The following is a 134,861-nucleotide window of genomic DNA, read 5'->3' on the forward strand; positions in this document are numbered from 1 at the left end:
ACCACTGTGAATGGACGACCAAAGAGGTAAAGATGAAAATGAAGGCATCCCCATACAACTGCGAGAGCTTCCCTCTCAGTTTGAGAATAGCGCTGTTCCGTTTCTGTTAAAGCCTTGCTCGCATAGGAGACTGTGGAGATACTGCCAGTTTTGGACACCTGAGTTAAAATTGCACCAAGGCCTACAGGACTGGCATCCACAATGAGCTCAGTAGACTTTAGTGGGTCAAAATAGGCCATGACTGTGTCACTAGAAAGACTGGACTTAAGTGTATCAAATGCTGATTGATGTTCAACTGTCCATGACCAAGGAGTATCCTTTTTAGTGAGTTGTCGTAGGGGTTCAGAAACAGTAGCCAGATCAGGTATGAATCGTCCACAGTATGTGACCAGACCAAGAAAACTTCGAACATCTGAGACATTTTGTGGCTGGCTAGCAGAGGTTATGGCTGCTACTTTCTCAGGGTCTGCAGAAACACCATTTTCAGAAAAAATGTAGCCAAAAAAGTTCAATGACGTCTTGTTGAACTCGCATTTTGATGGATTAACAGTTAAATTGCAGGTTTGCAGTCTCTGAAAGACTTGTTCTAGGTGATTGTCATGTTCCTCTTGGGTTGTGCCAAAGATAAGGATGTCATCACTAACATTGAGGACTCCAGGTATTCCTGAAAGAACCTGCCTGATAACATTCTGAAAGATTTCTGCAGCCGATGAAATGCCAAAATTCAGCCTCTTGAACCTTCTTAGACCGACATGAGTGCTAAAAGTTGTGATATATCTGGAGTCTGGATGCAATTCAAGCTGATGATAACCAGATTTTAGATCAATTTTTGAGAATACTTTTGCACCATTTAGATCTGTGAGAATATCATCAATGGTAGGCGTAATGTGCCTTTCTCTTTGAATGGCTCGATTGGCATGTCGCATATCCACACATAATCTGATTTTACCAGGCTGCTTAAGTTTAGGCGCAACAACAATTGGTGAGTCCCAGGGAGTCGGGCCCTCGACACGTTCAATAACATCATCTGTCTCCAGGTCTTGTAGCTCTTTCTCCACTAGCTTGCGGACATGGAATGGGATGCGCCTGTGAGGTTGAACTGACGGCTGGACTGACTGGTCAACGTGTAATTTCAGTTGAAAGTCTTTCAGCTTTCCTATGCCTTGAAAGAGTTGAGGATATTTCTGCATAATAGTTTGGACAGAAGAGTGTGTTACGCTGTTTGCCAGTTTCACTAGGCCCAGAGATACCGCACTATTGCAGCTCAGAAGAGTGTCTGCAGAACACTCCACTACATAGAAAGTGTCCGTGATGGATTTCCCTTCAGCCTTTAGTAATGCCTGAAATTTGCCACATAGAGGTAATGCAGTAGCTGAACCATAAGGATATATATTCAGGTTAGTACATTGCAAAGCAGGTTTGTTCTTTAGCTGGCTATAAGTGGCATGACTAATAACATTGACAGACGCCCCTGTATCTACCAGTGTCTCCACCGGATTGCCATGTATTAAGATGACTTGTTTGGGATTAGACATTGCATGCACATTGCGAGACTCCTCAGTCACTGAGAATAAGCAGGTGCTGCTGGGCTCATCCGCAGGGGACACTACCTGCACTGCCTGAACTTTCTGTGGCAAGGCTTGTTTAGCAGAGAGAGAAGATTGTGATCTGCAGACTTTTGCAAAGTGATTTTGTTTCCCACAGTTATGACAAGTTACTCCCTTTGCTGGGCATGGTTTCTGATGAGGATAAGGACCTCCACAGTTGTAGCAGGCTGCAGCCTGTGTGTGAGGCACATGTGGCTTCTGAGTGAGCTTTGCTACAGAAGATGGCTGCTCTGGTATATAGTCTGTGTTCTCTATAAGTTTAGCTTGATTCTCTGCTGCATCATGAATACGTGCAATGTCCAGTAGCTTTGCTAAAGTCATGGTGGGATCTCTGAGTGCTTGTCTCCTTAACTTAGAGGACACACATCCTTGTATGATTTGCATCAGAATTTCCTTGTCTATATCAGAAAATTCACAGTAAGCTGCAAGTTGTCTTAAGCGGACATGATATTCATCAATGGTTTCTGTTGCTGACTGTTTTGACTGTCTAAACTTGAAAATTTCAAAAGCTGCATTTATGTATGGAGAGAAATGCTTAGTTAGTGCTGCTTTGCTTAGCTCATAGTCACTGTCCTCCCCTGTATTGGGCAGAGTTGTGAAGATATCATAGACTTGCTCCCCTGCATAGTGCAATAACATGGCTTTCTTTCTTGCATTGTCAGTAATGTTCATTGCTTGCAGGAATATCTCAAAGCGTTTCATCCATTTATTCCAGCATGCTGCTAAGTTTGCTTGGGGCTGGTGCACATCAAATACAGCAAAGGAGGGTAAGCAGGCCATGGCTGGTGCTAGGATTGCAGTCTTGTAAACAGTTTTCTGTAGCAGTGAAATACCTTTAGCTGATTATTCTTAATCCTCGTCGCCAATTGTAGTGTTGTAGTGAGGATGCAGGTCTTCTGGAATAACTCCACTATGAGATGGTTACTCTTGTAGATCAGAACACTTTATTCCATGCTCCATCATGGCTCCCTGTCTAACAACTCCTCCCCCTAAGCTCAGCCCCTCCTCCATTACTACCTCACTGTTGCTAGGCAGACAAAGCAGAATAAGTAAGCAGAACAGAACATACAGAACATACTTATAACAACATCACAGCTTGCAATTGCGATTGCATTCCGTCCGGGGGGGGGTCTCCATGCGGCCTCCTTACGGACGGAATACAAGCACTAGTGTGAACCAAACCTTAGCCTAAAGAGGTTTTCCCATCTCAGTAACCTAGGTCCCATGAAAACAACCATAAAAAGCAGACATATAACGTCCATTTTTAGAACGATGATAGTCAAGTGATGCATATACATGAGGCTGTTTTTTAACTGACAGTGAGTAACGACAGTTAAGAAATTGACGTGACTTATTTTCGCCCATTTGTAGCCGACAGGCCTGTTGTTAATGTCAATTTTGTAGCTAATGTATTTTTTTCACTGACATTAAAAAAGCAGATAAGTGGGTTGGGAAAAAAAAAAGATCATCTGTTTTTTTTTAACTGATAGTTTAAAATTGTTGCAAAACAGAATTTAAAGGGAGGGTTGTCTGGACATAAGCTTTTTATGGCCATAAATACCTGATCAATGGTGGCTAACATCCAGCAGCCGTTCTATACACTATATAAAATATAAGAAGACAGCTCTGTCCTCTCTATAGTGACCGGATGCTATCACCTGCCATTGAAGTCTGTGGGAGGTGAGATGCAACAACTGCACCTAAACACTACACAGGGGATGGAGCTGTCTACTTTAGGCTCTGTATAGTGTAGAAGACGGGTGCGAGAAGTGGCTCCTCACTCCTTACATCTGATCAGTGTTGCTGTCTGTGGGCATGGGTTTCTCTAGCATCCCATCCACTTTGCCATGACTGTTAAAAGCCGCGATTTTTCCCGTGGCGTTTATGCTGCGGGCAAATCGCGGCCTTTCATTCCCGTGGAGCCTCAACTTCATTGCACCTGAGTTCCCTTCATCCTCCTTCTCTTCTCTTTACTTTGCTTCCCTCTCTTTGTGTTTCTGAGCCTTTCAGCTAGTAACTGAGGCATCTTCTGTCCCCTCTCCTTTTACTGATTATGCAACTCCTCATTGACATCTTTGATCTGGTTTTGTATTCACTTTGCATTGTTTATTGGCACCTTGCATAGTGTTACATTCAACTCTATTTGTAATGTCTTGATTATCCATGAAAATTAAAGAAAATTCGTTTGTTGTTTAAAAAGAAAAAAAGGACAGTGTCATCCATTTTTTAATGTCTTTTTTTTTCTGTTCCACTTCCATATGCACATAGGCTTGTCCCCTATCCCATTGACAAGAAAGGGGGTGCTCTGCTCTGTTTTCTGAACAGAGTGGTGGTTGGACAGATGAATGCTTGCTCCATTCATTTTAATGTCTCAGCTCAAGAACCAGAATTTCATATTCTGCTCTTTTCAGAAGTCCCAGTGAATGAACGTTGTGTCTGTCCAAGCACTGCTCCATTCATAACAGGGAGCCAAACACTCTTATTCTGGTGATGGAGGGGTATCCAGTGATTGGACTCTGCCAGTCCTTAGTGACTGCTTTGAATGGCTCTTCTGCAATATGGACACTGTATACTGTATATTAAACACATGTAATAACGTAAAAGATCTACTTAGTTAAAAGCGTAATGCAACCACAACCTTTAGATTCATAGACTTGCCCATCTTGAATCCAGTAGCCATAGCACAGGTGTCATTTATGGCCCTTCTTTTATCTGCTGAGGATAAGATTTTTGTTCAGAAATAGCCCCTGGTGTGTGACCCTGTTGTGGGTGAGCACCTTCCTGATATCTAATCCACACCAAAACCACAATAAAAATAGACATGTGCTGTGTGGCTTATGTACGTTACTAGAGATAGGCAGCCTCCTCCAGGCTAAAAATACATAAAACAACTGAAAGCTAACTTGGGATGTGCCAGCCCAGACTCATCTTTCTTCACTTCTAAATATGCTCGCTCTCTCATTCCCTCTTCTCTTTATTTTCTAAGTCCATTGGATTTCTAAAAAGTTTGTGATATCTACATAGTAAAGTGACCAAAAAGCCAAATATGTGAGACCATTCTGTCTGTGGAAAATGTCATGTTTATTCCTTCTATACAAAATGCATATTTGGGATTTACAAAGCTCTTCAAAGGGCTGCAGGCAAAATGAGAACTTACATTTTACCAGTTAAAGTGTAAAGGGGCAGTAGATTGTTACTATACACAAGCTCTCTTGGCACCTAAGTAAAAGAGTTCATGAATCCTCCACCCCAACCTTAAACCCTGAAGTCCAGCATATCTGTCATGTTGACTAGCGAACATTGCAAACCCAGTGTATCTGGACCCAGTGCAGGTCATATACAGATTTGACAATAGAATAACAAATAAACAATTATACTGTACATTCCGGCATTGTGCTGAAGCTGCTGAGGCCAATAAGTGGCCTCGGGTAGGCCTCAGGAAGGGGGCCCATGATGTCACCGGTAGTGACATTTAGGCCCTATGCTGATTGCCCTGAGTCAGCTGTATTGTTGGTGTATGTGGCCTTAGCCTAATAGGAACACTATGGTTTGCTGGAATTGAAACAAATTGTGTGTAATAAATTTGCAGCAGAATGCTCCGCACCGTGGATATACCGCATTTAGGCTGCTTAGAGGGTACCTATTTTTGATTTCAGAATGCTGGTCTGTACGATCATGTAGATGCCCTTATTTAAGGTGCAGCTGCCATGACAGGTGCACTTCAAAGTTTCTCCAGACAGGAACTTTACTTTGTATATTTTTTGTTGTCTTCGCCTTTATTTTTTATTTCTATGCAAATCGATAGAAGCAAATCCTTTATTACTGCATCATGAGAAGTAGTGGTTGCGTGAAATATAGCATTCCAGCTCTCCATTATACTAATGCACAGCATAGCAGTATAAGTCAAATCACATTTCTGCCCACTTTGCATTTAATGTGAAAAATTGCCATAAACACTGATGTAATAAAATGTGGGAGAATTATAGGTGGTTCAATGTAAATAAGGTTAGTGCATTGCCTTCAGAAATACATATGTCTTCATATATGTCTCCATACAATACTTCTTTGTTTTACATTATTCTATTAACCATTTTAATTCCTATGGGGTATAGTGAATTGTTAAAACAGAAAAAAAACATGCTGGATGCTGGACGTTTTACCATCATTTTGTTGTAAAAACACATTTCTAATAAGATATATAGTGGAGTTTTATTAAAAATAGTTGTGATTTCCATATATATTTCCTGAACATCTTGGGGGATTCAATTTTTGTGCTATTTTAATTCCTCTATAATATCATTAATAAATCAGCAGAAGTATTTACTAGAAATACAGTTATTTTGGTTGTGATGTGTGTCATTTTTAAACACTGCCACCTATTGGTAGCTGCTGTTGGTGAACTGGTAGATTTGATTGGTACTATTGGACTGATGGTGAATAATAGGCCCAGTTTAGAGCTACTTTAATGAAATGTATCATCATTAGATATTAGCTTAGTAGATGCAACTAAGTCCTGATCAGGTACTAGGAGGAGATTAATAATGTCCCTTTCAGTTCATTGGTTGATGGGGCTTTTGATTCTCCCCCATGCAGGGCTGTTCCCATCGCAACCTCCTGGCTATAATTTGATTTAGGGGACATTTTCTTTTTATTATAAGGCAGGCCAGACTACTCTAATCCTGGCAATGGTCCCACACAGTGTAATGCTGCCCCTGATTGTGGCCCCTACAGAATAATGCCCCCTGAATATGGCTTCTTCTATATAATTATCATTATTATTATTGGCAGGACAGTTTTAACACATTAGTGGGCCCAGAACAAATGTGTCATAAGTGCCTTCCCCCCATCACCACCACTTAAACATACATGACCCACCCAAATTAAAATGGCCCTCACATGGTATAATTTCTTCTTGCTGGCCCCATAAAATATAAGGCGGTCATTATTTATAAGCAGGGATTATTATTTAAAAGGAGACCTAAGATTCCTTGCTTATAAATAATAATGCCCCCCTTTTAATTAAGAGTCCCGCTTATAAATAGTGCCCCTTATCAGTAATGGTCCCTCCTTATAAATAATAGTCCCCCTTATTATTAACAGTTCTCCCTTCTAAATAGTTCCCTCTTATAAATAATAGTTTAATGTCCCTTTCCAAACTGCTCCGAGTTCAATGTCCCCATCCAGTGAACCCTACTGTTTAATGTCTCCCTCCAGCTGCCCCAGTTTAATGTCACCCTCCCAGTTCAATCTACTCCCCATTTTAATGCTCCTCGTCATCTCTCCCAGTTTAATGCCCCCTTCATCTCCCCCAGTTTAATGCCCCCTTCATCTGCCCCCATTTAATACCCCCCTCATCTGCTCCCTAGTTTAATGTTCCTCTTCATCTCCCTCAGTTTAATGTCCCCCTTCTTCTGCCCCCAGTTTAAGGTCCCCCCTCATCTGCCCTCAGTTTAATGCCCTCCTTCATCTGCCTCCAGTTTAATGTCCCACCTCTATCCTCCTCTAGTTTAGCATAATAAAACACAGATACTCACCTCTCCTCACTTCCCTGCTGCTCTGTGCAGTCTCTTGTCACAAACTGTTCAGAGAGCTGCAGGGGCCTACAGCTCCGGGGACCGGTGCACACAGCTCTCTGCCCTGTCATAGGCTTCAACTGTATTGGCATGTCATGAGTGAGTGGAGCTGTCCTGGGCAGAAAGTCTGGTGCCCAGATCCGGGGCCCCCACAACCATAGGACTGATGAAAGTGCACTGTTTGCCCTATGGTTAAAGCAGCCCTGATTATTGGTGTGTGCAGCATTTTGGTCCTGACAGACTTCCTTAATGGCAATCTTATCTTAGAGCAGCAGACAATGACAACAGAGACCCTGATTACATCAGCGTCCAAACTTTTTTCTTGTGTACACTTCCTAAAATCACTATTTATATGCTACATCAGGAGTAAAAGTATCTCTCTGGCCTCAGTGTTTACATGCTGAGGTATCTTGCTAGAATGGTAACAGGAAGCATTGCTCCCATTCTAAGAAAATAATAGGATTTCCCTTCACATTAGTGTATTCTCCATATTCCCTTCTTCCTACTTCTCATCCCACATCACATTCTATCATGTAGTATTGCCTGACCTGTATATAGAAAAGGATAGTAGGATCCGCTCGACCAGGTAAGTTAAAAAATAACTTTTAATCCGACATGGTTAAAAAAACACACAAAAGAAAATAGATGTGAAATGACAAAAAAGAAGAAAAATGGTGATTAAAACCACATTCTGATAGCTCTAGCTGACGCGTTTCAAGACACAAGGTCTCTTACTCATAGCTTTGGTTCTAGATACTGAGGTTGACACTTCCGTTTAAATGCTGAATAACTGGTATACCACACCTATTAACCACATGTTCTTAATTATATCTGTCAACAAAGGGAAAAACAGCACATTTCTATAATATGTAACAATTCACACTCCTATGATTACATTACAATGACGATAACAATCACAAACCCATTAGACTTAGGATACAAAAAGCTATCTTGCTTATAATCAAAAAACAAATAGTTGTGACTTTGCATCCCCACAACTGGTCAGTATGGTGTTTATTTAGTCGGCTGAACCAGCCTAATTGCGTCTGTGGGTATTAGCATAACAGTGTATGTCTCAAGGGTTAATGTATTTATGTGTCCTGTAAAGCTATTCATACATACGATCTAGTCTGCAAATACATGATAAAGGGAATTGTATTCACTCCTTTAGAACACACTCGATTTGCCTGCTATTAGCCCTAGGTGTCACTTTATGCAAGATAAAACAAAGCACCGCAAACAACCCTCAGGCTCAATTCACAAGGTGGGTGTAACTGAGAACCGGATTAAAAATACCATCTTAATCTTAGGATACTGATGTTGGTTGGTTTGACCTACATAGTATGCAGTTTAATTGTTAAATGTAGGTATGGTCAAATCGCTAATCTGTGTACAAAAAGACATTGTATGTATAGGTTTTACAAATAATTTTTTTTTTTTTTTTTTTTTTAAAGGACTGTATAATATATATATACTAATCTGTACAGAGTTTTTTTCTCCTATAACTACAAGTTGTCAATAGAAGTTAAATTATGAGAGTTAATGTCAATTCATACAATGTCTATGTAGTATATATAATAGACTTTTTTAATATTGACCATATTAATAAATTAGTGCTAGATCCGACTTTGAGTTCATCCCTGCCGGATACCTACTACCAAAACGGAGGAGCCAAAGGGCTTCTTTCTTATGTAAGATCTTCTTAAAGTCCCCTCCTCTATGGTTTAATTCTACTTTCTCAATGCCCCAGAATCGCAGTGTGTCCACCTGACCAGTGTGAAAACTGGCAAAGTGCCTAGAGGCACCTGAGATGTTGTCAGTGACTGCTTTGGAGCTGTCTCTAATGTGCTCCTGAACTCTTGTTTTCAGTAGGCGAGTTGTGCTTCCAACATAGTCAATGTTGCACGATAAACATCTGATGCAATATACAACATAGGATGTATTACAATCCATCCTTGAGTTGCAGGTATGTTTATAATTGGTTGCACAGCTAGTTAATTCTTTTAAGTCATAGGTATATTTGCAGGTTTTGCACTTAGGTTTCATACACTTATAAAAACCTTTATTAAGGGGATTGGTGGAATTAGTGATTTGTAAAAAGCTTGGTGCCAGTTGATTCCCTAGCGTCGCACCCCTTCTCGCTACGTACTGAACTCCGGATTGCAGTATGTTACTTGTGGTGTTATCTATCTCTAATATTGGGAGATGCCTTTGTATAATATTACGGATTTCTGTGTATTCCAAACTATATGGAGTTGAAAAAACTATCGGAGAAACCATTTCTCCGGTTCCCTCCGCTGTTTTGTCTAATAGCAAAGTTTTCCTTTCTTTTTTATTAACTTTTTTCAAAGCTCTTGCGGTCATCCAATTTGGGTAGCCTCTCTGTTTAAGGCGATTGATTACAATATTACTCTCTCTATCAAAGTCACTTGTATTACTGCAAGCCCGTTTGACTCGCACCAGTTCCCCCACGGGGATACCCCTGATGGTACTTTTTGGGTGGCTACTGGACGCCCTGAGGATACCATTTCCTGCAGTGGGCTTTCTGTAAAGTGTTGTGGTAACATATCCTGTTTGTAAAGAACCCCTTAAAGTTATGTCCAAAAAATCAATACTATGCAAATTATGTTGAAAAGTAAAGGTTAAACCTAGTTGATTGGAATTCAAAAATAAAATAAATTCTGGTATGGGCGCCACATCTCCACACCATACGATGAGTATATCATCGATGTAGCGCCCATACCAGAAAATAAAACTTCGAAAAGGGTTGATGGGTGACAAGATGAAATCTTCTTCCCATTTGGACAAAAACAGATTTGCTAAGGATGGGGAAAAGGGGGCACCCATAGGGGCCCCCCGAATCTGTAAATAAAAAGTGTTTAGAAACAAGAAAAAATTATGTTTTAACAAAAAACCGGCAACTGTCAAAATATATTCGTTGGTAGCAGCTGTGTACAGACTGTATTTATATAAATGGTATCCCAGGGCGTCCAGAGCTTCCCCGTGGGGGATACTGGGGTACAGAGAGCAGATGTCGCAAGTAAGCCATGATTTGTCACTGCTCCACTCAAATTTTTCAAAAGCTTTAAGTAACTCCTTACTATCCCTGACATACCCCATGGTCCGAAAAACCAGGGGTTGTAGAATGTAATCTAGCCATGCACCCATGCGTTCCAATAAGGAGTTACAACCTGAGATGATCGGACGGAAAGTTAAGGGTTTAGTCGATTTATGGATTTTGGGTAATCCGTATAATATTGGAACTGTTGGAGTGGTATTTAAAAGAAATTCTCCTTCTAACTGACTAAAAACCCCTAGAGCTATTCCCTCATCTATTAATTCTTTTAGCTCTATGGTATATTTATCCATAGGATTATGGGTTAATGGTAAGTATGTATCCCTATCTTGTAGGATGTTCAAACAACCTTGTACATAATCATCCTGGTTCATAACGACTGTCTTTCCCCCTTTGTCAGCTTTTTTTATTATCAAATTTTTGGATTGTTTTAATTCTGTCAAAGCTTTTTTCTCTTTTATAGTTACCTGACCTGCTACATTTAATAACAGGGAACTGAAATTAAGAAAATCAGCACTTAGAAAGGCAGACAATGGAAAACAATATGTAATACTCATCCTACTAACCCAAGACCCCCCTCCCCCCGATTCCTGTTTTGAAACTTCACAGTCTCCCCACTGGTCTCTATTAGCTGGCCTCAAACGATATCCTGACATGGACATGGTCAATGTCTGCACCATTGACTTGTCAACACCACTGAGGTCACTGATGCCACCAGTGATAGTCTTAACATTTGCATGTCCGTTATAAGAAGTCATTCCTTTTAACCCCTCAAAGGGTTGTCCAGGATAAGGTGAAAACAACAACAACAACAAAAAACATGGTCACGTGTCCTCAGTGCTCTGGTGACTCCCAGCACGGTCTGGTCCTAAAACTCCATTGTTTTCTTCCAGGGAAGTCCCCACTGCACATGACCACTGAGGCCTACCAGCGGCCTCAGCAAAGGATACGGGACGTCACTACTTGTGACGTTCCCAGGTCCTTTCCATAGGCCGCTGATTGACCTAAATCAGAAGTCTTAGTGAATGGGACACAGGATGTCGCAGCTAAGGACTTCCACCAAAAGAAGACAGCTAAGCAGCCAAACCAGACTACGTTGGGAGGACACTGAAGCACCAGGGACAGGTGAGGTTTGTTTTTTTTTGTTGTTATCTTTATCCCCTGGCCTAAGGAAAAAAAAAAATACATTTTTAGGTTGGACAATCTTTTTAAGGACACAAGGTAGTTTTATGCCTGATGAATTGTAGTTTCATTTTGCACAATTTTGGGGTAAATATAATGTTTTGATTAGCTTTTATTAACATTTTTGGGTGTCCGTGTTAAAAAAGCCACAACTCTATCATCATTTTTTTTGCATTGTGTTTTTACAGTGTTCACTCTGTATTAAAAATAATATGGTCATTTTGTCCGGCAGATCAATTCGATTACGGCAATGCCATATTTATATTGGCTTTATTATGTTTTACCACTTATACAAATGAAACATCACTTTTTTGAAAGAACAAAAAAAGAAAAAGCCCCCCACAGTTTGTTACACAATTTCTCCTGAACATGGCAATACCCCATATATGGCCATAATCTGCTGTATGGGTACATGATGGGGCTCAGAATGGAAAGAGCGCTATTTGGGTTTTAGAGGGCAGATGTGGCTGGAATAGTTTTCAGGTGCCATGTCACATTTGCAGAGCCCATAAAGTATCAATACAATGGAAACCCCTCAAATGTGACCCCATTTTAAAAACTACACCGATCAAGGAATGTATAAAGGAGTATTATCATTTTGAGCCTAAAAATGCTTCCCAAAAATTAATGTACAAAATAAAAATTGAAATTTTTAAATAAATATGCCATTTCGGTGCCCAATATGTTGCACCCACTTTGTGTTGTCAGAGACCTGCACTCCTAAAACTATTAAGTGGGACATCCCGAGGGGCAAGCAATTATATATGTGGGTGTAAACTGCTGCTTGGGCACACAGCAGGGCTCAGAAGGGAAGGAGCACTGCACTTTTTAGCTTTTGGGGTACAGATTTAGAGGGACTTTCTGGGCGCCATGTTGTTTTTTGAAGAGCCCTGGAGGTGCCAGTAAACTGGAATTCGCCAAGAAGTGACTCTATTTTGTACGTTATCCTGGGTCATACATGTGACATAAACTGTAGTTTGGGCACACAGCAGGGCGCAGAAGGGAAGGAGCGCTATGCGGCTTTTGGAGTACAGATTCAGATGTTTGGTATCTGGACACCATGTCATGTTTGTAGAGCCTGTAAGGTACCAGAAAAGTGGATTCCCCAAAGGAGTGATCCTATTTCGAAAATTGCACCCCTCAAAGAATTTATCAGGGTGTGTAGTGAGTATTAGAATCTCAGACATGACTACACAGCCGATGGTGAAGAGGGAATATGTAAGCTGTGCAGAGTACATTGCAAACACCAAATTCCCTACTATGTCCCAGTAGCTCCTGTGATTGGGGGAGTCACTCTGGGGGTCACTTTAGGGGTCGTTTCTGGTGTCTTTTGCCTCATAAGCTCAAAATCTGGGGTGTTTGCCGATATACGCTCACACAGCATATATATTCCCCTCCTGCTGCAGCCAGTTGTGTTCTAATAATTTGGTGATTTTTTGGGTTTTGGATTTTGTGGGTTTTTGTCTTCACATTACTTGATGCTACATTTTCTTTATTTTTCTGGTGACATGGCCATATAAGGGCTTGTTGTTTGCGGGATGTGATGCATTTTGTAATGACACCATTTTTTGGTGCCTACAACTTATTGAATACATTTTGTTATACCTTTTTTCCTGGATAAAAAAAAAAAAATCTATTCTGGCATTGTGTTTTACCTTTTAAATTTTTCGCCATGCAGTGTACAGTATAAGTAAGATGTGACCTTTATTCTGCGGGTCGGTACGGTTACATTGATACCTCATTTACATTATTTTTTTATGCGATACTAATACTGTAGAATAAAAACACATTTTCAATGTTTTTTGCATCACTGTCTTCTGAGAGGCGTATCATTTTTATTTTTCGGTTGAAAGTGTTGGTTGAGGGCTCATTTTTTGCGGGAAACCTGCGCTTTTTATTAGTACTGTTGTGGTGCACATATGACTTTTTGATCACTTTTTATAGCATATTTTGTAAGGTGAGATGTCGAAAAATCAGTACTTCTGGCGGGTTTTTTCCATTTTTTTTGTGACAGCTCCTACTTTAATCGCTTGTGTGTCCTCCGGGTGCCGATCAGTTGAAACCAGGACATACCTCCCACCAACCGGGACAGTTGGGAGGTATGCTTTAGGCGACCCCTGTGTTTTGGTCGTTCGACCCACGCCGGGGTCGCGACCCACAGGTTGAGAACTGCTGGTCTAGAGGAAGTCAGCCACAGAGACTGCCTGCGGCTGACTTCCTCATTACCTGGCAGGATCAACCAGGTATCGCGGGTCTTTAGAGACACTGGCACCCCCCGATCTCGCTGCGGGGGGTGCCAGCAACAACACGGAACCGCTTCAGTTCTGTGATCATGTTTGATCACAGAACTGAAGGGGTTAAACCCCCCCATCAGAGCCCCCTCCGATGAGGGGGTTAAGGAGCAGGGTCTACAATTACGTCGGCACTGACAGGGAATCCTTCCCTGACTGCCCAACGTAATTTTACAATAGGGCAGTCAGGAAGGACCTGTCAGTCCCGACATAATTTTACTATGGGCCGGTCGTTAAGGGGTTAAACTCCATTTATTGGTTCTCCCACACAGTTTCTGACTCCCTCTATATGATGTCTCATAAGATATTTTTTGCATGATTGGGACTGTGCCGCCATGTGAATGGACTCGAAACTCCCAATAAATATATTTGTATTACTTGGGGTAAATACAGTCCCCATTGTACAGTCCCTCATTTCTTCATATATTGACCCAGCAAAGGTGAATTTATGTTTTAATATAAATCGGAGGCTTTCCAGAATAAACTGGATTTGAACTGGTGATAACTCCTGGAATTCAAGGAATGTCACACTAACCGCTTCGAAACCCCAAGTGTGCTCAGTATTGGAGTATAATGCATTGACATCAAGTGTGAAGATCATCACGTATTCCTGAGACAGCAAAAGATCTAATAATAAGGTAATCAAATGTGAGGAATCTCTGAGATAGCAGGGAAGCTGGACTATAAATGGCTGTAAAATTAAATCAATGAAGTAGAAGAGAGTACTGGTAATGCAATGAATGCCAGAAATTATGAGACAACCTGGAAGTTGTGTTAAAAAGGACCTTTCACGTCCTCAGTGCATATGCGGTGTAATACACCGCTAGAAAGCAGACAGTGCAGACTATTGGCTTTCCCGTTCTGTGCCCCCGCTGAAGAGCTATCGGTGCTGGTACCTTAGCTCTTCAGTGTCAGAAGGGCATTTCTGACAGTCTGTCAGGAACGCCCTTCCTCACAGCAGCGTCTATTGCGCTGTACTGTGAGAGGGGTCATTCGTTACTCCCCAGCAATGACGCTGAGCAGTGAGGAACACCCCCCTCCCCTCCTGATACTACTCATCCATAGATGAGTACTGCGGAGACGTTCCTCACTGCTCAGCGTCATGGCTGGGCGGTAAGGAATGACCCCTCTCACAGTACAGCGCAATAGATGCTGCTGTGAGGAACAGCGTTTCTGACAGACTGTCAGAAATGCCCTTCTGACACTGAAGAGCTAATTTAATGGCACCGATAGCTCTTCAGCGGGAGCACAGAAAGGGAAAACCGATAGTGTGCTGAATTCAGCGCACTGTCGGCTTTCTAGCGGTGTATTATACCACATGTGCCCTGAGAACGTGAAAAGTCCTCTTTAATAGGATTTTGGGATAAAAATAAAACACTAGCAGTTGGTAAATAACCTAACTGGTGTAAGCCGATGGCTGGTCAGGTAATGGAGGGGGTGTACATCTTACCCAGACTACTAAGATGGGTGAGATGAGAAAACTCCAGAAAGAATGTTTCTCAGCAGATAACTATTGTCTGCTGAGGATTATTTCACAGTTCCGTTTACTGGGCTGGATTTTTAGGAATGGCAGGTAGGTTGGTAGTGGGACCTGTCATTCCACCCCCCTCCAGTCCACACTTTGGGGATTTTCCTGCAGCGACTCAGCTGTTGAGAGTCTCCTCGTGAAGGAGGCTTAAGAAGCCAGCTCCAGCAGCAGACTGGGGGCGGCAGAGCTTGGATGGAGAACCAACAGAGAGGTCATATTTTTGGAGCTGTGTCCTGAATGATTCTACTGGCTGTTGATTTCTGTTATTCTAGGTGAGGTAACCTATTCTATGTTTAGTTAGAGCCCAGCCGGGCAGGTATTTATTTTTGTATTGCTTCGTTTTTGTTGCTGCACTACCTTTTTGAGTGAAAATAAACTCTACTTTTGTTTTGGACTAAAGAAACTGGACTTGTGTGTCTGTGCCACCCCACCTAACAACCCCAGACCCTGACACTGGAAAAAAAAAACACCTTTCTTCTTATTTAGGAGGCCTGCTTTGGACTCTTTGGCGTTAACTTTGCTATATTCCGATGCAAGATCATCCAGGGTACTGTAGGGGAGTACCACATAATAGTTGGGACCTAATACGATGCTATTTAATTCAGTAATATAAGCGCTATGGTTCAAAACTATCACAATATAGCACTGTGACATCAGAATGGTTCCTTGTGACATCATGGCTGGGCATTATGACAATCGCAGTTCGATGGATGTATTTTAATAAAAAAATATATGTAAAAAAATTGAACATACACGTTGAAAGGATAAAATTGGATGTATAGATGTATTATAATTAAAAAGCATCTATCAAGCAGAAGTTCTTTTAAACCTGTTTGTTTGTATCCACATAGTTGGGCATTGTGACATTGAAATTGGGCATTGTGACATCTCATTGCTTTAGTAAAATACAAGAGTAGAAAGAATGCTGACCACCGGAGCTGCGGCTCCAACCTCCTTGGCACTCCAGGATATGGGTCTGAACTTAGCATAAAAAAGGATGTTAGAAATGCTCCTAAATAAAGAACTCTAATGGTTTCTTAATGAAAAAACTCAAGTAAAACTAGCATGTGTTTCAGAAAGGAAGCAATATACATTTTTGAAATGCACTGCCTAACTGCTATTATCCAGGGGCGGATCCAGGGCCGGGCGAGCCACGGCGCGGGCCGGACCTAACAGAATGGTCCCGGTCGGCATGTCCCGATTTCAACTCAACTGAAAACATAGGCGTTTAAAGCAGGAGCTGTCACAGCTCAGCTCCTGCTTTAACGCTGAGCTCCGGAATTTGTAGCCGCAATGTGATGACGTCACATCGCGCCTACAATATGTGTCTGAGAGAGAGATCTGCGAGGAAAGGTGAGTGTGTGTGTGTGTGTGAGAACAGTATGACGCTGGGGAAGATGAACGGAGGGAGAACGGCATGACACTGGGGCAGATAGAGGGGGGAGAGAACAGCATGACACTGGGGCAGATGAAGGGGGGAGAACGGCATGACACTGGGGCAGATGGAGGGGGGAGAACAGCAAGACACTGGGGCAGATGAAGAGGGGGGAGAACGGCATGACACTGGGGCAGATGAAGGGGGAGAGAACAGCATGGCACTGGGGCAAATGAAGGGGGGGAGAACGGCATGACACTGAGGCAGATGGAGGGGGGGAGAACAGCATGACACTGGGGCAGATGGAGGGGGGAGAACAGCATGACACTGGGGCAGATGGAGGGGGGAGAACAGCATGACACTGGGGCAGATGAAGGGGGGGAGAATGGAATGACACTGGGGCAGATGAAGGGGGGAGAACAGCATGACACTGGGGCAGAGACGGGGGGGACATGAAACTGTGGGCAGATAAAGGGGGAGAATGGCATGAAACTGGGGACAGAGATAGAGGGGGGGACATGAAACTAGGGGTAGATGAAGGGTGTATATGAAAATGGGGGAGAGATGGAGGGGGACATATAATTTACGGGTGACTGTAGGAGGATTATACTGTGTGGAATCACATGAAAAATGAATGAGAATGGGCGGAGTCAACATAAAAGTGGACGGGGCCTAATTTGCATTTTATTCCCTCTTTCTAGTCTTCAACAGTTGAGAAGTACAGGTTAGAAGTGCGAGACCCCCCAGTAAGTAGGGCCCCGCCAAAGTCAATTGCCCAGGGCCCCGCAAACCCTGGATCCGCCACTGCTATTATCTATCCAAAAACAGATGTATGTATAAGAAATTACATTAATACAAAAGACAGCGGAACTTCCATTCAATTATGAAAGCATCAGCGAGCAAGAATTCATACTGGGAAACCAAAAACCCCACCACTAGGAAAAACTGGCCCTTAGTATGACTAAAATGAATGTAAAAGTGCCGCAATTCAATGGAGGGGATTGGAGGATCGGAGCAGTAGTGACAGTGGTGATGTCACAGGGTAGGTCGAGTACACTCAGACTGAACACTGACGAGGGCGGCCTTCTTGGTACCTGATGGTGGTGGTATTTGTTCCCCTGGGGAGCTTCCAGATGGAGAGGGGTTCTATCTTAAGTAGTGTTCATCTGGGATACTGCACAAGGAATACTGATATTTACAATGATGCGTTAGAACTGAATAAACCTAAACAAAATATGAGGTGAATGATCTGTAGAGATCCCAATAATCATAAATAGTTAATAAGTGAATGTTCAACACTTAGGGGACTGGGTGGACACCATTAAGTCTTCCTACACTCACCGGCCACTTTATTAGGTACACCATGCTAGTAACGGGTTGGACCCCCTTTTGCCTTCAGAACTGCCTCAATTCTTCGTGGCATAGATTCAACAAGGTGCTGGAAGCATTCCTCAGAGATTTTGGTCCATATTGACATGATGGCATCACACAGTTGCCGCAGATTTGTCGGCTGCACATCCATGATGCGAATCTCCCGTTCCACCACATCCCAAAGATGCTCTATTGGATTGAGATCTGGTGACTGTGGAGGCCATTGGAGTACAGTGAACTCATTGTCATGTTCAAGAAACCAGTCTGAGATGATTCCAGCTTTATGACATGGCGCATTATCCTGCTGAAAGTAGCCATCAGATGTTGGGTACATTGTGGTCATAAAGGGATGGACATGGTCAGCAACAATACTCAGGTAGGCTTTGGCGTTGCAACGATGCTCAATTGGTACCAAGGGGCCCAAAGAGTGCCAAGAAAATATTCCCCACACCATGACACCACCACCACCAGCCTGAACCGTTGATACAAGGCAGGATGGATCCATGCTTTCATGTTGTTGACGCCAAATTCTGACCCTACCATCTGAATGTCGCAGCAGAAATCGAGACTCATCAGACCAGGCAACGTTTTTTCAATCTTCAATTGTCCAATTTCGATGAGCTTGTGCAAATTGTAGCCTCACTTTCCTGTTCTTAGCTGAAAGGAGTGGCACCCGGTGTGGTCTTCTGCTGCTGTAGCCCATCTGCCTCAAAGTTCGACGTACTGTGCGTTCAGAGATGCTCTTCTGGCTACCTTGGTTGTAACGGGTGGCTATTTGAGTCACTGTTGCCTTTCTATCAGCTCGAACCAGTCTGGCCATTCTCCTCTGACCTCTGGCATCAACAATGCATTTCCGCCCACAGAACTGCCGCTCACTGGATGTTTTTTCTTTTTTGGACCATTCTCTGTAAACCCTAGAGATGGTTGTGCGTGAAAATCCCAGTAGATCAGCAGTTTCGGAAATACTCAGACCAGCCCTTCTGGCACCAACAACCATGCCACGTTCAAAGGCACTCAAATCACCTTTCTTCCCCATACTGATGCTCGGTTTGAACTGCAGGAGATTGTCTTGACCATGTGTACCATGTGACAGGTGTACCTAATAAAGTGGCCGGTGAGTGTATAATACCTTCTCTGACAGACTCACACAAAAAGAAATTATTTTGCTAACTCACTCCTACCAGCACCAGTACCTGGCTGATATCTTTGACAACGTAGAGAACGTAAATAAGCGCAATAATATAGATGTCAGGGGAATCCCCGAGTCCATTGCATCTCAGAAGCTGGATCTTACTTTACGAACTGTCTTTTTTTTTTAAATAATTTTTTTATTTCTAACAAAATAAACACACAAATCCGGGGACCAGAAGTGAAACAAGGCAAAACAAATCAAAACAAGTAACAACGAAACAGGACAAATCAAATACATTCAAGTGCTGACAAGCCCAAGGGAGACCCAGGGCAAAACAGAACCAGAGGGAAGAGGGAGTGAAGAGGGAGGGAGGAGGGAGTGAGGAGGGTAGGGAAAAAGGATGAAAGAGAAAGAGGAGAGAGAAAAAGAATATGAACTGTCTTTAACTCCCTCTGTCCCCTTGAATTGGATTGAGCACACCATTACCTTGGCGCTTGTACACCTGATCCAAACAACCCAAGAGATCTCATAGGTTTGGTCCACCGCTATCAATTAAAAGAAGCGATTATGCCAAAGGGTCCTGAACTAGGTCAGATGCTCCTTCAGGACGATCCACAAAACTTGATCTCGTGTCTTAATCTTGCAGGAGACTCACTTCAGGAAAAATCATGTCCCAGATCTCTGTAATCGACATTACCCCACTTGGTTCCACAGTGTCAACCCGAATGTGAAATCCAAGGGAGAATCTATTGCTCTGTATATATCTCTCCAGTACAAGGTACTGGACATGATGCTTGACAACAAAGGCAGATAAGCTTTCCTGAAATTTGGCATTGCAGGCACTGTGGTCACTGTAGCAAGGTGTTACCTCCCCAATCAGCAGTAGATAACGTACTGTACGACCTTGCTTGGAAAGCTTGAGGACTTTAGCGAAGGAGTGGTAATCCGGGGAGTGACTTCAACTTTGTGCTTGACCCCACAATCGATTTTGCTTTTTCAAGCGCCTCCTTCCAATTACATAGACTGAAGAATGTTCTGCATCACCATTGTCTTGTAGATATCTGGCGAATCCTGCACCCCCAGAGTCGAGACTATATTTACCATTCCCCTGCCCACAGCTCCTATTGATGCACTGTCTACTTCTTGACGAGCCACTATGTGCTCTCTTGGTCCCCAGGCCTCAGTCTTCCTATCCCTGAAGATTCCTTTTATGTGGTGCCTAAATGATAACCTCTTCTCCATACTCAGTATCTTTAAGAAGACTATTTCCATGATTTGTGAGAGTTAAAGGGATTCTACCATTAAAAATCTTTTTTTCTGTGGCTAACACGTCGGAATAGCCTTTAGAAAGGTTATTCGTCTCTTACCTTTAGATAGGATCTCCGCTGCGCCGTTCCTTAGTAATACCATTTTTTACCAGTATGTAAATTAGTTCTCTGGCAGCGATGGGGGAGGGCCCCAGCGCTGAAAATGCGATGAGGGCGTCCCCACCACTGCCCGAGAACAGGATCCTGCACCGCCTCTATCTTCTGCGGGATCCTCCCCTTCTTTCTTCGTCTTTCTTCGTCGGCTTCACCTCTGTCGGCTCTGACACTAGTAGAGCCGACTGCACATGCGCGGCCATAGTTCAGAGGCCGCAATTGCGCGCATGCGCAGTCGGCTCTACTAGTGTCTCAGTGGCAGAGCCAACTGCGCAGGCGTCAGAAGAAAGACGAAGAAAGAAGGGGAGGATCCAGCAGAAGATAGAGACGGCGCAGGATCCTGTTCTCGGGCACCGGTATTACTAAGGAACGGCGCGGCGGAGATCCCATCTAAAGGTAAGAGACGCATAGCCTTTCTAAAGGCTATTCTGATGTGTTAGCCAAAGAAAAAAGATTTTTAATGGTAGAATCCCTTTAAATCATGCCCACGACCCGACGCCCCTTTCAGTGTGATAGGAAGCCCTTAAATGTGTGCTCAGAGGTGTATTCATTAAACACAGCTCAATATTGAAAAAAGAGAGGTCGGCCTGGAAATTTACTCTATAGAGACAGTCCATAAACAGACCCTAGGCCAGTCGACGTCCACAGATCTCCTTAACACTGGGGAGGAGCTTCAATCGTACCTAGATGATATGTATGTCCATACCAGAGATAGAGCCTGGAAACACTATTATGAATTTATTGACAAATGCAGTCGGTGAAACCTAAATCGTTATCATCAATGTGAGGGAAGAATGAATAAAGTGATATAGTGGACAAACAAAGCAGTTTTGCTGAAGCAGTGTATTTAGAAAAAGTCTTACATCCACATTAATAAGCATTATAGATAGGATCCTTGTGATGGGACAACCCCTTTAATAGCACCATTACATTTTCAACTTGCAGTGGCCAAAGTGACCAGTTCTTATTTTGCACCACTACTTAAAAGGATCCTATCATTCAAACTCATTTTTTTCTCACTAACACGTCGGAATAGCCTTAAAGAGGACCTTTCACTATTTTGCCCATAGGCAGTTCTATATACTGCCGGAAAGCTGACAGTGCGCTGAGTTCAGCGCACTGTCGGCTTTCCCGATCTGGGCCCGGTGTGAAGAGCTTACGGTCCCGGTACCGTAGCTCTTCTATGGTCAGAAGGGCGTTTCTGACACTCAGTCAGAGATGTCCTTCTTCACAGCACAGCCAATCGCGCTGTGCTGTGAGAGCCGTGAGGAACGCCCCCTCCATCTTCTCGCAGTACTCGTCCATAGACGAGCATTATCAGGGAGGGAGGGGCGTTCCTCCCGGCTCTCACAGCACAGCGCGATTGGCTGTGCTGTGAAGAAGGACGTCTCTGACTGAGTGTCAGAAACGCCCTTCTGACCATAGAAGACCTACGGTACCGGACTGTAAGCTCTTCACACTGGGCCCAGATCAGGAAAGCCGACAGTGCGCTGAACTCAGCGCACTGTCAGCTTCCCGGCAGTATATAGAACTGCCTATAGGCAAAATGGTGAAAGGTCCTCTTTAAGAAAGGCTATTCTCCTACATTTCGATGTCTTCTCCGTATCGCTGTTCGATTGAAATCTCGTTTTTTGTCGGTATGCAAATGAGTTCTCTTGCAGCACTGGGGGTGTCCCCAATGCTATGAGAGAACTCTCTCCAGTGCCCCCTCCATCTTCTTCAGCAACAGCCTCTTTATGCGTCTTCTTCCGGCGTGTGGTCATAGAGAAACTGAGCACGCTTGTCCTGGATAAAGATGGACTACAGGTCGTATTCATTGGCAATAGCGCTTAAACAGTTGTAGGAAAATGGGAATTTCATGGGGCTTTCTCTAGTGACATATACACTTTTGCTAACTGCTTTCAATTCTTGTAAATGACGCACTGCTCAAAAAAAATAAAGGGAGCACTCAAATAACACATCCTAGATCTGAATGAATGAAATATTCTCATTGAATACTTTGTTCTGTACAAAGTTGAATGTAATGACAACAAAATCACACACACTACTGAGCCTCATTTTGACATGTTTTAAGGGCATTACATAAAAGTTGGATCAGCCTGTAGTGTGTTTTTCCACTTTAATTTTGGAGGTGACACCAAATCCAGGCCTCCATTGGTTAATAAGTTTGATTTCCATTGATGATTTTTGTGTGATTTTGTTGTCATCACATTCAACTTTGTACAGAACAAAATATTCAATGAGAATATTTCATTCATTCAGATCTAGGATGTGTTATTTGAGTGTTAGCTTTATTTTTTTGAGCAGTGCATTTTACAAAGTACTTTTATGTGAAATATAATTATTGTTTGATTCATAGCATGCAATGCAGTTATGCTATGTGATGTAAACTGTGAAAAAATCACAGTACTTATATGAGCGCTATGGCCCCTTTACACAGTGGATAAGCCGATGTCCAGGGGACCCCAATGATCTCTTCTTGATGACCTATCTAAAACTATCTAGAACTAGACAACCCCTTGGTGGAGACTTCACATGGTTCAGAATTTCTGCAGGTCTACATTGTTTTTTCCCCCCCACTTGCCTCTACTTCATTTCTCATGAGCTACTCACAGTCTGCACGGATATAAAAAGAAGTGAGACACATAGTTCACTGATAGCTCTACACATCTGCTAACCACATGCTTGTATTCGTAGAAGCCATCCGGTCTGAGCAATCCTTTACTTACCTCTAAAATATGAAGAAAATATTTCTGCCTTCTTAAAGGTTTACGAGAATTTAACTTTGAAAGATTTCTTTGTATCAGGTCATAGCATCATCAAGATAAAGCTAGTAAGATATTGTGATGCCAAGGAGAGACATTTGTGTGGTCTAGCTTCTCGCAAGGGGTGAGGGGGTCACGTGTCAGTACTTACTCACCACTTGGACCTATTTCAGAGGAGTCTAGAAACATGACATGTGCTCCTGACTGGCCTGAAGACACAACGAGGGGAAGGGATGTTATTACATATGTTTATTATAACTAACCATTATCATTGTGATGGGGGCATTTCACAGTAGAGCTATGTGCGGTTACAGTGCTGTTTGTGGCCGTGTGGCATAGATTACATTTTTGGGCACCCTTAAGGCATCTGTACAAACATTCTTAGTACTAGAAAGTCTCTTATTGCAGTGTGTGTATTGCAGTGCCACTCTTCCAAGGGGTGGTGTGCAAACTGACAAGTGCTTTTCTTTCCCTTATTACTATGTAGCTGCTGCCATGTGGTGTGCAATGGCACCCAAATATGTATTTTTTATTTATTTTACTCACTTATATAGTGCCAATATATTTAGCATTTCTTTACAGATATTGTCATTACTCACTGTCCCTAAAATATCTAAATCAAATCTAAAAAGTGTGGAAGGAAACTGGAGTACCTGGTGGAAGCCCATACAAACACGGGGCAAACATACGGTGCAGGTCTACCTCAGGATGTGCTAGCAATAAGCTCTCATGTCACAGACAGTCTAAACTTTTTTTTAAACTGACTGCTGGGAAGCTGTCCCCTATGCAGTTTCTCTGGGGAATAGGACGGAGACCCGGTGGGCGGACATGGGCGCATGTGTGAACACCCCCTTCCTTATTGGTTTGTGGTAAAAAGTCTGTGTCTCGCTGTGTTGTCCAGGCTCCTGTACACTGACCATACACAGGCGCAGACCCACTACTGATCGACATGGGGGTTTTGACTTGCCCTGTTTCTGACCTGGTTCATCCCTCCTTAGTCAACCTGGTAGCTCCGAGTTTCCCCAGAGTCACCATATTGATACCGAACTTAGTGTGGACACCCATTTGACATAAGGTTGACCAGAACTCCTGGACTCAAGTAATCCGGCAGACTCAGCCTCCCAAGTAGCTGGGATTACAGACGCACGCCACTGCACCCAGCACTAAACTTTAAACTACAGTATAACATGCCTTGCTCATGCAATATTTTTGGCCACCTTTCTCAAATATACAAAGCTATTAGAAATACTGTAGAATCATACATTGTATGCATAGGATAACTTCCATTTAAAGAGAACCTAGAAGTGGTCACATGTTGCGTATCAGTTCCCTATTAATACATCCCCGCACCCTAACTTTTTACCACTGAGACACAGCCATAATAGTTACCGGACAGCACCGCGACCACTAGGCTGTACCATAACACTAGGCTGTAAGGTGTGCCCTTCTGACAGTGGGGGGATATCAGTGCAGGAACAATATCTGCAGCACAGGGATGCATACTGGGAAAGCTGGCAGTGCACGGAGTTCGTTTTTAACATTACATTGGATGGTGACGGGTGCTTTGTATGAATTATTCTGACTGCTTTTTGGTCCATTGCTCTGATCCTACGACGGACTTGAAAGACAGCACTGTAATAGTGACTCCGATGGTGTCTATTGGGCCATGGTGTATATTATTCATATGCTGCCCTTTTACCTGTCATTTATTACATAATCTGAGACGGCGGCTCCTAAAGGAACCGTCAACATACATGTGAACAGCGCCTAAAAGAAATGTTTGTGACATAAAACATGAAAGATGAATTATGTTAATTCAATACAAAAGTCATATTATGTTGTCTTCTATGTTGTCTAAATGTAAACATCTCTATAACCTATTACAAAAACGTGTGTGAAGAGTTGTCTAAAGGCTCAGCTTATGGCGCCATCATTCGTTAGACCGTCACGCTTTACTACCGTATTCATACGAGGTACAGATAAGAGACCCGTATGTGCGTGTCTGGGTATGGTCAGACTTGTAGTACTACAGATGAAGGGCTGAAGGAAAACACTACACGCACCAAGAGTCCCGCCCACCGCCGCGGGGCCGCGCACTGCTCGGTGGGGTGTGGCTCGTCGGGTTGTCGGTAACGCGCACGCAGGGGGCGGAGGCGCGTTCTTGCGTTGAAGTCAGAAAGTTGTGTCCGACTCCCGGGGACCGCTCAGGCTGAGCGGCAACATGGACGACCTAGGTGAGTGGTGGTCGAGGGACACGGGGACTTGTATGTACTGGCTGGCTGTGTTTGTGAGGGTCGCCATGTCGTGTGTGGCCAGCTTTCTCTCACTGGACCCATACGGGACATGGCATGGTGCTGCCATCCTGAGCTGGCCATAAGTGACTATTAGAGCTCGGAGCCTGTGTGAGTTTTCCAGTGTCACATGGAGGGGTATGTGTACTTCTGTCTGCTGTGTGCAGGCTGTAGAGCAGCTGGTCCCTGTACTGTGTGAGCTACATGCCCGGCTGTCTGGCACCGCTTCTCCATATAGGTTCTCATACTACTGGAGGTGCCCCTGTGCTAGGACTGCTCCTGCTGTGCTGTGAGTGCCATATACAAGTGCATTGGGTTGGTGAACGTGTTGCACATCTCATAGACAGTATCACAGGTCATTGCAACTTTTCAGACTGGAAGAGATAACAATCTTTAGATATCTGCTGAAACTGAGGATGTCTTGTGGCATTGCCATTGAGTTCTATGGGGTGGGAAGGAAAGATGTGATCCAAATCTTACAGTAGTCCCTGAGTAACATATTCTGTCATGTGCGGGCAGTGCTGTGCAGTGTAGATCTTGTGGCACAGCTGATATATATAGGATCTGTCCGAAGATCAAAGTAAAAAAGGACAGAACGGGCCATGTGGTTGTTTCTTTGTAACTGAGACATTCAGTGGAAATCGTAAAGACCACAGTGGACAGTAAAAGAAAGTTACGGTAGGATTGCGTTATGTCAAGTATCTATGTAACCCTCACCTTAGTCAAAAATATTGGTATTTTGTATTTTTATTGAGTATTTTATGCAGTCAACTGGTTTGATTGTGCGCCAAAGAAGCACTGCTTAGCGCACAATAGATGATTATATATAGTGGATAACTGGCCGGCTATTGAGCTGGGAGCTGCGGATGACTAAGTCACATTCTTGGTGTATGTTCCTGCTTTAAAGGTCTCGGCACATCCTGTATGTGACCGATTGAGTTACTCTTGGCATCACAAGTCTGCTATATAAGTGCTTAGATGACACTTAGCCTTTTGTAGGATGACAATGTATATAGCGTCTCAAAATCATGCTTCATCCCTTTCCGTTGGAATCTATTTATAATGTGTGTTTCTAGGAATATACTCTCTGTCGTCATCTGTTTGCTGCTGACCCAGTCTAATTCCAAGTACCCAATGACTCTGGCACCTATTTTGAATCCCTGCTATTGATACTGTTAAAGTTATACTGTACATTCTCTGGCTAATAAAGATGATTCCTAATATGTTACCTATTATGGTGTATGGTTGTCAGGGGGCTAAAGCTACTTAAGCTTGGGGCAATTATCTATCAGCCAGATTGTAGAGACTGTAACAAGTTGTCCATTGATCTAAGGAGGGAATGGTAATGCTGCTTGTCTATGAACATCTCATGAATAACAAAACAGTATAGAGTTATGAGAAATGATATTCCAGAATTATTTTATTGGGGAATAAAAGTATTTTCTTAAATGGGCATGTATAAGGTTGGCTCTGTGTAATATTGCTTTTCTCTGCAAGGTTTTAAAGGGGTTTTCCAGCTTTTGAATTGATGACCAGTGTGGGTCAGCACTAGACTTCCCCGACCGATCATCTCTTTGAAGACTTGTGCCATGAAAAGTGATACGTGATCAGTGTGGGTCCAATCATGGAGACCCCCATGATCTAGCAGAAGTAAAATACTCAGCTATCTCCGGCACTCCCATTGAAGTGAATCGGAGTTTGGGTTCATTTGTTTGTCTGTCCATCTAGCAACACACAGATATTCAGCCTGGAAGTGGTTAGGCTGAATGCACTGAGTGGGTGAAAACCCGTCATTTTTGGGATTAATGGTGGTCTCAACAGTCAGACCCCATGATCAGGTATTTATCCTCTATGCTGTATAGAAAATAAATCATTTTCATGGCATAACCCTTTTAACTTCTTAGGATCAACTGAAGTCATCAGGGAATGTACTTTAAGGAAGGGGTTAATCTTTGTGAAACATCCATGGTAAAAGGACTATTAATGAAATGTGTGTCCCTGTGACTATCTGGTCACCCATTATAACAGAGGTAGCCCCTTGGTATCGGATTATTTCCTATTAATTCAGGGGTGTCTTTGTAGTACTTTGATGTTCGTAGTCTTCCAGAGTGATGGCTATGCTTCTTGGAGGCTCTCTGTACTCTTATAGTGTAGACGCTGACCAGAGGCCTTGTCCAGAACTTATCAGTTTGCCCAAAATGGTCATGTGTGTAAATTCCCATGTACATAGTTGCTGTGATGTGTAGTCTGGATAGTGGTAAAGGTTCATGGTTTTGATCAGTGCCCTGGGCACGGAGAATGTCAGCTGTAACAGGAGAAGGAGCTCCATGTTATTTCAGGGAAGGCTTGTATATTTCTTGGCTGGCCGCTCAGTGTTTGTTTTAAGTAAAGCGTAATGTAGGCTTTTAATCTTGGCAGGATATGCCGCTGCTCCTAACCATGTCTGGTAGTTTGAGGTGCCCAGCCTAATACCGTGTGTAGAGTGCTCTTTCGTACCTTTATGTCTTGTGTCATCAGAGTTTGGATAGTATTTTCTCTTTGGTCGGTGCACATTCAACTTTCCATTAGCCTTCGGTGAAAGTATAGATGTTGTGTACATCCGTTTCAGTCTTGTCCTTTACAGAGGTTGTCATAAGTGTTTAGAAGTAATGTCATGGTAGAAACTTGGTGTTTAAAGGAACCTCTAACCTCACAGCCAATACTCGGTCTCGAGAAACCCGCCTTTTAAAGACCCTACCAAACATTTATACAGTGCTGCGGAACATGTTAGCGCTATATAAATAAAATGTATTATTATTATTTGCTCATATATCAGCTTCCTGAACTTGGGAAGGGGTATGGTTAGCTGGAATTACGTATGTAGTTTTTGGTGCAATTATTTTAACTAAATCCAGAAGTGGAAAACCACGGATCTCAATGTGTCATTCGCGCTGTTTTATTTATTTCCCTCAGACTGTGCATGTAGCCTAAGTACGGTATTTCCTTTGTGACTTTATCATTAAGCCAGACAACTACAGTAGATTCCGCCCTCATCTATCAGGGGTCTTTTGGAAAGTTGTGTTGTGAATGGTTGCCATAGGAAACTACTCATTATCCCCCATTTTGATATGGCCCTATGCATTGTGCGAGTGGAATATATTGAATAGTGTGAAACAGATGTCTAGTGGAGGTAGAGATCAGGCCCTGCTTATTGACTTTACAGGGCAGAATGTATGCTATTTACACTCTCCATTGTAACTGCTAGGTAAATAGCTTCCTCAGCACATATACCACCGACCGCTCCTTCAGTAACTGATGTTTTACATGTATCTCCTGTGGTCTAAATAGAGTTTGTTGCTTAGATGTGGCAGATCTATATGATGTATATATCTTCAAGTTTTAAAAGGGGTTATAGATATACATTATAGTCTGATCTTACGTATCAGTCCATATTATGACTCAAATTGAAAACGGATCCAGCATAGCAGTTTATGAACCATACTTGTGTGAAAAGATTCAAACATCTTTTTCAAACCTTTAGCCTCGTGTTAATGTATTGCACAGTTTGATGTTATATTTTTGCTGCTGGGCTATGTACAGTATACTTTTAGGCTAAAGCCCCATGTTGCGGAAACGCAGGTTTTTTTCGTTGTTGCAGATTTTGTTGTGTTTTTTTTTGATCCAAAGCCAGGAGTGGATTGAGCAGAAGGTAGAAGTCTAATAATATATTTCCCATTCCTTTTGTAGCTATTGTTGGCTTTGGCTTAAAAAAACCACAACAAAATCTGCAACAAAAAAAAAAGCTGCGTTTGGGCAACGTGGGGCCTCAGTCTCAAAGGGTTTCTTGAAGTCTGTTTTCTCATTTCATCTCCCATTGGGAGTTGAGGTGCAGAAGTGTCTTGCGAGAATTTTGCTGAGGCACTTGTTTTATACCCCATTGACTACTCAACTGAGTGTGCAAAACAAAGGGGTCCGATTTTTATTTATATATTTTTTTAACAGTGCACTTGGCTGTTCTCCATTTATTTCAATGGGAGATTCCGTTCCATTTGGTTACAATATAATGGTGCAAGGTAGGACCTGCTCCATAATTATCAGAATGGAATAGAGCATTGGAAGAGCATCGTGTTGTACACTCGGGTGTGTGCATGAGGCCTTAAACGGGCTTTATCATTGGGAAAAGTCATTTTTAGCTAAGCACTCCGGAAGTGTCTGTGTGCACCTTCTCTGCTATTCTCTATGTGTGTGTGAGCAGGGAGATGAGTCCTCATCAGCAGCAGTCTCTCTCCTCACACAGAGAATAGCAGAGAGGAGTGCACATAGACACTTCCGCAGTGCACCAAGAGGCTAATTAACATATGAATAATAAAAAAAAGGACTTATTCAAAAACTTCTGAGGTGATTTACATGCAAGTATGTGCTTAGCTAAAAATGACTTTTCTCAATGATAGAGCCCCTTTAAAGAGGACCTTTCATCAGACCGGGCATATGCAGTTTTATATACTGCTGGAAAGCTGACAGTGCGCTGAATTCAGCGCACTGTCGGCTTTCCCGATCTGTGCCCGGTGTAAAGAGCTATCGGTCCCGGTACCGTAGGGCTTTACAGTCAAAAGGGCGTTTCTGACACTTAGCCAGGAACGTCCTTCTGCCTCGCGGCACCTATCGCACTGTACTGTGGAGCGGGGAGTAACTCCCCCCTCCCTCTCCTGATAATACTCGTCTATGGACGAGCTGTGTGAGCAGATGGAGGGGGCGTTCCTCCCCGCTCCACAGTCAGTGTCAATTATGAATGTGTCTAATCTGGCGCAAGAGGTTTGATTCACATCTGTGTTCGGGGGGTCCACTTAGGGACCCTCCAAATGGAAACCTAATCTGCATAAAAAAGCGATTGCTTTAGGAAACTCGTGGACCCCATAGACTATAATGGTTTCCGCTTGGTGTCGTGAAAATTTCACATTTTTAATCTACACATTTTTCATGTGGATAGGAGAATGGAATCCCTGAAGTCTTCCACAGACTTTCTGTTACAATTATATCTATGGGAAAACTACTGGTGTGTCCCTAGATATAATTGACATGCTACGATTTCCAAAACCGTGGCATGTCTCTGCCCGGTTTTTACCGCAAAACTGGCATGGAATTTGCAAGAATCCCATCGACTTTGCAGTTACTGTAAAATGCCACAATTTTTCCCATGGTGTTTCCACAACAGGCATATTGCGGCGTTTCTAACCCATGGGCCCCGGCCTTAGACAGTTTTTGGTGCAAGTTACTGCAGAATCCTGTTGTATTTTGCTTAATCTCCCCCATAGTGTCTAACAGGGTATGCCAGGGTTTGCAGAAATTAAACCATAATTCTGGAAACAGCTGGTACAGGTAATGTGACTAACCTCCTGTGTTCTTCCCATGTTAATGTAGTCATAGCATTCCATTAACAATCATTGGACAATATCAGAACGCTGGATGGATCTGGAAAAATACTCCTTTCTGTAAGCAGCTTGGGGGGTCTATTAGGCACTGAGATATGGGGCACCATAGACCACATTTAAAGGGAGTCTACCCCAAGCATATTCTACTGCCATTAATGCAATACAGAGCACATTACACTGATTATATAATACACCTTTATGTAGATCACTTTCATAGGTTTGGAAAAACAAAATCTGGATATTAGGCAGTTATTGCGACATGGGTAGTATGATTGAGGTCACAGCAGTAGGAGGATAAACTGCCAGCTCAAAGGACTGCTGCAGGTGGGGTGTAGTAAGGGTCTGAGTGGCAAGAGCAGTGCTCCAGGGAGGTAAACGCCCCATTTGGGGGTTTACATACAATACACAAAATATACAGGTAGATATAATATAGCAACAAAGTGAACCAGCCACACAAAATATATGAGTAAAAATTAACTTTTATTAAGTGCTCCTAAAAAGGTGTAGCAACATATATACATACAAAATATATAAACAAACATAAAACAAAATCATATAGGGGTAGACAATGCTACAAATACCAACTTGTCAGCCATGGAATGTACACTGGATGGCAACACTAATATCATGGTACAAAGGGCTCAACCATAGCTAAAACTGAAAGTGTCCAATAATAAAGTGTTGTAAATGAAAACAACAAATAATCAGTGTAATAACCCACAGATAGCTATGAGACTGCCCACATAAGATGATCCAAGATTAGCCTCCATACATACCAACAGTAAAGGGACCCGACGCGCGTTTCACCTGTGCTTGACAGGTTTCGTCAGGGGACTTGACGAAACCTGTCAAGCACAGGTGAAACGCGCGTCGGGTCCCTTTACTGTTGGTATGTATGGAGGCTAATCTTGGATCATCTTATGTGGGCAGTCTCATAGCTATCTGTGGGTTATTACACTGATTATTTGTTGTTTTCATTTACAACACTTTATTATTGGACACTTTCAGTTTTAGCTATGGTTGAGCCCTTTGTACCATGATATTAGTGTTGCCATCCAGTGTACATTCCATGGCTGACAAGTTGGTATTTGTAGCATTGTCTACCCCTATATGATTTTGTTTTATGTTTGTTTATATATTTTGTATGTATATATGTTGCTACACCTTTTTAGGAGCACTTAATAAAAGTTAATTTTTATTCATATATTTTGTGTGGCTGGTTCACTTTGTTGCTATGGTCATTTACCCACACATAATTTGTTATATTTGCCTCTATTGTTTACTAAGGTAGATATAATACTAACAGTGACCGACTGGCACGGTGGTGTAGAGGGTCCTGCCCGTGAGGGCTTACAATCTATGGGGTTTTCAGTGGCAGGTTGATTGGACTTGGCCTGCATGATAACCAAGCTAGGCCAGCACCATGTACACTGTTATTTCTGGATTTAGGCAGTGTTCCAGTGCTTGGTGAATTTTTTTTATATCCTGATCTTTTACTCTATGCTCAGGAATGTATCTCTCTACAAGGAGCTTGTAAATAATGCCATTTACATAGCTCTGGCTGCCCTTTTGGCCAACACCCACCTATTGAGTATGATTGTAACCCACGAGATCAGATGACAAATTGTTCCCAGTAAAATGATTTTCCTTTTTTTGATCTGCTGTAGCATGCGTCATGCACATTTGTTATAGTTTTTGGGTATAATCTACAAATGCAACCTTTCCACAGCTTGTGATGGTGCACTTTGTGGAGCTGTAGGGTTTTCTACCCAAAAAGCAATACATTATAGACATATTGAGGTGCAGTAAGACAGTCTCTGAGAGCCTCAAGTGCATACAGTTCAGAGGTCGTATGGAGCTGTAATATGGCCATTTGCACGAGGCCTTGCTGTTTCCTCACCCGATTTGCAGTATGTGAACCCAGCCCTTAGAGTATTTCAGGGGTTTCCAGGCTGTAAGCTTGCATTTGTGAAATAAGGTGTGTGCTGGAGCTGCGTTGCATAGCTCAGAGGTGGAATGGTAGGGGGAAGGGATTTTGGCTGCTGATAGATGGGTGTGGGAGGAAGGGCCTGCTTCCTTACATTGCTTAATTTTGCTTCCTTTTATTTTCAAATGTTTGCCCAGATGTTGAACTTACAGGAGCTTCCTTGTCACGATCACTGCATTTTATCATGGTACATCCTAAAGATTTGGAACCTTTCCTTTATCTAAGGCCAGGGCTTACAGTATGGCTCTTTATAGCGCTACAAATTCATTCTATCAAGCCACACCTGTAGTTCAGTCAGTAGTTAAAATCAATTGGTAGCGCTGCAGAAAGTTGCAGCATAACTCTTGACTAATAGAGAAACAAGCTTTTATACACACACACACATATATATATATATATATATATATATATATATATATATATATAGTATTACAAACACCCCTCCCCCATCATTTTAAGTTTTACCTACACACTGAAAATGTAGTGATTTCCATTGGTGACAGGGCAGATATCTAGGCGGTAGTCCAGCATTTCAGTGATGCATCATCTCAGGTCATTAGGATCCTGTGATTGGGGGGCAGATAGATGTAGCAGGGTGTAAGCTAGAGCACCCACCATTGGTGAATTGTTGTTTCCAGCGCAGCTGATCCAATGCCCTTGTAGTTTCATTGAGGCATTGGTGAACATCCAAAGGGAAATATGGAGGTGCTCCGTCCTGAAGATAGCCTAGTTTTATGTAATTCTACTTTGTCGTGAATAGACAAGACTTGGCTAGTGTATCTTTTCATGTTAATAAATGTGGTGTTGTCTCTCGTATACAGAGACCACATGTTCTGTGCATTCGCTGCCTGGTGCCGGATGTTGTGTCATTCATTTTCTGTGTAATTGCATGTGGATGAGTAACTTCAGTTAGAGAGCAGGCTTTGACCCTAGAACACACAGTTCACTGCTGGTATATACTGGCATATGGACTCCTGCACATGGCCATGCTTTTTAAGGATCCATGTTGGGGCTATAGTACTGAGGTGTATAATATGGAGCAGGTCCTATTCCTCTGTTTTTGTGGGTTGGTCTAGTCTGTTCTATAGATGGGCCTGTGTGTGTGTTTGGTGGGGGTAGAGGGGTCTTGGTTGCACCTGGCAGCTTGACATTTGCAATCTCAATGAGCAGCCAGAGGTCACTGTATAGTCCTAGACTATTGCAAACCAGGAAATGACATTGTTGCCTTCAGAGTGAAATGAATTGATCCACCAGTTTACTGGTGCAAATACCACAGTATCCCAATGGATTCATTGATTGTTCGCTGGAATCATTTTGCTGAAGGTTTCGTAATACAGGGCAGATTGGGAATTGATCTGTAAGAACTGGAATTTGGCAGATACATCTGGATTATTCTCTATTGGTAAAGTGAATAGTTAGAGCACTACCTTAAGAAAGCAGACCTAACGTGAGCACGTGAAATATGTATTATCCAGAATGACATACTATATATGTATATTGCATGTGAGACTGGTTTATTGCAGGACATGCATTCACAAGTAGCCTCTTAGCAGCTGATGGGTTAACAGTAGCAGCTTGTATACTTCGTATGCACCTTTTGGTATATAGAGTGATTTGTCATTTTATCCTAGCTTGTCGTGTCTATTATATGCAGAGTATAGACTTGCCATTCCTGTGCAGTTACTCACTCAGTGGATGAGGTTACACAGGATTGGATTACAGATGAGACTGGTGTGTAATGAGTCCGCCGGTTATGGAGACACTGGGGGCTCTGTCTCATCCTCAGGACTGTGTAGCTCTGCTTTATACAGCTGTATGTCCTGCTAGTTTCTTTAAACAATAGCAGATGCAGGAAGATCTATAGGATTGAGAAGACTGTAATGTTCTTCATTGTCTGCTGTTTTGCAAACTACAAATCTGTATTTTGCTAATTTTAAGCCTGTATTCACATTATAGGTGTTTTATACAAAAATAAGCCTAGTTTATACAGGATTTAGGTCATAATTTGACTGCTTAGCTGCTAACATATTGTTCCCCATGATACATTGATGAACGTTGATGAAGCCCCCCCCCCCCGTTCACGTTGAGTTATAATTGACATTATTGTATAATGGTACTTTTAGTTTTATTTTTTGCAGCTGCTTACTTCTTCTGTGTATTAGGTCTAAGACAAGAGTTCTTCTTGAGAAGCCTTGCATGTTGACGTTCATGTATTTGTTGGTCATGAGTTCTGTCATTGTTTTCTGAGCAGTGCTGGTGTTGCGGAGGTGCAGCGAGTGCCAGCATGCAGGGAATGTCAGAATTCCTTGAGACTGTACTTGGCAAGCTTTACATTTTCCTCCTGTGATAGGAACAGACCCTAGGGGCAGAAGTGTAAGAATCACTCTGGAATGTGGTATTACTCTATCCACCGCCTTTGTTTTTCAATAGAAATTTTTCTGCAGATTTGTGCGCATACTATTTGCCTAGAAAATGTATTTGTATAAGATCTTACAGTATAATGTAGTGATTCAGCTAGTAGAGCGGACTGTGTATTTCAGCCATTGAAAGTGTTTTATGGCATAGCAATATTTAAAACGTAGAAGTATCTGTAATATGTTCCTTGGAGAATCCCTGACGTGTCAATTTACATGACAGCTAATGGGGATCCAGACAAACTCATGGCTTGAGTCAAATGATTGTTTTTTTAGATGACAGGCGGGTGCGACATACTTTGTTATATGTATGGTACCTGGGTTCACATCAGTGCTATTACTGAAAATATCAAAAGCGCCAAATCTGCTGCGTGACAGCATTGTATAGCGCTGGGCGGACCACATTCACTATAATGAGGGCCAACATATTTCCATCATAGTGCTATCATTTTACCAGACAGGATAGAGCAATAGGCTATGTTATTTGTGTCCCCATTTTTTGATTGAACCATGAAGAAAGGTTCCGAACAACCCTGACACAAGTGTGAACCTAGTCTTATTCCTATTTGATAAGGTGATGGCAGATATGATATCCCTGAATACAGATGTGAACTGGGCCTTACAAGCGTATGCAAAATACAGGAGCGCAAGATTTCAGTGCTCAGCTACGTGAAGAGCTGTGGATGAGGTAGCTCTGAAGTTGATGAAAGGGACTGACTTCAACAATGGATGGGTTTATTTGGCAATGATTCAGCTGTGCTCCAGAAGGAAAGGGAAAGCTCACCCCCCCCCCCCCCCCTATTCATAAAAACAGTTATTACGATAAACCTGGTGGGATAATCTGCATATAAAAGGTGTGCCTTGACTTGTATTTTGAACACCTATATTACAGTGGCAGTAGTGTAAAACGGATGGCATAGGTGATAGGCTTCCTTTAAGTTATCCATGCACTATGATTCTGACTTCACTTGAATGCGCTTTTGTTACAGTTCCCTGTCCAGTTGGTGGCTGGGATGTAGTTGTGAAGGGTACAGAGCTAAATTGACTCTTTGGATGCATCTAATTTTCATTGGGGGCGAGGATGGATAGCCAGTCATAAAATTATGGCAGAGACCTACCCCTTTAAAAAGCCATGAGAGAACAGCACCAGCTGGAGCTTGTCTCGGCTACCAGATTACTATCTATATTACCTTCTGATGACTGTATGTCAGAAAACAGGAATCTGTGCTCAAGTTTTCCGAAGGCATCCATACACATCTATAGATCTGCATATCATGTTGCTAAGTCTCACATTAATCTGAATTCCTGACCATGGGGTGGCAAGGAAATAATGTCATTCTCAGGGCTTTTTCTGAGGTTCTTGTGTAATGCACAAAGGAGGAACAGTCACACAGTCACTCTAGGATGTCCTGCCTAGCAGTCTTCAGTAGGTGATACCTTTTTTAATGGCTAACTCATAATGATGAGTTAGCCATTAAAAAAGGTATCACCTACTGAAGACTTGCAAAGTTTTTTTTTTTTTTTTTATTTTTTTTTTATATTTTATAACCACTGGCTAACACGGTACCAAAACAAACATCTGCCTAGCAGTGTAAGGAAATGCAGAGGGACACACATGAGCACATCTGGAGTAGCTCTATACCAGGTGTATAGGATTGTGTGTATTTATAGGGTTGTCGGTATGCAGTGGGTGAAGTACACATGGGTATATTTTGTCTGCACACTTAGTCTTGATGGTAGTGCAAATCTTCCTGTATTGTGGATGCAAATTTAGCATGCTATGTGCTGTTCTTGGAGAAATACATCCTTCTGGATTATATGGACATTAGGACACAATGACCTGAAGTGTATCTGTTTTGTGGTTATTTTCTGCATAGACTAGAAGATCACCTCTAGTTGATCTCTGTGGTTTACAGCGCTTTCTTTATTTGGATCTTTTCTACTGTACAACATCTGAAGACTGCAATTTTTTTTCACTGCAAAAAAAAAAAAAAAAATCAATAAATTTTTTTTAATTTTTATTTTATTTCTCAAACGTAATGTATACATGGCAGTAAAAACATCAGATGCAGATAATTTGAACGTTGGGAGGTTCTGCAGCTCAATTCCACACCAAATCTAGCAACAGCATACACATCTAAGGCTCGGTTCACATCTGTGTTCGGAGATTTCATTCCCCTCTTCGCATGAAAAATGCGGAGAAAAAAAGTCCTGCAAGCAGCACTATTCTTTCTGCATTTTTTGTGCGTAAACCACACAGGCCCCATTATAGTCCGTAGTCTGAAGGTAACCGCTGTTTTATGTGGATTAGGTTTCCATTCAGGGGTCCACAAGCGGGTCCTCCAAACACAGAAGTGAACCTAGCCTAATATGTCTGAGTTTAGACTACAAATCTGTATTAAAATTAAGTGTCTCATATGTTGTTAGGGATACATTTACACAATCAGGGTTTTGAAACTAGAACCAGCTATTTTCTTTCTTTTTTTGTTAAAAAATTCAACTATTTTTTTTTGAGTCAAAGCCAGAAAAGATTTAAAAGAATGACAATGAAGTGCTGTATTTATTTATTTTTATTTTTTAACTGTATGTATTCAGGCTTATTCAGATGCTGTGAATAAACTGCATCATACAATCAGATTAACTCCCAATTTCTACAGTTTCAAACGCAAACTAAAGACTCATCTTTTCAGACAGGCCTATCACAATGTCTAACGTAAACCCTTCCATACTATAATTAGAATCCCCAAAATTTAACCTTCCTCTGTCCCCGCTCCCACATTACCCCACATGATATGATGTCTTTTCAGGCTAACTTTATTTGTCCAAGCTCCATCCACATGTTACAGGACACCATTAATGACGGCTCATAAAGTTTTCTTTGTGTAATGACAGTCACCTCTATTACAAAATTGTCTGAATACTATATAAGCAATGCCACCCCTGCTATCTCTTGTGTCACCCCCTCTACCTCATAGATTGTAAGCTTTTGCGAGCAGGGCCGTCAGTCCCATTGTGTGAAATGATGTTCTTTGTTATGTATCTGCCTGTATTTGAACCCTACACATTGTACAGTGCTGCGGAATATGTTGGCGCTATATAAATAAAATGTATTATTATTATACAGTATACTGCATTAAAAAAAGCATTCATTTTAATTTCTGTTGTTTTTCACTTGTAAAAATTGCACAAAGGTGAGTTTTAACTGCACCTTCTGAATACGCCATAAAGAATATAATTGCTTGAGATGTTACATGTACAGATTCCTGAAAATCAGACATGTCTGTCTGGGGCTAATCCACTCCCTATACCAGACTTATCTGAGAATCTAAGGCATTCCACCAACGGTATTCTAGGACTACAGACCTAAAGGAAACCTGTATCACACCTGGTTCTGAGAGAAATCTTCAAATCTGTTTTCCAAGTTGTAAATATGAAAACAGTGCCTCTGCTTGATTTGCATATTTTTCCCATAATCCTACAGTGGAGCGAAAATGGCTTTGTAAGTCTCCATACGCCTGTGAAGGTGCTCACTCCTTAAGAAGTGATATCCCCAGAACCTAGTTCTGAAGCAGTCTGTACATAGCTCAGCTGATCAGTTTCTACATAGAGGAAGGCTTCTTTTCTGAAGATCCCAGCACTTCTGCTTTTGTGGATTTTGCTGCTGCTGGATTAAATGTGTAACACGTTTGTGGTTTACAATAGAGCTTGTTTCTTGCTTTAAGGTAACATGCACAGAACGGGTTGTGTGTTGTCGGGCAGTCATTAAACGACACATGGATCCATGTGCCACTGTGAGACTCCATTCACTGAAGTTAGTGAGCAGAATGACAAATAGGATCTGTCCGGAGTTTTGGCATGGGCTTACGGACTCATTCACGGAACTGTGAAAATACAGTGCTAGCTATGTGCTAGCTGTGAACAACATGTCTAACACACTGGCAATTCACATGGTAGTGTGCGTGAGGCCTATATTGAAGTTCCTGGGATGGTGAATAGGAAAAATTAGACATCGGAGAACTGCACACAAATACAATCCAGAAAATCCAGCCTGTACTTCAGTCAGTTTTCTGGCCCAGGCCCAGTTAGATAGAGGCTCCTCACATCACAGTAATCTATGATGCTAGGACTCCCTACAACTACACGGCTCTGCTATCCTATACTATAAACCGTATGGCACAGTGGAGCCAAGAGGTGTCAGGGACTTGTAGCATCATAGATCACTACAGTGCAAGGCATTGCATCTACTGACTGACTTTGGGCCTTTGGGCCAGAAAATCCTTCCAATGAATGGAATTTTCATTTATCAGGTATACTTTGTGGTATCCTGAGGATAGGCCATAGACCACATGGGATAAAAACCTGGAGAACCATGGTGTTCTTCCCTTGTGTGTCAGTGCCTTTATTATCGGAATATTATTGTTTTTGTCCTTCTGCAAATAAATTAGTTGAAGATTGACAATATCCTAATTGCTCCAAAGAGCTAATTTGCATATTAACAAAAAGTGATATGTCTGCAACAGAAGCAGCAACCCACAAGTGGAAAACGCTGTTATGTGGGTTAGGATCACCTGAATCAATCTACACGGCTGGATTAATATGCTGGGTTCTGGTGACAGACAAACAAGTTCTATTCTTTACATTATTTAATAGCAGCTGATTCTGGCACAGTTGGGAATTTTCTCTACTCTCCACCATTCCTTAGCAATCAATGCTGTTAATTTTGGTGCCTACGACTTAGTCTCTGTACTGTCAGGAGGGCAGTGTCAGGCAGGAGCAGACAAGGGATCTGATTTTGAGCTCTGAATTGTGCCTCCTGCCTGACTTTGCCCTTTTGACTTTAGAGAGTTTAAATAGCACATCAGGCACAGGCACCAAAACCACCTGTACTTGTTGCTCAGGAATGGTGAGGGCTTGAGAGAAAATTTTAACTGTGCTGGAATCAGTGCAGCGGTGCCTATTAACAGATGCTAAGAACTTGAATTGGTGGAGGTGGTGAAAGGTCCTCCTAAGCCAGTGGTTCTCAAGACATGATAGAGTTGGATGCACCCCCAGGGGTATGTGCCACGTTGAGAGGCCCCCCCCCCCATTATTAGTTTGTGGGTTTGCTACCCACTAGCTACAATTATACTCTGTCCTGGCCTCCAGTGCTGCTCCCGATGCTCCTCCGGTCTACAGAGATGAAGTCAGTCAGTCACATGGATTACGTAGTGATGTGACGCATATGCTACATGACCGCCTGACTTCATGTCTGTGCACCGACATTCAGTCGCGGCTACCCGTTTTTTGGTCCGGAAGCTGCCTCAGGTTCCAGACCAAAAAACCCATTTGAACTTTTCCTAATTGTAGTTCGTGTATGAAAAACATCCCAAAATATCGGGTTAAGCCAAACCCCAGGAAACCGTGAGTTCAGCTGAACCAGATATTGTAAATAAAAAAACAAACAAAAAAACCCCCTCCTATGTATGTGGGATTTTGTTAATTTAGGGACCACTTGGGGACACTATACTGCATGAAGGGGCCACTCAGATATTATTCGATATGAGGGCTGTGTTGACACTGCGGTGGTTCTTATTTTACATGTGAGGGCCATTATACTACATGTGGGGGCACTGGTGGTGCCATTATAATGTGTGTGTGGGGGCACTGAAGGGTCCTTTACATAATTGTTAATGAAAGCTCTAAAAAAGCCTTGTTTTATTAACATTTAAAAGTAATCGTTACTTGGGGGTACTCGGCTGAAACATTTTCTCACCAGGGGCTGCTTTGCTTGAAAAGTTTGAGAAACACTGCCCTAATCCATTTGTGACTCTGGGTTCTGGTGACACTCCCTTTAATGCTGAATCTCAGAAATGTTTACATCCGGAGATCACATTGGTTTCCAGCTGTGGTTGTGACACATTTCTTAGCTTTGACTCAGATGACAGTAAATCACTTGCCCTGGAATTTTGCATTGCCCCAGGCTATAAAACATCTGAGCGCAGATTTTCACTTTGCCTTTTATGTCTTTCCTAGGTTTCCTGGGTGTGTAACCAGTTGCGTAGCTTTTGTCTTTAGCCATGGGTCTTATGATTTGTTTGTGATACAGTGATCATTGACGGCGCGGAAGTCTGATGAAGTGACTAACTCTGAAAAATGTCTGACTAAGTGTAGAGCTGCTGTTTCCGGCCGCCTCTTCTGACCTCCTATTTACTATGTCATGTATGCTTTTTTTCAGAAGCTACTGTTGCTGAAAGCATGCTATCCCATTCTGTGTACTTTGGTTTGCTGGTTTTAAAGCGTGCAGCATTTTTTAAAATTAAATATATATGTATTTTTCTCAGTGGACTTCGCAAGCTTTCTCCCTATAACTTGCTGCAGCTTGCAAGAGACCCACAAGGCCCAGTGTGTTTGTACTTTGTGACCCACCTCTTTATTTGTTTCAATGGCTTCTTTAAAGAGGACCTTTCATCAGATTGGGCACTGGCAGTTCCATATACTGCTGGAAAGCCGACAGTACGCTGAATTCAGCGCACTATCGGCTTTCCCGATCTGTGCTCCGGGTAAAGCGCTATCAGTGCCGGTACCATAGCTCTTTACAGCCAGAAGAGCGTTTGACAGTCAGTCAAGAACGTCCTTCTCCACAGCATTGCCTATTGCGCTGTACAGTGTGAGCGGGGAGGAACGCCCCCCTCCCTCTGCTCACAGTGCTCGTCCATACATGAGTATTATCAGGAGGGGAAGGGGCGTTCCTCCCCAGTCTCAGAGCACAGCGCTATTGGGGCTGCTTGTACAGAAGGACGGTCCTGACAGACTGCCAGAAACGACCTTCTGTCTGTAAAGAGCTACGGTATCGGGACCGATAGCGCTTTACCCGGCGCACAGATCGGGTTAGGAGATAGTGCGCTGAATTCAGCGCAATGTCGGCTTTCCAGCAGTATATAGAACTGCCTGTGTCCAATCTGATGAAAGGTCCTCTTTTTAGAGCTTGTTCTTCTTTGTTGTATCTGTAGAGACAGATGTTACTGTTTTTCTTTTGCTACTATGTATCTCCTCATTGTTTCGGAATGATGCCTAAAGGTAAATTGCAGTTTTGTTAATTTGAGGCTCCATCTGTTCACCTTAACATGGCAGCTAGTTTGGTAAGGGTATACAAAGAGGTAAAGCGTCCTTACCACTTACTCAACCCTATACTGGACATCTCTTTACCTCACGGTTTATCTCCCTATAGATGTCCTTTTTGGTATTTCTATTTGACCCTAGGTACCACATCCATGATGATCCTCCTCTTCCAAGAGCCATAACCTTTATTTTTGCACTGTGATCTCTGTGTGGGGACTTGTAATTTTATAGGACGAGCTGTAGTCTTTGTTGTTTTTGCAGTACATACTTTTTACATTTTTTTTTTTTTTGTTATATTTTTATATATTGTTCAGACTATTATGGAACCAATTATGCTTTTTTTTATATTGTTATGCTACACATGGGGGGGGGGGCTTTATGAGTTTATAGCACTCCTATGTTTTTGTTTTTTGCTTTTTGATTTTTTTTTTGTCTCACTCGGAACATGTAATTGCATGTGATGCGCCTCTGTTGCAACCTGAGTGTTATAGGAGCTCTGAGACAGTAGACCAGGGAGACCTTACTAGGCTTCTATCTACCCTGAAAAAATTCCCGTCTTTTGCAGGTGGGTGTCAGCTTTATAACTCAGCTGGCATCTACTGTGCATGAAACTGACGCAGTTTCTGAACCTCCTCCATACACTCCCTGCGTACATGTGACAAGACATGTTGCTAAGGGGTTAAATTAATTTGTCATTTTATATCTGATAATCTGTCCAATTGAAAAATAATTTTCTCAACGAAGTCCATTAATGGGAACAATTTTGGTTGGCTGTATTCTGTAAGTATATGGCTCACTTGGGCTGTTGCAGTGGTTTTGACCACTCAATGGCATTCTGTGAATGAGACTCTCAGTGTAGTCCCTAGTACAAGCAATGCCTGTGTTCTGCTGACGGCAGCAGAAAACTTTTTTTTTTTTTTTTTTTTGGAATAGCTATCATTTGCCTGAAAGAGGAGGATTCCAGCAAATTTTGCTTAGGTGTTTCCTCATAATACATTCTCTAATCTAATGCTTTACTTTATTTTTTTTTCTCAGTTACTTCTTTTACACTGTGGCATTGATGGCCCTGCATTAGCATTGCTCTGAGGTTTTCCCATTAAACTTACTTTTACAGAAAAGTGTTGCATAAGTATATAGTAAATCTGTTAATTCTTACTGTAATTTTCCTCTGCTCATGTTTTACTCTTGTCTTCTGCAGATGCATTGCTTGCTGACCTGGAGTCCACTACATCTCATATATCCAAAAGACCTGTGTTTTTGACCGAAGAGACCCCATATTCCTATCCTAGTGGATGTCATACATATCAGGAAATTTCTATACAACCTGCACATGCTAATGAGTCTCTCAATGGCTCAGTTACTGACTCTCTAGATTCCTGGACTACCAGCTCCAATAAGTTTTCCCAGCCGCAGGTAAATGTTAGCTGTCAGAACATTGCTAACTCATTTAATCCAGTTTTTTTTTTAGATCTAAGATCATGAAATGTTGATACAGGCCACATTTGTGTCAAAATTTTAACTTTTTTTGAAATATCTTGTCACTTTTTAAAAGTAACAAGCAAAACTGATGTTGTTTAGCTGAGGGGGAAAGTTCTTAAGTAAACCAACAGATCTACTATCATTTGTTAAAAGTTTCTGACATATGAACAATCAAAAGATATGACAAGATTATTAAGTGGCGTGCAATTTGGCATCTTTTTCTCCAGCATACTTTGTGTTAAGACCTGCGTATGAAAGTTTATGAATTGCCCTCATTGTGTTTGTATTGCACGTATGCGGAAACTTAAATGCATCCTTCTACTTTTTTTTTTTTTTTTTTTTTTTGTAGAATCCCATCCATAGTTCTCTTGTGAAGGAGACCGTGGGATCCCCCTCTGCCGGAGAAGAGGAACATGTGTACAGGTAACCTTGATGCCTTTTTTCCTGCCAGTACCTGCTTTTTAAGATGTCAAAGTCCCAAAAGTTGTTTTTTTTCCCCCCTCTTTTTGTACAGTTTTCCCAATAAACAGCGATCTGCTGAACCATCACCCACTGTCATGGGCTCATCTCTGGGCAGCAACCTGTCTGAGTTGGATCGTCTGCTCTTAGAGCTAAATGCTGTACAACAAGCCCCATCAAGTAGCCTTTCTACAGGTAAGGTGCAGTATCTGGTGACACATTTTACATGAGTTTTCCCTTAAAGACGACTAGTCGGCTCTTCAGATGTCTTTTTTTGGTAAAACTTTCTCCCCATAAAATAACTCTGTAGCATCTTTTCTGTGAACAATACATTGTGCTGTTTTTCTTCCTGTAAGTTTATCTATAAAGTGACATCTAAGCACTACCATTCACTTAGTCGAAAGAGGTTTGTCCCTACACACGCTGATTTGGTACGGATTGAACAATGTAAGGATGCATTCACACTACAGAGTTTCAGCCGTGAAACTCGGTCTGTGTGTTGGCCAGATTTACGGACCTTCACCTTATGCCATGAGGGGGACTAACACTATAATTATCTATGCTGCTAGGAGTCCCTGCCTCCAAGTGACATACTGTCCCATAGCCATTACAGTACAGACAATATATTGCTGGGAGACAGTGACTTCTAGTAGCATAAATATATGCTATATATACTGCTATATATATGCTGTGCTATACTGCAATGAGTCCCTCTCCTAATATAAGGCGCTGGGCAGTAAATCTGACCAACACACAGTTTCATGGCTGAAACTCTGTTGTGTCTTAAGACTGTAGGGAGAAAACCCAACTTGTAACACACAGTTGACAGCTTATTCTTAAATTTCTAGGAAGTAATACCAGAAAGACTTAATGCGCAGAGTTCTGCTTTAAAAAAAAAAAAAAAAAAGTCAGGACAGGTGATGATTCCTCTTTAACCCCTTCCCGACATGCGCCGTAATAGTACGGTGCATGTCGGGTCTGTAACTATGGCGACCGCCCGGTGTCTACTGCTTTAAGCAGTAAACAACCAGCTCTAATGCCTCCGATCGGTCCCCGGACCGATCGGAGGCATTAACCCCTCCGGCGCCGGAGGCGCCATTTTCCCGGCGGCGCATGGGTGCCGCCATTTTGTCCAGGATCGCCAGCTCCTGGAGCATGCTCCAGGGCCGACGTCATGTTGCCATGACAGCCGGGAGCCTGTACAAGGCTCCCAGGCTTGTCTGCAAATTGTCTCTTTTGCAGGCTGGTCTATGCAGCCTGCAAAAGAGAGGATGATTTTTTGCAATGCATTAGCATTGTAATGCATTGCATTAGTGATCAGACCCCCTGGGGTTCAACACCCCTAGTGGGTCTAATAAATGCAAAAAAAAGTAAAAAAAAATATAAAAAAAATATAAAAAGTATTAAAAGTTCAAATCACCCCTTTTCCCTAGAACACATATAAAAGTACAAATCTATAAAAATATTTTTCCTGATTGGTAAACGCTGTGGCGGGAAAAATAGTCAAAAGTGCCAAACCGCTGTTTTTTCACTGTTTTGATTCTAATAAAAATTTTAATAAAAAGTGATCAAAGCACTAACCTTTCCCGAAAATGGTAGAACTAAAAAGTACACCCGGCCCCGCAAAAAAAGATGCCCTATGCATCCCCATACACTTGCGTATAAAAAAGTTACGGCCGTCGGAATATGGCGACTTTTAGAAAAAATTTTTTAACACAGTTTTGGAATTTTTTTAAGGGGTCAAAATGTAAATAAAACCATATAAATTTGGTATCCCCGGAATCGTAATGAAACACAGAATACAGGGGACATGTCATTTTGGCTGCACAGTGAACGCCGTAAAACCAAAGCCTGTAAGAAAGTCACAGAAATGCATTTTTTTCTTCAAATCCACCCCATTCTGAATTTTTTTTCCTGCTTCCCAGTACATTATATAGAATAATTAATGGTGGCATCATGAAGAAAAATTTGTCCCGCAAAAATTAAGACCTCATATGGCTCTGGGAGCAGAGAAATAAAAAAGTTATGGGGTTTCGAAGGAGGGGAGTCAAAAACGAAAATCAAAAAAATGCCATCGGCGGGAAGGGGCTAAAATAATTGTTTACATATTTATCTAATATAGCTTATTACAGTGGCTAAAATAAAACGTTGCACAGTTTGCACATTAGTCCACGTTTACTAATAGACAGTCTGAACTTGAGCACTCTGTAAATGTGCCAGGTTTATCACAGGGTCAGATGCTGAATGATATATCTGGCACATCTTCAGACTATCTAGTCTAAGTATATGCCATTATTAGATGGCGAACACGATAGAGGTATGTTATATATGTTCCCTAGAAAACTGACACTGAAATGGTGCTTCTTTGAAATATGTCCCTGATTTCGACAAGGTATACCACTTTGTTTTACCAACTCGCTTGCCTCTTTTTAAGGCAAACAAACAAGTCTTAATAAATTCTTCCACTTTGTCTCATCTTAAACCGCACCTTTTTCATCTTAAATTACATCCCTATATTTATTTTCCCCCTTGCTTATGGTATAAGATCACCCCTTCCCAATAAAACAAGTAAGGCCATATTCACACGACCTAATCCTGTAAGAGAAACTGGCTGTGTGCGAGCCATACTTCGTGGACTAAGCACAACTATGTGAGTGGATCCCACTGTATCCTATTGAGTTAAGATGCAGAGATCTCTGGAACTGCAGAATTGACACACAGCTATGAGTTCAGTACTGTAGAGATCTACTGGATTATAACTCTCTATAATACAGTTAGAGCCATCCACATAGCCGTGTTCAGTCCAGGAAATGAGGCACGCATAAAGATAATTTTTCCCAAATGGGAATGGGTCATTTGTATATGGAGTAAGGGTTTTTAATGTTTTCTTTTAATATAATTTTTGCCTGTTCAGTTTTATGTCTAAGCAGGAGATAAGACAGACTTTAGATGCAGATAAGATGCAGACTTTCATGTGTTTTTTTTTTTTTTAACTTGCAGATGATTTAACTCAAAGCATCTCACAGCCTGTAGCAGTGCCTGTTTCTCTATCAAGTGTTTCTGACATCTCAGGAATTAAGATTGGGCAAATATCAAAGGAAAAACCTAAACGCAATGGAGCCCGAGGCATAGAGGATGTTCGTCCCAGTGTAGAGAGCCTTCTAGATGAGCTTGAGAGCTCCGTACCCACCCCAGTGTAAGTACTATTGTCTTTCATGCATTGTCTTATGTGGATGTTATTCTTTGATACTAAGCATGGTTTTTCTTATATAGTCCATCAGTCACTGTATCTCAAGTAGAAATGGGCACCTCTCAGAGGGTCACCCCCAGCCAGCAGCAGACTCGAATCTCTGCCTCTTCTGCCACACGTGAACTGGATGAACTTATGGCTTCTCTTTCCGATTTTAAGGTATCTAATTCTGGCCAGCACTTAAGAACTAAGACATGAAATGTGTGATATATGATTGATATATCAGTGGCAGTTATGTGAGGAGTATGGCTGCCAAACTCTAGATCATCTATCTTTCTCTCCTAATCCACCCCAAACGCATATATTTCATTTTCGCAATATCTACCGTTATCGCCCTTCCACATGAGCGCTTTTTATGCACAAGTTCTGTGTGAGTTTACTGAGAAAAATTGTAACATGCTTTAATTTTGTCTGAGTCATCCATGAAACATGCCTTGAAGTCAGTGTGGCAGATTTATTAAAATGGTCAAAAATAAAAGTTCTTAGTTGCCCATAACAGCCAATCACCATGCAGCTTTCATTTTTGAGAATACAAAATGAAAGCGGTGATTGGTTGCCATCGGCAACTAAGACAGTCTTGCTTTTAGACGATTTTAATCTGACCCAATGAATCAGTGAAAAAAAAACCTGACCATATGCAAAAGAGTCTTCAGTGTTCAGTCAGTTTTTCACTGGTGGTTTCTAAGAAACGCAGAAGAAAAGGTGCACGGACACAAAGTCGGACATGCAGGGCTTTGTGTCTGTTCAGAAAAACTGGTTTCACCGCAGAGGCTGCATACGGACATTGGTAGTTTGCGTTTAAAACCCTTTCAAATTAATGGGTTTTAAAACTGACCACTGGCAAGTCGTCCCCTATGCAGTTTCTCCAGGTAATAGGACAGAAACCCCATAGGTGGACAGGGGCGCAAGTATGAACACCTCCTTAGTGGTTGGCTGGTTTTGGCAAATTTGGCAGCTTTCACAAACCTTTATCGTCCGCTTAACTCTTTACTCCTGAAGTGCTGGCCGTTTCTGTACTAGTCAGTCCGGTAGACTTTCACACTGCTAGTGGATGGATGTATAAAACAGTTGTTCCTTTAAGGACACTTATACTGCTGATAAGGAATAAATGTCAGATATCTGGAGGTCCAACTGCTGGATTGCCCAGTGATCAGGACAAAGAGGGACTGAAAAAGCCTCCTCTGCTAGTGGAGTGCTAGTGCGCTTGCTCCATTCATATTTATGGGGCTGCCAGGCCTGCAGTCTGTCTATGGAGAAGGACTAAGTGTGCTTAGCTGCACAACCCCTTTAAATACACAAAGCTATGTTCCAGCCTCCTGAAGTTTCTGAAGTGCTTTTTATCCTCATGTATGTTAATTATTTGCAAGATGGTTACTGCTGCTAGGTTTACCTTCCCCTTCTTTTATTGAGCTGGGTGTGGCTGTTGGCTATAGTCATCTGAGGAATGCAGCCGTGTTCGCTATAAGGGTGCATGCACACTGAGTAACGCCGGGCGTGTATGAGAGTCGTACACGCCGGCATTACGGCAGACTGCCGAACTGCGGCGTTTAATTGAAGTGAATGGGAAGTGTTCGGCAGCCCTCCTGTAACGCCGGCGTGTACGGCTCTCATACACGCCCGGCGTTACTCAGTGTGCATGCACCCTAAGGCACACAAATCTCCACTAGTTTAGTGGTTGAGAAATTTGAGAATAATGTAAACAGATTTCTGCCCCCCAAACATTTGTGTGTTTTTTTTTTTTTTTTTCTGTTAGTAAAACTGAAGTAACTTGCATAACACTGATACATTTATGTGCAAATGTTTTCACAGGAACAGTCTTTGGTTTTATGGGCTTTGTGCAAATCTTGTCACTTCTTTTACAGGACCCAAGACATTGGAAACTCATGATTTTCTTTCTTCATCAAAAATTAGTTATTTAATAGTTTACTTCCCTGCAGTTGTGATAGCAAAAATGATGATTTCAACGCTCCATTCAAAGCTAAGGCCCCACATTGCGGAAACGTAGCTTTTTTTTTTTTTAAATATCCAAAGCCAGGAGTGGATTGAGCAGAAGTAGGTAGAAGTATAAATATTTCCTATATCTTTTCCATTCCTTTTGTAGCCATTCTTGGCTTTGGAGAAAGAAAGGAAAAAAAGCAACTAAATTTGCAACAAAAAAAGCTGAGTTTCCTCAATGTGGGGCCTAAGCCTATGGCAATAAGTAGATGGAACTTTGTAGATGTCAGTGTTCACTTGGCTGTCAACCTGACTGAAAGCTATTTTCAGTCTGTCTGGATGATTGGGAAAGCATGATTTCAGCTGACCATTCACATTAGATGTAAGAAGAAAACGATCAGACATGTTGGATTTGAACATGCCTGATTCTTAGGAAGATCAGCCACCACCAGCGTTTTGTCAGTGGCTTCCTACCCTCTCTCTACTCAGAACACATACGTACTCCACCATGTATATGGGATGGTCTGAAAGGTTTCACAAATGTTCAGTAGACAGGCATCTTTTGTATAGCCTTGAACCCTTGAAAATTAGGGCTTGGGAGTTGTAAGTAGCACCAGAGATAAGAAAATAAATTTTCAGCCTTGCTTAGATTTTTATGCAGATTAATTGTGTAAACTATGAAATGGAGTTCAAAGTTGGATCAAGGCTTTAAGGCTAAAGCCCCATGTTGCAGAAACACAGCTGTTTTGTTGCAGATTTTGTTGCGATTTTTGAGTCAAAACAAGTAATGGATTGACCAGACGGTAGATGTATAATAGCTTCCTATATCTGTCCCATCCCTTCTTTACCCGTTCTTGGCTTTGGCTTAAAAAAATGCATCAAAATCTGCAATAAAAATCTTCGTTACCACAACGTGGGGCCTTAGCCTAAATGTGGAAATACACCTTCAATGCTGAGCATTCTTCTGACAGCTATTTCTTCTTAGGCCCAGCCTGTTACCTATTTGACTAAGCAGTTTACATACACAGGTTGTACAGTGTTGATCCAGAGATACTTTTGATCTGTTTTCTCTGTTGATGTGTGTGATAGTATAGGATTGAATATATGCCAAAATGCCTTTTTTTGGTAACTTGCTGTTTCTTGGGTTTTTTTCCGGATTCTAATAGACATGTCATACTTGCTCTGAGCCCGTTTCTGAGTGGTGTAAGAGTAGTCCTGCTTCTCCCCCAAGCTCTGTATGCAGCACCCCTCTTTATGCAAGACCCGAGAGTGGTTTTGATGCAGTCACACCCAGTAGTCCTGCTGTTTTCCTCCACATTGATGAGGATGAAAATCCTGCTGCATCATCCCATCTTAAAAAAGGCATTGTCCTTACCAGTCATGCTTTACCAACGGATCTGAGCCCTAAAGATCAGCCAGTGATCACCCCATTTAATGCATATAGTCAAAGAACAGACATTTACCTTCCAAGTTTTTACAAGAAGTCCCAGACGAAGCAGAAGGAGTTTGATGTCCATCCTGTAGAATACTCACATTTGTCGTATTCTGGCCAGTCTGATGACTTACCTGATGGCCAGACCAAGCAAGAGGAAAACAGATATGCTATGTGGAAGTCATGTAAAAATACAGTGAGTGAAGATGAAATACTCTCATCTGAAGTGACCCATCCTCCCTGTTTAGTCAGTGAAAAGACAGAAGCCACTGTAACAACTACAGACAATAGACTTGGAATTGATAACACATGTACTGAATTTCCGGTTGAGCAAGTAGATAGCAGCAACCAAAATGGACATCTGGAATACAATTCATCATTCGGACTTTACCCTGACTCAAGTAAAACTGACAGTTCCTTGATGGAGGATTCACATGAGCTTGCATACCAAGAAGTTCCACGGATTTCTGCCTCACGTCAGGCAAGCGTGTTATGTGTGGATTTTGTCTTGTGCATGGATCAAGTGCATGTCCTGTGTTTACTGGAGGTGCATGAAACGGTGTAAAATGCGTCAGTTAGATCACATGGAAGAGGCTAATCCTAATGTGTTCTGCCCTGTTTTCTAATACCGAATTATGCCTGAAGCGACAATTTGACACCCTTCCTGTGTGGTGGTATTGGAGTGTGAAACAGTGGCTTTGTAGAACTATTTACCGTAAATGCTGGTGACAAGTAACATTGTGTTGTTTGTTCAGATGAAGTCTGTGATTAAAAGGACTAAAGAGACGCCAAATGTCCATCCAATGTCTCGAGACCTCTCTCCACGACGGAAGTTTGGACCAGCAATTTACAACAAGAGTCCATCACAAGACCGCCTCATTGAAGAGTTACATGGGCGATTTGGCATAGACAAGCAGGAGACTAGCAAGACTCCAGAGGATAACTGGCTGACAGAGGGTGTGATCATTACATCTCAGCCCACTAGAAATATGCGGCTGTCTGAACAGAGGATAGAGAAGGTAGCAGAAGTAGGCAAGGGAGAGTGATAATCTGAATGGATTTCTGTATTATTGGGTGGGGTGGTTTATACCCACTATTTAGGGAACTTTTTAGGGACTTTCTACATGCCATTAAATAAAAAATTATGCTGACTATGTAGATATACAAGGCTTGTAAGCTCTATGTATAAAGGGATGCTCTGAGCATAAATAAATAGGATAGAGCATAGTTTGTGCTATAGCGTTTCTCTGGAGGGTCAGTCCAATTAATGTGAAGAAGACTGAGCAGCAGTATGAGGCACAGCCACTACAGAATGTACAGAAGGAATGGGACATAATAGCACACACAACTTAACAGTAGTTTCTGCTACTCCTTTTGTAAATTCTTAAATACCTGAGTGATTTAGGGTACTCTCTTCTATATGCGAATAATATCTCTTATAAACTGTATTTTTCTTTTCTTTTTTTTCCCTTTTTCTTTCTTGTATGTGTTATCTAGATAATTATTCCTCCAGATTCTCCACAGCTCATGAGAAAAACTTTATCAATTACCTCTTCTCCTCCTGGAACACTGCAGCCAATAAGACTTGTATCTAAATCTACATCCCCGGCACTACCACCAACACCTCCAATTTCTTCTTCCTCTATTCCTGTGTCTTCACTCCTTCCACCTCCAGCCCCTCCATTGCCCCCAGTGCTCCCTCCCTTGCACCAAGTTCTCCCTCCCTCATACAACATGCCTCCATTAAGTACACTTCCTCCTCAGCCACCTTCTTCATGGAAGCGATATAGTGACGATTACCAGGATTTGTCTAGGGCTGTTTTTCCTCAAGAAGAATCTAGAAATCCTTGTCAGGATGAGCCTACTATGACATTGATGGCGACTTCTGCTCCACTGAGAGTGCTACCTATTCCTAAATCTTATGTATCTGTGGGTTGTCAGACAGAAGATAATCCACTATTTCCACCTATTCAGACAGGGAGCGAAAATGTGTCCACGGTTAGTCCAAAATGCAAGATGTTTTTGGTTTGTTAGAAGTCTGTTTTTGTGTAACGGAGAGCTTGAGTCTCCAAGTCCTTGTCTTTGATTTGTTGTGGACAGTTTTGGAGTCGCGCATTAGTTTTTGTGACTTTTACTATAAGAAAAACTTTAATCTTCTTGCAGGTGATTTCTCCTGCTGCTTATTCTAGTAGCAGAGCGCTTACTGCACGTCCCCCTCTGAGTCGCTCCTTCTCAGACAAGGCAGGTTTATTTTATGTGTGCACAGTGTTGACAAGGATGTTTGGAGTGGTACAAGTAGACAAGATCATTTGGTTGATCATTTAAAGGCAATTTTGTCACCATTTGGGAATAAATGGTGCACGAATATCAGTTTGTGATCCTTCGTTGCATGCTGAATCAGCATGTTTTGCAGTGAGAGAATTCTGTTTTTTTATTTATTTTTTATTTTTTTTTATAAATTTTCACCTCCTTTGTATTGGTCTCCAGTCACTGGTTCCTTTTTCACCTGCCTCTTCTGGGTGGCCGCCACAAGAAGAAAATGCTTTTGTACCTGACTGTGATTCCCGCAATGTCAACTCCAGGTTCCTGGCTTCAACAAATGAAACCCCTTTGGTATATGGATTGGTCTACCTTGCTAAACATTAGAAATGATTCACTGGGATGTTGTATTGGAGTCAGGGAATGTGGTATTCAATGTGTCTTTTGCTCTTTGTCTTTAATAGTTCATGGCGCAAGGACAAGGAAGAACAGTGAACAGCTCGCCTCCTTCAAGTGCCCCGAAGCCTGGCAGTCAGCTAGACAATATGCTGGGTAGTCTGCAGTCGGACCTGAACAAGTTGGGTGTTGCCACTGTGGCTAAGGGAGTGTGTGGTGCTTGCAAGAAACCAATTGCCGGCCAGGTAAGTGTCATATTCCAGTGATGGTAAAAGGTCTGTCTTTAATCCATTATGTACTGAAGGCATTGCTCTTATGCAGGTTGTTACAGCCATGGGAAAGACTTGGCACCCAGAACACTTTGTGTGTACACATTGCCAAGAGGAAATTGGATCACGCAACTTCTTTGAACGAGATGGACAACCATACTGTGAAAAGGATTATCATAATCTCTTCTCCCCTCGATGTTATTACTGTAATGGACCTATACTGGATGTGAGTACCCTGGACTGGTTTCGCTTAGTATGTTCTAGTCTTCATACTATAAATAATCTGTACTTGTACTTTTTTCTTTTTCAGAAAGTTGTCACTGCTTTGGACAGAACATGGCATCCAGAGCATTTTTTCTGTGCGCAATGTGGAGCATTTTTTGGACCAGAAGGTAATGCTGTTGAAGTACTTGGTAGTGAGAAAAATACTTGCATGAAACAGTACTGTTTGGTAGAATGTACAAGTATGTTTCTCTTTCAGATATCCACTTATCTAACGGTCAGTTTAGATTTAGAGTAGATTGCAACGGAGTTTAGTGCGACAAGCATTGCTAAACTATATAATGCATCTATTGGCGCTCATTTACATCAGTGTTATACACAGGGTAATGCATGGTACTTGGTGAAGGAAAGATGACTACCATGATTGTTCTTCACCCATTCAGTTTTATTGATTGTGATTAGATTGTTGACACAGTGCGTTTTTTAAGTATCTGAAGTTTATGGGCAACTTTAGACTAAACACAAGGCTAGGAACTAGAAAACCAGAATTGCAATAATATAGATTTTATAAGCAGCTCTTCTGTGATCTGTTATATTCGAAACCGCAAAATCTAATGAGAGCCCTAGGAGGGGACGGCATAAAGCCCCATGCTGGGTCACTAAACCACTCAGACAGTCCTGTTTAAAACTAATTTAATGGGTTATTCCCATTTGGGGCACTTTTATGGCATATCCACAAATGTCTCACATGATAATCCCATGATTTGTTGCATCCATCTTGAGAATGGGGTCCTATGACTCTTGTCCACTGGGCACGATGAGTGAAGAGGTAGCCACAGGCAAACTCAGCTATACATAGAAACTGTTACTGAAGTAAATGGAGAATTCCACGCATGCTCGGTCACCTTTCTACTCACAGATGCTGTGGGGAAGAATTCAGATGAATCCTGTTTTCAAAGTGGGTATGAGGGGAGTCCCACTTTAAGCAAACTTGACATAGATGACTGTCAATCAGAATGATGGTTACTAAATATATAAAGTATTTGGATATCTCTAATATCAAAAAACTTCCCAAAAATGTTAAGCATTTGTAACAGTCTAAGGATAGAGTTTTGTTATTATGTAGTTTTATAAAGCTGAAAGGTAGTTTTGGGCATATTGACGTTCAGTAAACTTTGTTTAGGGAAGGAATATAACTATTTAGTTTTAACGTGGTATGTGATGATTAACCTCGAGACATTTGCTGGGATTTGATTTCTGAAAGGATTGAAAAGTGAAAGGGAGATGGTCTCAAGATAAGGTATGAGTAGTTCTTGTGTGCATTATCCATCCACGTGTTTAATCTGTCGTATTTGGCTTGGTTTTAAAGGTTTCCACGAGAGGGATGGGAAGGCTTATTGCCGTAAGGATTATTTTGACATGTTTGCTCCCAAGTGTGGTGGCTGCACTCATGCAATCCTGGAGAATTATATCTCTGCCCTCAATACATTGTGGCATCCAGAGTGCTTTGTCTGTAGGGTAAGTATACATTTGTGAAGAACACTTAGTTTTCATATTTGTAAATTTAATCCAAGGGCGTAAAACTTCAAAGACCACCAAACAGCATATATAATAAAACAACAAGGTTTTATTAAAAGAATAAGAATGGACAGGCTCTTCTGTATGCATTTTGGATATACTTCTTTTACTTTAGATGGTTGTTTGCCATCTTGATTCACATTTCTCATTTGACATGTCCACTTTAATACTGCCTGTATCTCCTCATGTCTTTGGCTACAGAAAGAGTAGCCTCCTAACATTGCACCCACCCTAAACTGAGTCTTATCTAAGGGCAACAAGTAATAGATCAGACCTAGAACGCCTGTCTCCTTAGCTGTATCCTGTGTAATGCAGCTTCAGTCTGTCCTACTACATTTGATAGGTTTCCCCTGTGAGCTGTAAGAGACAGGGAGAAGCAGTTTGAAGATGCATCTCATAAATACACTGCAGATTCTGCACACAGGTAGTATAGACAAGCAGTGGGTGTTTTAACTGTGCAGCTAATCCTTGTTTGGACTAGACCTATTATATAGCTGCACTCCTGGTACCCTAGATAGTTCGGGCAGAAATGAGATATTCAACAGTCCCCTATACATGCCTGGTGGGACCTACAGAGAAATAAGAAGGATTGAGGTAGATGTAAGAGATATGGTGCTTTTGAAATGCTGAGAGACATGTATAGATAACGTAATGCTTTAGTTCTTAGAAAATTATCTACACATGGCAGACTGACATTCTGTTTACACAGGAGAACATGTCCTAAACTGGAAGTTATACAGTTAGTCACATGACATAGCTGCCCAAAATATAATGGTTCATACACATGGATTCCACTGAGTTGAGATAGAAACAAAAAAAAAAAAAAAAAACCCAACATAACTACAATATTGCAGGGGAATTAGAATGATGTGTATAAAGTTTTTGCTTGGAGACAGTTTCATTGAAAATTGCTTTGATTTCTAATCATTATAAAATACTTTATTTCAGGAATGTTTTACTCCATTTGTGAATGGAAGCTTCTTTGAGCATGATGGGCAACCGTACTGCGAGGTGCATTATCATGAGCGCCGTGGTTCACTCTGTTCCGGCTGTCAGAAGCCAATCACCGGCCGCTGTATCACCGCTATGGGGAAGAAATTCCACCCAGAGCATTTTGTTTGTGCCTTCTGCCTTAAGCAGCTCAACAAAGGAACCTTCAAGGAGCAGAATGACAAGCCATATTGCCAGAACTGCTTTGTCAAGCTCTTCTGTTAGAGCACTGCACTGTATCTAAACATTTCAGTTCTGAGGGTATGAGCAGCTCTTGTCGCAGCCAGGATGGTTGAGAAATATACAGACTTTTATGAGGGAAGGGGCATAGAAGGGAGGCTGAGGATCCTTACTCTTTTCACCTTTTATTTTTTTATTTTCGTTTTTTTTTTCCCATTTCCTTATAAGGTGCTGATCTCAATGTTGGCAACCTTAACTTGAGAAAATCCCTTTATCATTTCAGAAATGGCAGCACAAAGCTGCACATAAGTGAAACCTGTGAACTTCCGAGTCTCCTTGGTTTGAAAACCTTGAGGACTACATGGCATGTTCACATTGTGCCGTGGGCTATGTGGCACTTTAAAAGGAAAGACAATCTTCTATGCAGCAGTGTTATGTGTGTATTAGAATGGTTTGTCATGGTTTAGGTAGGAGGCTGCTGCGGGCTCCATTCATTAGCAAGTAATGGCTCTCACATCCTCACTAGAATGAGTTGGCAGCTTTCAGGCCTGATTTGGGAATTACAGCAATAACATTTTCTAATGACGGTTACTGGTAACTTGTCACCTGAATGCAGAGTAGCTGATCTTCAGGGTTTTTTTTAACCTGAAATCCCCTCTTTCCTCATTATAAAAGAGTGTGATTTCTAAGACTGGTTCAGTTTTAGTGACAAAATAAAACCTGCTTTTTAAAAAAATAAAATAAAAAAAATTATAAAATAAATAAAAATATACACATATATAAACATATTTACTCTTAAATAAATCCAGTGATACTGGATTATTTTGTGCTTTAACTAAACCTGGCTATTAACATTTCAGTATTTTTTGTGTGAAATTACTTTATTAACAATTTTGGACATATGGTAATTGAAAAGCAGTATTTGAAAATGAAGCTACTTCAATCAGATATTAATAGCAGATGCCAAATGTTTGTTTTTATGTAAATCGCAATCAGAAAAATTAAACTTCACAAAGAGGTTTGCCAATTTGTTCTCTATTTCATGTATGGAGGAGAGTATTTTGCAAGAGCTTGTGGCGGATTTTCCGTATGTTGACCTATAACTGTAAGGGTGCCTTCACATGGCGTAGCGTGCCACTCTTTTAGCGCGGCGCTTCAAAACAGAGCCCATTGATTATTATGGGTGCTGATATACATGCTCTACCCATTGAAATCAATTGGAGGCTTTTTTACCTATTGATTTCAATGGGTAGTGCACGTATATCGGCACCCATTGAAATCAATGAGCTCTGTTTTGAAGCGCCACGCTCGGACACGTGTATACATGTCAAAAGGAGCGGCACACTACGCCGTGTGAAGGCACCCTTAGGCTAAAGTCCCACGTTGCAAAAACGCAGCTTTTTTGTTGTTGCAGATTTTGTTGTGGTTTTTTGAGCCAAAGCCAGAAGAGGATTGAGCAGAAGTTAGAAGTATAAGACCTTTCTGTATATTTCCCATTCCTTTTGTAGCCATTCTTGGCTTTGGCTCAAAAAAAGCTGCGTTTCCGCAACGTGGGGCCTTAGGCTAAGGGTGCCTGTATGTGTAGTGAAAACCCACAACGCGTACAGAAGCCCAGCCCTTGGTGGAAAACTGCATGTGGTTCTGGTGGCTTGGTTGCAATGTGTTCAGGCACCCTGAAGTTTCTGTAGTTTTTCATAATGCCAATATCAGAGCGCTCTAATATTTTTTTTTTTTTACTCTATTTTGACTCTACCAATCTACTGCTGTCCCACCAACCCAGGGACTGATTTGTTTCGTGGAGTTTATTACATAGATGGTGGAATTGAGGAAAAGACAATAGGACGTTTGATCAGTCATCAGCATACAGTATTTATATTAGATTGTGTGATATGCCAAAGATAATGATTTAATTACTGTGGCCGAGATGCCTTTACTTAATGTCAAGAAACATCTTTACATAAACATCCTATTTTTATGTTAATCGTATACAATTGTATGGACTGCTGCATCTAATGTGTGTATACATGTTGCTTGTTGAAACCCACTTAAGAAATTGACATCTGTTTGATTGTTTTACTAAGTATCAGAATAACTTTGTGCCACTTCTAGCATATAACTTTACACATAAGTGCTGGCCAATTTATGGGGTGCAGGTTTGTTGATGACACTTTTTTTTTTAATTTTTTTTTATAGACTGTGTCTAGTATTGTATCTCTCTTCCATCCACCTAAATGGGACCGAGCTGCAATACTAGGATGGCACTGTTTTTCCAACCTTATAAACCTGTTTAATAATTATGTAAACATTCCCAAAGTAACTGTTGCGCAGTACGGAAACCTGACCCCAAGAATTGCTTTAAAGAAGGTATGCTCGATGTATAATATACAAGGCTACATTTCCAGTGTCCGTTAGAAATCGCCAGACAAAAAAGTCCTGCAAGCCCAACTTCTTTAATTTCAGGAGAAAAAAAACAGACTGCCAATGGACCCGATTATAATCAATGGGATCCCTCCAGGTTCTGTTGCAGTCTGTCATCTCCAGGATCAGTTACTGTACGTTTTGTCCTTTTTTCTGGTCATGGGATGGACCACAAGAATGGATAGGACTATGCTGATGTGAACAATGTATATTAAGCAAGCTTTCATTTGGGCCAGCCTCACTTTGCCAGCCACACATTATATTCTAAGGCTAGGTTCACACAGCATAAACATTGTAGACTGCCCAATCTGTTGCAATATGCTGCTGAGTGCAGTAAGGAAAATCTGTCGTTTTGTCTATAGCACAGTCTGTGATATGTGAACCTAGCCTTGAAGGGGTTGTCAGTTTTGTTTTTTTGTTTTTTAAATTAGCAAAGCACAGGGAGTGTCTCTATATAAAAATTACCTGTTCAGTCCTACTCCTTTACTGGCCTGTATTTGTAACATGCCGTGTATGTAGACTTGATGGATGCAGCCAGTGATGGACCGTAGTGGTAAAGCTAGCATATATGGCACATGATTGGTGTTGGTCTTCAAAACTCATTTGTGCATGAATGGCATGTCATTACAAAGACAGGCGGGGCCGCTGGAGTGGCGGTGCTGGAGCAGAGGGGAGACTGAACAAGTGAGTATAGGCTTTTACAAAAAAAAATTATAAAGACTTTTCCTGCGCTTTGGAAATTTTGGGAAAATGCACACGACTGCTTTGGACGTTCCCTTGAGGGAATTTTTTTCCCCCCCTCTAATTTTCTCTTTTCTGTAAACTGTTCTGGGTAAACTGCATTTAAAATAAGATCAGCTCAAGTGATGTTGTATGTTATTGCCTGTAATTCTCTTGCAGTCACACTTTGCCTTAAAATTATCACCTTAATGGACTGTTTAAGAAACTGGGCTGTTGTGTATACTGAGATAAACACTGACATTATGGTGTATATGCCTGACTATTCGGGTGTACAGGTACAGCCATCCTCCTGCAATGTTTTTTCATAACACATCAGATGTGCTGTTTTCTTGTTCCTGCACATTTTTTTTTTTCGTTTTTTGTTTGTTTTTTTGCTTCTGTGAAAAATTGCCAATAAACATTTCAATTATTTTGTTTGGTGGTTTTCTGTGTTGAGTTGACTTTGTTAATTTGTGTGTCAGTGCATTCACAACCTGCTGTATGTGCAGTGAGTACAGTAAGTACAATAAATGCTAGTTAAAGAGAACCTTTCATGGTTTGGAGCACAGGCAGTTCTATATACTGCTGGAAAGCAGACAGTGCGTGAACTCAGCACACTGTCTGCTTTCCCGATCTGTGCCTCGGATGAAGAGCTAACGGTCCCACTACTGTAGCTCTTCACAGTCAGAAGGGCGTTTCTGACACTCTGTCAGGACCGTCCTTCTGTACAAGCAGCGCCAATAGCGCTGTGCTCTGAGACTGGGGAGGAACGCCCCCTCCCCTCCTGATAATCTTCTATGGACGAGTACTGTGAGCAGAAGGAGGGGGCGTTTCTCCCCCTCACACTTTACAGCATGATAGGCGCTGCTTGTACAGAAGGGCGTTCCTGACAGAATATCAGAAACTCCCTTCTGACTGTGAAGAGCTACGGTACTGGGAGCAATAGCTCTTTACCCGGGGCACAGATCGGGAAAGCCGACAGTGCGCTGAATTCATCGCACTGTCAGCTTTCCAGCAGTATATAGAACTGCCTGTGCCCCAAACCATGAAAGGTTCTCTTTAAGGCTAGGTTCACATCTGTGCTAGGTTCTCCGTTGTTCGGGTCCACCAGAGGACTTGAATGTTGCAGAGCTGGACTGCTAAAATATTCATACTGGAATCGGCGGAGAGAAAAGTCCTCCGTGCAGCACTTTTCTCTCCTCCAATTTCTAGCGGTTTCTACAGCAGAGTCTTGAACAGAGACTCCAATGCAGACATAACTCCGCTTTAGTGTATAGATTAGGCTCCACAATTGCCCATCTGTTTATATGCATTTCACTAAGGAGACTATGGTTAGCTGCTCCATATAACACAGAGAAAAGTCTTACTCCAGTTATTACATCACTTTGCTTCCTTATTGTTGGTCAATCATTGCTCAAGTCGTCATTACTCTTCTAGCAGGAAGTATTTATCTGCTTGTTCTTCATGGTACCAGAGACCATATAATAAGTAAATAAAATGACTTAAAGTGGTAATATCTTTATATCCAAAGGCTCAAGAGTCAAGATATTGGGGGCAGATTTATTAAAATGGCCTAAAATAAACTGTGGTTGCTACGGCCTATAATGTTTTAACCCGACGCATTGTATCCATGGAACAACTTAACCCTAGTGTAGTATTATGATTTTTTTTTTTTTCCCCCAGCTAAAGAGTATCTGGAGCTCTCTTTATTTGTAAATGGTGCCTAATCCCAATGTAATGCATCTGGTATGATAGCCTCCTCAAACTAGTTTGTATTGTGCATTTAAAGCGAATGTCCCAAATTTAGGCACTTATTGTCTATCTTTTCAATAGGTGATAGTCTAGTCAGTAGGGGTCTGTGAGGAACCTTACTGATCACAAAAACAGAGGTCCTCTGTGTGAGTGGAGCAATGGTTGTGTGCATGACGTCATTCCTTTTACCTTTCTAAGACTGCTAAAGATAACTGAGAGCTGTTCTCTGCTTGTCTTTGGCAGTCTCATAGCCCTGAATGAAGCATCAGGGCAGGTGTTCTACTGGTGTTGCATTCAAATCAGGACATGGGACCGTACTTGTGATTTTTGGGGATTCCATTGGCCAGGCTCACACGGATCTACACTGTTTATAAGTGATCAGCAAGGCTGGTCTCGCCACCCAGTCAGCCAGCACAGGTGCTGGTGCAAGAGTTACTGTTGGGACCCACAATGATGGAAGTGCTAACTGCTTAGTTATGGACAGAGTAGTGAGTTTACAAACTTCAAAAGCACCTACCACTTACAGCTCCCTGAAATTCTTGCTGCTTCTTTCCTATGGCACTCGGAGGGTTATGTGTGCAGACACTGGAGGCCAAAAAAAGGGGGTAGACAGGAAACTGCTGTTGAAATTTTCTCTGTAAATCACACCATTCCTGAGTAACAAGCACAATTAGTTTTGGTGTCTGATGTGCTGTTTAAGTTCTGTAATTTCAGAAGGGCAGTGTCAAACGATGGGTGTGATTCAGAGTTCCAATCAGAGGCGGCCAGTGTCAGAGCTCAGAATCTCACCCCTTGTCTGCTCCTTCCTGACAGCACAGAGCCTAAATCGCATATAAGGGAACCAAAACTAACATCATAGATTGCTCAGGAGCAGTGGCGGTGTGATGTTATAAGTGTGTTCTGTTCTGCTTACTTATTCTGCTTTGTCTGCCTAGCAACAGTGAGGTAGTAATGGAGGAGGAGCCGAGCTTAGGGGGAGGAGTTTAGACAGGGAGCCATGATGGAAGTATGGAATAAAGTAGTCTGATCTACAAAAGTAACCATCTCATGGTGGACTTATTCCAGAAGACCGGCATCCTCACTACAACACTACAGAGGGGGGGAGGGGGGTGGGGGGGCTACAGTAAAAAAAAACTCCAACTGTGCCAGAATCAGTGGAGCAGCATCTATTAAATGATGCAAAGAGCCAGAGTTGGTGGCGGCAGTGCTAAAAAGGAGCTGCAGAAGCAATTATATTCTTGAGATGAATTTATAGTATCATGCCAAGATATCTTTGGGCATTGCACTACACATGCAGTTGAAGAGGGTTCTGTAAAACCCTCCCAGCTTTATCTCAAACTACATTAATGTTCCAAGAAACTTAAAAAAAAATAAAAATCAATTCAGTGCTGGACATCAGAACTAACATTTCAATATATGACACTACAACTGGTAGGGTAGAGACTCTCATTACTGAGGTTGCCATGCAGTGGGCTTATACACTTTCATAGACGCCAAAACACACAGAGAACTTCATGTTCATTCTGTTGAGAAGCAGAAATCAATCAATAATATTTGGATGTGCAGTCTCTATATAATATTGCTCTAAAATGTTTTTAGAGGTATTGTGGGTTCTGTGCTGTGGTTTTAGTTTAAAAGCAGCGGACTCCATTCTAGCCTGAGGGGTCCGCAGGTAACTGCTGTTTTCACTGACGGAATCTGTTGTTGCGTGCTGCAACTGTGTACTGCAAGGCTCCAGAATATGGCACAACCGCATTTGAATTCGAAGTTGACTTTCTTAGTTTTTTGTTGTGGTGTTAGTTTGTACATACAGTTTAAGGCTAAGACCCCCACATTGCAGAAACGCACTGCTTCATTGCAGATTTTGATCTGATTTATCGGAAGGGAAACTTTTAAGAGCTTCCTTTATATTTTCTATTCCTTCTTTTCAAGCCTCTCCTGATTTTTGCTAAAAAAAAAAAAAAAAAAAAGTTTTTTCAAAAATAACACCGTACCTAAGGGCTTGTTCACATGGGGCAAGAGGGGGCGGATTATGGCACTGAATCCACGTCATACTCCGCCCCCTCAGAATGGAGGTCTATGTGGACCGCTAGCCTTCTTCAACATGCTCTTTCTTCAGGCGCATTGCGTGGCTGAATCAGCCGTGGTGTCCACCTTGCGATAGCACCCTCCGGCCTAGAACCATTCATTTGGGTCTAATCTTAAGCGGAGAGACGTGGCGGGATGCTATGCACTGTACCGGCATGCCCCTGTGAACTAGGCCTAAGCAACCTGCATTTGGAAAGAAAAAACAGGCTGCCGAAACATCACAATGCTTTTATATAGTGTGTTTTATTTCATTGTAGTCTTTATTGTAACGTCAGTCAAAAGCAAAGAAAAAACATATTATGAAAAACCTATATATGGTAAGTGATGGGGTTCATTACTTTAGGCTGGCCCATCCTATATACTATCTATCCGTGATATATGATATGCTACTTATCCATGATAAATATCACTTTGAAATGAGATTGCATTTTATCGGTATTTGGATAAAGGTGAATATAAGGAATATTATTCATCGCCAGCTTTTCCTTTGCTTGCAGCTATAACCTTACCTCCACTCCACTAGGGGGCCTCAGTTCGAATATGAAAGCAGGATTCCTTTTATCTATCGTGTGTTGCTTTAAGACTAGCAGTTTGAGTGACCCACACCGCGTCCAATATACGGCGACCCAGTGACGCGTCATAGCCAATCAGCGGCGTAGTCGCCAATTTCTAGCTTGCTGATTGGTAGACGAGGTGTAATATAAAAGCGCTGTTCCCGGTTCACGCTCCCTTTTACCTTCCGGAGCCCTCGTGTGAGGTATGTGCGGCCTAGTTGTAGCGGCCGGTCTGTACGGGGCTACAAGGCCTTTGTTCATTCCTCTGTACGCTACGGGATGTGGAGGGTAAACGCGCTTCAGGTCGCTCCTGTGTGGCGCGCACTTATATCACTGGGTGCCGTGTGAGCGTCGTCTGGCCCTGTTTGTGTGACCCTATGCCCCACGTGTACTGTGCGCATAACTAGTAGTAAAGCAGCGTATGAGGGCTTGTGGCTGAACATTACAGCTACTTGTAGGCTCCGCTCGTACAGCTAATGGCAGAAGTGATCCTATGAAACTGTCTGTGCCTCAGGCCCAAGTCTAACTAGTAGTGTTCATAGTGCTATAGCATTGTCTGAACAGGTCTCTATAAGGCTCTGTTCACACTGCTCTAGTAACTTTTTCTCACGAGGGTTTTAAAAATAACAGTGAAATGGTGTCATGTCAATTATTGGTGAGGAATCTGCACTAAATCCACACCACTATTTCAATAGAGTGGGAGGCTGAAAACTTTATTTTTTATTTTTTTTTTAAAAAGTTTGTGGCCATTAATGACATTTTATACAAGAATCAATTTTTTGGCTTGTTTATAAAGTGGATTGTGTGCTTTTATAAAAAAAAAACAAAAAACCTAAAGTTGAGCAATTTGTCAGCATTAGACTATAGGTTTTTTTGTGGCACAAAATCCGATACAGGAATCTTACTTCTAAAGTCATGTTCGCATGACAGATTAACACAAGTAAGAAGTGTGTACGATTGGTTCCAATGGGAATCTGCGATGTAGTATACATGGTAAAGAATGTTACCTCAGATCATAAATTCATATCAATACATAACATGTCTTATTGAAGTGAATTCAATGTAAAATTGTGGTAGGATGAAAGTGGAACAGCCCCATTCAATGACACATCAAGCAGCAGATTACAGGGGCTCAGCCATGAACTTCTCCTGCAGATTTGGTTTTGCAGTTGTCAGATGTTAACCATTTTGTGACCATAACCTTAACTCAAACTTCTCCTTTATTTTCTTCCCCACAGGATTATCTAGTCTTTAAACCCTTTTTGTGGCAATCCTTGGAAGCACTGACAAGATGCCCAGGGAAGACAGGGCTACGTGGAAGTCCAACTACTTTCTGAAAATCATTGTAAGCTTCTTTTATGAATTATACATGTATTGGGTCACTGAACAAGTTTTTCTGAATTGGCATTTCAGTGTATACAATTTAAATTGAATTGGGAAACACACTGAGGGAATTTATACTAAGGCTGATGCCATTTTTTGTGGTCACCTGGTGTTACACAAAAAATGTGACTTCATACTTTTTCTTCGTCTCATGGCATTGTTACAAAAAAAGAGGGTTGGCTGGGACTTCAGAGCCTGACACATTAATACTTTTAGCCACACTTCATAGCTGGTTTAGATTTCAGTTTGTGGCACACGGGAATGAAGCAGATGTGTGTTGTAATAATTTTGACATATCTGATGCCAGTGGACAATAGCATAATTCCATAAAGCTGTACTGCAGTGCACGTGGCAGTCCAATTCTGTGGGATTACCCCTTATGTAGTCAGGTCTTCATAGTGAAGTATATGGTATATTTCCCAAGTATAGTCATAAAAAGGCTGAGTGTGGACCTCTTCTGAAGGCATGCATATACTTTAATTTGAAGGAACGGCTTTGTTTCTAGTGTCTTTGCAAGGTGCCAATTTTGCTAACCCAGGTTTAACAGAATTTTATACAGATGTTTCTTTTTCTTTGCAGCAACTTCTGGATGATTATCCAAAATGCTTCATCGTGGGGGCGGACAATGTTGGATCAAAACAGATGCAACAGATCCGTATGTCCCTTCGTGGGAAAGCTGTTGTGCTGATGGGAAAGAACACCATGATGCGCAAAGCTATCCGTGGCCATTTGGAAAATAACCCTGCCCTGGAGAAGTAAGCAATGACTGTTCTTTTTATATGAGATGTATTTTTATTTTTTTTTTGTCTATTTTATTAACTTTATATTTATTTTCAGGCTTCTGAATCACATCAAGGGAAATGTGGGATTTGTTTTCACCAAGGAAGATCTTACAGAAGTGAGAGATATGTTACTTGCCAACAAGGTAATCAAAACTCTAAGGTAGAGTGTAACCTATAGAACCTTTCACGTCCTCGGGCACATGTAGTGTAATACACCACTAGGAGGCAGACAGCATGCTGAATTCAGACTGTCAGAAACTCCCTTCTGACACTGAAGAGCTACAGTAACTGCACCGATAGCTCTTCAGGCGGGGGCGGCACAGAACGGGAAAGCCGGCAGTGCGCTGAGTTCGGCACACTCGGCTTTCTAGCGGTGTATTAAACCACATGGTTCAGAGGACGTGAAAGGTCCTCTTTAAAGGCATTGGAAGGACAATCTGTATGTTTATCGATGGCCTGTTATGATTTTAACCCTACTAAAGGTCAATGTGAGACCCTAGCACCCCCACTGATGAGCAGGTGCCACAGTGCTCCGACATTCTGCCACCTTTGTTCACAAGGCACATTTCTTTACATATGGTAGCACATGAGCCTATGTGTATTATAGCTCAGTCTTTCATTTTAATAGAAACAAGTTACAATTCTAGACACAGCCACTGCAAAGTGTACAGAACTATGGTCCCTTTAGACCATTCAGGAAGGGTGCTGGGAGCTGGACCTACACTTGACTGAAATTCATGGCTTTCAAATAATGATTTAATCAAAAGTTTATACAATGCCCTAATATGGAACCACTATCTTGTAGGTGCCCGCTTCTGCTCGTGCTGGAGCCATTGCACCCTGTGATGTCACAGTGCCCGCTCAAAATACTGGTTTGGGCCCTGAGAAGACATCCTTCTTCCAGGCTTTGGGAATCACTACTAAAATCTCCAGAGGAACTATTGAAATTCTGGTAAGTAATGGCTTTTGTGGCCAGGCCTAAAATGCCTAAGTGAAAATACTGGTATAGAATGTTTGCACGTAGCTAGTTCTGTTCTCCTCTCATACATGGTAATATATGTGCAACCTGAGAACAAGAACTTTTTTTTTTTTTCCCTTTAGAGTGATGTACAGCTGATCAAGACTGGAGATAAAGTAGGTGCCAGCGAAGCCACCCTTCTGAACATGTTGAACATTTCTCCATTCTCCTTTGGTTTGATCATCCAACAAGTCTACGACAATGGAAGCATCTACAGCCCAGAGGTCTTGGATATCACAGAAGACGCCCTGAGAACTCGCTTTTTGGAAGTATGTTTCTGGTGCAAGCTTTAGGGTTTACTTGTAGTTGTCAGCTCCATGTGAACTGCTATTAATCATTGTCCTTTCATTAGGGTGTGCGCAATGTGGCCAGCGTGTGCCTGCAGATTGGTTACCCCACTGTTGCCTCTGTACCTCATTCCATCATCAATGGATACAAGAGAGTTCTTGCTGTTGCAGTGGAGACTGACTACAGCTTCCCATTGGCAGACAAGGTAAAATTAATGTTGGATGCGTTTAGTTGACTTATATGGTTCATAATGTAGATTTATTGTGTGACTGATATTGAAGTCTTTACCAGTTTACCAAGTCTTAACCACATACATGAAAGCTGCTCTAATAAAGTCTGTGCCCAAATAAAGCCTGGTAACAAAAGCTTCGGCAGCTTCTTGAAGTGTCCTATCCATAGGAAAGGACGTTCATTTTAGATTGGCAGGGGTTTGTCAGAAACCTTACAGATCGGTAGCTTTGTACTGTGCACGTGATGCTACCATTCTCACACGCCATACTTATAATAGTGGCCATAGTGAGTACTACAGCAATTGTCCCATGCAAGTTTAATTGAAGTACAGCAAATCAACGCTGCAGCTTTTGCCAGGACAGGGGAACAGCTGATATGTGGGGTCCCACTGACCTAAAATTGACTTCCTGTCGATAGAAATTCAGTTTTAGAAAACTGGATACCCCACCACACACACAAACCTTTTATGGAAATAGGAATTATATACTCTTTGTAGAATTTCATCTGGCTGTTTCTCAGACATTGTGGTTGAGACAATAAGCTGTATGTTCTCGTTGTGGCCAGGATGGGAATACCCCCTTAACTTCTAAGGACCATCAGCAGAGGTCCTCTTTGCTAAGCACTTTTATTGCTTAGTGTTTCTGGACCTACATTGATCTGGTGATATTCAGCAGATTCTCGCTTAGAAAATTGGTTGTTGGAGGTAAAGCAACCCATTTGAGTCAGGAGACTTGTCCGCTGCTAAATGCCAGGCTGCACCCAGACTTCAAACAATGGCCAGTACTAGGGCAACCTTCCAATTAGCCATCACTATCTTGATTTACTTCTAACTCATTAGAAACGGCACCCAAGGCTCATTTTATTTGGCACTAGAAGAATTTGTAAACTTCAGGTAATTAAGTAATTGTAATGGACAATTTGATGACTTGTGGACAGGAGTCTATATCTATGACCTAGAATCAATATATCTGCCTGTGGTGGTGCAGTTGGCCATTTATCTTTGTCTGCTTCATGACATTGTGACATTCTGTTTTGCAGGTCAAGGCTTTCTTGGCAGATCCTTCTGCTTTTGCTGTTGCTGCTCCAGTTGTGGAGGCTGCTGCAGCTCCTGCTGCTGCACCTGCTCAGGAGGAGAAGAAGGAAGAGTCTGAGGAGTCTGATGATGATATGGGATTTGGACTCTTTGACTAGATATTCCATCAGTCAAATTCAATCAATAAAATTCCATTCAACAAGTGCCTAATGTTTTGTGATTTATGTAGATGTGTTACACAGCTATTAGAGAATTGACTGATCAGTTGCCGCTTATAGACTATAAAGCCTTATCGACTTTTATAGTGCTTTACATGGCATAATAGGCAGGCCCTGTGTTTGAAGTACCCAGAGGAAACCCACACAGAGACATCCTGATATGGAAATTAAGGTAGTGAGCCCTACTTGTCACAGTAAGTGATAACAGTATTTGTAAAGTACTGCAGAATGTTAGTGCTGTATAGGAACATTAGGAATTCTACCAATATACAGTTACAATCTGTATAGGTAATAGATACAAGTGATTAGGGTAAAGAGGAGGCTGCTTTAGAGCACTTTACACAAGTCCAATGTTGGGCATTAATACATATTAGGCTAGGTTCACATCTGCATTGGGTTGTCTTGAAGACCTGAGAACATAACTGCTTTTTAAGTAGATTGGGTTATCTGTCAACCCCATAAACTTTAATGGGGTCTGCCTGAAAAATTCTAAATTTTTCATATGGAATGGGGGACTGAATCCCGAGTTACATAATGCAAGCGTAAGCTTAGCTTTAGACATCTGTAATTAGACTAGAATTTACTACGTTTGTGGGACCCCATACGCTATAATGGGATCTTCAGGGTTTATGATGGAAGAATGCAGAGAGAATAAATAAAAACTGATCAAAAAGTCTTATGTACCCACAAAATACAAGGTTGAAATAAAATGTAAAAAGTTATGAACGTGAGAATGCAGAGAGGGATATGGGCTTGTTCACATGGAGTCTTTTGACATGGAATCCACCTCAAAATCCGCTGCCAAAAATGGCTCCCATTGACTTTAATGGGAGCCGCTCGTTTCTTTTTTTTCTGCTAGCTAGTAGTGGGAAAAAGTGACATGCCCCTTCTTCCCTTGGCTGACTCAGCTGCGGCCCTAGGATCCCTCCTCCCGATTAGGTCCATTCATTTGTGCCGGAGCGGAGTGCGCGACAGAGTGCTAGTGCACTGCACCGGCATCCAGAATGTTCACACGTGGAATTCATGTAACTCCGTGCGAACTAGCCCTAAGATGCATGTTAGGCACCAGAGTTATGTGTCAGTGTAATATTTATTTGAGCCATGAATATGAAATCTAGAATAACAAAAAAGTTACAATTTCAGGAGGGTTTTTGCAACTTTCACTGTTACCCCCTTGTGAAAACGCTGCAGAAAAGTTTTTCCAGTCACTGCAAGTAGATAAGGGATTCTAGTGAATCCCATCCCCATTTTGCAGTGAAATATGCGCAGCAGAGACACTGCGATTTCCAAAACCCTATAGGTATAATTGAAGCAGAGGGAACCTCTGCAAACCTTCTGTGCAAAGTGCTGTTGGAAGAACTGCAATGCGTTACTGCTGTGGTTTTTTCCCAGCAGCACTTTTTCTTTTTATGCTACATTGACTTCAATGGGTGCCGGCTTACGCGCGCTACTCATTGAAATCAATGGGAGGCTTTATAACATTGATTTCAATGTGCAACGCGCATAAGACCGGCACCCATTGAAATCAATGGGATCTGTTTTGAAGCGCCTCGCTCTGACGTGTATACGTGTCTAAATGAGCGGCGCATTACTCCGTGGGAACAGGCCTTAGGAGGTTTATGTATGTGTCTTTGAATCGACATCTACCTGTGCTACTTGGAACCAAAAGTAAACAGCATGCAGTTCTTCAATAAAATGTGCTGTGTAAACCCAGCTAGTTTGGTATTAAAAAGGAGTGTGTGCAAATGAGAATATACAAAGCTCCTAGGTGTAGGGCGATAACTTCTCTAATGTTCTCTACTTTTCAGCTAGTGACATATGCTGTGTGAACATGCCTTTAGAGAGCGAATACATAATGGGGCAACTCCTCTAACACAATAACTTTAAGACTTTCTAACTAGGCAGGCTAAAGCTGACAGATTTTCCAGAGCGTCTAATGCGGTTTGACAATCTGTACTTTTAGACTATTCTTCTAACTTTACACGACTTATTCATTGGTTTAGTTTCTGATAAATATATTGTTGTATGTTAGACCCCATCCATTTAACACACACAAAATGAGGCGCAGTGTACGTACACATTTGATGTTTAATTGCACAAATGACTCCAGAATTCTGGTGTGTCCCGGCTGCGGCAATCACCACACTACACCAGCAATTGATATTTGACACAATAGCCAGCACAGGTCCATATGGCAAACTGGAGTCATTCACATGGAGGATTTTCAACACCATTTTTCTGGCTCTTTCTTGCACCAAAGATGGCCCACATTATTATATTATGATGATGAAGTACCGCATCCTCGGTTCTGCTCCTTCTGTGAATGTGGACGGAGTAGGCTAGGGATACATTGACCTGATATAACCCACACCAGTTTTCTGACTAGACTAGATTTCCATTCTGGCACAAACCTGCCCCTGATGTATTAGGAGTCTGGAGCCTTTCAGTAATTCAGCATGCCATGTACCAGTGCCATAGGATAGAAATAAATCTGTGACTGTGTCCTGAAATACGTATCCCCTATCTTGTGTGGTCAGGGTTTCCCATCAGGTTAATCCCCTCTGACAATATGGTACCACCTGTATACAGATAACTGATTTACTTTAATAGACGGCGACCTATCGGCCGACCTATCACGGAGAAGTTACCCTGACACAACCTAGTGAGGAGCAACCACTGCACGCCATGTACTGCGATGAATCATGACGGCTGCTGTACCGGAAGTGACGTGCCTGCAGGCCATGTGCAAATCGAATCATTGGAACTACATGGCGGAAGTGCGCTGGTAGTGCTTCCTGGGTTAGGGCCGGTAAGATGGCGGCGGACACGCAGGTTGGTGTGGCACCGGTGGAGATGATTAGCGTGCGTATATATGTCCGTTTCCTGTGGCTACCCGCTGTGTGGCTACCCGCTGGTGTTATGTGCGTATGGCGGCATTAATGTGGTGGGGTGCTACCCTGGTCACAGCGCCGCCTCCGTTATCCGTATCGCTGTCTGCAGCCTGTGTATTTGGGATTAGCGTATGTGTTACTGTTGTGGTAGTGCCCGTGTCTTTGCGAATGCTTTGTGCGCTTCCAGAACAGCTGGCGGGTCATGAGACTGCTGTGCTGCCCTGTAACCGTGCCAGGCTGGTGAGGTGCCCTCAGCAATCCCGTCATTGACTAGGCTTGGCTCCAAAATCCAATGCTACAAGAGCTGGTGCTGCCAGTGGCACTGTGCCCCCTCCCTGGGTACAATACCTTTACAGTTAGGGCTAGTTCACACGTGGGCAAAGGGGAGGTTTTTGACAGCGGAATTCGCTTCAAAAACCTCTCCTTTAACATGGTGGTCTATGTAGACCACTAGCTTTTTTTTTCCTCCTAGCGTTTTCCGCCTGAAGAAGCGACATGACCTTTCTTCAGGCGGAAAACGCCTGAAGAATTGCATAGAAGTGAATGGGAGGCGAAAACTGCGCGGTAAAAAACCGTGCGGTTTTTTGCACACAAAACCGCGCGGTTTTTTGCAAAAAAACGCGCGGTTTTCGCCTGCAGTTTCTATAGCACATATAGGAAAAAAAAACCCTAGCGAAAGCCGCTAGCGAAAACCGCATCAAAAACCTCGTCAAAAACCGCGTGGAATGCAAAAAACAGCGTCAAAAAAACTCCTCGAGGTTTTTTACCTCGCACAAATAAGCTAGGCGGTTTTCACGTGTGAACTGACCCTTATATGGTTGTTCTGTGTTTATGTAAATGCAGATGAAACCCCCTTGCAGATGACCATGGGTTAGATCAGTGTGCTGACCACGTTTTTCTGGCTAGCACACTGACCCATTTGTTTCTATTAGCCCACGCACATGACTATTAATTACACAGATCAGTGTCCAAGCTGCAAAACTCAGGACGGGTCCTATTCCTGTCCACTTTTACATGCGTGTTTTCGTGGCCCCCATTCATTGTTATCCGTGTCCAGCTGTGCCGTTTAGTCACAGTCACGTGCAACAGGCCTAAAAGAGTTCTCCTATAAACAGAACTTACTGCCTGTCATGAGAGTGTCTGACCATTGGAACCCCCACCAGTCACAAGAATTGGGATCACTGAGTTGAGTATCGTGCTTGGTCAGTCCCTTAGAAGTGAATGGAACAGTGGACATAGTCACTTTATCTCCATTCACATAGCAGAAATTGGGATATATGTGGTTGGTGGGAATCCAAGAGGTTACACAGACCCCCCACCGATCAGACTTGTATACCCTGTTCTTTGGATGTCATCGAGTCTAAGCAATGCTCTATGACAGGGGTAGGCAACCTTTTTTGTTCGGCGTGTCGATTTAAATTAAAAAAATCAAAGATGAGGTCCTCGGAGTGCCGGACAATAATTGTAAAGCTGACGACACCTACACTAAAGTCATATAACACAAACCACAACATAGAGGTGCTGTCATTCTGTGCTCCCAGCCACATGCACTTACCACTATTTGCCTGGATACACATGTTCTTTTCCTTTAGAAGCAATGTAAGTACATGCGTAACCCACAATTAGTGGTAATGTATGTGACTGGGAGCAGTGTAAGGTCATACCTGTGGCAGTGGACACTAGCTGTCGGACACCGACGGTAGTGTGAACGCTCCCTAAGTGAAATACAGATTAATTTCAGTCACTTTTAGTTCCTGGTGGTGCAGTAACAGCAAAACCCCAGCCAGAAATTAATCGGTGTCACACTTTCAACAAAGTGAATGCACTGGTGCCCAGGAACTGGATTTGGCTTTAATTGCATCTAGTTACAATGTCACCACCCAATAGAATCACACTAAGGGTGCATTCACACTGAGTAAACGCTAGCTTATTCTGAACGTAAAACACGTTCAGAATAAGCGGCGTCTAAAGCAGCTCCATTCATTTCTATGGGAGCGGGGATACGAGCGCTCCCCATAGAAATGAATGGGCTGCTTCTTTCACTCCGTGCAGTCCCATTGAAGTGAATGGGGAGTGCCGGCGTGTACGCTCCGGCATGAGCAGAGTTTCCGTATACGCCGGCACTCCCCATTCACTTCAATCGGACTGCACGGAGTGAAAGAAGCAGCCCATTCATTTCTATGGGGAGCGCTCGTATCCCCGCTCCCATAGAAATGAATGGAGCTGCTTTAGACGCCGCTTATTCTGAACGTGTTTTACATTCAGAATAAGCTAGCGTTTACTCAGTGTGAATGCACCCTAAGGCTGAGGCCCCACATTACAAAAATGCAGCTTTTTTTATTGCAGATTTAGCTGCGTTTTTTTTCAGTCAAAGCCAAGAATGGCTAGAAAAGGAACGGGAAATATATAGGAAGCTTCTTATATGTCTCCCTCCTGCTCAATCTACTCCTGGCTTCGGCTCAAAAAAAACCAGCAAAATCTGCAACGAAAAAAAGCTGTTTCTGCAACGTGGGGCTTTAGCCTAAGGCCCTCACGTTGTTGGAACACAGCTTTTTTTGTTACATATTTTGCTGTGTTTTTCTGAGCCTAAGCCAGGAGTGGATTGAGCAGAAGGGAGACGTATAAGAAGCTTCCTATATATTTCCCATTCCTTCTGTAGCCATTTTTAGCTTTGGTTGAAATAAACCGCATGAAAATCTGCAACAAAAACGCTGCGTTTCTGCAATGTGGGGCCTCTGCCTTTGCGCATCCTGCATACAAATGGCACGGATGTGGTTTTCACTGACCTATATGTTAAAATGAATTGACAGGGCTGCAAATGCAGACAGATATAGGGGATGTATAGGACAGATATAGGGGATGTATAGGACAGATATAGGACCTGCTCAATAGTTTTCAGCTTTTCAATTTGGCCCAGATACACAGCCACAAAAAGAATGGCTGTATATATGGGTCAATTGAAATATATAGGTCTGTACTTTATCCACAGTTGTAGATAAAGAATCTGGTCATGTGCATTGCAGGTTACAACTCAATGTGCTCCATATTAATAGCAGTTAACCAAATCATGTCCCTCACATTAACCCCCTGTGTGCTTTACATAAGGGACACGGATATGTGAGACATATGGAGGTAATAAGTGAATATCTTCATTATATAGATCCTTTATTAGTATCCCCATATGTCTCACATATCAGTAACCTTATGTGAGCCACACAGGGGTTAATGTGAGGGACATGATGGGGTTAACTGCTATTAATGTGAGGCACATGGAGTTACTAAAACTAAAGTAATAACCCCAAATGCCTGACATTAATGAGAATAGTTAGTAACACACGTACCTGGTGTTTTTACTTTCACTTTGCTTCTCTCCTCCTCAGGGCTGCAGACGACAGGAGCTCCTCCTCACATGTAGCAGCAGGTCCAGGGAGCCCTTATCCTGTGCAGTGAGAGGCTCACCTCTGATTGGTGGGCAGTGAGAGAAGGGGCGTGTCCTACACAGCAGCTCTACCAGAGCACTGAAAGGACGCTCTCTCAATTAGTGTATGAAAGTTGCGGGCTGGCTGCAGTGCCAGCAAAATATGCCTCGCGTGCCAGTCTTGGCACGTGTGCCAGGGGTTGCCGACCCCTGCTCTATGAGGTAGACGACAACTAGGTGTAGTGTGCAGCATGTGTACACAGGTGTTCAGCCACTGGTCCAGGTCATGAGCATACAAAGTAACCTGAAACCCACACATTGATTTTTTGAATAAAATTGAAACTAGGTTTATTAAGGTAGCGTTCACACTACAGTCGGTGTCCCGACGGCTAGTGTCCGCTGCTAATGTCCGTGCAAAATCTTGTGCGGACATTAGCATCAGACACTAGCTGTGTCCGTGACATTTTGCATCGATTTAAATTCTTTTACAGTCCGTGTCTGTCCTTAACTGTCCGTTCCCAAAGATGTCCGACTTTTCAAGCGGACAGCAGAAACCTACATGTAGGACATCTTTGGGAACGGACAGTTAAGGACACCCACGGACAGTAAAAGAACGCACCCGATGTCCATTTAAATCAATGCAAAATGTCACGGACACAGCTAGTGTCCGATGCTAATGTCCGCACAAGATTTTGCACGGAAATTAGCAGCGGACACTAACTGTCGGATACCGACGGTAGTGTGAACGCTCCCTTAACATGTGTAGGGGTTGTCCTACTAAATATGTTACTTAGTAACATATTTACCTATTTAACATTACCATACAAGGTAATGCAGAAACCCAGTGACTGAGCTTTATTACCTCAAAAATAGACAGTTCCTTTAATGCTAATTATTGAGGTATTTGTGATACCGTATGAATAATGATTGCGAGAGCACCAAGAAATATAGGGGAAACTGTCCAGTGTCTCGGGAATATCGAGTTTAAAGGGGCTTTCCAACTAAAGAATTCTGAAACCCCCACTGTTTTAGAAGTGAGTCCCACAAGCCTCCTTGTATTTGGCTGCATCCTCGCTGAGAAGACTGTCTGCTATGCCTGGGCTGTACGGAAACAACAAAGCTCTGAGCTACGCGGTTTCTGTAACTCTTAGAGAAGTGAATGGTAGTTACGGAAATGGTGTAGAACAGTGAGCCAAGTTGTTTCCATACCGCCCAACCTTAGCTGAAAGTTGTCTCAGCCAGTTAAGTAGCAGGCATAGAAGCTCTCATTTTAGGAATAGGTCTCAGGTTGCACCCACATGCACAAATCATTTATGCCATATCCTGTGGTTAAGCCATATATTTCTTTCATGGAAAAAACTGATTAAAGGAAACCTGTCACAATTCTTTAGAGCACTAAACTTTCAAATACCATTATATTGGTGGGTTATACATCCTTCTCTAAACTGTTGTAGCATTGTGTCTACAAATAAGAGATAACAGTGTACACCCTCTGTGTAGCTTTCCATAATGTCATGAGAAAATCCAGTTCCATCTGCATGTATAGTATACAGGTGCAGCCAGGCCAGTGCATGTAACCTCACTGAGCATATATTGGGTGCAGCATATGGTGTACACTGTTTTATAACTTTATTTCAGAAAGTTTTAAGAGTAGCTAAACCCAAGCAGTTTAAGAGAATGATGTTTTAGTGATGGATCCGTTTAATGCACAAAGCAAATACTTACAATTGACCACCATTCAGGTCACTTTTTCTGGTTTTGTGTGTTGGCCATATTTCCTAATCTTCACTGTGTTGGAAGACCCAGACTTACATACCGTATTTTCCGGACTATAAGGCGCACATAAAAACCTACGATTTCCTCAGAAATCGTAAGTGCGGCTTATAGTCCGGTGCGGCTTATATATGGATGGAAGCGGCGGCAAAGACTGCGTGCCGCTTCCATACATACATAAAAGGCACCGTAAGGGTGCATTCACACTACCGAACGCCGGCGTGTATCACAGTCGTACACGCCGGCGTTATAGCAGGGCTGCCGGACACTTCCCATTCATTTCTATGGGAGCCGGCATGCGAGCGCTCCCTATAGAAATGAATGGAAAAAAGCAGTCCATTCATTTCTATGGGGAGCGCTCGCATGCCTGCTCCCATAGAAATGAATAGGAAGTGTCCGGCAGCCCTGCTGTCACGCCGGCCTGAAACAGAACGTGAAACTTACCCAGCGGTGCAGGGCGGGCGGGCGGACATTCAGGCCTCCTCTGCCTCCGATGTTCCGTCCTTCTCCTCCGGCGCTCGCTGATAATGGCCGGGGCGCATGCGCAATATAATGCTTCTACTGCGCATGTGCCCTGGCCATTATCAGCTTGCGAGCGCCGGAGGAGGACGGAACATCGGAGGAAGAGGAGGCCTGAATGCCCGCCCACCCTGCACCGCTCGGTAAGTTTCACATTCTGTTTCAGGCTTTTATTTTAAAACGTTTACGGTTGGGCTCTATCAGCATGATTTTGCTGATAGAGCCCCTCCTCGCCTGCCGAGCGCTTCCAATAGAAGCGGCTGGCACGCGGGGGGTTAAGCGGCCGCTGGCAAAGTCTGCCTGCCGCCGCTTTCAATAAGATATAATGCGCACCGGACTGCGGCTTATAGTCCGGTGCGCCTTATATATGAACCGAGACGGACTATAAGGCGCTCATGGGCAATGCGGCTTATAGTCCAGTGCGCCTTATAGTCCGTAAAATACGGTAGTTATGATGCTGAGTTTACCATGAAACTACTGACCCATCCTGATCATAGTACTGGACGGTAATGTCAGGGTGAGGCAATGCCTCACAGCATCGTAAATAACTATGTAAGGCTGGGTCTTCTAGAAATCAAGCCTATACACAGACCATATTTTCCAGACTGATGCTGCCTGTGTCCTTATTAAATTTGTCAGCAGTTTACATGAGACATGCTTTCTATAAAGATACATATGAAGTGCCCTGTGATGTTAACTATAGTTCTGCAAAGCCCATCTTCAAGCACAACACTATCAATATTGAAGGTAGATTGTTCTGAACCATTTAAAGAATTTTTTTTTTTTATTTTCTGCTTACACATTAGATTGCTGGCTGAACCTGCCAACCATGTACTGTACCACGTAAATGGTGTCTGGTCTCTCCCAGTGAGTGGCTGATGTTGCACAGAAGAAGGATTATCATATTGAATTGTCTAATAACCCTATTGTTATGTGCTAAGCTATCATATGTTCAAATTTAGTGAAGAATAATGACAACAATACTGTTTCCATCAGTTTCATAGACATTGAATGGTGGAGCAGCTTGCATACTTGCCCACTGCTCATTCAAGTTCATACCCATAGATGTCTCTTGAGGGTGGAATGGACACCTTGAGTTCTCCCTTCTGGCGGGGCCTGCGGCCATCATACAATTAGCACCTATGTTATGCAAAGCTGATAACCATCTGTTGTTGTACAACCCCTGTGAGCGTGCCATAAAATACAGCAGTTAGGCCTTCTGAACTTGATCATAATGATTTTGCTGTCAGCAAATACTGATCAGCAGTCCACAAAAAACATGTTAGTAAGTCATCCTCTTATCACTCCTACAAAGTAAATAGCCAGATTAGTGACATCTGGGGGTTACAGTGGGTTGTAAGGATAGTGATAATGCCACACACTACTGGTTTAAGTGATTTTAATAAAGAAATAAGCACAAGCATGCAAGAAAAAGATTATAAACAATAAGTAACACTTAAACTTAAAGAGGACCTTTCACCATTTTGCCCACAGGCAGTTCTATATACTGCCGGAAAGCTGACAGTGCGCTGAGTTCAGCGCACTGCCGGCTTTCCCAATCTGGGCCCGGTGTGAAGAGCTTACGGTCCGGTACCGTAGGTCTTCTATGGTCAGAAGGGCGTTTCTGACAGTTAGCCAGAGACGTCCTTCACAGCACTGCCAATAGTGCTGTGCTGTAAGAGCGGGGAGGAACTCCCCCCTCCCTCTGCTCACAGTACTCGTCCATAGACGAGCATTATCAGGAGCGGGAGGGGGGCGTTCCTCCCGGCTCTCACAGCACAGCACGATTGGCTGTGCTGTGAAGGAGGACAACTCTGACTGAATGTCAGAAACGCCCTTCTGACCATAGAAGATCTACGGTACCGGACCATAAGCTCTTCACACCGGGCACAGATCGGGAAAGCTGACAGTGCGCTGAACTCAGCGCACTGTCAGCTTTCCGGCAGTATATGGAACTGCCTATGGGCAAAATGGTGAAAGGTCCTCTTTAAGTCACCCACTACTCAAGGTAAAAGGCAATTCAAGGATGTTAAGAAACCAAGCAGACGTCTGGAATCAAATGGGTTAGCTGGCATAGCATATACTGAACATTTATACAATTGAGCAGAGCCCTCGATCCCGTTGTATGAATTGATTTATTACTCTAATGTCTCATTTTGTCTGTACTTTTTAACCTACAATTTGTAAAGCGGTGTTGAATATGTTGGCACTATATAAATAAAATGTGTTATTATTAAGTGGAAGAATCATCAAGAATCGATATGAGCCTTTTCCAATGCAGTGCTGTATTACAGCTCTATACAATTTAGAGGTTACAGGGCCCGATAATATGCTTGTGTCATCTGGAATTATAATCTCCTTTGATTAGTATAGGTAATCTATAGGTAATCTATGCTTGCTGTAGAGTATAAACTCTTGCACTGTTTGAACCTTAAAACATACACATCCAACACCTTCTGCCACCTCCACCTCAAGAACATTCATCGAATCTGCCCCTTCATCACCCCTGAAACTACATAAATGCTTGTCCACAACCTCATAATTTACCGCTTAGACTACTGTAACACCCTTCTCCACGGCCTTCCAGCAAATGCTTTTGACCTTTCCAGTCTAATCTAAACTCTGTTGTTCACTTAAAGGAATTCTATCATTAAAACGGCATTTTTTTCTCGCTAACACGTAGGAATAGCCTTAAGAAAGGCTATTCTTCTCCTACCTTTAGATGCCTTCTCCGCGCCGCCGTTCCGTAGATATCTCGGTTTTCAACAATATGCAAATGAGTTTTCTCACAGCACTGGGGACGGTCCCCAGCACTCAAACAGCACTGTGGGCGTCCCCAGTGCTGCAAGAAAACTCTCCAGCGCTGGCCTCTTCTTCCTCTGGAACGCCCTCTCCGTGACGTGTTCTTCAGAAGGCTTGTTCTGGCTTTAAATGGGACGCATGTGCAGTCGGCTCTGCCATGCCTGCGGCCATTTTCTTGTGGCCGCTTACACGAGCGTACTGTGTACTGCCCTCAGTTCTGCGAGAAAACTCATTTGCATACTGATGAAAACCGGGATATCTATGGAATGGTGGCACAGAGAAGACATCTAAATGTAGGAGAAGAATAGCCTTTCTTAAGGGCCCCTTCACATGGAGACTACACTCTGTGTATTCTGTACATTTTACACGTGTAAAATGTAGTTAGCCATTGAGTTAAATGGCATGTTCATATAACGCGCATTTTTCTGCGCGTGCGCCCAAAAAGAGGCACGTTATACGAAAAAGCCATTGAATTCGTTGGCTAACTACATTTTACACGTGTATTTTTACATGTGTAAAATGAACAAAATGAGCAGAGCGTATACAGAATACACGGAGCGTAAACTCCGTGTGAAGGGGCCCTAAGGCTATTGCTACGTGTTAGTGAGAAAAAAATGCAGTTTTAATAATAGAATCCCTTTAATACAACTCTCGCCCCTTTTTTCATCCGACACTACCCTCTGCCAGTGCCTGGCTACCCATCTCCCAAAAATAGAACTTAAAGGGGCTCTATCATTGGGTAAAGTCATTTTTAACTAAGCACATACTTGCATAGCCTTTAGAAAGGCTATTCCACACCGACTTTTTGTATGTTCCCCCTGTGCTCCGAGCACAGCTGCGCCATAGTGGGAATCTAAACCTCCTGGCTATTTTCTTCATGCCCTCTTCACTTGCTTGTCATGATTTTTGCAGCACCACTTTGGGATCAGCCAGAGTGTACAGCACATGCTCCGCCCGCCATCCTTACCGTTTTCCTCAAGGGGGGGAAACTGCACACGCATGGAAACTTTAATCTTGCTGAAGAGACTTGCAGCTGCTGACGATGCGAAGATCATGACGAGCAAGTGAAGGGGGGCGTGAAGAAAATAGCTAGGGGCTTGATCCACAACCTGTCTCCTCCATACATCTCTGACCTAATCTCCTACCTGGCCACAAGTAACCTCCAATCGTCCTAGGACCTCCTACTTCGCTCTGCTCTTATCCACTCTTCACACAACCATCTCCCATACTCTGGAACTTGCTACCACAACATATAAGACTGACCCTCACAAGCTTCAAGAAGACCTTAAAGACGCGCCTATTCAAGAAGCCCTACTTCCTTCAATAGCACTATTGCCACCACATCACCATCCGTACAGCATCTACCCTCATTTGCTGTCCCTATCCCTTTTACTGTTCTAGCTGATCACTTTTAGTATTGTACATGCTTTACGTACTGTATGTAAACCCTCAAATGTACAGCGCCATGGATTTAATGGTGATCTAAAAGTAATAATAATACCTCCAGTTATAAACAACTTTTCATAAACTAATAATTTAGGTGAATATTTAACTTATTAGAGAAATATGTCTTCTTCACTTTCTAGATATTAAGATATTATTCACACGTCCACATCATTGGTCCATGCTTTTCGCCAAAAGCACCCCATCCTGCTCATTTGCAGGTGATGTGCTGTACATGGTTGACCTGCTTTTCATGTCTGCGAAAAGCAGATTCATTTGTTTTTTGTTTTAAATATTTTGTGTGTCTCTGGGTCACATTGAAGATGAAGAAAACAGCTTAATAAGTAGAGCACAAAATAAGATATCCATAATAAGATCTAATACAAAGTATTTAAATGCACTATTCATTTATGAAAAGTTGTTTATAATCGGAGGAACACGTTAACTTCAGCTTATACTTCACTGCTTTGGTTCAACTAAAAAGTTGTACTATGTTTTCTAGGTACAGGATACTCTGAAGAAGTTTGCAGCGAAAGTCACAACTTCGAGTGTGAAAGAACGGAAAGAGATTTTGAATGAATTGAAATTATGTATTTCTTCTAAAGGTGGGTATTCATGTAGCAGGAAATGTTATGACATGTGTCACTTTATGTGGCAATAACTTTGGAATGCTTTAACTTACCAAAGTGATTTTGAGATTGTTTTTTCGTAACACATTGTACTTCATGTTAGTGGTAAATTTTGGTTGATATGTTTTGTGTTTAATTATGAAAAAATTGGAAATTTGGTGGAAATTTTGAAAAATATGCATTTTATAAAGTTTGAAATGATGTACATTACATACAGATAGTCAGACCGCCAAAATTATATCATAAATCTCATGTTCCAGATCTCTGCTTTATGTCGGCATCAAACTTTAGGCGCCCTTTTAATTTTTACGGACATTATAAGATTTACAAGTGAAACAACAATATTCAAAATTTTCAAGAAATTTCCAAAACCCATTTTTTAAAGGGCCTAATCCAGTTATGAAGGCGTTTTGAAAGACCCTTGTATTAAAGCCCCCCATAAATCACCCCATTTTCAAAACTGCACCCCTTAAATAAGCCAAAACAACATATACCTAGTAATTTAACCCTATAAGTGCTTAATAGGAATTAATACAAAATGGAGGTGAAATTTTCAAATTTGAATTTATTTTACTAATATTTTTGTTTAGCCCTAGAATTTGCACATTCACAAGGGGTTAAAGGAGAAAACGCATCCCACAATTTGTTAGGCAAGTTCTCCCGACTACCATAGTACCCCACTTGAGGATGTAAACTAATATATGGACGCACAGCGAGACGCAGAAGGGAAGGCGCGCCAAAGAGCTTGTAGAGGGCAGATCTGGCTGCGATCAGTTTCAGGAGCCATGTCGCATTTACAAAGCCCTTGAGGTGTCAAAACAGTGGAAAGCTCTAGAAAGTAACCCCATTTTGAAAACTGCACCCCTTAAAGAATTTATCAAGTGATGTAGTGAGCATTAGTAACCCCGAAGTGAATGTGTAAGCTGTGCGGAGTAAATTGGGTACACCAAATCCTATTTTATTTTCCCACTAGCTCCTATGACACGGACAGGGAAGAGGGGCATTCTGGGGGGTCAGCGCTGGTGTATTATCCCTCATAAGCTCTAAATATGGGGTGTCCCCTGAAAACGCTCGCACAGCTTATACATTTCCTAGGGTTTTTGTCTTCACATTGTACAAGCTAGATTTTTATTTTTATTTTCTGGCAATGTGGCCATATGAGGGCTTACTGTTTGCGGTATTAGATGTACTTTTCAATGCCACCATTTTGGGCCCTGTAACTTATTGACTACATTTTATTAACTCTTTTTGGGTGGGATGCAAAAGGAAACATCAATTCTGGCATTGCTTTTTAGCATTTATTTTTTTTCCCGTGCAGTGTACAGCATAAGTAACATGTTACCTTTATTCTGCGGGTCGGTACGGTTACGGCGATATCTCATTTATATTATTTTTTAATGCTTTGCTATTTGTGCAGAATAAAATTCAATTTAGGGAAAAAAATCATTATTTTTTCATCGCCATCTTCTGAAAGGCATAACATTTTTATTTTTCGCTAGACAGAGCTGGTTGAGGGCTTATTTTTTGCGGGAACACCTCTTCTTTTTATTGGTACCATTTTGGTTTTCATCTGACCATTTGATTACTTTTTATTGAACATTTTGTAAGGGAAAGGTGGTGAATAATCATTATTTTGTGCGGTTTTCTACATGTTTTTTTTACGCCGTTCGGGTTAAATAATGTTTTAATTTTATTGTTCAGGTTATTACGGACGCGGCGATACCAAATATGTAATGTTTTTTTTCTTTTTTTCTTTATTTTACATAATAAAACATTTTATATGGGGAAAATGGGATTTTTGGGGCTTTATTTATTTCTATTTTATTTTAAATTTATTTAAACTTTTTTATTTTTACTTTTTTTCACTTTTTTTTCTGTCCCCATGGGGGATTGAAGCAGTGATTGGCTGATCACCGCTTCACTACATATACGCTGTAATACACGTGTTACACGTGTATTGCAGTGTATAGGAAGCTGTCAGCCTGTGTAGACGCACAGGCTGACAGCTTCATTTACGGCAGGATCAGCCAGGTGCAAGGACGGGGTAAGTGATGGGGCAGACCCGGGGTCACTGATCAGACCCCGGGCTGCCTCCTACGAACACCGGCACCCCCCGAAACCGGCGCGGGGGGTGCCGATCGGCACCATTTTGAACCGAAACTCCGAAGGTGCCGGCGGTCATGTTGACCGCCGGCATATCAGGGGTTAACACCCGCAATTGGACCCGGTTCCGACCGCGGGTGTCACGGGGCATTGTCAGCCGTGTATTACGGCTGTCACCTGCTGTGCATGGTGCGCACACAGTTTCTGTGTGCGCACCATGCATCCGCAGTAATAGTACGGCGGTTTGCGGGAAGCCCTTCCCAGCAGCGCCGTACTATTACGGCGAATGTCGGGAAGGGGTTAAAAAGAGATTAGCTAAGACTATAATGGGGTCAGTGTATTTTCCACGCGGTGTCCGCACGAATCATGCAGAGAGAAAAGTACTGCTTCACAGTACATTATATAAAACATTTAATGTTTTGTATAATATACTGGGAAGCCTACAGAAAATTCAGAATGGGCTGGGGCGGTTAAACTTGTGCCAATTGTGCCATTTTTTTAATGTTAGGTTCACACTACCTTTCGGGGGCTGTGTCCCCCATTCTGCTTAAAATAGACAGAGAAAAGTCCTGCAAGCAGAACTTTTTTTCTCTGCTGATTTCAGTATAAGCGACCCAAAGAAAGAAAACCCGAACACTAGTGTGAACTTAGCATTACAGGTTTTATTTTTATGGTATTTACCATGTGTTAAAAATTAGCTTTATTCTATAGCTAGTTACAAGCACGGTGATACCAAATTCATAAGATCTTTTCATGTTTTAATTCCATGTTTGAAATAAAAAAAAAAAAAAAAAAAAAGAATTCAGTCGCCATAGTCTGACACCGATAACTTCTTTTTAATATTTCAGTGTACAGAGCTGTGTAATGTGTCTGTTTTGTGGGACAAGTTAAAAAAGGGTGACCTGGCGCCCGTCTGGTGGAAATAGTAGATTCCAATCAGGAGCCCACCAGGCCAATTGCAGCTCTTACCCGGACACCGTCCCACACAGTGGGTGGTGAAAAAATGGAAAGGATATATAGAAAAACCGGGAACTGGCAGAGTGCTAAAGGCAGCAAAATCCGTAATAGACTTGAAAAATAAAAATGACGATATGCAAGGTTAAGATGAATTGGTTCTGTTTTATTGCTCCAAGGACATGAACAACAGCTTAAAACGGCTATGCGTTTCGACACTGGGCGGGTGTCTTATTCAGGCCAAGCAGGAAGTGTCCAGCAATAGCCTTAGAACCAAGTCCAAGTTTTGTGAGACAATATGTAGTTTTTACTGATACCAGTTTTTATCAGTTTCATCACTTTTTATTACATTTTTTGTGACACAAAGTGGCAAAAAAAAAAGCTGATTCCCAATTTGGTGTTCACCGCGTGGGATAAATGTTTTATATTTTTATGGTTCACGCATTTTTAGACTTCTGCTACCAAACCTGAAATAGAAAGTGATGTTAACAACCCAGATGGAGCAGTAGCATTTGACCATGGCATCTGAGTGATTAAATGTCCTATCTCTGAGTGATTAAATGTCCTATCTCTGATCTTGGCCTCTGCCCATGACTTTAAGTGGGTGCCATGTTTAAACCTTCGACATCTGCCATAATAGTATGGCGCATGTCACTAAGGTGTTGAATACCCCTAGCCAGGCCATATATTGCAATGTTGTATTTTGATATACTCTGATATTTATAGGTAAAGTATATAAAATTTGGATTTATTTTTCAGATCTGCCAGAGCCTGCTGTTAAAGGCCTCTCAAAATTATTCTGCCTGACATTGCATCGATACAGGTGAGATTTTAATACCTGTTTTAGGCTGCATTTCAACCTTGTCTTTAGCTATACTCTCAGAAAAACTTTGCAACCATAAGGCTGCGTTCACTTGATGGAACCCATTAAAGTTTGCTTTTTGTCATTTATTGGTGTGCAAAAGAAACTATAGATATGCCCTTCAGACTGAACTTTCCAATACAGGGGGCAACTGCAGAATAAACGTATACTGCATGGTATTGTGGCAGTGGGTGATGTATACCACTGTATGCCAGTACATACTTACTGATGTAGATGGGTACAATAGTGGTTTGAAACACATTTTGCACACATGGTGAGTTGAGTTCTCTGAGTCTTTGACATTACTGTGTTATTCTACTTTTCTTATTTCACAGAGATGCAGGCTCTCGTCGAGCTCTTCAGTCTGTTATCCAACAACTAGTGGAGTCCCAGCCAGATGCCACTGCTAAGAACATTCTACAATCTCTTCAGACATCTGGAATAGGGAACAAGAATGTAGAACCCAGGTAAATGTCAGATATATGCTGCTTTTGTATTAGAATGTATAATGTGTCATTGATAGAAAGTCATCTATTGGTTGATGTTTTACAGCAAAAGTACTGGTTCAGCAGCAACTTTGGCCTTGTCATGGACCTGTGTGATTGCCAGAGTTGTGTTTTCCATCCCGGACAAGCAGGAAGGAGAGACATGGAAAAGATTGGTATGTTTTTGCCTTATAAGTTGGTTATCTGTGATTGGAAACTTGTTTGTGACTGTGGATTAAACAGTTTCCATACTGTGATTACCTTTAAAGTGAGTTAAGAAGTCATTGAGAGTTTTGATCTGGCACTATTGTGTGGCAATAGCGCTGGTATTTTTCGCATCTTTTCACGCCTCTTTTTGTCACCTATCATATTAGGTTGAGTGCCAGTCATTTCTGTTGATGGATATATTAGGAGGCTCACACAGACATGCAATACTAGGTTCATCTAAGAAGCTGAACACCTTATGGAAGGAGGTGCGTGATGACTACCTTTACTTTAAGAGTCCTAGTGTATTCCTCAGCACATTATAGTCTTTGTGTAATAAATAGTACTGTATTTATCCGTTTACCTATTATCGTTCTTCAACCTATTATTTTCCTCAGAATCCCGGTCTTGTGGCTAAATATCTGAGTGCACTTTTCAGCCTCGAACCCAACCAGAAATATGCTGGTATGCTTGGCCTTGCTGTACAGTTCTGTGTGAAGCAAAATGAGTTGGCTTTTCTGAATACATACAGGGTAAGTGTGAGAAGACAGTGACGGATACCTGTGTAATTGAAATGTTGCTGTGATTACAATTGGTTGTTTTGTTTCTCACCCCTGCAGAGTAATCTTCTAGATTTCTATGTCAAAATGGTTCTCATGAGCAAAGTGAAACCTGCAAACTACATACTGGTAAGGTGATTTTCTATAGGTTGCTTCACATTGGTATCTGATATTGGGAGGTATTTATCTGAATATGTTCTGGTTGTAGGAGAGTTGTACCCCACTCCTGCAGCGCCTGTCGCATGAAGAATTTAAAGAACAAGTCTTACCCATGCTACAAAAGTCTCTCCTACGTAGTCCTGAAAATGTGATTGAAAGTAAGTCTGTCTGTAATTACTTAATAAGAAATAATTCCATTTGGAAGTTGAATGACCCGTCTTTAATCTTCTATTTTCATTTTAGCTATTTCCTCCCTTTGTGCTTCTGTGACTCTTGATCTGAGCCAATATGCCCTTGACATTGGAAAAGGTTTGGCTGGTATGTATTCACATACATTTGTTATTTTAGCTATAGATAAAGTAGTCATAACTTAAAGGTTTGTGCTACTGTGACACAGGATAGCGGATCACAAAAGCTGGGCCCTGCAGATTTTCCTGAGTGTCCTATGCGATTAGAGCAGTGGTGCACATGTGTGCCTACTGCTTCATATACTTGTATGGGGCTACCATTATGGCAGTGTGAATAGAGCAGTGACTATACATGCACACCATCTTTCCATTCACAAAGAACAGTCAGGGAAACATGCTGGTCCAGTGTTCAGACCCCCAATAGTCAAACAATTATACCTCATCCTGTGAATAGGGGATAATTGTTATTAGTGAGACAATCCCTTCAACGTAACTCTTAGTAACACCTTTGATTCAAGAAATTACAGTTTTGAGTTTTGTTGTATTTGTCATGTTGAGCTCCTGCTAACCCAGGCAAAGTCATAGCATTAGCATTTTCTAGAAGATCAGAGATGCAGAGCATACCATCTATATGAGTCAACGATAATTCTCTAGCCTTTTATCTATACTCTATTATGTGATTGGCGTGCAGCACTGACAGTGGGCACTGCGCTGTATTGCATGCAGGGAATAAAACAAAGAAGTGTTTTGGATGAATGCAGTATTTTGTAAGTACTGCACAATGTTATTTGTGATGTATCATAGGCGGTATAGTTTATAGTGCATGCAAGCACAAATATAATTTTTTCAGATTTACAATCAGGGTTACAGGGATTGTCTGGTTTAGAAATCACAATTTTATGTATCCTATTGATTGAAGAATTCTGACTCAATAAGGAATCCTCATCTCTTGGTAAAAGTGAATAGCAGAAGAGCATTTCCTGCTCTTTTGGACCTGACCTGTCCTGTGTTACTCTAACAAACCATTGATTTCCATGACCACTGTACAGAATTTAGTTTTTCTTCTTTTGGTGCTGTTAGGAAATTGGCTTCTTGCTGCCAGGTTTTTACCTCAGATTACAACTGTTTGCTGAGATTCCTAGCAGAGGTTCACTTTGTTGTCAGTTTATTATCAAAGAGCCAATCTAAGAAAGAGATGTCCTGAGCAGAGAACCTCTCTAATGATACCTGTATATATCCTTGTACAGTAGGTTTCAACGATTGGTGGTTGCATACAGCTTTTAATTGAAAATGTTCCTTATTTTTTAAGGGCAATTGAAGTCCAACAACCCACAACTTATGGATGGAGCAGTGGTGGCTTTGCAGAACCTGGCGCATCAGTGCAGTGACCCGGCTGCTGTTGAGTCATTAGCAAAGCATTTATTTGCTATTCTGGGAGGTAAGGCACAAAATATATGTAAATCTGAAAGACTCCCATCAGAGACTCTGTTGCAGAAACCGCCAAACATCAGAAGAGATTAAAATCCTGCACGGAGGACTTTTCTCTGCTGATTTCAGTTATGTGGAACTGTTAAAGATGTGACCCTAGCCTTAGGCTTCATGTACATAAGCAAGTTTGCAGTTCAACTGTCTTCCAATTTTCCGTTCGGAAAACACTTATCTTACATTTGGCTTGGAAAACAGCATGCTGACGAAGCCTAAAGGTAAATACGTTCCTTAAACTCTCTGTATAATATATTGTTATACCATTATATTTCAGGTTCAGAAGGAAAGCTTACAGCTGTAGCTCAGAAGATGAGTGTTCTTTCAGGTAAGTGTTCCTACTTCTTTTAATGGCACTACAGGGCTTAGAATGGTATGTTTACTGCAAACTGCATTGACACTATAAATCTTTGTTGCAGTTTGTGCAGCTCCATGTGTTACCTCTCTACTTTGATATAGCATGTTTTTCTAAATGCAAAAATGTACTCATAAAGTTTGTGAGAAGAAATATCAGTAGGCCCTGGTGTGAAAACTAGAGGCACAAAGGAATTCAGCAAGGGCCCAGAGAGATATTATGTGCAACTTATTCAGGATCCTGAAATATACACCCCCCCCCCCCCACTGCTCATAAATCTTACAGATTTCCAGAAAATCCCTTTAATGTTATGCCATTTTCCTGTTAATAACATTTGTAATTTACTGGATAGGGAGAACTGTACAGAGCAGTGTTGAACATACATGCTGTTGCTACAGGCGTTTCTACAAGAAAATGCAGCCTAGTGGGGTAACTCAGCTGATCTTCCAGTAAAATAGTTTGGGGCAGCAGATATGCTAAATATCAGTTCCTCCTCACTGTAAATTTTCTTGTTATGAGATACAGGACTGGAATCCAACCCTAGCCCCCCCCCCCTTACTTGTGTTTGTGGGGCAACCAACTATCTATAATTTAGCATCTGTCCTGTTAATAAGGTTATAAATTTGTCACGATAGTGATGTTGCAGGCAGCTATATGGATATCATTGGGGGGTTTTTTTGGGTTTTTTTTTTTTGCTCCTGTAGTTTTTTGTTTTTTTGTTTTCTGTAACTTATTTGGGCAGTATTTAATAGTGTAGTACAGTGTTAAGAAGAAAAATGTTAAGCAATGTTAAAGGGGTTGTCCAGGATGTACAGTTTTGCACAAGGAGGCCGGTGAAGTTGTAGAAAAACGCCCCAAAACACCATACTCATGTATCCCCTCCCCCACACACCGCTGCCCAGTCCTGTTTCTTCCAGGGTCTTGTTCCGGTGGGAGTCCTTGCCGCACATGACTATTGATTGGCCACTCAGCGGCCTAGGTAAGGAGTTTCGCCGACAGTATCATCTTGGTGTTGCTGGACCTGTCCAGGAGACACCGGAGCACTGGGGACAGGTGAGTATGTTTTGTTTTTTTTCCCCCAAACCTGCTTGCGCAAAACTGTATATCCTGGACAACCTCTTTAAATACTTTTGTGTCAAAAAAAAAACTAAAGTATTGTTCGGATTATAACCATGGGCAGTAATTTTTATGAATTTTCTTATAGGGATTGGAGCTCTAAGTCGCCATGTTGTTTCTGGCACTTCAAGTCAGGAGCTGAGCAAGACCGTTTCAGAATTGTTTATCCCTTTTCTACAGCAGGAGGGTAAGAATGATTACCACTGAGTATCATTATTTTCTTTGTTTTGTGGGATTATTTGAACAAACTAGTTTGCTATGTATATTTGGTATTATGTATATTTGCTATTGTCTAATCTCACATTTGCAATTAAGGTACTTTTTTTTGGTAAGATCCAGATAAATCCCTGGGACTGTAGATTCTCTAGGTACTGTATATCATACAGTGTTATTGACCATTAAGCTACTATTCTCTAGTTTGCTTGAACACTAAAGGGCTTATAGCTTTGGAATGACTGAACAGATTTGGAGTAACAAAACACCAAAAGGCTCAGAGTAACAGGCATAGATATGTGGGAAAAGATTCAGTATAACCTTTCACTTATATATTGAAATCTCTGCTCATTCTATACTGAACCATCAAGGAGGCGATCCTATCAGCCACTGACATCCTCCTTTCTATGGCTGAGGGTGCAGAGAACTGTCAGTCACTGGCACGATTGTTTCCTTGACTTTTCAGCATAGAAAGTGGGGAATTGTTAATTGATAAATGACAGGTTATATCAAATGTTTACACACAACCCCCTACAGGAGTCTGTTCTGCTCTGTAACTTGTTGCCTTCAAAATTTACAGCATTTTCCATGTAACAGGTTTCCTTTTCGTAAGCAACCAAGATAGTAAACTGGTAAGAGACCCCACCCACAAGTGTCTCCGGGGGGCCACTAATGTGAAAATCTGTACAGATACAAACATAGCATATAATACTTACAAACAAAACTGTGTATGTACAGTATATAATAAAAGTCTAAGTGTCCTGTATAGGTTGTAAAATTACTCTTTTATTGTGTCTTGTAGTTCATGAAGGGACTCTTATTCATGCAGTTTCGGTGCTTACTCAGTGGTGCCATAAGTTCACTACTGAAGTTCCTAAGAAGCTTATAGAGTGGTTTCAGAAAGCAGCCTCTCTCAAGACTAGCACCTCAGGAGTGAGGCATGCATATTGCCAATGCATGTTGGTATCGTTCAAGGGTAAGTTCAGCTATTTAAAATGTAGTTTCGCTGGAGTCCTAGGTTCAAATTCGACCGAAGACAACATCTACTAGGAGTTTGTATGTTCTCCCCGTGTTTGTGTGGGTTTCCTCCGGGGTCTCCAGTTTCCTCCCACACTCCAAAGACATACTGATAATGTACATTGTGAGCCCCATATGGGACAGTGATTGATAACGTCAGTAAACACTTCGGAATTACGATGGCACTATATAAATAAGCAAACAAATAGTTTCAGAAAACTTATGACATGTTGTAGTGAGATGTCAAAAGTTTTGATGTGTGGGGGGGTCCTCACTTCTGAGATTCAAACCTATTGCTGAAACAAATAGGTGCTTGCTTAAAGAGGACCTTTCATCGCTTCTACCAGTTCATGTTCTTAGTATCTATTAAAATGCACAACTCCACTGGTTCCAGTGCAGTTGGAATTATTTCTTTAGCCTTCATTGTACTTGAGCAACAAGCACAGTTAGTTTTGGTGCCTGATGGGCTATTTAAGCTCTGATATTGAAAGACATGGTGCATAGGAGGTAGATGTAGTCACAAGTAGAGTGCAGATGGTTTATGAGCATGGTTGTTCAAGTTTTTTAAAAAATGTATGTTGGGAAAACCCCTTTAAGTCAGTGCTCCGTTTCATTGGCTGTGATCGGTTTTGCTTACCTTTACTCAGAGAGAGGATGAGAGAGGAGTAAAGACTGTTGTGCTTTGCATGAGTTCATAAACTGCTAAATGAACCTACACTGCTAACAAAAATGGCACAAATTAAGAAGATGTCTTTTTCTGCAGGGGATACTCTGGGACAAGCTCTAGGACTTTTACCCTTTTTGATTCAAACGGTGGAGAAAGCTTCAGCACAAAGTGCCCAAATATCCTTGTTAACAGAAGCCCTGGCTGCTGCTGTACTTGTATGCAGGATTTCCCTAACTGAAAGTCAAGTTGGTAAGTTTGTGGCTGTATCATCTTTTGTCATCCTGCATCTATAGAAGTTAGTAGGGATCTCACTGATTAAGTTTACTCTTTAAACTTTAGGATAAGTTCATATGGTATAAACTTTTTAAACAAATTCACATTGTTTATATTAGCAGGAAAATGGATGAGATTTAACCCCTTCCCACACCATTTAATAATACGTCATTGCCCTTACCAGCAGTGTCCATTGTAACATACAGCTGACACCTTGCTGCAACACCCATAATTGAAGATAATTTTGATTTGTGTCTATATAACCACTAAGATGCCATGGTCAATAGTGACTGCAGCATCTAAAGGGTATCTAGCATATCCTGATTTGCCTCAATACGCCCCCCTACCCCGATATGCATTTCCCCGATATGTGTCTGTTTAGTTTATAGCTGATGTTCGTGCTGTCAGACCCCTTACCAGGTGCTATTAGATGTTTATTTGGCATAAAGCATTCTGGTCGCTTAGGGTTTTTTCACATGACAATGACTCTTTGACTACATTTTATATTTCAGACCAAATGCATTGACTGTTATACTGTATTGTATTTGTGTTTTTGATACAGAAAACAAGCTTAACAACTATTGGCAATTGCTGTCTGATGATAAGAAACAGATCTTCACTTCTGATAAGTTTCTTTCTTCAGCAACTGAGGAGTGTAAGTAAAAGTCAAGCCTAACTGTAATAATCTTGGATAAATGATGGATTTAATCAGCATTTCCTAGTTTCTCATTTTTATCCACCTTTTTTCCTGCTTGGTGTTTAATTAAAGGGATCCTATCACTCAGACACAATTTTTTCTAGGTACCACGTCGGAATAGCCTTAAGAAAGGCTATTCTTCTCTTACCTTTCGCCATCTTCTCCGCGCTTCCGTTCGCCTAGAATCCCGATTCTTGTCGGTATGCAAATTAGCTGTCTCACAGCACTGGGGGCAGGCCCCACCGCTCAAACAGCACTGGGGGCGTCCCCAATGCTGCGAGAGAACTCTCTCCAGTGCCGCCTCCATCTTCATCAGCAGCGTCATCTTCAGCCTCTTCTTCCGGCGGTGGCTCATAACTTCTAGGCCTCGGGCCTTGGGCAGAGCAGACTGCGCATGCCCACAGGCCACAAGAAAATGGCCGCTTACAGTGCTGTGCAAGCGGCCATTTTCTCGTGGCCTGTGGGCATGCGCAGTCTGCTCTGCCCGAGGCCTGGAAGTTACGAGCCACTTCTGGAAGAAGGGGCTGAAGATGACGCTGCTGACGAAGATGGAGGCGGCACTGGAGAGAGTTCTCTCGCAGCATTGGGGACGCCCCCAGTGCTGTTTGAGCACTGGGGCCCGCCCCCAGTGCTGCAAAAGAGCTAATTTGCATACCGACAAGAACCGGGATTGTAGGCAAACGGCGGTGCGGAGAAGACGACGAAAGGTAGGAGAAGAATAGCCTTTCTTAAGGCTATTCCAACGTGGTACCTAGAAAAAATTGTCTGAGTGATAGAATCCCTTTAAAATTGCTATTTCATGTCCCAGCCTGCTAAACCCTGTTTGTTTTTGTGTGTATATTTTGCTTATGGTTAGATATAAAGTGAACGTTTTCTTCGTTTTCTTTTCGATCTGTTGTATTGTTTTTTAAGATGGTTGTCCCACCAAGTCGTTCATTCCCTATACACAGATTGATGGGAGTCCCAGTGGTCAGACACCCACTATTCTGAAATTTATCCCTACATAGAAATGTTATTTTGGTTATTGTTGGCTTGGTTATTGGCTACCTAGAATGGATGGAGTGCCATTTACTGCTCCATGTAGAATTAGAAGCAAAACACCTGTGTCATCATGATCAGTGGGGATCCCAGTAGTGAGATTTCCACTGATCTACAAATTTTTCCCATTCTTTGGATACAACATAAGTTGTTTTGATGGGACAACACCTTTAAATCCTAGTAGTTAAGAAAATAATCCTAATGTTTTGTCTTCCCTAGGCCTTTGCACACTTTTACAGTTATGTGAGAGGCTTTTACTAGACCATATCCATAGGTTCCCTGACAACCGTGCTCAGTAAGTTCACAAGTTCTGATAGTTTGATGAATTTTGTTTCTGTGTTGTACACATGGTTTATCATCATTTTGTTTTTTCTTATAGACCGTACTACCATGCTTTAATTACTATCCTACTGAGTCGCTCATGGAAAGTACGTAAGCAGTGTCAACAAACCATCAAGAAGCTGCTGGCCTCTCTTGGGGGTCCCAAACTTTTGTGTGGCCTGCTGTCAGAACTGAAGCTTGTCCTAAATTCAAACAAGGTACAGAAATATACGTTACTTTACTGAGAGCGATTTTTAAAGACTGTTTTAGTAGAACTTTCCGCAATGTTCTTCTTCATCACAGCTGGTATCAGTTGATAATTTAATCACCGATTCTGAAGAAGCACCAGAGCCTGGAAAATTTCACATAACTCCAAGGATCCTCCAGGAAGCAATTTACATTCTTACATGTGTGCCAGGGTTGGAGTCTGACTCTTCGGAAGCAGATAATCTGGCTCAGGAGCTTCTGGTGTTAGCAAACCATCCAATAGTTGGTGAGAAAAAGACAAACCTAGAAGAAAAATAAGATGAACTTATGTGTAGCCCATTCTAACTTTTCCTTTTATAAACACAGCCTCTTTGTACAGAGACCTATGGGTAGACCTCCTATACAAGCTGAAGATTGACCCTGCTGAATTCATAAACAGGCGATTTGAGGATTTTCTACCTGTGATCATGTCTAATACTACTAGTGATCAGGTCCGTTCACATTACTACTGAATGCTAAGTGTATGTTTTGTAACAAATTCTAGTTTATAGTAAAGTTATAATTGCAGTCATTGAAGGCCAAAATCTTTGGTGGACTGTAAATTCCTTTTCTGCTCATAGATGTTTGTTTAGCCTCCACATTGGAGCAACTGGATTATGCTTACTTCTGTGTATGACATCTTTCCTACTTTGTTTTTTTTTTTCACACGCCTGTCTAAAACTTTCACAGCACTATATATATTATATACATATTTTATATAATGTGTCTTCTGCATTTGGATGAACATTTATATGTTAATTTCTGAATTTTTCCCTTGGGGCATTCTTTTTTTTGCAGGCTGTCCTCAATGCAGCTGGGACATTGTCACGTATTTCTCCAAACAGAGTTCTTCCGAGACTGATAGGTATTATAACAGAATCCCTGCAAAATCCAGCCCTGTGCCTAGTTACCAGAGAAGAGTATGCTATCATGCAGACCCCAGAGGGAGAATTGTTTGACAAATCTATTTTACATAGGTAATTATCACTTTGATTTAATAATTATGAACTCCCTGCTGCCAATGATGTAGCTTGGTAAATGATAGATCCCCTTATAATTATACTTAAGGGGGTTGTCCAAGCAAAACTGGACATTAAATTTATTATTTAACTAAGCCGAGGGGCAGTGAAAAAATTACATTTTGCCTGGACAACTTCTTTAAATGTATACGAACAGTGTTACATTGAGACTTTGGAATGAACTACTGTATAACTCGACCTGGAGAGTATTCAGTTTATAGGCATGTGCCTGTTTGAAAACTCAGCCCTGCATATTGTGTAATTAAATGGGTATTCCCATCTTAAGATAGAGCACAACATGTAGATTGGTGGAGTTCCAACCAACCAGATCCCTGCCAATCAATAGAATGAACAGAGCGGTTTATCACTCACCTTTCAGTAGGATTGCCATGCATAGCTAAACTACAGTTCTTGGCTTTCAAGAAGTTTTTTGTGACTTTGATGTTGACGCTGTCCACAGCATCAGTTGTCAGTGTCGGATTGATAGGGGGCTGACACCTGGCACCCCCACAGATCAGCTGTTTGAAGAAGCCACAGTGTTCAGACAAGCTTCACAGATTACCAAGCTTAGCACTGTGCATTGGTATATTGCAGCTCAGTCCATTTCATTTAAGTGACATTCATTTAACTGAAAACAGGCTACTGTATATGACAAATGAATATGGTGCTCAGATAAGTACATCAACCACTTTAAACAGCTGATTGGTGGGGGATGTCAAATCGGTGACCTATGCTAAGGTTATTATTTATAGTCCTGAAAAACACCTTTAAATTCTTGGAAATCTTCTCATTTTAATTCTAGTTTTCAACATGTTTTGGTTCTTTTTTATTTTTTTTAATAAAATTTTTCTCTTTATTTTTGTTAGTGCTCAACAGGATAGTTTAAAAAAGGCCAATATGAAGAGAGAGAATAAAGCTTACTCATTCAAGGAGCAAATAATTGAGCTGGAGCTGAAAGAGGTACTATCATGATATCTTTTTTGTATAGTTTTATTTTTCTCATTGTGTTTTTGGCTGTTTTACTTATATATTTCTATTCCCATTGCTTTGTACAATTTCCAGTTTTGCTGCTCATTTAAATAAGCTTTGTTAAGATCTGAAGAAATTGCACAGAGACTGTGGTCTGTAAGAAAATAGATCATGCTCTGTTTTTTTTAAAAAAAATTGGGGTGAATGGGTCTGTGAAAAAGACAGATTCTTTAACCCTTTTATTTAAACGTGGCGGCTGCTCAGGAACTGACCAATTGTCCTAGCCGCCGGGTGTCTGCTGTATTATACAGCAGACACCCAGAACTAATGCCCCTCAATTAGTGTCCTCACTTATCGCGGACATTAACCGCCCCCCCCTCCCCCCTTCCTCTGGCATCTTGGTCAAAGTTGAACTAGGTGCCATTTTGCATCTGATCAAAATTTGATTTAAAAAAAAAAAAAAAAAAAAGAGTGATCAAAGCAATAGACGTTACCCAAAATGGTATATCTTAAAAGTACACCTGGTTCCACAAAAAAGGCCGTCTTATCCATCCCCGTACACGGAAGTCTAAGATATTTATGTGTCAGAATATAATGACTTTAGAAAAAAAACTTTCGCGAAGTTTTAGATTTTTATTAATGGGTTGAAAATGTAAATAAAACTATATAAATTTGGAATCCCCGAAATCGTACTGAAACATAGAATACAGGTGACATGTCATTTTGGCTGCATAGTGAACCCTGTGAAAACAAAGCCTACAATAATGTTACACAAATGCACTTTTTCTCCCATTTCCTCCCCATCTTGAATTTTTTTCAAGCTTCCCAGTACATTGTACAGAAAAATAAATGGTACCATTATGAAGAACAATTTGTCCCGCAAACATTCAGCCCTTCTATGGCTCTGCGAATGGAAAAATAAAAAACTTATGTCACCATTGGGAAGGAATGGGTTAAAAAGTCTGTAACAGTCTGCCAGTCTTTAGTTATTTTACACTTTTATTCAATGTGATCTCAAGTTTTAATTCATGTTTGGGAAAAATTGTGATCCTTTTCAGGAGATAAAGAAGAAGAAAGGTATAAAGGAAGAGCTTCAGCTAACAAGTAAACAGAAGGAAATGCTGCAAGCACAAATTGAAAAAGAGAGTCAAATCCGTAAGAGACTGAAGGAGGTGAGAAGAATCTAAAATCTAATCTTACATCTTACTACAAGGCAACTACCAGTTTCAGGCTGATCTTACACGACCGTAATGCTTTTACGGTCTGCAAGTTGCTGATCATCAACATAGACTCCGCAGATGCCCGTAAACTGCCACACTCGCCCATAGAGTTCTATGGGCGAGTCCGTGCAGTGCCGTGAATTACGGCCATTACGGACATGCTCTGTAAATTGCGGACCTCGGTTGCGGCCCGGCACACCACGGATAAAATATCCTGTGGTGTAAGAGGCCGCATTGAATATAATGTGTCCTCAAATAGTCCGCAATTGAAAACCCTCAATTGCGGACCATTTGCGGTCTTAAACTACGGTCGTGTAAGAGCAGCCTCAAAGATAACACTAATAAGTCAGATCTGAGTTAGAAGCAAATTTCATTTCCACGGAGTATATAGGGTTAAAAGCTAGACCAGTTTTACTGTGCTGAAAAAGGTCTCCCCCCTTCCCTACAATTGTTGTTCATCTCAGTAATATGACCCAGAGTTTTGTTCTGGTCAAAGTATTTTGCACATAGCACTATATATTTAATGCATGAATGTATCATATGGTATGAAAATTATGTTTGGGTGTGATACCTATCATTCCCATAGAATAGAAACTAGTTTTTAAAGCAGATCTTTCATGTCCTCATCACGCAGTATTATCTACAGCTAGGGAGCCGACAGTGCCTGTTACCATGAAATAAATGGATTGCTGTGAGGTCATTTGTAAGATTTCACACATGGCATAGAGTTTTGAGTAACATCTTTCCTCTGTCTGGACACTTCCAATCCCCCAAAAGGTACTTAGTGGGGTATTCCCTACTCGAGGATCCTATCCATACTGCTAGCTTATTTAAAGAGGACACACAGCTCGTCCATAGACGAGTATTATCAGGAGCGGGAGGGGGGAGTTCCTCCCGGCTCCACAGTACAGCGCGATAGGCGCCACGAGGCAGAAAGACGTTCCTGGCTAACAGTCAGAAACGCCCTTCTGACACTAAAGCGCGGCGCTACGCGGCGTTAACGCGGCGCTATGTGCAAAAAGCACACAAAGGGCTAGTTCACACGTGGGCAAAGGAGCGGTTTTTGACAGCGGAATTCGCTTCAAAAACCGCCCCTTTAACATGGTGGTCTATGTAGACCGCTAGCTTTTTTTTTATCCTCCTAGCGTTTTACGCCTGAAGAAGCGACATGACCTTTCTTCAGGCGGAAAACGCCTGAAGAATTGCATAGAAGTGAATGGGAGGCAAAAAGCGCGCGGTAAAAAACCGCGCGGTTTTTTGCAAAAAACCGTGCGGTTTTCGCCTGCAGTTTCTATAGCACATATAGAAAGAAAAACCCTAGCGAAAACCGCGTCAAAAACCACGCGGAATGCAAAAAACTGCGTCGAAAAAACTCCCCGCGGTTTTTTACCTCGCACAAATAAGCTAGGCGGTTTTCACGTGTGAACTGACCCAAAAAACGGCTGGCGTTACTCTGTGTGAATACAGCCTTATAGTGTCTTATGGAATGCTCATTGCTGATCAATAATGTTTGTATTGTCTTTCCTCTTAGTTGGACACGGAGCTGGAAAACACTCTTCGACTTCTAGACTGTATCATCCAGCAGAACTCCCCTGGTCTTTCGCAGCACATTCCAACGCTGACCAGCAGCTTATTGCCTTTACTCAGGTCTCCACTAGCTGCTTCCCGGATCCATGTCCTTTTTGTGCAGTTAGCTGGCTGTGTCATGCCTGCTTATTTAAAGACATTTGGTAAACATCTTTCTCGTTTTTCACGCATGATTATTTTAGCAATGTCTGGAACAAAAATTGTCCTTGTGATGAGGCTTTCCTGTACATCTCTCAGAACTGGCAGTGATGATATCTGGCTTCTTTCTTTCATAGGAAAATTGCTTGCCCATGTTACCCTACGCTTGTTGAAACCAGAATGTAGTCTTGATCCCGCCTGGTGCCAAGAAGACTTGCCAGTAGCCGTGAAGAGAGCAGTAAACCTCCTACAAAGTTATACAGTCCCGAAGCGAAAAGATGATCCAGGTGACAAAAGCTGTGTTTTTGTTTCTGCAGCTTCAAAATACACTTGTGACTGAACAGTAAATCACCTGTTCCTTAGACCACTTCTTAGTGTTTTTACTGTACAGTATATTGCAAATGTCAGGTGAAATAGAGAGCCGGATTATTTTACTTCTGGTGAGTTTTTGTTGCTTGTTCTCTTAAAGGGAATCCATCTCAAGAATCCACTCCTTCAGATAGCTAGGTCAGTGGCACCTGAATCATGTAGTGTATTCCCTTTATGAAATGGTGAAAATGAGCCCTTTGGAGTAACAAGGGTGTTACCACTTACCTCTTTGGAGAAAAGAGGGTGTTGTTTGCGCCTATCAGAAATTAATGATTTCCTTATGCATGTTGTTTCACTGTCTGATAACCTGTCCAGCATTAAGAAATCATAGCTGAGTTTTGTGACCAACCCCGGACCACAGAAAGGTCCTGCGTTCATGGTCATATCCATTGGCAACTGATCAAGACAAAAAAGATTGGCACTACCAAGATGAATAAAGAAAAAGTTTACAACTCTGCGTTTTTTTAAAATTATATATGCAAGATGTTTAACTATGAATTTATTTTTTTTAAAAAAGTACTCCAAATGTTTAAAACACTAATAAGTCAAAAATATTCAATGGCTTAAAGAGGACCTTTCATATCTTCGGGCACATGCAGTTTTATATACCACTAGAAAGCCAACTGTGCGCTGAATTCATGGGGAAGAGATATTGGTACAATTACCGATACCTTTTCACTGTCAGAAGGGCGTTCGTGACAATGTAGCTGGGAACGCCCCTCCTGACTGTACTGTCCGTAGCCCTGTACTGTCAGAGGGGGGGGGGGGTTCCTTACCACCCAGCCATGACGCTAAGCTGTGAGGAACACCCCCAGTACTAGTCTATAGACAAGTACTGTCCAGGGGAGTCCTCAGCGTCACCGCCCCTCTTAGTGGTGCCAGTCTTTTGCTAGGGTTTTGATTGGTTGCCAGTGGATACAACCATGAATGCAAGAACTTTCTATGGTCTAGGACTTGCCATAAACCCAGCCACGATTTCCTTATTGTGAACAGGTTATCAGATACAGACACTACATGCATGAAAATATAACCTTAGACAAAATAAGAAAATCATGGCTGGTTTGCTGACAAGTGCCAGACCATAGCAAGTTCCTGCACACATGGTCATATCCACTGGCAACCTATCAAATTGTCCATTTTCTGACCTGCTCGCCATTTTAGGGTGCATTCACACTACGTATACGGCAGCTTATTCTGAACGTAAAACACGTTCAGAATCAGCGGCGTATAAAGCAGTTCCATTCATTTCTATGGGAGCCGGCATACGAGCGCTCCCCATAGAAATGAATGGGCTGCTTTTTTCACTACGAGCAGTCCCATTGAAGTGAATGGGAAGTGCCAGCGTGTACGGCTCGGCATGAGCAGAGCTAGCCGTACACGCCAGCACATCCCATTCACTTCAATGGGAGTGCTCGTAGTGAAAAAAGCAGCCCATTCATTTCTATGGGGAGCGCTCGTATGCCGGCTCCCATAGAAATGAATTGGAACTGCTTTTTACGCCGCTTATTCTGAACGTGTTTTACGTTCAGAATAAGCTGCCGTATACGTAGTGTGAATGCACCCTTAGAGAGAAATGGACGGTGCCGGGGATGCTTTGAATCCATTAGATTTACTATACTTCACAATAGGAAATTGGCGTAGGTTATACCTCTATACCTCACTAGTGTACATTTAAATTTTGGGAGAGCCTTTTAATGCTTCTGGTATTTCTGCCCCCCGTACACATAATATTATATTCCCTGCACTGTCTACAGTGATACCACATTGTCTCAGGATAAGTGCATCAGTGCGCAGTGCAAAATTTACTTGCATAACTGTGTTATGACCCCCTAAGATACAGCATATTCATCAGTTGGACATCAGTAGGAAGTATTTACAACATGGCGGTAAACATGTTCTGTTTTTACTTTATCTGAATAGAAAGGGATAAGCTAGCTCTGAAAACCCCTTTAGTCTAAGCTACATGGTTGTTCCCCATGAAATTGCAGTGTCCTTATGGGTTTTGGTGCAGGGTTCATCAAAGCAGTGAGTATCTCAGATTCGGACCACAACATGATTGTATGTTTTGCTTTCTTGCAGGGACATCCCCTCTTTCTGCTCCAGCTTTCTCCTTTGTTTTCCCCCTCTTGAAAATGGTGCTAATGGAGACAAGTAATAACAGCGAAGATAATGAAGAACTGCTAGTAGAAACCTTGCAAATTATCACTGTTCATTGTCAGCTCCGCTCTTCTAACAGTCAGACTAAATTTACTGATGAAGTAAGTAAGTCAGTTTACAGGGACCAGTATTATTCGTTACTGGAATACATTTATTTACGTTGCATTTGTGTGTCTTTTATTGTTTCTTATTAGGATGGTCCAGAGTTGTTGCCTCGCACAGATATGCTGTTGTTATTAACGAAAATAATAGGAACAGCCAGCCCAAGATTACAAGTAAGTGTGGACAATACAGTGTTCAGTTCTGTTCTCCCCTTTTATGGATCTCATTTTAAGGCTCAGGCCACGTGTTGTGGAAATTCAGTGTTTTTGGCTGTTGCAGAAAACCCGAAAATCTCCGGCAAAATTTGTCAAATTTTATTTACTCTCATTCCTACAATGCCTCATTTTCTAAAAAAAAATGCATGTTTTTTTTGAAGAACGCAGCATGTTAATTTTACCAGCAAAAACCATGTACTTTCCCCGTAGACTTTTAAGGGAGGAGGTAAAAATGCAAAACACGTCAGAACAAATGCCCAGAATACTGACCAAAACACTGCCATGTGAAAGCCGTTTTACTCTACCTAGTGAGCAAAAGATAAGCAATTGAACCTGCTTATCTAAATGCTGAATTAGTGAAAAAAAAAAGTTAGTTGGGGGAGCAGGTTTCCTATACTGTAAAGGAATTGTAAAGGGCATTTATTGCCTGTTGTATTACTATTACTCCTAATCCGTACAATATTGAATTGTTTACAGGTCTTGGCTTCCAATGCCCTGACATCACTGTGTACTAGCAGTGGCGGAGGAGAAGGATGCACTTATGCAGAGCAGGAGGAAATTGATGTTTTACTTACAGCTTTACAGTCATCCTGCTCAAATGTGCGAGATGCTGCTCTGCGGGTAAGTAGTCGTCACACTTAGGTCTTATTCACACATTAGTGTTTTGCATTAGTGATTGAAAGTCAAAACCAGGTTCGAGTTAAAAAGAACAGAGCACCTGTAAATCTTTCCATTATACCTTATCTCAATGTAGTCTTCCCTCCTGACTTGCACAACATCCTATTAACATTGATTATTTTTATCCTTTAGGGATTAATGGAACTTGAAATGGTGTTACCAACACCAGACACAGATGAGCAGAATGGACTGGCCCTGTTGCATCGGCTATGGGTGATGAAATTTGATGTTGAGGCAGAAATAAAAGCTCAGGCTGAAAGGTGACAATTCTATTTCTAGTTGGTTCATAACTAACTACAAACATAGCTGTGACATTTCAGTAAAACAACCCCTTCAAAAGAGCAAATGTTTTTGTGGTCACTGTCTTTTTTCCTGTTATAAAGCACCAGCCCACTCGGCTGCCATGCTGGCTTTAGTAAATATGGTACTCTAAAGCATGGCAATGGAAAGTTGTCACTTTAGTCATAGGGTAATGGCACAGCAAGGGTTCTAAAGAATTATTTAGTAGGGAATTTACTGATGGCTCCTCTTCAACATTGCTAAAAGCTCTGAATACTAGGCCTGTTGTTTAACTAGATTTTTTTTTTTATTATTATTATTATTTTTTCCCCCCTCAGATTTTGGGAATCACTGGACTTAAAGTTACGGGCAGACCTCTGTTCCTTACTGATAAAAGATGTAATTCATCATGAAGAAGCAGTAAGACAGGCAGGAGCCGAGGCGTTATCTCATGCAGTGGCCGCATATCGGAATCAGGCTTCTGAGGTCATGAGGAAATTAATTCAGCTGTATCATGAGAAGCTTTATGTAAGTTTATGTTGGTAAACCATAATGGTTGGTTGTGGAAAAGTATGTGTTGGTATATGTATGATTGTAGAAATATTTTATACACACAGTGACAGTGTTTGCCCGTTACTATAGCTTGTCAAGGTCATCCATTGGGGGAAGTATATACAGAGAGCTGTCAGAATGTTACAATAATAATTCTATATAAAATCCGGGGGGGGTTATAATATTTTCTTTTTTAAATTCTTTTTAGTATTTATTTATTGTGATAAGTATTGTTATTGTAATAACTTTTTGCATCTTGTTATCAGTATCAAGTTTTTGATATTTCTCAACCCTAAAGTTATCTGTATGCACGAGAAAACTATTGTCTGAAGGTTTGTTCATGATTTCAGTGATTCCTGCCGACAGGGTACATAGATACTAGATTTGTACATTTTTGTTTCAATGACTCCTTTGTTGGTGTGCACATCTGGCTTTTGGTAAGAATTGATGGTTTCTGAGGACTGTTTGTTTTTGTTTTTATACATTTTTTCCTGGACAGTTTGTGATCAGCATAGGTCCAACACCCAAGATCCAACGATCAGCTAGTTCAAGAGGCTGTACCATTCACTGAATGCCAAGCACAGCCTTATATATATTGTAGAGGCTGTACTTGGAATTGCAGCTCAACTCCATTCACTTAAATAAGATTTTGGAAGTGCTGCTGGAACATTTGACTGATGAACATGATGTCATCAGCACAGGGAAGAGACCACAGTACTTTAGAGCACTATGGCCTCTTTAAGCAGCTGATCTCTGGGGAAGGACCTCCACCTCCACTCTCTGTTGGACCTCCACCAATCACATATTGAAGACCTGTCTAAAGGATAGGTCATCTATATAAATCCCAGAAAACCCATTTAACTCATAGTAAAGTTGCAAAGCAATTTAGAAATTTTGTGTTTTCTTTGTTTCAGAGGCCTCCTCCTGTACTTGATGCTTTGGGAAGAGTGATTTCAGAGTCTCCACCTGACCAGTTTGAAGCAAGGTATCAATTGTTTACAATTCCAGAAATATTTCAATATCTTGCGTATATATATATATATATATATATATATATATATATATATCTTCTTCATAATTATCATCAACTGTCTGCAGCTGCAAACTGTAATTTTTTCCTTTTACACTTAGGTGTGGAGTAGCTCTGGCATTGAACCAGCTGGCTCAGTATTTAGACAGTTCCCAAATTAAGCCTCTCTTCCAATTCTATGTTCCTGATGCTCTTAATGATCGGCACCCTGATGTCAGGAAGTGCATGCTGGATGGGGCATTGTCTGCACTAAACACACATGGGAAGGTGAGACAGATGTTGTAGACTATTCCTTCTATACAGCTGCTGATAGCATTTTGGTCTAGTCAGTACTTAAGTAATTATCCCATTTAATATTGTCCAATTAAATATACCTATATCTTTGTTTTCAGGATAGTGTTGGCTCTTTATTGCCAGTTTTTGAAGAGTTTTTGAAAAACGCTCCAAATGATGCCAGCTATGATGCTGTTAGACAAAGTGTGGTCATTCTTATGGGTTCACTGGCAAAGCATTTAGACAAAAATGATCCCAAAGTTAAGCCAATTGTGGCCAAGCTAATAGCTGCACTCTCCACCCCTTCACAACAGGTATTTTTTTTTAAATACTTTTTATATTTCGTAGTTTCTGTTTGTATGTGCTATACTGATATGCTGACCTGGTCATATCGCTTCACAGGTTCAAGAATCTGTAGCCGGTTGTCTTCCTCCTCTAGTGCCAGCTATCAAGGAGGATGCTGGTAGTATGATCCAGAAACTTATGACCCTTCTTCTAGAGTCTGATAAGTATGCAGAACGCAAAGGTGCTGCATATGGTCTTGCAGGACTAGTTAAAGGTTTAGGAATTCTTTCCCTGAAGCAGCAGGAAATGATGACCACCCTAACAGAGGCTATACAAGACAAAAAGAATTTCCGGCGGCGGGAAGGTAACACATAATTTTCAAAATATTTTCTAAGACTAGGCTAAGGTCCTCATTAAAGGTTCCATCAATGAGCATGGACAATGTACGAACACCATAGCGGAAACCTGGCAGACTCCATTATAGTTAGTACTTTTTTGGGGGCCCATTGTTGTCAGTCACATGACCTTCATATGACATTGAACATGTGAATAGATCCTTATATGTGGTGAAAACAGCATGTGAAGGGCTTAAATATTGACTATTTCTTTACCAGGGGCTTTGTTTGCCTTCGAGATGCTCTGCAATATGCTTGGAAAGTTATTTGAGCCTTATGTGGTTCATGTGTTACCTCATCTCCTCCTGTGCTTTGGTGATGGAAACCAGTATGTGCGAGAGGTAGGTGCTTACCTTACATGTATATGAAAAATTATTATTAAGTGTATCATCTGTTAACAATTTTTTTAAATTATTGTTATTCAGGCTGCAGATGAATGTGCTAAGGCAGTTATGAGTAATCTCAGTGCCCACGGAGTAAAGCTTGTATTGCCGTCCCTTCTGGTGGCTCTTGAAGAAGAATCCTGGCGAACCAAAGCTGGTAATTTTATTTGTCTCATTTTGGGTAGCTGTGACTGAGCCAAAATCTGTGGGATTTCCACAACCATCTGCCACTCTTAGAAGCTGTGCTATTTTTGTATATCAGATTTATGAATCATAGAAATGTGAATTGTTTGATCCTGATGGTGCTTTTTTTCTTTTTTGGTTGCTTGCATTAAGGATCTGTGGAGTTATTAGGAGCAATGGCATACTGTGCCCCTAAGCAGCTGTCGTCCTGTCTGCCAAATATTGTGCCCAAACTCACTGAAGTGCTTACAGATTCTCATGTCAAGGTGCAGAAAGCAGGGCAACAAGCTCTGCGACAGATTGGTTCAGTAATTCGCAACCCAGAAATCCTTGGTAAGTGAAGTCATAGTTTTAGAATTACAATTTTATTCATTGTAAGTTTTTGGGTTTTTTTTTCTTCCTTTCTTTCTTTTACTGTTAAAAAAAACAAAACCTGTTATTTTGTTTTTCAGCAATCTGTCCAGTATTACTCGATGCACTAACAGATCCTTCAAGAATGACACAGAAGTGCCTGCAAACCCTGCTTGATACAAAATTTGTCCATTTTATTGATGCTCCTTCATTAGCATTGATTATGCCCATAGTACAGCGGGCATTCCAGGATCGCTCTACAGATACTAGGAAAATGGCAGCCCAGATCATTGGAAACATGTACTCCCTTACTGATCAGAAGGTATTTGCTCTGCGTTATATTATTATTAACAATGGTATAGTATATCATGTCATGGTATGCTTCTAACCTTGTCTTTGGCCATTTTGGTCTAGTTTACCTTGTCTCCTGTGTACTGTCCCTTTATGACTTGCATGTGTATTATAAAGCGCTAGTAAATGTTTTATCATGCTCATAACCTGAAGATATAGGAAATATCATACATGTATGTCCTTTTGTCACGTTCATGTTTTTTATTCTTTAAGACAATAGACCATGATATTTCTTTTGTTTAGGATTTGGCTCCATACCTCCCAAGTGTCATACCTGGACTTAAGGCTTCTTTGATAGACCCTGTTCCTGAAGTAGGTTTTATACAACATTTGGTCTTCCTGACTCCCATTATTTGTGATTTTCTCTTTACTGATATTGAATGCATTATCACTGCCTAGGTTCGTACTGTGGCTGCTAAGGCATTGGGTGCGATGGTGAAGGGAACAGGGGAGTCCTGCTTCCAGGATTTGTTGCCTTGGCTGATGGACACTTTAGCATCGGACTACAGCTCAGTGGATCGTTCTGGTGCTGCTCAAGGTATGAATGTATCCTATTAATATTATAAATGTGAAAGTTTGTGGGTTTGTGTGTTTGTGTGTTTGGATGTTTGCATGTTCGGATGTTTGTTCCTCAATCACGGAAAAACCGCTCCACCGATTTGGCTGAAATTTTCCACAAACATAGTTAATACACCCGATTAAACAATAGGCTACTTTTCGTCACAATAGCGCACATACGTTTGTGCCAGGACCCCACAAAACCCAAACTCACACCACCATCTCTGCAATCTCACACACTTTGGACCATAGCAAGCCCCAAAATTCCTATTGCCCTCTACAGCCTCGCCCCTAACCCCACACAATCTCATATACATATACTTTACCACTTTGCCCCTCACCTTAACGATACTCCAGGAGGTTCTCTTTAACGCTCCGGAGCAGCCATGTTTGCCAACCCCCACCGCTCTGACAATCCGTGACACCGCCCACCCATGTCAATACCCCTAGGCGGTCTAATAAATGCAAAAAAAAAAGTTTTAAAAAAGTAAAAAAAATTATAAAAAAAATAATAAAAAGGATTAAAAATTCAAATCACCCCCCTTTCCCTAGAACACATATAAAAGTACTGAAATACTGTGACACACATACATGTTAGGTATCCCCGCGTCCGAAATCGCCCGCTCTACAAAGCTATACAAATATTTTTCCTGTTCGGTAAACGCTGTAGCGGAAAAAATGGTCAAAAGTGCCAAACCGCTGTTTTTTCACTGTTTTGATTCTGAAAAAAAAATTGAATAAAAAGTGATCAAAGCAATAACATTTCCCAAAAATGGTAGAACTACAAAGTACTCCCGGTCCCGCAAAAAAAGACACCCTATACATCCCCGTACACGCACATATAAAAAAGTTACGGCTGTCGGAATATTGCGACTTTTCAAAAAATTATTTTTTAACACAGTTTTGGATTTTTTTTAAGGGGTCAAAATGTAAATAAAACCATCTAATTTTGGTATCCCCGGAATCGTAACGAAACACAGAATACAGGGGACATGTCATTTTGGTTGCACAGTGAACGCCGTAAAACCAAAGCCCATAAGAAAGTCGCAGAAATGCATTTTTTCTTCAAATCCACCCCATTCTGAATTTTTCCCCTGCTTCCCAGTACATTATATAGAATAAATAATGGTGGCATCATGAAGAAAAATTTGTCCCAGGAAAAATTAAGACCTCACATGGCTCTGGGAGCGGAGAAATAAAAAAGTTATGGGGTTTAGAAGGAGGGGAGTCAAAAACGAAAATCAAAAAATGCCATCGGCGGTAAAGGGTTAACTTCAAATACTTCTGTCCCAAAGACACTATGTAAAGTTTCTCACAACACCATATATATAGCAGTTCAAATACAAATTAACTTCAACACAAAAGTCTCACGTATTCTCTGAATTACAGCAAAAACAAGATACAAAGTTACATTTCATATCCCATACCTTATACACAGTACGAAAACCTTACCTGCACCTGTATATACCCACTACTACAATCACTGCAGATGAAGTCGCGGGTAACAGCTAGTTGAAAGGGTCATTACAGAAGATCTGTCACCTCTCCTGATGTGTCTGTTTTAGTGGGTATTTGTATTAAAATTCTGCATTTCCTTTTCTTAGAGGTCTCTGATGTACTGTTCATATGTTAGCTCTCCTAAAAATGTAAATGTAAGTTGAGTGTTACCATTCAACTTGCCAAAGGTCAAGTCCCTAAACGGTCTGGCACTTTGACTAGTGATTGGTTAGTGTTGGGCTGTACAAGTCTGGCAGTGTGACAAGTGATTGAATAGTGTTGGGCTCTATAGGTACTGGTAGCACCCATGCATCAATGTATTCATATATTAGGGCTAACAGAGGGATGGCACAATATGATGGCTCCAGAATTATTATTTTAAGGAGTACAAGTATTTCAAAACTTTTTGAAGGTGGGACCCACTTTTGAACCTTGCTGGGCACCATCTTTTACTGTACTTTGCATTTGAAAAATATATGTCCCTACCTGTATTCATCCTTTTATTAAGCTGTTTAACCTCTTATTCTGCCTTTTAGCAATGTACTTTACCTTTTATTGTATTCTCCCATCAGGAATTTTGGGGCCACATACTGTCACAATTTGTGGGATTCCCCCCTCCCCAAAGTATTTTGCAGTTTCCTGTTCATAGTAGTATATATAATGTATCTCATTTCTCCCCACCACACTGTATAATGCTCCACACTGGTCTCACACAGTATATCATGCCCTTCCCCTACAGAATAATGCCCCACAGTGGCCCCACACAGTATAATACACAACAATGCCTATACAGTATAATGCTCCACAGTAGCCCCACGCAGAATAATTCTCCACAGTGGGCACAAACCGTATAATGCTCCATGGTGCCCCACATGGTATAATGCTCCATCATGGCCCAACAAAGTATAATGCTCCACAGTGGACTCACCCAGTATAATGTCTGGAGCTACATCATTAGTAGGAATAGGTGAACCCCACAAATTCACGCAGTGCGTCCCACCTAATTACAACTGATGTCTCACAACTACATCAATACTCACACAACCCTCCAGAGAGTCACGACCCTCAGTTTGGGAACCACTGGTGTAAAACATTAGTGTATGTTGTATGTGGTTGTTTATTGAGTTAAGATATATATATATTTATTTCATGATGTGTGGCTTATAAAATAATTATAATAATCTGATTTATCTTTCAGGTCTTTCAGAAGTGATGGCTGGGTTAGGTGTTGAGAAACTTGAAAAACTGATGCCAGAAATTGTGTCAACAGCCAGCAAAATGGACATTGCTCCTCATGTCCGTGATGGTTATATTATGATGTTCATATATCTGCCAATTACTTTTGGTGATAAATTCACACCATATGTTGGGCCCATCATACCCTGTATTCTAAAGGTAAGATCTCTCCTTTGTAGTAACAAGAATGCAGTCATTGTTTGCAAATGTACATATTGTTGGGCCAATTTGTCTCTGCTAAGGTTAAAATTCTTATTGCAGGCGCTTGCTGATGAAAATGAATTTGTTCGTGATACAGCTCTCCGTGCAGGCCAGAGAATAATCACCATGTATGCAGAGACGGCTATTGCACTCCTCCTTCCACAGTTGGAGCAGGGTCTATTTGATGATCTTTGGAGAATTAGGTACATTTCAGTGTAAAATGCCAAATCATGACCATACATCTAAGATATCTCATACGTTGTCTCATGACCTGTACCCTTTTGTTCTTTTCATTATCAGGTTTAGCTCTGTTCAGCTTCTTGGTGACCTTCTATTTCATATATCAGGAGTGACTGGAAAAATGACCACAGAAACTGCCTCAGAAGATGACAACTTTGGGACTGCTCAGTCGACAAAGGTAAGTTTCAGCTCAAGTTCTGTTGCTGTCCGCCATGACTTACATGGTTTTAAGGTCCTTGTCATGAATGATCGTTTATGTCTTTCGGTTTCCTGTCATCTTCCTGATTACAAACTCTCCATTTAGGCCATAATTTCAGCCCTTGGAGCTGAAAGGAGAAACCGTGTTCTTGCTGGATTGTACATGGGACGCTCAGATACACAGCTAGTTGTTCGGCAGGCTTCCCTTCACGTTTGGAAGATCGTTGTCTCTAACACACCACGCACACTTCGAGAAATTCTACCGACTCTCTTTACGTTACTGCTAGGATTTCTAGCCAGCACTTGTGCAGACAAGAGAACGGTGAGCACTTTGATGGATCTCGATCGTTAACTATAGAATATGTGTATTATAATATATGTTTTGGTAAATAATCATTTGTTTTTGCCTTAGATTGCTGCCAGAACACTTGGAGACCTGGTCCGAAAACTTGGGGAGAAAATTCTTCCAGAGATTATTCCCATTTTAGAAGATGGCCTTCGATCTGATAAAAGCGATGAAAGGCAGGGTGTGTGTATAGGCCTAAGTGAGATTATGAAGTCAACAAGCAGGGATGCGGTGAGTTGTGGAGCAGATATTTCCTGTGACATATTTTACCATTAGTGTTTGCCGTTTCCTATTACGCAGTTATAGCCATCACCTGTAAACATTGTTTCTTTTGCTTTTCTTGTCCACTGAACCTTTACTCTCCTGCTTTGTCCAGGTGCTCTTTTTCTCTGAGTCACTTGTCCCGACTGTGAGGAAGGCATTATGCGATCCCCTTGAGGAAGTCAGAGAGGCTGCAGCCAAAACGTTTGAGCAGTTACACTCGACCATTGGTCACCAAGCCCTGGAGGACATTCTGCCATATTTATTGGAGCAACTGGTAAACAAACTAAGTTATCGACCTTTATAGTCTTAGGAAACCCAAGGATGTTCTAGTTTTAAACAGTTTGTTTTTGACATTATTAAATTTCTCCTTTTTAGGATAATGAAGAAATGTCAGAGTTTGCTTTGGATGGACTCAAGCAGGTTATGGCAGTGAAAAGTCGTGTTGTACTTCCCTACCTTGTTCCTAAGGTATGTTGCTTAAAGTTGCAAATGACAGGTTCATGTTGCCTTTGTCGTTCCAATGACTTTTACTTATTTTTTTTAATTTTATTGTTCTTCTCATAGCTAACAAGTCCCCCAGTGAACACACGTGTGTTGGCGTTCCTTTCATCAGTGGCAGGCGATGCCTTAACTAGACATCTGAATGTCATCCTTCCTGCTGTCATGTCAGCATTGAAAGCTCAGATCGGAACAGAGAAAGAACAAGTGGTAAGTAGATTAACCATTAATTCTGTAGGTGGATAGTGACTGTACCTGCATTCTGCACTTAGCTTTGCTCCAGGGGAAACCTGTAACTGGTAGTGTTAAGGGCAAACATACATGTGCACAAGGCGCTTGAGTATGCATGTATATCTTCAGAATGGGGAATAGGCATCTGTCAGACTGCTCTAGCAGTGACTTAACTCCTGAGAATAAATGATGATTTTGCTTGTAATTATTTGGATTACTTCTTATTTATTATATTTTCCTCTAATAGGAATTGGCAAATTGCCAAGCTGTTATCTTGTCCGTGGAAGATGATGTTGGTCAGAGAATCGTAATCGAAGACTTACTAGAAGCCACTCGCAGTTCTGATGTTGGAATGCGCCAAGCAGCTATTATTATATTGAATATTTACTGTGCAAAAACAAAAGCCGACTACTCGGGACATCTCAGGAGCCTGATTTCAGGAATCATGCGGTTGTTTAATGACACCAACAGTGTGGTTCTAAATGAAAGTTGGGATGCTCTAAATGCTATAACTAAAGTGAGTACAAAAACCTCTTAGGTGCATGGCTGGCAGAGCAGAGACTGTCATTTTTAATATTACTCTACTTCTTTGTAGAAATTGGATGCTGGAAGCCAGTTATCATTGATTGATGACCTTCATCGAGATATTCGCATGGTAGGAAATGATGCCAAAGGAGAGAATGTGCCTGGATTCTGTATCCCAAAGAAGGTATAATACGATTAGTAACAAATTGGCCATAGAGATTTGTTCTTAAAAATGTGAGCTCAAACTATTCTGCATTGTTTTAAGGGAGTAACATCAATTCTACCAGTGCTGAGAGAAGGTGTTCTTACTGGAAACCCAGATCAGAAAGAAGAAGCCACCAAAGCATTGGGCTTGGTCATTAAACTGACGTCTGCACAAGCTTTGCAGCCCTCTGTCATTGGCATCACTGGACCTTTAATCCGTATTCTGGGAGACCGTTTCAGCTGGAGTGTAAAGGTGGCTCTTCTGGAAACTCTGAGTCTTCTTCTGGCTAAGGTAAGAAGGACTTTTTGTTCTTTTTAATAATTTACACTTTTCATTATCCCCTAAATGTATTACGGTTTGCTCATAGTGTTTTGTGTCCTCCTTTCCAAGGTTGGCATTGCATTAAAACCTTTCTTGCCACAACTTCAAACCACTTTTACTAAAGCTCTGCAAGATTCCAACCGAGCTGTGCGTCTCAAAGCAGCTGATGCCCTGGGAAAACTGATAGTTATCCATACAAAGGTTGATCCTCTCTTCACAGAGCTGTTAAACATCATCCGTATGTGTGAGGACTCTGGCGTGAGGTAACCTATTAATTGATAACTGCTTTTCAACTGATGTACATGAATCTTAGATATTGCCATGTGTATAGTAGAATTCATGAGAAAAGTGGCAGGGCCGAAACCGATAGGGTTTGTTCATTTACTAACTTATTTGTTGTGTTTTCAGGGAGACTATGCTTCAAGCTGTACGTTTCATTATCCAAGGAGGTGGAGGAAAGATGGATGCAGCCATAAGGAAAAACTATGTTGCCATGTTGATAGGGATGTTGGGACATGATGAGGTAGTTATTAGAGCTGCAATTTGCATATTTGTAGTATTGTTATAGCATTTAAAGGATATTCAATTATATCTTGATGATTTTTCAGGATGCCACACGCATGGCAGCTGCTGGCTGTATTGGAGAGATTTCTGCCTATCTTCCAGATGAAGATTTTTCTCTACTTCTGCAGCAGCATCTCCTGGGTTTGTAAATTTATTCAGTGGGTCTTTGATGCCCACGGTTGCAAATTTTACAATGCATATTGTTAAAGGTGTTGTCCCATAAAATGTTTGATTGCTGGGGGCTTCACTGACTGTACTCCCACCCATTAATAGAATAGGGGACCAGAGCCATTGCTTTGGAGAAGTTTAAATGGAGACTGACAGAAAAAGCAAAGTATACATGAAAGGTCTTCTTTAACGTGCTATGTTACATACCACAGCAAGTTGAATTATGAAGACAGGCACATGTCTTAATTTTTCCCAGAAGTAGAGGAAGAGCTGCTTGATTTCTGAGGCGGTTCACCTCTCTTTATAAATGTGGAAGCTCTTCTGCCAGGCCGTGCGTTTCTTCCCCAGTTTCATATCCCCCTTCATCTGTCCCATTTCATGATCCCCCCCCATCTCTGCCCCAGTACAACATTCCCGTTCCATCTGTACCCCTAGGTTACTAAGAGACACACACACAGACACACTCACTCCCCCCCCCCTGCATCTCACATTCCCCCTCCCTCCTTTCTCAGTACCTTAGGACACACACCACAAATGTCTCCATCTTATTGCACTGTCCTGCCGGCACTAAGACACGCCTCCCTAGTCACGTGACGTCTGACGTGACACACAGGTCCTCTCAGTACAGTAATACAAGCTTTCCCCGGTCACTCCCTGCTGTTATAAGAGCAGGGATGATCGGGAGAAAATACTAAAGGGACATGCAGGGAGCTATGCTTTTATCCCGCAAGCTATGCGGAATCAGTCAGAGGGCTGGATATGGCCCGCGGGTCGTACATTGCCCAGGTCTGCACTAGATGATTAATACAATTCTATGTATAATTTTTATAGCTGCCATGGAGTGTTATATTAATGTCTATGTAATGACTCTTTGTCTTACTAGCTGATTTTACCGGAATTGACTGGATGGTTAGGCATGGAAGAAGCATGGCTCTCTCTGTGGCCATAAATGTTTCATCAAGCAAATTATGCACTGCAAAATTCTATGGGAACGTTGAGTCTATGATCTACAACAACGCAACAGCAGATCGGGTAAGAAAAAATCTTTCTAATTCATGATTGGAATTTGGTCTATTACTGTATAAGCAGGTTTATATATTATATACTTACACATGAGTCAGTTGTTTCAGCATGTAAAAGGTTTTTGGTGGTATGACGGTCATGTTTGTTTTTTGTAGATTCCTATCGCTGTTAGTGGAATTCGAGGCATTGGTTACCTTATAAAACATTTCATTGAGGCTGAAAATGGAAACCTTCCTGCTAAACTGGTAACCCTGTTAGTAAAGGTAGGTGTAAGTGAATAACTATAAAAATATTCCTCAAGCTCAATGCATGATATTCTAGATGTTTGTAAAACAGAATGTTTTAGGGCAGGTCCACATGGGATCAAAATAAAGCAAAGATAAAAATCCACAGTGTATTTTTCTGGCACGTGGATGGGTCTTAACCTGTCCACTTGCTGTGGAAATTTCAGTATTTTCTGAGATTAATTTGTGATGCAGGTTCTTAAATTCATAGCATGTCCATTTCTGTTATGAACTTTCACCATAGGTTTCAATGTAACAGGGTGAAATTTGCAAGTCTACCTGTTACATTAGTGGTGTGGAAATATGTTGTGTATAGACTTACCTCTTAAAGGGTATTCCCACAACAACAATCATATTTCTTATGAAAGTACTTTATCACCCATAGAAAGCAATTAGACAAAAGTATACATGTCACTAGAAAAGCCCAATAGAATCCCCTTTCCCTACAACTGCTTGAGCACTGTTGACAATGGATACGACCTGTAGTCCAACTTCGTCCAGGATGTTCATGCTCAATTTTTTTTTCTTTTGTCTTCCCTATAGCTGCTTATTAGGTGAGGACTACATAACCGTACATGTGCCATCCTAACAGATGGAGCATGTGCAGTGCATGAGTGATTTCTGTTGGGAGGAATGATCAGTTAGGAAGCACACACAGCCAGGTGTATCTGGGAGATGTAGGTTTCACTAGTAAGCAGGCAGTCACGTTACATAGTAAGGAGTGCCCTCTCTAGTCATTACAAGCTGAAAATGTAATGATGCTATTGGGGTGCATATCTTGAAAGAGGGCACATAGGAGGTAGGTGAAGTCATCAGTGCAGTGCAGATGGTTTGTTCAAGTTTCTGTTCAAGTTTTAAAAAAAAAAAAAAAGTTCCATGTTTGGAAGACTCCTTTAGGCGAAGGCCCAACTTACACCGAGTTCAAAATGTGTGTACTTCCATGGTAAGAATCCATTTTTGGGATTTTTTTTAATGATACAGATAAGAAAAAAAAAACCTGTAGTATCACTAACATATCATGTTTCCCAACAGTGTCTTCAGAACCCATCAAGTGATATTAAACTGATAGCAGAAAAGATGATCTGGTGGGCAAACAAAGATCACTTGCCCGCTTTAGACCCACAAACAATTAAGCCAATTCTTAAAGTGCTACTAGACAATACGAAAGACAAAAACACAAGTGTGCGGGCGTACAGTGACCAGGCCATAGTCAATCTATTGAAAATGAGATTAAATAACACCATCTTTCAGGTATGTATTCACTGAAAGGTTATTTCATTCTGTTTTCTTCTCTGCAAATATATTTACCGTATTTTTCGGACTATAAGACGCACCCAGGTTTTAGAGGAGAAAAATAGGGAAAAAAAATTTTCAGGCAAAAAAATGGTAAAATATTTAATATATGGGAGTTGTAGTTTTGGAACAGCTGCAAGGCCACATTGACAGGTGACCCTGCAGCTGTACGGGGATGTATAGGGCGTTTTTTTTGTGGGGCCAGGTGTAGACAGGGCATTTTCAGACACAGGGATACCTAATGTATATGTTTCACAGTAATGTTATACTTTTATATGTATTCTAGGGAAAGGAGGTGAACTTTTATTTATTTTATTTTTTATTATATTTTTTTTAAGTGGGTTTTTTTTTGTTTTGTTTTTTTACTATTTTAATATCCCCCGCCTAGGGGGCTTGAACCTGCAATCATTTGATTGCAAGTCCCATAGACGGCAATACAAGTGTATTGCCGTCTATGGGAGATTCTATACATTACTATCGCGGAGGGTCATAGACCAGCCGCGATAGTAATATATATCTATGACAGGCCTGGGAGCCTTCATTAGGCTCCCGGCTGTCATCGGAACAGGTCGGCTCCTGCGGCCTCGCCGTGCAGGAGCCGGCCTGCATCACTAAAGGTATGAGGCCGGGGGGGGGGGGGGGGCTAACTGACTGTCGGGACCTGCGGTGGAGGAGTGGGTTTGCAGCATGGCCGCGCTACTGCCACCGCTGGTTTTCTTCAGCGGCAGTAGCGCAGCAATCCGCAGGCCCCGGCAGCTAAGACAGTCCCCGGCATCTGCTGTAATAGACTGGCGGATGCCGGGGAGTGTCTTAGCTGCCGGGGCCTGCAGTATTGTCACACTCCTGCCGCTGAAGAAAACCAGCGGTGGCAGTAGCGCGGCAATCTGCAGGCCCCCGGCAGCTAAGACACTCCCCGGCATCCGCCGGTCTATTACAGCAGATGCCGGGGACTGTCTTAGCTGCCGGGGCCTGCGGATTGCCGCGCTACTGCCGCTGAAGAAAACCAGCGGTGGCAGTAGCGCGGCCATGCTGCAAACCCACATTCAGACTATAAGACGCACCCTCATTTTCCTCCGAAATTTGGGGGGAAAAAAGTGCGTCTTATAGTCCGAAAAATACGGTATTCACCAATATTACAACATTTGCAATTGCAGTATAATGTGGAATATGGACCAGAAGCAAACAGAAGGCATATATAACAACTCCAATTAACAAAACCATCTGGGATGTCTTTCATAAGATTTTTTTTTTTTTTCCCCATGAACGACATTATGTTTTTCTATGACAAATTCCTAAGTATTCATAAGCGTTTATAATTGTCGCTGTAACCATGAGCATCAAGAAATGGAAACTGGCACCCTTATGACGGTGAAAAAGGTTCTACTCCACACATCAGAGTTTTAGACTAATACAGAAGTTTTTGTAAGGAGGAAACTGTTACATGTTGCCCATGGTTAGCTCCGTGTAAAATTGACAACAAGTCATGACACTAGTATGGACTTTACTGATAACTTGCCACTACTGTATTCATGAGTCACTGTGGAGATTACAGCAAAGTGAATCAACTTTACTTTGTGTTACCTGATAATACTGGGCCTTGAGCACAAAGTTCATACTAGGAAAAAAAAAAAGAAACAACTAAAAGCCTTGCTCAGGGCTCGTTCACATCTGCGCCCGGTCTCTGTTCTTCAGGTTTCCGTTTCCTGCACAAAACAGGGCAGGATACGGAAACCTGCCAGCATCTTTCAAACCCATTCATCTGAATGAGTTTGAAAAGTGTCCGGCTGTGAGCGCCGGTGAGCGTTTTATGCTCTCCGCGGCGAAACCGTTTTTTTTTTTTTTTAACTGGACACAGAGTCGGACATGCAGTACTCTGCAAAACGGTTTCGCTGCGGAGAGCATAAAACGCTCACCGGCGCTCACGGCCGGACTCGGCATGACAGGTTTCAGTCTTCTGCATGCAGAAGACGGAAAGCCGAACGCTGGTGTGAACCCAGCATCATTCTGACACATTTGACAGATGTCTCTCCTGACACCCACAAACAACTGGCCAAGTGTCCATATGTTCTGAATATCTTCTGATAGTGAATTACATTACTGAGTATAAAAGAATCAGGTACACTGAAATACAATGCCTAAAACATCTCTCCCCTGCCATCTGCCAATTAAAGGAGGTCTCATGCTCATTAGATGGCTAGACAGCCCCGTTGAAATTGGAGGGTTCAACAAACCTAATATAGAGCCTTTGGCCATGAAATTATGAGAGACCAAAGTAAAATTACACATACATATCTATGCTATGGCAGTTCTGTGGATCTTTAGGGCGGATGAAAAATCTGGTGCCCATTTAAACACTGTTGTCTAAGTTTATACCACCTTTAGAAAATGTTAGCACAATGTGATGAACACAGTCTTGTTCTAAACAAGCTTTGTTCTTGCTAAACCAAGCTCTCTTGTCTAGACACATTTGAAAAGTGTACGTCAGAAACTTGTTCTTTTCAGCATTATTTTTTCTAAGTATCTGTAGAATGAGATGCAACATCTATGCCAAAATGTGTTAGATATCGGCACAAAGTAAGCCAACATTCAGGTGCAGCCACAATCATAAATGTGTGTAGTCTTAAAGTACAATAGTGTTCTGATACGGTAGTGACTGCTTTATATTGTCAAGTCTCCACATCCACCCATTCTCAGCAGTACAAATGATTTTAATGTCCTTATGCAGCTTTTGGAAGCCATTTTGCCAGCAACTTAAATGACTAAATGTCAGTGTATGGCTTTGGGGGTAAAGTCTGAATTGAGTAGTTTTTCTGTACATACAAATCATTTATAGATATAATTTACCAGATAAATTTGTGTTTATTTTTTAGGATGTTTCAAAGATACTGGACACTGCCAGCTTAGAGATGCTGAATGAATGCCAGCGGAGATCCCTGAAGAAGCTTGCAGCACAGCCTGACTCCACTGAACAGATAGATGAAACAATCCTAACGTGAACAGGAATCCTGTCGGCTGCATCAGCATTTCACCTTGCACTGATTATATAGTGCACAGAAACTATTGGCCCCCAGACTATGAACTAACTGAACATGATTTGCTGTATTCTGTAAACCCTTCCACGAGTTGTGAAAATACACTTAAAATTTGTCGTGAAATAATGTTTTAAAAGAAAATTGGTTTCTACCATGGTGAAAACCTAATAATGAACCTTTTGGAGTGTGATAAGTAGCATGAACAGGGGTAGTTCTACGCTGGTCCCCATGTCCTGGTGGTGACACCCTTATTGTTCACAGATTCCCAAGATCATAGTCAAAAACAAACATTCAGGAATTGTATCTTTACAAAGTTCTAAAGTCACATGATCATAGTAGAGTCACATTTTGGGCAGGCGCTACTGAAATGTTGCCTCATTACAGCCATCTAAATTTGACCTAAAGTTGGTGTTGAGAGCATTGGCAGTATGAAGGAATATTGATTATATGACATAGCTTACAATCAAATAAAAATAAAACCGGCCTCAAACCATCACTCCAGACAAACAATGGGTTATGTCTATTGCAGGCCACATGGCAGTGGATGGTCGAATGCAAGAAGGCCTAACACAACAGCGCCACTACATGTCCTGCGCAAGGCATAATGTACTCAGATTATTCTGTTAAACCATTGGTCTCACACTTTGGCTCTACAGTTGTTTCAGAATTACTACAACTCCCGGCTTGTGCCTGTCAGCATGCTAGGAGTTGTCATTTTGTAAAAGCTGGAGAACGTGATAAACATAGGATTGTATAGCATGGCACAATACTTTAAAACACTGATGGATTTGACAGCTTTTGTGTTCAAACATGTTTAAAACATTATTTCCAGAATAAAAGAAAATCCATGCCCTTTTATTAATTTAATAAGGGTTACAATGATTACTTATGGCAAATGGTTTGCGACTCTATATATTGTAATCAGTTATCTATAAGACTTATCTCCTGTTCTGCTAGATGACCTTTTTTATGGCATGCATTTCATGTTCTTCAGGTCTCCTTCACTGAAAAACTATTTCAAAGTTTTTCATTGCACATATTTTTTTTTATAAGTGTTTTCATTTTATAACATTTTTTTTTTTTAAAATTCAAATTCCTTAGAGAATCTGATACATTAATTAACACCAGAAAAATGTCCATACATACATACATACATGGTAAAAAGAAAACCAAAACAGAGAACAAAGGCTAAGGCCCCACAAAGCGGGCTGCAGGAAAGGCCACAGCGGCAACACATTGGGATTTTTCCCCACAGCGTTTTTCACAGAGGCTTACTTTGAGGACTTTCTGCTTCCATTATACCTATAGGGAAAACATTGTCATTTCCGTAGGTATAACTGACATGCTGTGATTTCCAAAACTCTGATGGTATTCACCTTCTTGAACCATCAGGGGAGCACCAGGAGCCAAGCGGCCATACTAGATAGAAGCCTCCTGCTCACTTTGGGCAGAGCGTCTTGCTTTGGCCCTGTCTTCAATCCACATTCCAGGCGTGGATAATTTGGTGGCAGATTGCCTAAGTTAAGAAAAGCTGAACCTGAACGAGTGGTTGCTTTACCAGCAGATCTTTCTCCAGTTGTGCCCCAGATGGGACAGGACGGATGTCTACCTCTTCACCTCCCACTTGAACCACAAGCTGCCTCTCTATTTGGTCAGGACCCTTGGGCCACGTGATTCCCTGGTCAGATTTCGATTGTGGTTTATTGGGGCCTGTGATCCAGACCATGCTTAAGGCTAATAAACCCCAGTCTGCTAAAAATCATCACGTGGAAGGACTATGTACAGTGGTGCAAGAGTAATGACTTCCATACTGTTTCCTTTTCCCTTCCTGGACAGGTGTCTTCCTTTTCCATTATTTTTCAGAAGACCCTGGCTTTCCGACCTAGGATGAACACTTTCCTGCAGGGAGTGGCACACTGTGCTCCACCCTACCATCCTCCTGTGGAAACACAATCAAATCCTTGAGGCTCTTCAGGCTTTCCCTTTCGAGCCTCACCTTCTGTCTTGGTTGGTTGTCTTCCTGGTTGCCGTTACTTTTCTACAGGGTCTCCAAACTGACTTCCCTGCCTCGGAAGACTCCTTTTCTTGTTCTTCACAAGGACAAGGATGTCCTTAGTCCACCAACTTTTCTGTCAAAGGTGGCTTCTTCTTTCCACATCATCAAGGACATAGTCTTTCATTCCTGGCTTATTTGTCTCTCATGGACCCCTTCTGTTGTTTGGACACCTTAGTTGTTCTCCTTGAGGACTCTCACAAGGGCCTGTCTGCTTCCAAGGCTTTCATCTCAAGGTGTGTTCGGTCAGTTATCAGACAGGCCTATCTGCTCAAGGGTAGGCTGCCACCTCTCCTTATGATGGGTTATGCCACAAGGTTCTGCAAGTGGCTGTGTACTTACATATCTGTGTACTTACCACTCCTCTTGGACTGCTTTATGACATCCAATGGTACTATGTCTCCCAATAAATTAAGCGAGAATATTTTTTTTTCTCATTGTATTCATTGGGGAATACAGATTCCACCCTTTTTTTCTAGTTGTTCCTGCACTGGGCTATTTTGGTTTATTTTTGGGTTCAAGGCAATGTAGGTGGCTGTTGGTTCCATGTGGTACAAACTGGCTAGTGCAATGCTTGTGGGAGAGGCTATAGCTCAGAGTCGGAGACAACTTCTTTTGTTAATCCTAGTGGCCAGGTCTATATCCATGGTGCGATCGTCATCCCTCGCCTCCCCAATGAATACAAAGAGAAAAGGATTTTACGGGGATTAAAAAAATATATTTTTTTGTGTTACTGTTATTTCTGCTCCTGTATTTCTGTTAGGACAGATGGAATAGTTAAAAAAATTGATCCCGACTATAACAGGGGCAAAAAGACCTCACCTTAAAAATGTAAGGTGGGAACCTTACATAAAAGAAAGTCTAATCACTTCCTTAATCCACCTTGCTAAGGTGTGTTTAGATGTCCTACAACCCCTGGTTCCACTATTGAGATTGCAGACTTTATATTGTCCATACAGAACCACTTTCTCCTGATAAACTGGTTGAGATAGCGCAAATCTACAAATGTATTATCATTCTCAATTCCCCAGTGGGCTTGGGAATGAGGAATACTGGGGAATACACCGCTAATCCCTGTTCAACTGTGGGTACATACTCTAAAGCACTCTGAATCTTCTAGACCCTCTTGCTTCGTTCCTGAGACAAAGTCTGTTAAGATAAAATTGTCTTGAGACAAACAGTTACTAAGTCTATTGAATACCCTTTTTGGATAATATTCAGGATCCAAGAGTCCTGAATCTTTCTGACCCAGAGACAATGGTAGTAGGAAAAGCACCCCCACAGGGATTTTTCACTCCATCTCCAGAAAAAGAGTAGAATTAAGGCTCTGGAACTCGGACTGCCTGCAATATTGCTACTTAGGCTGCTGAGGTCTGAGGGGAGCTACCACTTCTAGCTGGTCTGTTTCTGCCCCTGAAGAATTTGCAGGAGATAATTCACCTTCACTTCAACCAGACCCTTCATGACCCTTCTTGTCGACATTTATGTGGTGCATATGGGAGGCTACAGATGTCCTTGAACATAGTGTTCACCAGTGCTTTAACCATAAGGGTCGCTTTAAAAAAAAAAAAAGGCCAAAAACTATTTGTATGACCCAAAGGAAAAAATGCTATAGCCCTCAAAACCACATGTAAAAAACCCCAAAAAGTTAGCCCAGTCTTTAAGTGATTGACAAAATATCAAGCGAATGAACAAAAGAGAAATGTGTATCAAATCAATATGTGGTGTGACCAACCTTTGTTTGAACTGTATTTTGTATTAGAAGATTACAGGGAAAGAGTGTAAGTAAAGTACAAAGAGACAAAGGGCATGCAGAAATGCAACACAAAATCAATATGTATTATAAATATACAGTAATAGGTTATAGGATCAGTCTTACAACAGGCGTAAAGTCTCATTACTGCCATTAATGCCAGATAAGGAAAAAAAACTAAACTAGAATCACTTAGGAGAAAAAAAAAAAGCGCCAACTCAGCAAAATATATGCATGTATGACTTGCATACATTAAGTAACCCAGACAATAATCAAGGGCAACACAAGAAGGAAGTAGAGCTGTGGAAGGTCAGAAGAACAGTAGGAGGGGGATATTCCCAAGCCATATAGCATCTCAACACATCCTAAAACAGCCAGGATAACGCATTCTAATTAGGAAGTCATGTATGTCTATCAGATCCATTCTATGGTCTCTAGCATATCCAATTTGGGTTGTAAGGTTCTGCAAGCGGTTGTGCACTAGATTGCTTGCATGGCTGTTTTTCATCCCACTCTCTGAACTGCTTTTGAACATCCCTTGCATGTCCCCCAATGATAAATGAGAACATAGGATTTTTGTACTCATCATATAACCCATTTTTCATAGTATTCACAGGGATCCCACGCTTTCTATTTCCTGCTACAGGCTGTTCCCTGTTCTTTTTAGGTTCAGGACATATTGGCAGTTGTTGGTTCCGTGTTCTCTTGTTTGCTCCCCCCCCTCTCTTCTACTGCTACAAACTGGTTAGTATAGTGTCTACGGAGAGGGTTGTCACAGTTGTGTCAATGCCCGAGCAACCGTGATACCGAATGCTGCTAGCACCTCTATGGAAATAGGGTAGGAAAGCTGTCCTTGGCGCTTCGATGGCTGACTAGGCCCTGCCTGAGGGTGTTGCTCAGCTGTACCCAAGCTAAGCTTGGCCCCGACAACTACTAGCTCTCTAAACACGGAGACCTAACAGGTGGAAAGAGCTGAAAGAGGCTAGGGACTGGGATACTAGAGGCGAAAGAATAGGTGCAGCTGCAAACAGTAACAACTAGGATGGAACGTGTTGGAGAACTAACAGGTGTAGCACAACCACAAAACACACTACAGGAATTTGAGGAGAGTAAAAGTGGAGTAGTGATGAAAGGTATCACAGGACAGGGGTAAAATAAACCATGAAGCCCTAAACCAAAACTCACTAATACCAAAACAGTGACAGGCAGCAAGAAAGGCAGGTCAGGGGTTGAGTAGAAATGTTGAGGGAAAAGCAGACTCTCACACAGAACAAAACTCACACCACTTCCAATTCAGCTCCTGAGACTGTTCACCTCCCACTAAACACTCCTTACTAAACGGCCAAGAATCCTAGCTGATAACAACGAAAATTGGTGAGGACTGAAGCCAGAAGTCAGCCTATTACAGACCCCGGAAAGACCTGATAGGTTGATGACAATGTCAAACACCTGAAGCTCATATCTACTGAGACACCAAGCCAGCTCGAGTATACACTGAGGCAGATACCTGACCATTAACTCAACAGCTCAGTGGCATAGAGACTAACCATACAGTCATGGCCAAAAGTTTTGAGAATGACACAAATCTTATATTTTCACATGATCTGCTGCCCTCTGGTTTTTATGTGTGTTTGTCAGATGTTTTTATCACATACAGAAATATAATTGCAATCATATTATGAGTAACAAAAGCTTATATTGACAGTTAGAATGAGTTAATGCAGCAAGTCAATATTTGCAGTGTTGACCCTTCTTCTTCAGGACCTCTGCAATTCTCCCTGGCATGCTCTCAATCAACTTCTGGACCAAATCCTGACTGATAGCAGTCCATTCTTGCACAATCAATGCTTGCATTTTGTCAGAATTTGTAGGTTTTTGTTTGTCCACCCGCCTCTTGATGATTGACCACAAGTTCTCAATGGGATTAAGATCTGGGGAGTTTCCAGGCCATGGACCCAAAATCTCTCTGTTTTGTTCCCTGAGCCATTTAGTTATCACCTTTGCTTTATGGCAAGGTGCTCCATCATGCTGGAAAAGGCATTGTTGATGGCCAAACTGCTCTTGGACAGTTGGGAGAAGTTGATCTTGGAGGACATTCTGGTACCATTCTTTATTCATGGCTGTGTTTTTAGGCAAGACTGTGAGAGAGCCGATTCCCTTGGCTGAGAAGCAACCCCACACATGAATGGTTTCAGGATGCTTTACAGTTGGCATGAGACAAGACTGGTGGTAGCGCTCACCTCGTCTTCTCCGAATAAGCTGTTTTCCAGATGTCCCAAACAATCGAAAAGGGGATTCATTGGAAAAAATGACTTTACCCCAGTCCTCAGCAGTCCACAGTATGTACCTTTTGCAGAATATCAGTCTGTCCCTGATGTTTTTTTCTGGAGAGAAGTGGCTACTTTGCTGCCCTCCTTGAGACCAGGCCTTGCTCCAAGAGTCTCCGCCTCACAGTGCGTGCAGATGCACTCACACCTGCCTGCTGCCATTCTTGAGCAAGCTCTGCACTGCTGGTAGCTCGATCCCGCAGCTGAAACACTTTTAAGAGATGGTCCTGGCACTTGCTGGTCTTTCTTGGGCGCCCTGGAGCCTTTTTGCCAACAATGGAACCTCTCTCCTTGAAGTTCTTGATGATGCGATAGATTGTTGACTGAGGTGCAATCTTTCTAGCCGCGATACTCTTCCCTGTTAGGCCATTTTTGTGCAGTGCAATGATGACTGCACGTGTTTCTTTAGAGATAACCATGGTTAAAAGAAGAGAAACAATGATGCCAAGCACCAGCCTCCTTTTAAAGTGTCCAGTGGTGTCATTCTTACTTAATCATGACAGATTGATCTCCAGCCCTGTCCTCATCAACACCCACACCTGTGCTAATGGAGCAATCACTGAAACGATGTTAGCTGGTCCTTTTAAGGCAGGGTTGCAATGATGTTGAAATGTGTTTTGGGGGATAAAGTTCATTTTCTAGGCAAATATTGACTTTGCAAGTAATTGCTGTTAAGCTGATCACTCTTTATAACATTCTGGAGTATATGCAAATTGCCATTAGAAAAACTGAAGTAGTAGACTTTGTAAAAATTAATATTTGTATCATTCTCAAAACTTTTGGCCATGACTGTAGAGTCACAGGACACCGGCTCAAATCCCCAAACACCACCAGGAAATACACAATTTTATAAAACAACTCAGATCCTGACAAGGGTATAGCCGAGGGACAGAGCCAACGCCTGTGGTCCTATGTCCCCAGTTGATCCCATGGAAAGGATTTTACGTTGAGGACAAAAATCCACTTTGCTAGTTTAAACGTTTTTTTTTTAAATTTTTTTTATGTAGATTGTGAGCCCCACATAGAGCTCACAATGTACATTTTTCCCTATCAGTATGTCTTTTTTGGAACATGGGATGGAAATCCATGCAAACACAGGGAGAACATACAAATTCCTTGCAGATATATTTTTTGCCCTTGGCAGGATTTGAACACCAGGACTCCAGCGTTGCAAGGTTGCAGTGCTAACCACTGAGCCACAGTGTGGCCCCAGCTTAAATGTTCTTGGCACATATTTTGTGCACAGAGTTGCAAATCAGATCATGCTGCATTCCTGTGAGGTCATGCCTCTTTCTTCATTGGTCACGTCCCTTTTTTCACGTCTAATAAGTAATTAAAACACTTGATAAATGTGGTACACAGCTTTTTAGTTTTTTTTGGTGCATATTACACCATGATAATTCTGATGCATTAGGCTTAGTAAGTCTCGCCAATGTTAGGGCCCCAGCACACGGAGTAAACACGCGTGTATTTTGGCAAAATACACGTGTAAAAATCAGACTCCCATTGACTTCAATGGCATTTTCTTTTACACGTGTAAAAAAAACACGTCAAAATACACGTGTAAAATGTCATTGAAGTCAATGGGAGTCTGATTTTTACATGTGTATTTTTACACGTGTATTTTGCCAAAATACACGCGTGTTTACTCCGTGTGAAGGGGCCCTAAGAAAGGCTATTCTTCTCCTACCTTTCATTATCTTCTCTGTGCCGCTGTTCGCCTGAAATCCCATTTTTTTCTCGGTATGCAAATGAGTACTCTTGCAGCACTGGCAGCGGGCCCCAGCGCTCAAACAGCGTCCCCAATGCTGCCAGAGAACTCTCCAGCGCCGCCTCAATCTTTGTTAGAATCACCTTCTTCTTCTGGCGCGCGGTGGGTAAAAATTAAACACATGTGCAAGTCGGCAAAAAAGAGGTCATAAGTCTGCAGATTCCACTTTACAGGTAATTCTGTGGCTTTGCAATAGTGTGCATGTCGTCCAAAACCCAAACTGTGCTTCATATACTAAAATAGTGCTCCTTCCCTTCTGTACCCAGCTGTGCCCAAACAGCAGTTTATACCCACGTATTGTTGTGTAAATTGTCCTGGGTTATACATGTGGGCATAAACTGCAGTGTGAGCATACTGTATAGCAGGGCACATATGTGAAGGAATGCTATGTGCTTTTGGAGCGCAGATTTAGAATGATGGTTTTTGAGCACCATTTAAAGTTTGCAGAGAGCTTAAAATAGCCCCTTCTTGGGGAATTCCAATTTACTGGCACCTCCAGGGCTCTGCAAAAATAACAAGGCATCCAGAATATCCCTTTAAATCTAATCTAAAAGTTAATAAGTACAGTGCTTCTTCCCTTCTAAGTCCTGCTGTGTGCACAAGACGAAATATAGCCATTGGCAAAATTAAAAGTGGGGCCTCAAATCCTGACATAACAACAACACCGTAAAATTTAGCCATTTCATAAGTCAGTGCTGCACTTCCAGCAGCACTGATACAGTCTTAAAAGATTAGGGAAAAAAAAAGTTTAGTATATATATATATATATATATATATATATATATATATATATATATATAGCTTCTGGCCACGACTTCGTCTGCGGGTTGTTGGCGTTGATGATCCACCTATATTCAGCAAATTGCTGCCGTCGATGGTTTGCCTGTTCCGGCATTTTGCCAGCTCGCAAGCTGTCCTGCTGCTGACCTTGTTCCTCACACCATGCCTGTGATTGTTCCGGCATGTCAGCAGCTCTCACTGGGATGCCATATTAATAAGCATGTTGTTGATCCGCCTCCTCCGGCGTTTCGACAGCTGTCAAGCTGGCCTGCTGCTGAACTCGTTCCTCACACTGCCCAAGTGTGTTGTTGGCGTTGATGATCTGCATGCTTGGGCATTCAGCTGGCCTGCCACTGAACTTGTTTCTTGCACTGTGCCTGTGATTGTTCCGGCATCTCAGCACATCGCTGCAACGTCATATAATGAGCATGTTGGTGGTGTTGATGATCCGCCTGCTGCGGTGTTTCAGCAGCTGTCAAGCTGGCCTGCCGCTGAACTCATTCCTCGATCTGTACCCGTGAGTGTTCTGGTATCTCAGCAGCTCGCTGCAACGCCATGTAATGCATGTGTTGTTGGCGTCGATGTTCCCCCTCAGCTGTGCTTCAGGAGAACTCTGTGACTTCTGGCTTCCCTTATAGCTTTCGTTGTTTGCGACAAATTAGATTTTCTTTTTCCAGGCATGTTGAAAATTGGCAAACTGCCAATTTGGATTAAAGGTGTTTGCCCATGTCAGTTTGTCATCATTGCCTGAAGTAGATCAGTTAATATGCAAATGTATGTACACTGAGGGTTAGTGTGTGTTTACACAGAGAGATAACAGCCCTGGCTTTCTCAGAAGCTGAGATAAGAGCAGTGTAATATAGTATGTGAACATAAATTCATAACAGTCATGAAGCCATGTCACTTACCGGGATAAAAAGTAGTCTATATTTTAATCGACGTTACAATCTATCTATGTGCCAAATTTCATTCAAATCTGTTCAGCTGCTTTTGCATGATTGAGTAACAAACATCCAAACACATATATAATATTAGGGTACATTCACACTTCGGATACGCTGACTGATTCTGAACGTTAAAACATGTTCAGAATCAGCGCGTATAAAGCAGATCCCATTCATTTCAATGGGAGCCGGCATACGAGCGCTCCCCATTGAAATGAATGGGCTGCTTTTTTCTCTATGGGCCCCTTCACATGGTGTAAGCGCTCGGCTCATTCCGAGCCGTACACGCGAGCGCTTCTAACTTCCCATTCACTTCAATGGGAGTGCTCGTAGAGAAAAAAGCAGCCCATTCATTTCAATGGGGAGCGCTCATATGCCGGCTCCCATTGAAATGAATGGGATCTGCTTTATAGACGCTGATTCTGAACGTGTTTTAACGTTCAGAATCAGTCCGCGTATCCGAAGTGTGAATGCACCCTTAGTAGGATATATATATATATATTTGTGAAACCACCATGTGTGTACCGCTAAACTAGGGAGAATTTATATATTTGTGAAACTACCATGTGTGTACCGCAAAACTAGGGAGAATTATTACCACTATACAGACAATTACCAAACCAAAGACATCGTATAAAGGTCACTAATACCTCTAGATTAGGCCCAGGTAGCACACCACTTCAACACAGTGATGACCTCCATGAGGTAGTCGTATTTTAAACACCATGGGTTTGATGCAGAGGGTACATATGAGGGGGAGTAGAGGGCAACCCTGCCGAGTCCCGTTGCAAATAGAAAAAGATGAGGAATAGGGGAGTTTAACAATATCTGAGGGGAGAGAATAGAGTGCTCTATCTGCCTAAAGCAGGGGTCTCAAACTCAATTTACCTGGGGGCCACTGGAGGCAGAGTCTGGGTGAGGCTGGGCTGCATCAGGTTTTCCCCAAAAAAATTTTTCCCTAAAAGTCGCCATATTCTGACACCCATAACTTTTTTATACTTCCGTGTACGGGGATGTATAGGGTGTCTTTTTTTTGCGGGACCAGGTGTACTTTTTAGTTACACCATCTTGGGGAATGTCTTTTGTTTTGATAATTTTTTATTCAAATGTTTATCAGAGGCAAAACAGTGAAAAAATGGTAAAGAATATTTCTGGCACTCAATGGGAATTTTTCATATATTTATTTTAAGCATCCAGAGTTATACAAGTAGACGTTTCGGTCAATTTAGACCTTCCTCAGTACAACGGATGCAGGAAGAGTGAACACATGGTGATTAGGTCCACCATGTGTTCACTCTTCCTGCATCCGTTGTACTGAGGAAGGTCTAAATTGACCGAAACGTCTACTTGTATAACTCTGGATGCTTAAAATAAATATATGAAAAATTCCCATTGAGTGCCAGAAATATTCTTTCTTCATTGAATATGGCGGTGAGATGCCTTTTCTGAGCACCTAATCAATTAAATACCGAGTGACGGATCATTACATTTTAAGTGAAAAAATGGTAGTTTGGCACTTTTGACTTTTTTTTCCTACTACGGCGTTTACCGTACAGGAAAAATATTTTTATAGATTTGTAGAGCGCGCGTTTTCAAACACGGGGATACCTAACATGTATGTGTTTCACAGTATGTTCTTGGGAAAGGGGGGTGATTTGAATTTTTAATACTTTTAAATTTTTTATATATTTTTTTACTTTTTATTTTTGCATTTATTACACCCCCTAGGGGTCTTGAACCCCAGGGGGTATGATCACTAATACAATGCATTACAATGCTAATGCATTGCAAAAAAAAATCATCATTTCTTTTGTAGGCTGCATAGAGCAGCATGCAAAAGAAAATCACTGCAGACTGGCCGGGAAGCCTTTACAAGGCTCCCCGCTGTCATGCCAACGTGACGTCAGTCCTGGAGCATGCTCCAGGCGCTGGAGTTCACCGGGAAAATAGCGGCGCCCTTGTGCCGCTGGGAAAATGGCACCTCGGTCAGCTTTGAGCAAGGTGCCAGAGGAGTTAATGCCTCTGATGGTTGCGGGCACCGACCGTAGGCATTAGCACTGGGTGTCTACTGTGTGAAACAGTAGACACCCAGTGTCTACTGTGTGAAATAGTAGACACCAGGCAGCTATGGTGGCCACCCAACTTCCAGGCGGCCACCATAGTTAAACACCTGGCATGCGCCGGGGGCTGCAGTTGGCCCACGGGCCACGAGTTTGACACCCCTGGCCTAAAGGAAGGCCTCTGATAAGCCAAATTTCTCCAAAGTGTCAATCATAAAGGACCAATCTAGACAGTCAAAGGCCTTCCCTGCATCAAAGAGTCAGGAGAAGGGTAGGTGTAGTGGAATGGTTGGCCACATGAATCAGACCCACAGCCCTTCTGTTGTCTTCGCAACGGAAAGGTACAAAATCCACCTGGTCCAGCAGACTTTTGTGAAAAGTTTAAGATCAGAGTTCAAAAAAGCAATAGATCGGTAATTAGAGAACTGTTGGTGAGCCTTTTTGGGCTTAGGGACAAGGGTAATATGGCAGTGGAGCACCGTCTGAGGGACAGGAAATGAGTTAAAAAGGCGCCGAGTGTCGGGAAGGTCTGCCTAAAAGGTTTTATAGTAAAAGTATGTGAACCCGTCCAGACCAGGAGCTTTACCGCCAGGGAGATCCTTTTATACGTTCGCGGTCTCTTTATCTGTGAATGGGGCATTAAGAGAATAAAATGCTGAAGAAGGTACCAAGAGAAGGCGACAAGTGTCTAGGTATTCTCACAAGTGCCAAGTAGTGGAACGTGGACCGGAGTGAGACCGCAAGGGGAGATTACATAGTTTAGTTTTTAGTATAATAATTCTGGAATACTTGATAAAAAAGGAGAGTTATAAATAGAAGTAATGAAGGTGGTGGGTCCACTTGGAGTATCTGAAGATCTTGGCAACTCATAGACTACTCTGGGTACTGCAGAGTTAGGGAAGCGGTGGAGGGGAGGTCAATTCAGACAGTCAAGGCAAAGGGGAAGCACCAGCAATAGGGAATTTGATGATCTTGCAAGAATTGAAGGCGTGGACGGAGATATTTTCTCTTTTGCAGGGTGACCCAGGAGAGATCCTGAGTTGGATCTAGAGTTGGATCTTAGCCCCATCAAAGTCAAAAACTTTGAGACGTCAGGCTTTGGAGAGGATAAATTCTTTAAGAGCAAAGTTATGGACAGAGCACACAATGTCACACAAGCTGCATCCAGAAACTTTCCGGCGTAGGGCTCTATGGGCACAAGCAAGTTTGAATTTATGATTAGGGAGTTCCTGCAAAATGGTGTTGAAGATTGCTTCCAGGGTAACGTGCAGATCCTTCTTCTGCAGAGCTTCAGGTAGACCCTTGATTCTGATATTATTGCACCGCCTTCTTTTGTCTTAGTCCTAAAGATGGCGCTGCATTTCGCTAACAGCCTGACATTGAGAATTAACAGAGTCCTGGAGTTGGGAGATATAGGCTCAGGTCTGGTCATAGTCCTCCTCCAGGGCCTCTACCATGAAGGCAATATGTTGAAGATCTTTCTGAAAAGTAGGAATTTCTGTGCAGCTAGTAACTAGTAACTGAAAGTCTTGTCTGGACGGTAGATGAGCAAGTAGCAGAAGCCATTGTGATTGCAGGCAAGAAGTAGAGAAAGCATAGTTCTCTTGGGACCGACATCACAGTGGGTGGGTAAGACTCCTCAACCTCAGAGAAGGTGTAGGGGGAGATTGAGAGAGTTGCCCCTAAGTCCATGTCACCTCCCCAGGACTGGGACAGAGTAACAGAGCAGGTTACAAATGGCGCCTCATGAAGGGAGAGTTCTGGTGCTTGGGGGGAAGGAGAAGGCACCGCAGAGTGTGCATGGGTGGCAGGAGCAGCCATATACTTGGTTAGACAGGCAAGGGTAGCAGGACGAACCTGAGGAGGACTCCGGGAGTGCTGTTTGCCACATCTAGAAGGTACTGGAGCAGGAGGGGAGAGCCAGGGACCCAGCATGGCGGACTGAAGGCAGCGGGACCACATGTGAACCAGGGACTAGAGCAGAAATCAGAGCCGTCTCATCTTTGGAAGCAGCATGAGATCTTTGGGCCTGTGCAGGAGCAGATTGGGACCACTGAGAAGTAGCTGACATTACAGCAGGCAGCA

General features: G+C 41.9%; 3 protein-coding genes across 5 annotated transcripts; all 3 read left to right on the top strand.

The window, feature by feature from the left end:
- Nucleotides 1–25,467: 25,467 nt before the first annotated feature.
- Nucleotides 25,468–60,538, top strand: PXN (paxillin). Of its 2 annotated transcripts, XM_075276259.1 has the most exons (16): nt 25,468–25,555; nt 43,718–43,932; nt 44,348–44,421; nt 44,513–44,652; nt 47,458–47,653; nt 47,731–47,866; nt 50,809–51,555; nt 51,830–52,093; nt 52,572–53,072; nt 53,238–53,315; nt 53,562–53,687; nt 53,798–53,974; nt 54,051–54,224; nt 54,309–54,390; nt 55,590–55,738; nt 56,747–60,538. In XM_075276259.1, exons 1-16 carry the CDS (start codon nt 25,543–25,545, stop codon nt 57,011–57,013), a joined length of 3,339 nt encoding a protein of 1,112 aa, XP_075132360.1. In that variant the 5' UTR covers nt 25,468–25,542; the 3' UTR covers nt 57,014–60,538. The 2 variants fall into 2 exon arrangements, with proteins under 2 accessions (XP_075132360.1, XP_075132368.1); XM_075276267.1 differs by lacking the exons at nt 50,809–51,555; nt 51,830–52,093; nt 52,572–53,072; nt 53,238–53,315; nt 53,562–53,687.
- A 4,112-nt stretch (nt 60,539–64,650) lies between these two features.
- RPLP0 (ribosomal protein lateral stalk subunit P0) lies at nt 64,651–69,439 on the top strand. Its single transcript, XM_075276515.1, has 8 exons — nt 64,651–64,703; nt 65,739–65,845; nt 66,463–66,638; nt 66,721–66,808; nt 67,471–67,617; nt 67,767–67,952; nt 68,036–68,176; nt 69,241–69,439. The coding sequence occupies exons 2-8, from the start codon at nt 65,792–65,794 to the stop codon at nt 69,391–69,393; spliced, it is 945 nt and encodes a 314-aa protein (XP_075132616.1). The 5' UTR covers nt 64,651–64,703; nt 65,739–65,791; the 3' UTR covers nt 69,394–69,439.
- A 2,810-nt stretch (nt 69,440–72,249) lies between these two features.
- GCN1 (GCN1 activator of EIF2AK4) lies at nt 72,250–121,244 on the top strand. 2 transcript variants are annotated; one of them, XM_075276214.1, is made up of 58 exons: nt 72,250–72,285; nt 82,802–82,904; nt 86,745–86,808; nt 87,183–87,314; nt 87,400–87,508; nt 87,707–87,805; nt 87,935–88,069; nt 88,157–88,225; nt 88,305–88,413; nt 88,499–88,573; nt 89,753–89,881; nt 90,203–90,253; nt 91,485–91,583; nt 92,412–92,585; nt 93,390–93,542; nt 94,129–94,221; nt 95,521–95,596; nt 95,681–95,840; nt 95,926–96,115; nt 96,196–96,320; nt 96,667–96,845; nt 97,754–97,847; nt 98,915–99,028; nt 100,608–100,806; nt 100,939–101,088; nt 103,250–103,428; nt 103,522–103,602; nt 104,122–104,265; nt 104,455–104,582; nt 104,940–105,129; nt 106,068–106,138; nt 106,285–106,450; nt 106,576–106,770; nt 106,859–107,105; nt 107,356–107,477; nt 107,562–107,676; nt 107,856–108,035; nt 108,155–108,375; nt 108,648–108,716; nt 108,804–108,942; nt 111,658–111,854; nt 111,957–112,099; nt 112,197–112,314; nt 112,441–112,656; nt 112,747–112,911; nt 113,057–113,218; nt 113,320–113,412; nt 113,509–113,652; nt 113,921–114,190; nt 114,269–114,382; nt 114,464–114,694; nt 114,794–114,987; nt 115,133–115,247; nt 115,333–115,429; nt 116,340–116,488; nt 116,635–116,742; nt 117,796–118,014; nt 120,927–121,244. In XM_075276214.1, exons 1-58 carry the CDS (start codon nt 72,268–72,270, stop codon nt 121,050–121,052), a joined length of 8,007 nt encoding a protein of 2,668 aa, XP_075132315.1. In that variant the 5' UTR covers nt 72,250–72,267; the 3' UTR covers nt 121,053–121,244. The 2 variants fall into 2 exon arrangements, with proteins under 2 accessions (XP_075132315.1, XP_075132307.1); XM_075276206.1 differs by having other exon boundaries at nt 72,264–72,315.
- Nucleotides 121,245–134,861: the final 13,617 nt, after the last annotated feature.

This window comes from Leptodactylus fuscus, chromosome 1 (genome assembly GCF_031893055.1).
Source record: "Leptodactylus fuscus isolate aLepFus1 chromosome 1, aLepFus1.hap2, whole genome shotgun sequence".
Taxonomy (NCBI): domain Eukaryota; kingdom Metazoa; phylum Chordata; class Amphibia; order Anura; family Leptodactylidae; genus Leptodactylus; species Leptodactylus fuscus.

Coding starts and splice junctions, on each gene's coding strand:
- RPLP0 (XM_075276515.1), top strand. CDS start 65,792: ATGCCCAGGGAAGACAGGGCTACGTGGAAGTCCAACTACTTTCTGAAA. Junction 66,639..66,720: donor AATAACCCTGCCCTGGAGAA/GTAAGCAATGAC, acceptor ATTTATTTTCAG/GCTTCTGAATCACATCAAGG. Junction 67,618..67,766: donor GAGGAACTATTGAAATTCTG/GTAAGTAATGGC, acceptor TTTTCCCTTTAG/AGTGATGTACAGCTGATCAA.
- GCN1 (XM_075276206.1), top strand. CDS start 72,268: ATGGCGGCGGACACGCAGGTTGGTGTGGCACCGGTGGAGATGATTAGC. Junction 72,316..82,801: donor CACCGGTGGAGATGATTAGC/GTGCGTATATAT, acceptor TATGTTTTCTAG/GTACAGGATACTCTGAAGAA. Junction 114,383..114,463: donor GATTCTGTATCCCAAAGAAG/GTATAATACGAT, acceptor CATTGTTTTAAG/GGAGTAACATCAATTCTACC.
- PXN (XM_075276259.1), top strand. Junction 44,422..44,512: donor GAAGAGGAACATGTGTACAG/GTAACCTTGATG, acceptor CTTTTTGTACAG/TTTTCCCAATAAACAGCGAT. Junction 51,556..51,829: donor GGATTTCTGCCTCACGTCAG/GCAAGCGTGTTA, acceptor TTGTTTGTTCAG/ATGAAGTCTGTGATTAAAAG.